General features: G+C 38.6%; 8 protein-coding genes and 2 long non-coding RNA genes across 49 annotated transcripts in view; 4 read left to right on the forward strand and 6 right to left on the reverse strand.

Moving 5' to 3' along the window:
- LOC112187355 (glycerol kinase) overlaps positions 1-1998 on the reverse strand; it is a 3377-nt gene extending 1379 nt beyond the window's left edge. The window contains exons 1-3 of the mRNA XM_024326115.2: positions 1497-1998; positions 1179-1400; positions 1-850 (exon numbers count right to left, since the gene is read on the reverse strand). The exon at positions 1-850 is cut by the window's left edge and continues 117 nt beyond it. Coding sequence (XP_024181883.1) covers positions 1-850; positions 1179-1400; positions 1497-1639 — 1215 coding nt within the window. The 5' untranslated portion in view covers positions 1640-1998. The remainder of the gene's footprint in view (positions 851-1178; positions 1401-1496) is intronic.
- Positions 1999-43175: 41177 nt separating this feature from the next.
- On the forward strand, positions 43176-50444 carry LOC112190702. Of its 18 annotated transcripts, none has more exons than XR_005807501.1 (7): positions 43178-43785; positions 44888-45083; positions 47117-47290; positions 48159-48288; positions 48674-49721; positions 49810-49913; positions 50030-50444. It is a non-coding gene; the product is annotated as an uncharacterized LOC112190702 (long non-coding RNA). The 18 variants fall into 18 exon arrangements; XR_005807507.1 differs by having other exon boundaries at positions 50049-50444; XR_005807498.1 differs by having other exon boundaries at positions 43194-43785; positions 48674-49417; positions 49628-49721; positions 49810-50444.
- A 4708-nt stretch (positions 50445-55152) lies between these two features.
- On the reverse strand, positions 55153-55958 carry LOC112184485 (inactive protein RESTRICTED TEV MOVEMENT 2-like). The gene is made up of 2 exons (XM_024322747.1): positions 55783-55958; positions 55153-55472 (listed from the first exon to the last, which is right to left on the reverse strand). Exons 1-2 carry the CDS (start codon positions 55904-55906, stop codon positions 55153-55155), a joined length of 444 nt encoding a protein of 147 aa, XP_024178515.1. The 5' UTR covers positions 55907-55958.
- A 4096-nt stretch (positions 55959-60054) lies between these two features.
- LOC112185712 (putative disease resistance protein RGA3) lies at positions 60055-66954 on the forward strand. 7 transcript variants are annotated; one of them, XR_005806371.1, is made up of 9 exons: positions 60055-61951; positions 62041-63047; positions 63824-64031; positions 64117-64317; positions 64520-64769; positions 64883-64988; positions 65137-65369; positions 65775-66102; positions 66241-66954. XR_005806371.1 is itself a non-coding variant. In XM_024322748.2 (3 exons), exons 1-2 carry the CDS (start codon positions 60123-60125, stop codon positions 63017-63019), a joined length of 2808 nt encoding a protein of 935 aa, XP_024178516.2. In that variant the 5' UTR covers positions 60055-60122; the 3' UTR covers positions 63020-63047; positions 63153-63805. The 7 variants fall into 7 exon arrangements, 1 of the variants encoding a protein (XP_024178516.2); XR_005806373.1 differs by having other exon boundaries at positions 63821-64031; positions 64117-64769; XR_005806370.1 differs by having other exon boundaries at positions 64117-64769.
- A 2783-nt stretch (positions 66955-69737) lies between these two features.
- On the forward strand, positions 69738-79356 carry LOC112185710 (putative disease resistance protein RGA3). Of its 11 annotated transcripts, XM_024323998.2 has the most exons (10): positions 69738-72922; positions 73611-73698; positions 73818-74027; positions 74128-74273; positions 74726-75152; positions 75292-75952; positions 76734-76964; positions 77055-77251; positions 77831-78076; positions 78681-79356. In XM_024323998.2, exon 1 carries the CDS (start codon positions 69868-69870, stop codon positions 72892-72894), a length of 3027 nt encoding a protein of 1008 aa, XP_024179766.1. In that variant the 5' UTR covers positions 69738-69867; the 3' UTR covers positions 72895-72922; positions 73611-73698; positions 73818-74027; positions 74128-74273; positions 74726-75152; positions 75292-75952; positions 76734-76964; positions 77055-77251; positions 77831-78076; positions 78681-79356. The 11 variants fall into 11 exon arrangements, with proteins under 11 accessions (XP_024179766.1, XP_024179765.1, XP_024179764.1 ...); XM_024323997.2 differs by having other exon boundaries at positions 73818-74273; positions 77052-77251; XM_024323996.2 differs by having other exon boundaries at positions 73818-74273.
- Positions 79357-80152: 796 nt separating this feature from the next.
- Positions 80153-81929, reverse strand: LOC112185714. The gene is made up of 2 exons (XM_024324012.2): positions 81586-81929; positions 80153-80597 (listed from the first exon to the last, which is right to left on the reverse strand). The coding sequence occupies exons 1-2, from the start codon at positions 81850-81852 to the stop codon at positions 80412-80414; spliced, it is 453 nt and encodes a 150-aa protein (XP_024179780.1). The 5' UTR covers positions 81853-81929; the 3' UTR covers positions 80153-80411.
- Positions 81930-82174: 245 nt separating this feature from the next.
- Positions 82175-84802, forward strand: LOC112185715. Of its 5 annotated transcripts, XR_002930408.2 has the most exons (5): positions 82177-82532; positions 82629-82762; positions 83248-83329; positions 83943-84069; positions 84337-84802. It is a non-coding gene; the product is annotated as an uncharacterized LOC112185715 (long non-coding RNA). The 5 variants fall into 5 exon arrangements; XR_005806903.1 differs by having other exon boundaries at positions 82175-82532; positions 83248-84069; XR_005806904.1 differs by having other exon boundaries at positions 82175-82532; positions 82629-82756; positions 83248-84069.
- Positions 84803-101317: 16515 nt separating this feature from the next.
- LOC112189387 lies at positions 101318-106802 on the reverse strand. 3 transcript variants are annotated; one of them, XM_024328714.2, is made up of 8 exons: positions 105314-106802; positions 104517-104857; positions 104209-104424; positions 104003-104095; positions 103817-103927; positions 102827-103102; positions 102232-102737; positions 101318-101606 (listed from the first exon to the last, which is right to left on the reverse strand). In XM_024328714.2, the coding sequence occupies exons 1-7, from the start codon at positions 105318-105320 to the stop codon at positions 102249-102251; spliced, it is 1533 nt and encodes a 510-aa protein (XP_024184482.1). In that variant the 5' UTR covers positions 105321-106802; the 3' UTR covers positions 101318-101606; positions 102232-102248. The 3 variants fall into 3 exon arrangements, with proteins under 3 accessions (XP_024184482.1, XP_040371231.1, XP_024184479.1); XM_040515297.1 differs by having other exon boundaries at positions 103817-103924; positions 104517-104862; XM_024328711.2 differs by having other exon boundaries at positions 104517-104862; positions 105314-106800.
- Positions 106803-107613: 811 nt separating this feature from the next.
- Positions 107614-108219, reverse strand: LOC112184487 (putative F-box protein At1g65770). Its single transcript, XM_024322749.1, has one exon. It carries the CDS (start codon positions 108217-108219, stop codon positions 107614-107616), a length of 606 nt encoding a protein of 201 aa, XP_024178517.1.
- A 30962-nt stretch (positions 108220-139181) lies between these two features.
- LOC112188894 lies at positions 139182-141320 on the reverse strand. Its single transcript, XM_024328122.2, has 2 exons — positions 140961-141320; positions 139182-139552 (listed from the first exon to the last, which is right to left on the reverse strand). Exons 1-2 carry the CDS (start codon positions 141201-141203, stop codon positions 139367-139369), a joined length of 429 nt encoding a protein of 142 aa, XP_024183890.1. The 5' UTR covers positions 141204-141320; the 3' UTR covers positions 139182-139366.
- Positions 141321-144179: the final 2859 nt, after the last annotated feature.

The raw sequence follows: 144179 nt of genomic DNA on the forward strand, positions 1-144179 counted from the left end.
CACATCTTTCACCTGGAAACACATACTCTCGAGCACCGCTCGAGCAAGGTGAGCCTTGTTTGTAAACCTTGTCATACCAATACAAACTCCACGAGCATCATCACGCCACCAGGGAGCAAATAATCCGTTAAAGGCAGGCACAAAATAAATTCCACCAGTAGATTCAACCTGTGATGCCAATGCCTCAATCTCACTTGCACTCTTAATAATCCCAAGACCGTCCCTAAGCCACTGAACTGCAGCTCCAGCAATAGCAATGGATCCTTCTAGAGCATAATTTACAGGAGCTTTAGGTCCAAGTTTGAATGACAAAGTGCTTAGAAGCCCGTGCTTCGACAGAGTTATCTCTTCACCAGTGTTCAGAAGAATAAAAGCACCAGTTCCATAAGTGCTCTTGGCCTCACCTTTCCTGCAAGCCTGACCTAACATGGCTGCATGTTGATCACCTAAACATCCAGAAATTGGGATCCCAGTAATTGGCCATCCAATGGCAATATTTCCAATGACCTCAGAGTTGCTGACAATTTTGGGGAGAATTGTAGCGGAAATTCCCAAGGTATCCAAGGTGGGTTGATCCCACTCAAGAGTCTTAAGATTCATGAGCATAGTGCGTGACGCGTTGGAGACATCCGTGACATGTACCCCTCCCTTGAGACCACCGGTTAAGTTCCAGATTAACCAAGTGTCTATAGTTCCAAACAGAGCATCCCCTGATTTAATAGCCTCCTTAACAGTATCGACATTCTCCATCAACCATAGCAGCTTCATAGCACTGAAATAGGTGCTTATGGGCAAACCACATATCTCTGAAAAATGAGTTCTGCCCCCAGATAATTCTTTCTCCAATTTTCTGGCAGCAAAACAACCACAAACACACAATCACAATTCTCCATTGGAAATCGCACACATCACAAATAACAACAGGAAAATTGTATTTACTTGATCCAAACATGGTCACAACTGTGCACTAAGAAAATTAAACCCAACTTGCCATAAACAAATCCATCCAATGGTAATGGTTCAAAACTGAAACCAATAGAAAACCCAACTAACATTCAACTAATTAAACTAAGAAAAGGGTATTGAATTCTATCACTATCCATTAAAATCCACGATTCAATTCACAATCAATAAAATAAATGGTTTCAGATCTTAATATTAAACATGAAAAGGAGTACCTGCAAACAGAACTGGTACGGGCATCCATCCAAACAATAGCATTGTAAAGAGGGCAGCCAGTGGATTTACTCCAAACGAGAGTGGTCTCTCTCTGATTGGTCAACCCAATCGCCTTCAATCCACTGTCGACGTTGTGCCCATCGGCGGTGGCCTTGTCCAGAGCCTTAGCCATGCAAACTCTCACGCTCTCCAATATCTCCATTGGATCATGCTCCACCCATCTACCTCATCATTACACACAAACAAACAAAAATCCATGAATCACAGAGAGACAGAATTCCAACAAAAAAGGAGAAAAGAGAAGAAAAGTGGTTTACCCTGCTTCTGGGTAGACCTGAGTGAACTCGACCTGGTGAGACCCAACTGGGCGGGCCAAATGATCATAGATAATGAATCTGGTGCTGGTGGTTCCTTGGTCAATTGACCCAATATACACTTCCTCCTCTGCTTGCTTAGACATCTTCTCTTCTTCTCCCTGAGATCAAAGCTCAAAACTTTGTTTGGGTTTCTAAAGCTCAGAACTTTGTTTGGGTTTCTAAAGCTCAAAACTTTGGTATTTAAAGAAAAGACACAAGAGACTATGATGTAGTTTTCTTGGGACTATCCAAAATGTCAGCAAATTCCAAAATAATTGGATAAGAGGGACAACGAAGAAAATTATCCTATTCCAAGATTATTTACCATAAAAAGACGCATATATATATGTTAAAGAACCAAACAAATCCCCTATTAAAGAAACAGATCCCAAATTTATTGGATTGATTTGTTTCGTTTTGGGGTTTTAATGGAGAGGAGAGTAGTTTTTGGGCGGAGGATACAACAAGCAATTGGTTCGATCGTTCGAGGTTAGCTGAACAGCCTGAACTACCTTCAACCCTCATGTACTGCCACGTGGCATCTGTTACGTTGTTTACAAATCGCTTTGTGAGTTGACTTGATGCTCCTCGTGCTTTCACGGAGGCCGGAGATGTGACGTTCCCAATCACCCCAAAATCCAAGCTGATCTCTTTTTTATGTTATGATAAAGGTAATCCTCCTCCGTTATTGGATATAAAGTCATAATCTTTTTACTCATGACAATGATAATTTTTTGTTTGTGATAGAAAAACGACTTTTTGGTTTTTGTTTTTTATTACAACAACTTTTTGTTTGTTATCAATAAAAGTAAAAGGGATATATGATAAAAAAATAATAATAATAAAAAAAAGACTCCATATTAGGTTATCTCTAGTAAGAGACTTAAATTGAGATCTCTAGTCATTTTTGCTAAATTATGGGCTACAACAACAACAAAAGATCCGAAGAGCTATAGGTCTAAAGGAGGGTGGTTTGGGTTTCTTTGGCAAGGTGAGCTCGAAAGGTTTTCATTATGGTGGGCGTCTGCCGGCGAGCCTCCTGGGGAGAAGGAAGAGGAGTATGGCGGTTGTTTTTTCATTTTGTTTAAAGTTGTGTTTTTAGTTAGTGCTTTGGTTAGGTTTTCTTGGTCATTAGCATGTCTCTACTCTTTTGAGCTAGGGTTGGGTCAAATGGAGGTGCCATGGATGTGGTGTCATTTCTGGGGACGAAGTGGTTTATTGTTGGTGTTATCTTATGGTCGATGTGCTGACGAGCGATCCTTGCACGTGGTCTGGTATCTTTGCGACACGGTGTGGAAGAGGACGTTGGTTGTTTTAGCGGTTGTCTATGAGGTGGTATCGATATTCTCGGAATTCTCGGTAGCCCGAGTTGTTGGGCGGTATAGGTGGTTAGGGGTTGGGCCATTTCGGCTCATGGAAGTCATTTATGGTGACGGACCCGTAACTGGTTTAGGTTTTAGGGAGGAGAGTGGAGAATTCTTGTCCACCACCGGTCATTCCCGTGTTATGTAATTTTGTTTCATTCAATAAAGGATCATTTTCACACAAAAAAAAGGAGGGTGGGAGGGGGCTGAAAATAACTCTATTAGTGGCCCTTTGGCATTTGTGGGACCCACAAAAAACTAACATCAATTAAACATAATTGACACTGATGGACTGCATGCATTTGAAAACAAATCTAAGGTCCCATAATAAATAATCGCTGTAATCCAACAATATACAATCAAGGAGCTTAATTAAACATGCATAACTGTTGTTCAATTTTTTTTATATGTATTACTAACGTTAAGATTTGTATTACCAAGAAAAAAAATGATCATTTTTTTCCCACTTTACCTATATATACATACATTCTATCTTCCTAATTTCTCACACTTTCTTTCTTCTCTTTTACCAGTTCGATTTATTTGAAGCATGTCCACTCATTCTCTCAAATGTGTGAATTGGACAAGAAAAGAAGATGAAGCTCTTTGTGTTGCATATATAAAAGTCTCTGAAAATTCTACGAAGGGTAATGGCTAAAAAGACGGCATTTGGAAACGAGTGGAACAAAAATTAGTCTAAATTAAAATATTATTAAAATAAAATAATATCATAAAAATTGAAAAACATAATATAAAATCATAAAATACTTGAAATGACTAAAATTTAGCCCTGCCTTACTGGAGATGGTTCACTTGGTTATGAAGAAAGAATAATATTTGGGTGCGGCTATTGCCACCCTACTATTTTCTTTGTTCACCCTACTTGCTCATTACACCCTACATTTTAATTTCAATTATTAAATTTACTTATATAACTCATTTCTATTTCCAAAAATATCCTTATATAACATATCCAATTAAAAGAAATTTTTTTTTAATGAAAATCTCGCATTTAATTTATACCAATAAAAATTATAATATATTAAAGTGTCCTAACAAAATCATAATCTAATTTACTTCATTTTTTAAAATTTTTTCTTTCTGCTTTAATGTTCATCTATTTCAATATATGTCAAAAGATTAGTTAGTTAACAACTATGATCAATGAAGAAGATATTGAGATTTTTATTTCATGTTTTAAATTTTTACTTTCGGTGTTCACACAAGGTATTGCAAAGATTTTGATATACTTAACACTAATGATTTTGTGAATTAAATAACGAATTCATGATGAAGAGGTAACAAAAAGACAAAAAAATAGTAATAAATGTAAATTTGGGTGGAGAAGATGAAGATTAATGTTATCCAATGAGAAATTAAGTAATCTTTCTATTTAATTCATTGGTTATTTATTTATTTTTCCTTACAAATTTTGATTTTAGAAAATTAATGTACTCAGTAGTAGTAGTCATTTTACACTTGAGTAAGGTAGTCTTTCAATAATTCAAATGTTTGTACGATGAACTAAGAAAATGGTAAGGTGGTAATGGACGCACCGATAATATTTTTGGGGGCTAAATTATAGCACTGGCCCCAATATAGCTCCCTCTTACTGGACTTGGCCTTAGATAACCAAAAGATAAAGTTAGGTGTAAATTATCTAGTATCCTGATTTAATTCATAAATGTTTGAGTTTATGTTTAAATTAGTCAACCTAATATCAAAGTTGATTCCAATGTTGCCCTTAAAGCCTAATACACGGTTGCATTCACCAAAACCCACATTCCCTTTTCTCTGCAATTTGATCATGGTTGATTCAACCAAACCCACCATCGCCGTCGATGATCAGATCAACGTCGCTGCCACAAAGCTCAACAACCCCTACCAAGACCTCGATGCTCCGACTAAGTAGCTTACTACCTCCCAACTTCACCTGATAGAGGCCGACAACGACCCGTGCTCAAGAGTTGGTGTGACCTTGACGCTGTTGAGAGAGATTCCGGAGTCGGATGACTGCGAGGTAACTACAAGGGAATTGCTGAACTGGATCTTAGGGATCTTGATGCCGGCAGGGATCATTTTAGGGTTTGGATGGGGAGAGCTACAGGGGCGAACATAAATGGTGAGTGACGCTGGCTTGGGGACGAGGGGACTGAGAGACAACCTGAGTCGGTGACTTGGTTAGCAGAGACCTGGGGTTTTGAAAAGTGATTTGGTCAGCGACTTTATACTATGACATGAATTGTGACATGATCAATGACTTGTACTGTGACATTACATGAATTGTGTCATGTACTGTGACATTCCTAGTTAGTGACTTGCTCAACACTCAATCAGTGACTTGGTTAGTAGACACATAGAGCTTCGAAAAGTGATATGGTCAGTGACTTGTACAATGACATGAACTGTGACATGACATGTGACTAACAGCATGTGAACAATACCTTTAAAACACCCTCATTTAGAGCAAGTCCACCCATTGGGGGTAAATGTCAAGGGGTCGACCAGTCAAGAAACTGTTCACTGCCACTGGACATGGGTTTCCACCCGTTCTGTTTCTTGACCAGTCAGTTATTGTTCATTGATTTTTTTTTAATTGTAAAATTGAAATATATTTGATGTAAATAGATGGTAAAATTGAAATATATTTGATGGACTGGGTTTTGTTCTAGTTCTTAGTTTCTTTTGTTGTTTTGTTTGGGTCTTTTAGGCCCTGCTTGTAACAAAAAAAAAAAAGATGGTAATAATGGAGATTTATAGATAATTAATGTCATAATTGTGATTTCTATAACTTTTTGGAAAGAGAACAACGCTAGGCAAAGAACTCGTCGCTTTGCCAAGACGTGAGAGGTTTTTCGGGCTTTCGGGATAGTTTTGGGCCTTAAAACTGCAATTTACTATTTTTCTAATATTTTCGGTGGACAAATTATGAGCCACCTACAGTTACCAATAATTTTTCTTAAATTGTGCAAAGCCCTCCACAACAGCGTAACAATCAAAACTCTGAAAATTGTATCTTTTGGTCTTCCCTTTTCTCTTCATCCCGACATGCCACAATTAATGTGCTTCATCAAGCTATTTTATTTATAAAAAAAGAATAAAAAATGCAATTAGTACAAATATAAATGCCATTATGAAGGGTCATCTATTATAAAGGTCATCATTTTAATAACAAAGTTTCTCACTGTTTTACAATAAAAATCAATTAGTACAAATATAAACACCGTTATAATTACATCATGTTTTAGGGAAACAGAATTGAGAGTAAATCGCTGTGTATTCTCATTGATAATAGGGGCCTCTTTATATAGAGGATTACAATGCATAGAATCTCAAACATACAAGGAAAGTAATCGTACATTGAATAGGAATCTAGATCCTTCTAATTTAACCCTATTACCACTAGGTCAAGTAACCTAGAGTTTGGGCCAAATACAAATTAGGGTTGTACTTGAACACTCCCCCTTATGTTGCCCAAATGTGGTGCTTTTCTCGTTGCCTCGTTAAAAACCTTGCCGAGTAACAAAAACCCAGTGGGACAAAAATAACCTCGATCGAAGGGGAAAAAAAGCACAACACACCATTCACGTTTCGAGGTGAACATGTAGACATCTCCCCATGATGTCTGCATCTCCCCCTGATGACTACGATAATGGGAGTTCATATAATTTCCTCAAGCCAATTCTTGCCACATGTTTCTCGAACGTGGATTTGGGCAATGACTTAGTCAACAAGTCTGCCACATTATCCTCAGAACGAACCTAGTTCACTTTGGTATTTGAGGAGTGTCTGTTGTTGCTGATTATGCTTGGTGTTGTCGCTTTTGATGTGGCCTAGCTTCATTTGTTCAAAAAATAACAACATTATCCTAAATGCTCGTAGACTCATCTTGTGGTAGACTTCAAACCACAATTTGTTCGAACATGCGTAATTATGGATCCAATCCATAAACATTCACGAACACTTCATGAAGAGCAATAATCTCTGCATGGTTGGAAGATATAGCGACTACGGTCTGTTCTGTAGACCTCCAAGATATCACAGTCTTTTCCCATGGTGAACACTTAACCAGTTTGGGAGCGATCTTTATGTGGGTCAGAGAGGTACCCAGCATCAGCAAAACCTTCCAAAACACTTATATCATTTTGGGATCGGGATAGAGAACACATGCCAGCATTGGCGGCGTTTCTGGTGTGTGATGGGTCCGAATCCATAATCTCTCTGTAGGGATAGAACAAGCCTATATCAATCGTATATCTCAAGTACTAAAAGGTATCTTTTACACCAATCCAATGACATCGTGTTGGCGGAAAACTATATCTAGCTAACAAGTTCATGCAAATGAGATGTATGGTATTGTACATTGAGCTAAGTACAATAATGCGCCTATTGTACTTAAGTAAGACACATCTGCCTCTAGCACATCTTCGTCATCATCCTTTGGACGAAGAGGATCCTTTTCAGGATCAAGACTATGGATGATCATGGGGGTGCTTGAAGGTTTGACCTTGTCAAAATGCCTAAGCATCTAGCAACACTATGCTCAAGTTCCAAACCGAGACATAATTGTGTTCTCCCAAAATCCTTCATCTCAAACTCGGATTTCAAGTGTTCAGCAGTTTCCCTGAATTTTTTAAGGGCTTCTAATAAAGATCATGTCCAACATGAACAACGATAGAATCCGAAACTTGTTATGGAAATGAGCGGGCATATCCCTTCCCAATCAAGTAGTCACTTTAGTGAGCGTTTCAACCTCTTTGTAAACGCGCTCCGTGGTCTAGAGCCACTTGACTTGGGTAAATGAAGATCACCATGAACCTTTATGTACATTCCGTATCTAGATCCCCATAGAGATACGTAGAGACCATATTTGTAAGCTGCATAATCAGTTATTCAGAAACTACCAAACTGACAGGGTAGTGGAGTGCAATGACATCCATTATGAGACAATATGTCTCATCGTAGTCGATTCCAGGGCTTTTTGTGAGTAGCCTTGCGCCATAAGGCGAGATTGCCATCTCTTTTTCTCATCACGCTTTCTAACGAAGACCCATTAGACAATAGGTTTTATGTTAGGAGGTGTTGGCATCACTAGATCAAAAAACCTTCCTCTTCGTTAGAGAATCCATCTTAACCTGGATCGCATCTTTCCATTTAGGCCAAATTTCTCTACGTTGGCATTCATTTATCAACAGAGTGTGGTTCGATATCATTGGACTCAAAAAACTCATGCGCAACGAAATGCGTGATTACATCATCAATTATGATGGAGTTTCTATCCCATGTCTCATGTACACTAGTGTAATTTTCATAGAGCTCTATATTCTCAGGAATAGGTTCTGACGTTGAGGCGTCCCCCAATGATAACCATAACCCGGAAGATTCTTATGAGATGGATTTTGAGTGTCGATGATAAAAGGATTGGAGTGTGTCAAAGCATCTTTCGAACCTACGGGCCTCCCACACATCCTAGCTGGGGCCATGACTTGTAACGCTAGAGTGCCACTCTCTTTGGCGTTGGCACCATGCCTACCTCCGTGTAGGTGGCGCTACATCCTCTCATAGGGACGTCTTTCCTTGTAGGCTTGTTTGTAGCATATTTGTGTGATCTCGTCACTTTAACAGGGATCAAGATGAGACATAGTGGGGACAGGCCACGACAATTCCTGTCTTTCCTGCTGAACATCCATGTTCTTATCTCCCCCTAATGATGGGAAGACTGTCTCATCAAAGTGACAACCCGCAAATCTAGCGGTAAAGAGATCGCCTTGCAAGGGCATTAAGTAGCGGATGATTGTTGGAGTCTCAAATCCAACGTAGTTGCCCATTCGTCTGTAAGGACCCATTATAGAGCGTTGTGGCGGGGCAATTGGCACATAAATGACTCACTCAAATATGCGTAAGTACGATACTTGTACCCAGTCACTAGCTGTAACGCAGAGGTACATTGAGTGGCGGTAGGTCGTAGATGAATTAGCATAGCTGCATGCGATATTGCATCACCCCAAGCGGATATAAAGAGATTGGTGCGCATTACCAATGTCCGGACTACCATCGTAGTCGTTACCGCAAGACCATTTGAGTGTGTGCATGGGAATGTGATGTCCAACATCAGTCCCATTGCCATATCCATCGAAAGTCTTTTGATGTAAACTCTCTAGCATTGTCAAATCCAATTGACTGAATAAGATGATCCGGGGAGAGAGCCCATTGTCATATGATATTTGCTAGGAGTGTAGCATAAGCAGCATTTATAGGTGGACAAAGGCACAACAAGTGACCAACGTGTTTGCGTGTCAACCAACATTATGAAATATTTAAGCGTCCGGAAGTTGGTTGAATCAATCCACAAAATCCCCATGGATTCTATGTAAGAACATAATGAGTATGTTCATTTCCTTTGCATAGGACTGTCTTAGTCCTAATTTCCCTAAGGAAAGGGCTTTGTAAAACGAGCGAGAGGCTTTAGAAGCAACCAATGAGTATTTTGGTTAGGCCTGAGCATCTGAAACTCTATTTGAAGCAAGTTGGTGATTGCAGCATCATCTGCGATGCCATCACCATGATGGACGCTATCCATGGTGTCATGGATAGGGATTGTGCCAGCCCCAAGCTGGTGGTGGACGGAGGCGGTGCCCTAGGCAGCAACGTCGGTCACACTAAGTCCAGAAATCAACATTTGATTCATGCTTCGTTTCGCTCGAAAGGAATGATGTCCATGTGAAGTCTTTAGTAGACTGATCATCATATCATGACTATGATGATCTATCCTGTCGTGACAAAGCCAATATGTGTCTAAATCCAAGAGATCTTCTCTCATAACTTTATTGGATTAATAGCTTGAATAGTGACATAGAATCCACTAGAGAGACACATAAATTTCTCTAAGATGCGCCTTTGTTCGCAATCATTAGAGGTATTGTAAAGGAACTTATTTTCGTTCTCTACATGCGTTTTCGCATGAAATCCATTGGCTATTCATAGGTGCGATTGGCCTTAGGAGCGTAGAGAGTTTCTGTGACAGTAATTAAGGTGCCATTTGGCAAGTGGAATATGGGCTATTCCATGTCCTTGAATTAATACTGATGGCCCAGCCATCGTAGTCACAAAAGTCATATGTTCAGAATCAAAATGGAGTCATAAAGAACTCGAAATTTTATTCATAAGCCAACGGAGTTACATCATTGTCTCTTTGACTAAACAAAATCTAATCCAAAATGATAGCTAATGCAAAACAATGGTAGTCGTCTAACTTCTTTCAGTAATTCCAAAATAAATGTGACCAGGTGAGTACAGAGATGTCGGTGGAGCAAGGCTGGCTTAAGTACCACTAATCTCATAACCTTCCTAGATATCACACTTACTTTGAGTGAGCCTAATTTGAAGAAAATTAAACCATTGGCATTCACTACAAAAATATATGGCAATTGCCTATTACATCTCTTGGAAAAATAAAGACTTAAACAAAATTGGCGATCTATTGATCCCAACCAGATTTATAGTCTTCAACCTTCACTCTAGATCATCTTCTTGATTTTCTTGTTCCATATAGTGAGCTTCTCTTGCTTCACAATATGCTTTGTAGGCGGTGACGATTTTTTCACGAGCTCTACAAATGTGTGCCAAATGATCAGACACTCCACATCAAAAACATACATCTCTTTGCTCAAACTCCATTGATTGAGCTTTAAAAGCGTTATTTAGATGGCTCTTAGTGTTGGTGGCGCCACCAACATGGCCAGAGGAGTTGCCTCCCTCTCTCTTTCCACGTTTACCTGTTCGGTTCCCTGTTCGCCTATTTTGGCGATTACCTTCCCAAGTAGAGCGATTATATGGACCAGAACGTCCAAATGTATTCCTAAGATTAGGGTTTCACTCTTGGCGCCCTCTCTTTGGGGCGCGACTATAATTGGATTCCAGAATATGCTCTGTTTCCACGGATCTCGAATTATAGTTCTTCACAAGGATGTTGTCATTCTTTTCAGCGACATGCATAGCTCCAATGAGCTCATGAAACCTTGTGATTCGTCTTGCAGTAACATCGATTTGATAGTTCTTAGCAACCATCAATGCAGAGACAGGGAAAGTAGAGAGAGTCTTCTCAATCAACATCACATTTATGATCTCTTTACCACAGAATTCCATTAAGGATTTAATGCGAAGTGCTTCCGAGTTGTAGTCCAGAACTGACTTGAAATCACAGAAGCGGAGGCTATGCCATCTCACCTCTAGATCAGGAAGCAGGGAGTCACGGACTTTGCCAAATCTATCTTCGAGTGAGACCCACAGCCTTCTGGGGTCTTCTTCATTCATACACTCGTACTTGAGTGAATCATCCATATGACGAGTCATTAGGATGATGGCTTTTGCCTTATTTGCCTCTAAGGCTGCTCTATTTGCTTCCAAAGCTTGAGCTTGCTCAACAGTTAGCACGTCCTGGCTAGACTTAAGAATCGTATCTAGGATTCCATCGGCCTTGAGATGCTGGCGGACATCACGAACCCACCTATGATATCCAGAGGCCGTTGTTCCCAATGGAGCAAAATCCAATTTGTTCAGGTTACTCATCCTGAAAGAGAACAAGAAATTAGGGTTAGTTTTGGAGCGTAAAGGGCTACCACGAAAACATATAAAATTTCTAAGCGTAGTCGCTTCCAAGAAATTAGGAATTTCCAAGCTTAGTCGCTTCCAAGAAATTCGATTCCAAGAGGGGTTGGATTAGATCAAAACAATGATGTAAGTTGTCGATCATAAATTCTCCAGAAACTCTAAGTTTGGAGATCTCAACAAGCTCTAAGCTTGGAGAGAGCACGAACCCCCATAGTTCGGCTCAATTTGGTCTCCCCTATGATGAAGAAAGGGGGGTAGAAGAAGGGAGGTTGCAAGTCCCAGAGAAAAAGAAAAGAATTTAAAAGTATAGAAAGCAGAAACATTTAGTAAAAATTACCTTTTTGTCTTTGACTTTGACATTTTTTTTTTCTTCCACGTGGGCCAGGGCCCCCTTTTTTTTTACTTTTTCTTTTCTTTTCTTCTTCTTCTGCTGCACGTGGGGATGGCTCCATTTTTTTTTCTTTCTTTCCTTCTTCTGGGCCCTGTCCCCTTTTTCTTCTTCTTTCTTCTCTTTCTTTTCTTCTCTTCTGGGCCCGCATCCCACTCCTTTTTTTTTCTTTTGCTGGGCTGCGTCCCTTTTCTTTTCTTTCTGGGCCGCATGCCATTCTTTTTCTTTATGGGCTGCCTCTTGCTCTGGGCTCGGTTGCTTCTTGTTGGGCTGCTCTCTTCTTCTTCTTTTCTTTTTCCTTTCTTTTTGCCTGTTTTTCTGCCGGACGATCAGGCAGCCGGTTCAGCCATTTTTATGCTGGTTTTTGGACTTTTTATTCCGGTTCCTAAAACTTCGGATCAAGAGGCTTATCCAAAATTTGGTGGAAATTGGAGGTCCAGAAGATGGTGAACCGGTGGAATATTTGCTGCGAGTTGTGTAGAGCTTTCGGTGGTCGGTTCGGTAGGTTTTTGGCCGGTTCTTGGGGTGGGGCCGCCCGTTCTGGACTCCTGGGATCGAGTTCTTCATGGTGTGAGGTGGAGGCAGAAAAGGCTTCAAGGTTTTGTATTCGTATTCAAGGTTTTTAGCTTCTTGAATCAGGGTTTGGCTATTTGTTTCAGGGTTAGAGCTTCGTGCTGATAACATGTTTTAGGGAAACGAAATTGAGAGTAAATTGCTGTGTATTCTCATTGATAATGGGGGCCTCTTTATATAGAGGATTACAATGCATAGAATCTCAATCATACAAGGAAAGTAATCGTACATTGAATAGGAATCTTGATCCTTCTAATTTAACCCTATTACCACTAGGTTAAGTAACCTAGAGTTTGGGCTAAACACAAATTAGGGTTTTACTTGAACACATCATTATTTATCAAGTAATTATTTTAATTATAATGTATGTCTTATTACAATGAAAAGCAATTACTACAATTATAACCATTTTATAATTACTACATTATTTATCAAGTAATATTTAACTATAAGGACTAAATTCTGCTTACTGCCCTGTACTTTCAAGGGTTCATCAGTTCAGTCCTTGCACTTCTAATTTAATCAGAAAAGTACTTGTACTCTCTAATTTCATCAAATCGATCCAATCCGTCACCACTCCGTCAATTTTCGGGGAAAATTTCCATACTACCCATCTGCATTCACAACACTAACGCATCGGCGGGTTGCCTAGCGATGGGTGGTTTGGGAATTTTCCATGTGAGAGGGTTCCACGTTAGCATTTTAACAGTGAAAATTGACAGAATAGTGACGGATTGGATCGATTTGATGAAATTGGAGAGTGCAAGGACTTTCCTGATTAAATTAGAAGTGCAGAGACTAAACAGATGAACCCTTGAAAGTACAAGGTAATAAGCAGAATTTAACTATAGCTATAATGTATCAACAAATTAAATGATTTATCAACAAATGCATACCTCATCAACTGCATTCGAACCGCTCTGGTACCAATTACGAGTTTGCCTTAATGAACAGTGCCACTCAAATAGTTCAACCTTAAAAATTTTCCACCTTCTCTGCAAAGAGGAAGATGATCGGCCATTTCCACTCAAATTTGCGGTAAAGTGTCGCTTCACGCCCCTTCATAGGTCGATTTTTTTTCTGATTTGTGCCCACAGCCTGATTTTGGCTTACAGCTTTCCAAGACTTGCACAATTGAACATCTTCCTTATTCTCCATCTCCTCCTGGATTCGGCAGTTTCATCTTCACTTTGATCTCCCCCTTGTCCTGCCACTAGACATGTAATGTCCCGAACCTGAATTCATCGGTTTATTAGTCATTTGGACCGTAAACGATCTTTACTTTCACTTTTACTGTCGTTTCAGTACTTTTAGTGGCCTTAAAAGTTGACTTTTTTGTTCGGGTCAAAATTTGAAAAAATTTCCTTCATGAAAGTTGTAGATGACGTTAAACCGAGCACGTGCATATGTGGTACGTAAAAATCAGAGTTCGTATACGTAAGTTATGGCCGAAAATATAAAAGTTATTGTTTACGGTAACTTTCTATAAATATATAAAGTTACTGTGGTGAGTTGCCATTTTTGGAAACCTACCCTGTTTTCTCTCTCTTCTTCCCTGATCCTTTTCTCCTCATCGGTCAAATTCTGCCTCCTCCGGCTGACCCACGACGGAATCCGAGCACCGGCAAGCTCGCCTCTTCCTCCTTGTCACATCTGTGGTGGTGTTTTGCAGTGATTCGGCCGGAGGAGCTCGATTTTGAGCCGTGACGGTCACTGTAGCTGATCGGAACTTTCGGCTATTTCGGCCGTCTCCAGCCACCAAACCGGCGTCGAAGGTTCGGTTTTTTCCAAGGATCATTTTGCCCCTAGCCTTGAGCCACGATTTGAAGTGTGGAGGTCGAATCGATGATTTCAAATCCTAGGGTTCTTGGGTTTTTTCTGGAAAAACTTCACCGGCCAATTTCGATCACTTACAGGTAAAATTGGAACTTGTTGTAGTTATGAAAAATGTTTGGACTGTTGAGTAGGTGTTGCTACCAAAGTTTGGTGGCCCAGCAACGCGTAGGGCAACCTTTTAATTCCAATTTTTCAGCCAATTAAATCCTATATTTGTTGTAGAAGTTGAATATATGATTTTGGAGAATTTTGGAGGAGTTTGACATTGATTGTGAATTTTCGAAGTTTAGAGTTTCAGATGTCGATTTGGGGGAATCTGACCTTCGGATTTCCCTTATTCCGCTATGGAATGTTTTAATCGACGGATTCATATTAGTAGTGAAGTTTGGTTTGAATCTGGAAAGAATTGGAGATGTTGATTTACATGGGGTTTTCGGGTTTCGGTTTAAAATCGTATTAAGTGTCGTATGGTTGTTTACGGAATATAATTTTGTACTGGACGAAGTACCGACCCATCGCTCGACGAGGATCCTTACGCTTGGGTGCCACGTTAGCCGTATATGGTGAGTGGACTTTTGATTTTAAGTGATGCATGCAATATTGTTTCGTAATTAATTATTACGTTGTTATAAACTAGAGAAAAATATAGAGATAGAAGAGAAAAACAGAGTATGGAGGAGGTAGAAGTGTCTATTTCATTCTCATTAGACCCCTTTATATAGGAGCAAAGTTTACATCATAAGGACATAACTAATGAGTATTTACAGTGGACAGCCACATATATATAATATTTATAACACTCCCCCTTGAATGTTCACCACTAAATGATATGGTGTTGGACGCGCTTAATGTTGTCTCGTCAAAAACCTTGCCAGGTAACAAAAAACCCAGTGGGACAAAAACAACCTTGGTCGAAGGAGAAAAAGAGTACAACACGCATATGTCCTAGGTAGCATAATTTTGAATGCTCCCCCTGATGAGAATCTCCCCCTAATTTTTGCAAGCTTCAATCATGTATGCAATAAAATTCATGCACCATGTATATTGGATATAGTGTGTCGATCACATAGGTGAGACCATGTATGCTTTGCATAATGGGGACTCATCATGAATTGCAATTCCTGCAAAAGGTTAGGGTAATACCAATAAAACTATGATAATAAATCTTACCTCAAGTAGAACCAATTTCATATGTTCAAATTATAAATAAAGATATTAGCAAAGAATAACAATATAAAGGAACAACAATTGACACATTTACCTTTATACAATATTCCGAGCATTGAAATTTATGTATGGGATACTTAGCCATAAATATCAATTAGTGTAATTGATAATTTCATATAGGCTCAATATGAGCTTTAGACAAATTCATAACTTCGCGAAAGTTAGAATATGTTGCAACATTGTGAGCATGATTCGAATTCGATTTCTTAGTCTTGTCATAGTACTCATTAAGGCAATAAGTCACTTTGACCGTAATTGAATGAGTATGTATCAGCTTTAGAATTTTGATTCCATGAGTGAGCTTTAAGCTCATTCATTCATGGACTTGCCTTTGACAATATAAATCTGTCAAGGATTTGATTAAGCAATATGCATGCTTATAATGACACATTTGGGGATTTGCTTTTAGTAATTTGCCTTTAAGATTTTCATAATAATCATGACAACCTGCTATAAGCCTCTCGTCAATATAATAGTTATATGTAACACTGTACTTATAGAAAAGTTGTCGCTTGGAGAAGAATGCCCATGTCTCTATAAAGAGAATTGTGTCATAGTGATTTCAATTCACTTTAGTACACCCTTTGTAATTTTTTAGGGTAGATAAAGTCCAAGTATATCATCACGTTTACAATATTTAAATTCATTGGAATTGCCTCTTTCCAATTTGGTCAATAGTATGATTTGTCGACACAATGAAACGTGGTAGTATATAGCCCTTGATGATATTTAGTTGCAACTACAAATGAGATATCATCAATGATCATCAATTAGAGATCTATCACACATTCAAAATATATGCATGCATTAGCTATAATAAGCTTATTCATATCCAGTACCCATGCCTCTTTTAGGCATTTGTTGTCTCTCAAGGACAAATTAATTCAAGAATGTGGATCTTTGTATAACCTCATAACGAGTGTTATAGGGCTTGTATAATCTTCCCTTATAGGGAGATTAAAACATTGGACTTGGTGGATATATCCCACACAATGCACGTCGTTACAATAGTGTTTCCTCCCCCTAACGGCGGGAAGACCATCTAGTTTGACCATTCGCAAAATATGCGTGCAAAAAATTTGGATTGGAAATCCATTGGTGGGTGGTGAGCCCAAACCAATTTTTAGGTAAAAAACTTGTCTTTAATAAGTGTCACTTTCTCAATTTCTCATAATTGATTGAGACTTTTTCTTAAGATAATAATAAGACATGGTGGATAAATATCACACACCAATTCATAACATTTTTCATAATATTTCTCCCCCTAATGACCGGAGAATTGTCTTATTATAGTGACAACTCGCAACTATGCGATAAATTATAATTTCCTTGTTAGGAAGATTTACATATATGTAACATAATATGAGCTCAGTTGGAGTTGGCCATCAATCAAGATTTGCAGCTCTTGAGATGATTGTTACCTTAGCTTTTGGAAGCATCATTTGTGAAAAATTATCAACAATTGCAATGGATCATGTCTATAGTTGCATTATATGCATGCAAGACAACTATGTTTGTCATTATTTATAGTTATCATGAATATTCATGGTTCAAATTGAATTTATTAATAAACAAGTGGTTCATATTATTGTTTGACACTGAAAAATGTCAAAATGATATACTCAAATTTCGAGTTTGGGACAGTAGTCCATATGGGTATAAGCATATACTCCAATAATAATAGATTTAGGGACCATAGCCCTCATACTCAAAACATTTGGTTTGAGTCTTCACAATTAAAAGCATGTTCTAAAAGTGGAGTGAACAGAGGTTCACATGTACTCATAAAGAGAAGGGACAAAGGTTCTGACATAATTGGAGATCAAGAAACAAGAGGTTTCAATCCATTTGATTGTATAACAATCAGTGGAGGAACTTTAAGTCCTCATGTAATTGGATCAAGAAACATGTAGTTTCGATCTCATTATAAAGTGACAATTTTATATTAAATTATTAGATAAGATAATAAGAGGAAATTAAATTGAAGTTGTCAAACTCATGAAAATACATACCTCGATTCTGTTGAAAATATAATTGTTATTTTTTATACCAATATGTGAGTACCATATGCCAAAAATAGAGGGGTACTCATTTAGAGTCTATAATTGATACATGCATTAATATAACATTATAACAAAATAATCAATAAAATTGTTGTAGTCTAATTGGTTAGGATATTTGGTTCGCATCCAAAAAGACCTGGGTTCAAGTCCCAGCAATGCAAAATAAATTTTGTTATTTTTTCACACACGACATAATCATATGAGGTATATATGACAAAAAATAATCATAAATAATAAATGTTCATTATGATCACATAAAATAAATAACTATGGTAAGTATCAAATAATGGTAATAGGATGAGTTACTTAACAATAATTACCAGAGAATGGTAATAAAATTGATAATAAAATGAGTTATTAATAACAATAACTACAAGATAATGACAATTAAAAATATTATCATGATAATTGTAGCTCTTGCAACAAATACTCATGACAAATTCAGTTATGAAAGAATTGTAATAAAGGTAATTTAAACATAATAAATATGATTAAACATATAAAGATAAGAAAATGTAATTGCGTGTAATCGGTCCCAGAACATAGGCCTAAAATGACTAAACTGTTGTAGAGAAACTGAATTTGGGAGAAAATTTCTGTGTATTCTCATTGATAATAGGGGCCTCTTTATATAGAGGATTACAATGCATAGAATCTCAATCATACAAGGAAAGGAATTCTACATTGATTAGGATTCTAGATCCTTCTAATTAAATCCTATTACCACTAGGTCAAGTAACCGAGAGTTTGGGCTAAACACAAATTAGGTTTTCCTTCAACACTCCCCCTTGTGTTGCCCAAACGTGGTGCTTCTCTCGTTGCCTCATTAAAAGCCTTGCCGAGTAACAAAAACCCAGTGGGACAAAAATAACCTCTGTCGAAGGGGAAAAAGAGCACAACACACCCTTCATGATTCGAGACGAACATGTAGACATCTCCCCCTGATGTCTGCACCTCCCCCTGATGACTACGATCATGGGAGTTCAGATAATTTTGGCAAGTCAATTCTTGCCACATGTTTCTCGAACGTGGATTTGGGCAATGACTTAGTAAACAAGTCTGCCACATTGTCCTCAGATCGAACCTAGTTCACTTTGATCTCGAGGAGTGTCTGTTGTTGCTGATTATGCTTGGTGTTGTCGCTTTTGATGTAGCCTTGCCTCATTTGTTCAAAACAAGTAGCATTATCCTAAATGCTCGTAGGCTCATCTGTGGTAGACTTCAAACCACAATTGTTCGAACATGCGTAATTATGGATCCAATCCATATACATTCACGAACCACTTCGTGAAGAGCAATGATCTCTGCATTGTTCGAAGATATAGCAACTACGGTCTGTTCTGTAGACCTCCAAGATATCACGATCTTTTCCCATGGTGAACACTTAACCAGTTTGGGAGCGACCTTTGTGTGGGTCAGAGAGATACCCAACATCAGCAAAACCTTCCAAAACACATGTCGTTTTGGGATGGGGATAGAGAACGCAGGCCAGCGTTGGCGGCGTACCTGGTGTGTGATGGGTCCGAATCCATCATCTCTTTGTAGGGATAGAACAAGCCCATATCATTCATATATCTCAAGTATCGAAAGATATCTTTTACACCAATCCAATGGCGTCGCGTTGGCGCAGAGCTATATCTAGCTAACAAGTTCATGGTAAATGAGATGTCTGGTCTTGTGCATTGAGCTAAGTACAATAATGCGCCTATTGTACTTAACTAGGGCATTTCTGCCCCTAGCGCATCTTCGTCATCATCCTTCGAACGAAGAGGATCCTTTTCAGGATCAAGACTACAGACGATCATGGGGGTGCTTGGAGGCTTGACCTTATCAAAATGCCTAAGCATCTATCGACACGATGCTCAAGTTCCAAACCGAGACATAATCGTGTTCTCCCAAACTCCTTCATCTCAAACTACAGATTTCAAGTGTTCAGCGGTTTCCCTTAACTCTTTAAAGGCTTCTAATGAAGATCATATCCAACATGAACCGCGATAGAATCTGAAACTTGTCATAGAAACGCGTGGGCATATCCCTTCCCAATCAAGTAGTCACTTTAGTGAGCGTTTCAACCTTATTGTAAACGCGCTCCATGGTCTAGAGCCACTTGATTTGGGTAAATGAAGTACACCATGAACCTTCATGTATATTCCGTATCTAGATCCATATAGAGATACGTAGTGACCATATTTGTAAGCTGCATGTTCAGTTATTCGGAAACTACCAAACTGACAGGGTAGTGGAGTGCAATGACATCCATTACGAGAGAATATGTCTCATCGTAGTCGATTCCAGGGCGTTTTGTGAGAAGCCTTGCGCCATAAGGCAAGATTACCATCTCTTTTTCTCACTACGCTTTCTAACGAAGACCCATTAGTCAACAGGTTTTATGTTAGGAGGTGTTGGCATCTCTAGCTCGAAAACCTTCCTCTTCGTTAGAGAATCCATCTTAACCTGGATCGCATCTTTCCATTTAGGCCAAAAACTCTCTACGTTGGCATTCATTCATCAACGGAGCGTGGTTCGATATCATCTAACTCAAAAACTCATGCGCAACAAAATACGCAACTACATCATCAATTCTGATGGAGTTTCTATCCCACGTCTCATGTACACTAGTGTAAGTTTCATAGAGCTCTATATTCTCAGGAATAGGGTTTGACGTTGAGGCGTCCCCCAACGATAACCATAACCCGGAAGATACTCATGAGACGGATTTTGAGTCTTGATGATTAAAGGATTGGAATGTGCCAAAGTATCCTTCGAACCCACGGGCCTCCCACGCATCCTAGCTGGGGCCAGGGCCTGTAACGCCAGAGTGCCACTCTCTTTGGCATTGGCGCCATGCCTACCTCCGTGTAGGATGGCGCTTACGTCCTCTCGTAGGGACGTCCTTCCTTGCAGGCATGTTTGCAGCATAATTGTGTGATCTCGTCACTTTAACAGGGATCAAGATGAGACATAGTGGGGACAGACTACGACAATTCCTGTCGTTCCTGTTGAGCATTCGTGTTCTTATCTCCCCCTAACGACGGGAAGACTGTATCATCAAAGTGACATCCGCAAATCTAGCAGTAAGAAGATCGCCTAGCAAGGGTATTTAAGTGGCGGACGATTGTTGGAAGCTCAAATCCAACGTAGTTGCTCATTCGTCTATAAGGACCCATCATAGAGCGTTGTGGCTGCGCAATTGGCACAGAAATGGCTCACTCAAATGTGCGTAAGTACAAAAGACGTGTACCCAGTCACTAGCTATAACGCAGAGGTACATTGAGTGGCGGTAGGTCGTAGACGAATTAGCATAGCTGCATGCGATATTGCATCACCCCAAGCGGATGTAAGAAGATTGGTGCGCATTACCAATGTTCGGACTACCATCGTAGTCATTTCCGCGAGACCAATTGGGTGTGTACATGGGAATGTGATGTCTAACATCAAACCCATTGCAATATCCATCGAAAGTCTTTCGATGTAAACTCTCTAGCATAGTCAAATCCAATTGACTGAATAGGATGATTCGGGGAGTGAGCCCGTTGTCACATGATATGTGCTAGGAGTGTAGCATAAGTAGCATTTATAGGTGGACAATGGCACAACACGTGACCGGCGTGTTTGCGTGTCAACCAACATCATGAAATATTTAAGCGTCCGTAAGTTGGTTGAATTAATCCACAAAATCCCTATGGATTCTTTGTAAGAACAGAATGAGTATTGTCATATCCTTTGCATAGGACGGTCTCAGTCCTAATTTCCCTAAGGAACAGGCTTAGTAAAACGAGCGAGAGGCCTTCGAAGCAACCAATGAGGATTTTGGTTAGGCCTAAGCGTCTGTAGCGCTATTAGAAGCAAAATGTGTGACTACATCTCGCATCATGGCGTGGGAGCCATGGAAATTAGCATGTATGGCGTCATGGCCACTAGGAGGAACAACCATGGCGTTATGCCCATGGTTGGTGCCATTTATGGCGGCATCTTGCTTCATGTTGCTCAAAAGGAATGATGTCCATGTGAAGTCTTTTGTAGACGGATCATCATATCATGACTAGGATGATCTGTCCTGTCCTGACAAAGCCAATATGTGTCTAAATCCAAGAGATCTTCTCTCATAACTTTATTGGATTTAATAGCTCGAATAGTGACATAAAGTCCACTAGAGAGACACATAAACTTCTCTAAGATGCGTCTTTGTTCGCAATCATTAGAGGTAATGCAAAGGAACTCATTTCCGTTCTCTACATGCATTTTCGCATGGAATTCGTTAGCTATTCATAGAGTACTATTTTCCCTAAGAGCGTAGAGAGTTTCTGTGACAACTGTAATCAAGGTGCCATTTGGCAAATGGAACTTGGGCTATTCCATGTCCTTGAATTAATACTGATGGTCTAGCCATCGTAGTCACAAGGTCATATGCTCAGAATCAAAATTGAGTCATAATGAAAAGAACTCGAAATTGTATTCATAAGCCAACGGAATACATCATTGTTTCTATGATTAAAGAAAAGCTAATCCAATAAAAAGGAATATGGCAATCGCCTACATCTCTTGAAAATAAAGACTTAAACAGAATTGGCGATCTATTGATCCCAGCCAGATTTGTAGTCTTCAACCCTTCACTCTAGATCATCTTCTTGATCTTCTTGTTCCACATAGTGAGCTTCTCTTGCTTCACAATATGCTTTGTAGGCTGTGACCAGTTCTTCACGAGCTCTACAAATGTGTGCCCAATGCTCAGACACTCCACATCGAGAACATACATCTCTTTGCTAGAACTCCATTGATTGAGGCGCTTTGAAAGCGTCATTTAGATGGCTCTTAGTGTTGGTGGCGCCACCAACATGGCCAGAGGCATTGCCTCCCTCTCTCTTTCCACGTTTACCTCTTCGGTTCCGTGTTCGCCTATTTTGGCGGTTACCTTCCCAAGTAGAGCAATTATATGGATCAGAATGTCCAGAAGTATACCTAAGATTAGGGTTTTGCCCTTGGCGCCCTCTCTTAGAGGTGCGACTATAATTGGATTCCGGAATATGCTCTGTTTCCACGGATCTCGAATTATAGTTCTTCACAAGGATATTGTCATGCTTTTCAGCGACATTTATAGCTCCAATGAGCTCATGAAACCTTGTGATCCGTCTTGCATTCACATCGATTCGATAGTTCTTAGCAACCATCAATGCAGAGACGGGGAAGGTAGAGAGAGTCTTCTCAATCAACATCGCATCTGTGATCTCTTTACCACAGAATTCCATTAAGGATTTAATGCGAAGTGCTTCCGAGTTATAGTCAAGAACTGACTTGAAATCACAGAAGCGGAGGCTATGCCATCTCACTTCTAGGTCAGGAAGCAAGGAGTCACGGACGTTGCCAAATCTTTCTTCAAGTGAGACCCACAGCCTTCTGGGGTCTTCTTCATTCATATACTCGTACTGGAGCGAATCATCCATATGACGAGTCATTAGGATGATGGCTTTCGCCTTATTTGCCTCTAAGGCTGCTCTATTTGCTTCCAAAGCTTGAGCTTGCTCAACAGTTAGCACGTCCTGGCTAGGCTCGAGAATCATATCCAGGATTCTATCAGCCTTGAGATGCTGGCGGATATCACGAACCCACCTGTGATATCCAGAGGCCGTTGTTCCCAATGGAGCAAAGTCCAATTTGTTCAGGTTACTCATCCTGAATGAGAACAAGAAATTAGGGTTAGTTTCGGAGCGAAATAGGCTACCATGAAAACATATGAAATTTCTGAGCGTAATCGCTTCCAAGAAATTAGGAATTTCCGAGCGTAATCGCTTCTAAGAAATTAGGAATTTTCGAGCGTAGTCGCTTCCAAGAAATTAGATTCCAAGAGATATTGGATTAGATTGAAACAATGATGTGTTTGTGGTCGATCATAACTTCTCAACAAACTCTAAGTTTGGAGGACACTACAAGCTCCAAGCTTGGAGTGAGCACGAACCCCCACAGTTCGGCTTTTGGTCTCCCCTATGTAGAGAAAAGGGGGGTAGAAGAAGGGATTTTGGAAGTCCCCGAGAAAAGAAGAAGAAATTAAAGGAAAAACTTCAAAAACGGGAACTTTTAGAAAAGTTTACCTTAAAAGATGGCCGGGGAAAAACGTCACCGAAAAATACTGTAGTAAGCACTGTAGCAGCCGAAGTACTGTAGCTGCCGGAGTTATTGTAGCTGACCGAAAAGTTATCCAGAAAAGTTGCCGGAAGTCGGCCGGAAAGTTGTCGGAAAAGTCGCCTTAGTACTGTAGCAGAGGGGGGGGGGGGGGGGGGGGGTACTGTAGCACGTTACTTTAGCTGCAAAGGTTTCTGGGATTAGGCTGCGATTATAGGGTTTCAGGGTTAGGGCTCGTGCTGATAACGTGTTGTAGAGAAACTGAATTTGGAAGAAAATTTCTGTGTATTCTCATTGATAATAGGGGCCTCTTTATATAGAGGATTACAATGCATAGAATCTCAATCATACAAGGAAAGGAATTCTACATTGATTAGGATTCTAGATCCTTCTAATTAAATCCTATTACCACTAGGTCAAGTAACCTAGAGTTTGGGCTAAACACAAATTAGGTTTTCCTTCAACATAAACAAAATAAATAGAGACAAAAAAAACGCCTAAACATAGGCTTAAAATTTATCGGTGTCAAGAAAACCGCCGCTGATCATGTAATCAATATGTTTTCCATTGTCCACAAAAAAATCAGAGACTTTGAACTTGTTATCTTCACTGACAGATTCTCCACATAATTTTAGTTGGGAGATAATCATATGTTTAGCGGAACTGAAAATCAGTGACAAATTTAAAGTTCTGAAGGCGCAAAATGCGTCCATTCATATCGTGCTCTAGATAGAACAATGGTTTTCTGGTGAGCAAATCGATCAGCCAATGCTTCCCAAATCTCAAGTGGATCTTTCACCGTAAGGTAATCATCTTTTAGGATCTTATCAAGATGATAACGCAAGAAAATCATAGGTTTGGCCAGATCTTGCACAGATGACTTACTGTCAACTTTGATGACATTTCCAAGGTTGTTAGCCATAAGGCGAATTTCAGCATCAAATAGTTCTTGCCAGAAATTTTAAGAGGATTATAGTCCAATTTTGTTAGATGCGTTATCTTTCTACAAAGAGAAAAGATGAGATATATCAGGATCCATAATTATTAGAACAGTATGTTCTATGAAAAATTCATATACGAAACAAAGGTTTCGAAAAGTTCATAAATATGAACAATTGATCCCATAGGGAACACACGAGAAAAACATTTGTGTGATGTCTATAGAGCCATAGGTTCTAAGACTACTCGGTCAGAGGACTCGAGTTTTGAGCAATGAAACATGTAGTTCTCATTGTCGTATATGAAATATAAATTTTCAAAAATTTTATTATATAAAAGATACATACAAATATATGTAAATGATCGCATAAAGAAAATTGATATTCATCTAGGAGAGAAAGAAGAAAAACTCATAGATCATTAGCCTTGGTCATAAGCAACTATGTTGCACCATAAGGCTTGCGGATCATCATGGAGTTCAAAGAAGAAGAAGAAAAAAAAAATAAGAGCAAATTCGTGCTGATAACGTGTTATAAACTAGAGAAAAATATAGAGATAGAAGAGAGAAACAGAGTATGGAGGAGGTAGAAGTGTCTATTTCATTCTCATTAGACCCCTTTATATAGGAGTAAAGTTTACATCATAAGGACATAACTAATGAGTATTTACAGTGGACAGCCACATATATATAATATTTATAACATACGTTTATTTATTTGAGAATATAAATTGATTTATCTCGGTTATAATTTCAGAATGATTTTTGGCTCTAAGTTTTTAAAGGATATTGTGAATTTAGAAATAAAGTATGATTTGCGATTTATGAATGATTTTCGACGAATTATTTTCCGAAGCTGTTTCCGGAATTAAATATTGTTGTCATTCGTCGATTCTGTGATTTCTGAAAGGTGTTCGAAAATGGGATTTTCGAGAGAATTTTATTCAACTATTATTCCTCGCCTATTGGTTTATGAATTCGAAAATATTTTGGCGTGCGGGGCCACGTCGTTGGAATATGTATTTTCTCATGAGATATTGGGGAAGCCTTATTGATTTTCGATTTTCGTATTATTTTAACTCACCATACCTGGGTCGTCATATTTATTGCTAGCTAGCCTATTAGTACTCCTCCCTGCTTACTATGTGTTCATGGGTAATGCTCCAGAGTGTGGGACACTCCGACCCGAGCCTGGGAGGCTCCCTTATTTGTATGGTGAAAACTTCTTCCCCATATTTGATTGATACCTTCAGCTAGCGGGGCTAGCTCGATTTCTTTTGACCAGCGGGGCTGGAATGTTTTCACGAATTTTCGTGTTGCGAGAAATATGTTTTATCCACGTTGCATGCATCAAGGTTTTTAAAAGATGAACATGTGGGAAAGTATTAAAGCTTTACTTTCATTCGAATTATCTTATTTATTTATTTTTTGTCCACTCACTCTAACGTGTTTTAAATTACTTTCCCCTGGGCCCTTCGGTTTCAAATGCTTAGTTTGCAGGTGGGCATTTGAGGGATGATTGTCACTACTTCCGCATTGTAGGATCCCTTGATCCTTTACTCTTCTTTTTATATATTTGTATATTAGTATTGCTCTGATAACCTTTGGGATTAGTATTGTAAAGTTGAGTTTCATGTTTTGTGAAAGTGGAGTTAATAGTAATTGGGAGCAGGGCGGCTCCAGGAGTACAAGGTTGGTTTGCTTGAAGTGTTTTGTGTGTTTTATAGGTTTTTGGGTAGTCCATTTTAGGGGTGATTCTGCTTAATTTTTGGTAGAACTATTCCTAAGGTGGGCCCACAGGGCCACCTCATATTTCAAGGTGAAATTCGGGGCGGGTCCTGTCAAGACATGTGTTTCTCCCTTGTTCAACCATATTGGAAATAACAAAATTTGGAATATGAGAGCTATAGGAAGAGGAGGAAGAACAAAATTGGGTTATTATGAAAGATAATTTTTTGGGTGTGAGATGTGAAATAAATGGTAGGTATTTATAGAGAAATTTTTAGAATTTTTTTTTGTTACCGTTTGTTAACGTTACAAATATACATACATATTAATTCCCTAGCCGTCAGATCTGCTCAAAGTATTCAATCCAACGGTCCATATCATTTGACTGTTGGGTTCAAAATCCCAAACCAGCCAATGGTACAATTACACGTGTAGCCCCTACTGCCTTTTAATTGCCACTATGCCACAAAAGTTAGTTGCAGCATGCGCCAACCCTTTTTTCGAAGCTAAACGACACGCAACTCGCCAACACGAGGTCCCTGCAAAGTGTCCTTCTCTCCACCGAAGCCTATGACGTCAGCCACGATGGTTTTGGGCTGAGCTGGCAGCTGGCCAAGCTTGGGTCAAGAAGAAAGTCATGGGCTTGGCTTTTTTTTTGGACTTGGTCAGGAAAAGCCAAACTTTGGCTAGTCAATCTTGGGCCGGTGGATGGAAGTTTTTGCTTCTTGCCGGTCACCACATCCTTAATCTTAGCTGGAGGCCGGTCAATAGCAGACCGGTGGACATGCTCTTATGTCTCACTCTTCTACTTCTGCTCTCTTTATAATACAGCCTTTTACTTTGTAATCTGGCCCACAAGCTGTCACCAATGACATGTCGGATCCCAACCGATTCCCCTATATCAAACCACCATCAAACCTCACACTTCCTCACCATCTCCACCATCCAATCAACCCCTCCCTCAATCCAACGTCCACGAGTACGCCCCTTGACTGACGACCACCATATTCCCAGTGCATCTCCTTACACTCTCCTCCTTCAACTCTAATGGCACATGTGGATCGAACTCAATGATGAATTCATTTCTCTACCTTTGCGGGGATCAACCTTACAGTTTTACATATCCAATATCTCATGATATGTTTGTGGCGGCATCACCGGAGATTGATCAGAGAATTGAATCGTAAATGTCACAATAAATGTCATAATGCATGCAGGAGACAATGCATGTCACAATCGTAATAGGTCAAGTCAGAGATTTAAACTTTAAGATTGTGACCTTGTCTTTGACCTTGAAGCTTGATGGGAACTATTATAGGTCGACAGCGAGAGAGCTTTTCCGTGAAAACTTGTCTTTGCAGCTGATTTTTCTTTTTGGATAGAGACGGTTTTCGGCGACGGTTTTGGTGAGAACTGTCAGTGGCATAGTTTTGTAGTTTTTGTTATTTTTAATGTCAGGTTATTAATAGATGGATTGTTTTAACATGAATTAAATTGTGTAACCTAATATAACATAAGACATGTACAAATAACATTTTTTTATCATTTGTCGGTGAGCTGTGACTTGTTGATAAGTTATAATTCTAACATTGTAAAGGTCATAGGTTCGACTCACTAACAAATGTAAGGGTGGGGTGGGCTAAGAGTTTTTATTTTTTATTTTTATAATTTCTTTTAAATTTTTAAAAAAAAATTTAATCATTTTGCCTAAAAAAAATGGAGGCAATCATTTAGGGCAAAAAAAAAAAAAAAACTTTTTAGCCAGCATGACTATTGTAGATTGTCATACCTTGAGAAATTGGTAGAATATTATTAAGCAAAGCCTTCAATCACCAAATTGGGAGAATCAGTAAGGGTGAATACACCCACAATATGATCCACACACTCTTTAGCTACAAAATCAACCATCATATTAACTTCTCTGTGAATATGCTTTATGTGCAAGAACTGAAAATGATTCATCAAAAAAGTTCTTAGGGGGCATAGTTCAGCTTTGTCACTGTGCAAGGGACTTACCAAATTAGCAAAGTCTAATTCAATCTTCAATTGAGCAAGATGCAGGGAGGCAGCAAGCTGTAAATTAACCATGAAAGAATCTGTATGCTTCAGCTTGGATTACTTATCTCCCAAAATTAACCATAAATCCACTAATTCATTCACTAAATTCATATATATTAACAACCCACCTCCAATCACTAGAAGAGTGAGATCCATCTACATTTTTTTTTTTGTGTTCCATACCAAACTTATTCTAGAATATCATATTTCTCTGCATAGTCTTCTGAATTTTAGCCTTACAATTAAGGGTTAATTCCTGTTTGCCCAGAAATCACATATATTGTGCCCACTTGCACCAACAAGTTTGTATTGTGCCCATTTACACAAATCGTTGGGGAAAAGACCTATGAGGGTAGTCTTTTCTAAACTAGTGCCTAATATGTCCTATGCTGACTTTTGGGTGTTTACCTTTACCTTTTCTTAGAAAATCATGTTCACACTTTTGAGACAAACAAAACTAGCCTTCAACATGCCCAAGTTTTTCACCTAATGCCTCCTTGCCTAACAGTTACTTTAACAGGCGGAATCACTGCTGCTTGTTTCTATCTTAAGCTGAGTCAATTTTTTCTAAGAACAAGAAAGGCTGAGCCTAAAAATAGTACAGGAATAAGGCAGAGACAGATATAAACATTTGAAACATTAAACTAAATTTTAAAACATAATTGATAAGGTGGATGAGAAATCTGAAATTATTTATTCAAACATTATTTACAGAGTAAAGTTCAGAGCCTCATTCTCAGGTAAACAGCTAAGAAGTTGTTTAGCTATCCATGAGAATGATTACAGATACTTACTTGTAATGAAAGCACATTTCACACTTAGACAGGAAGAAAAGAGCACACTGCTACTATGGCTTTCTTACTTCTTGAGAGAATTTGATTCTGCTCAATTTTCTGATCTAGAAGTTTTCGAATGCCTTACAACTGAACCTAAAGCTCCTTATATAGGGAGCATAACTCAAACTAAATTTCAAAACATAAAAATGTACAGAACAACTCCGTAATTATCTACTTTCGTGAGTGCTCCTGATGATGGAGGTCGGATGGTAAAAGCAGATTTCGTTTAGGTGAAATGTTTTTCACCTGCTTTCTTTTTGAAAAGCAAAAGCAACTTTTGAGAAAAGTCCAAAGTTGCTTTCAGTGCTTTCTACACTTGCCGCTTCACATGTTCTCGTCTGTTTCTGAGTTGTGGCCGAGGATAAAGGAGTTGTCATCCATCCAGGCCATTCTGGCAGTAGTTGCGTTTTGTTTGACATCTGTATCTAAATACATCTTGTAGTGATTGTCATTTTCAAGTTTTTCCACCCACTATAAGCATGCCAGTGTCGAGTCTATCTCTTTTCTCGTGAAAGATATGTAGAGGTCACTGCTGATTGCTTCAGGATGATCATAGGTAGTGATAATTGTTTTTTCTCTTGCTGCCAGGAAAGTATTTCTGGTATCTTCTTGGATGATCTTCTTGATGTATTCGGGAGACATGGCCTTCATTCATGGAATACTTGAATTTGGCAGGCCATTGTATCCAACACAGGCGGGCTGAAGATATCATTTTTGAATAATTCTCACATAATGATAAGGAGAAATATATTCAACTTCACCGTTTGTTTTATGAATCCATTCTGGTGGAGTAGATCTGAACTTCAGTCTGAGTGTACAGTCATTTTTTCTGATATTTTTGACTGTGTTGACGATGATAGGGGCATGCCTTTGAGATCATCATTTGTTTTGGTCCAAAGATTATGGACAAAACCATTTTCAACAAGCCAGAGCTTGTGTTCTTGAGGATGTTCACTCTGAACATTAACACCATATCTTCCAACATATGGTCCTGCGATAATGAAGAGGGTTAGAGGAATACAGCTTTCGTAATTATGGCTTCCAATCAGATTATGGAATTCAAACCAATCTGATTCTTTGAGTGCTATGATAGGAATTCTAGCACTTTCTGGATCTTTGAGATAGTGAATTTTTTCACTTCTAACAGCACTCTGCTGTATTTGAATTTCTTCATGCTGTGGTCTAGCATTTTCATGGAGTTCTTCAGCTAAGGCGAACAAAGCTGGGAACATAATACCACTATTTCTTTCTTGAAAGGCAAATAAGAGATTATCCAGGATTGCCTTCTGGTGGTAAGCTAGCCTCCTGCCAGTTCTGAACACAGGATCAGCAAAAGTTCTTAATTCATAATTAAAAAAATTTATAACTCCAGTTGGAGTCGGTTTACTTTTTGGCAAAGCAACAGCCGTCAACGGTCTTGATGAGCCTTTACCGTCTGTCGTTTGAGACGGGCTAGCCAATCATTTACCATGGAATTGATCAGTTGTGGCTAGTCCTTTAGGACTAAGTAGAAATCTTTTGAGGATTTGTTCTTTGGGATCCTCAGTATTTTCATGTTGTTTCCCAGTTCTTCTGCTTCTGGGGTTGCGACCTTCGTCGTTATCTTTTCGACTGAACATTGCTAGTTCTCTAGTTAAGGCGTCTGGAAGATAGTTGTTGTTTCCTGTAATTAATTCATCATTATAATCATATTGGTTAAGAAATAATTGCCAGTTTGCTAATCTTCCTCTATCAGCAGCTTTATCAAGTTTAAAATTTTTGAAGTTCTTTACTTTAGCACAATTGGTGCGGATAGTAAAGGGGTTTCCAAGAAAAGCTAGAGAATTTAAAATCATCTTTTTGACAGCCAAAATTTCCTTTTCCTCTATGAGATAATTCAGTTCTGCAGGGCTGAACTTGCCACTACAAAATTTACAGATATTTTCAATGTTGGTTCCAAGCGTTTTTTCCAGAACAACACCGGACCAGTAATTATCGCTCACATCTGTTTGGAGGATAATTTCATCATCTTCCTCTGCTTGTTGTAGAGGAGGGAGGTTTTTGCAGAGATTTTTTATCTGTTTCACAATTTTTTCATCATCTGTGGTGAAGTTCCATTTTCTCTTGGAACTGGTTTTTGGAGATAACATTGTTGTTAGTCCTGAGATTTTGGGAATGAAATCTCTCCCATAGTTTATGACTCCTAAGAATCTCTCTAGACTCTTAGCATCAGGAATTCTATCTGGGAACTTCCAGATCTTTTCAAGAATGTGAGGTTGGAGTTTTATTACTCCATTTTTGATATTTATTCCTAGGAAATCAACTTCATCGAGGATAAAGAAGATTTTCTTTTCTTCTAGGATAATTCCATGCTGAACTATCAGCTTTATAACCTCGTGGAGGTGTTTCATGTGTTCTTCTATGTTTTTGGAGAAGACAAGGATGCCATCAATATAGACGACGCAGAATTCAGCCACATGTTTGAAGATGTTGTCCATCTTTCTTTGGAAGATTGAGGGGGTTTGTTTTAGACCAAAAGACATTACTAACCATTCGTAATAGCCTTGTGGTGTTCCGAATGCAGTGAGAGGAACACTCTCAGGATTCATTTTGACTTGCCAAAAACCCGACTTTGCATCTAATTTTGAAAAGACTTTAGCTCCTCTGACCTGGTTGATCAGTACTCTTACTTAAGCAATTTGATAACCGTCTTTGACAGTCTTCTTGTTGACATCTCTGTAGTCAATCACCATTCTAGCTTTTCCTCTTAGGTTTTCTGCATGATTTCTCACGTAGAATGCTGGAGCATGATGTGGGCTAGTGGAAGGTTGAATTAATCTCTTGTTCAGGAGATCTTCAATATCTTTTCTGAATTCTTTCTGATCTTCCTCTTTGTACTGAGGAATAGCTTTGACATGACAGATGACATTCATATCATGTAATCTTAATTCACAGACCACTGAGTCTTTTTCCCAAAACTTCTGAGGGTCTACATCGATGTTCTGCTTGAGTAGTTTCTTGATTTTTTCAAGAGTGGGAAGTTTCTGAGACTCAAGCTTATTCTAAAAGTGCTTGAGGTTATGCTCATGAATGAAACTAGCTTCTTCATCTGCGCTAGTTGTTTCTTCTTCTTCTTTAGAAGATTCTTCAATAAGTAGTTCTTCTTGTTGTTTGATTTGGAGGATGGTTTCAAATTTGGGTTTGTAGGGGGTAAGATCACCACTATTCTGTTGCGATCTCTGATATTGTGTAGTAAAGTTTGGACCTACCACACTTTTGGCTTGAGTAAGCCTATCTGCCCAGTATACCCGTTCTCCTTTTCTGAAGCCTATCGCTTCTTCATCCTGGATGAATCTTTGTTGGAGAATAAAATCATTTCCCAACAAGAAATCAGATCCTTGGCCTTCTGATTGCCAAAGGGTGTTGAGAATAAATGTTCCTCCACCAATGGTGATGTGAACATTTCTTGCTACCTTGTTCATGGTTAGGTGGCTTTCATCAAACTGGACACCAGTAGCTATTCTTTTCTTATCTTGTTTCCAGAGTTCTTCTGGAATTGCAAATCTCTTTGCAACTGTAAATCCTGATCCATTATCCACAAAGGGGTGTAGATGATATTTTTTATGATCAGGGAATTTGAGTCCAATCTCTATGTAGTTGCTGTATCTATTAGTAGAGACGACTTTCGATTGCTGAAGTTCATTTTCTTGAACTTGTTCTTGTTCCTGAGGTATGAATGGTTTACATTCTTCTGGTATTTCAACCAGTTCTATAGTTGTATCGAGTTTTTCTTCCTTTAATTTTGAGGAAGAGGGTTCCATAGCTTCTTGGAACATCTTTTCTATTTCTTTTTTTTTTTTCTCAGAGAAGTATTCTTCATATTCTTGTTCTACCAATTGGCTGACCAGACCATTTTTGGTCTTTCTTCTTGCTTCAGCTATGAAGCATTCTTTGTGATAAGTCTTTTTTGACCTTTTACAGAACATAGGAAGTCCATTCTTTTCATGACATAAGCAGTAGTCACAAACGAATGTACTAGGGTTTACCTGGCAAGAAGACGTTATTGCTTCCGTCTTACTTTTTTCCCAGTTTTTGACTTGTAGAACGTTCATCTGTCTATATTCCAAGTACTCTACTTCAGAATCTATTTCAGAATCAGATGATTCTTCTATTTCAGACCAGGCAGAGTATACTGACCTGTCATCATCTTCATCATCAGAATAGGCTATTTCGTACCCCTTCATGTTTGTTGTTTCTACTATAGGCTCATATGCTTCAAATAGAGGTTTAGTAGATCTTTTACCCTTTTCCGGGCATTTATTGGCATAGTGCCCTTCAGCTTTACATAACCAGCATCTGCAAGATTTCTTGCCTGGTTGAGTATTTTGAGGATTGACTCAGTGATTCTTCTTTTTCTTGAAAATTTCTTTTTAGGATCTTCATCCCATTGTTTCTTGTAATTGGAGCTTTTCTTGAATTTCCAATCCTTTTTCTTATTACTCGTTTTGAATTTTTTTGAGTAATATTTTTCTTTTATTTTTCTGTGGAATTTGGATTCATGACATCCCCAATTGGTTGGCATATCCAGTATTCCATAACAGAAATTTTCAACTCTTTTGAGTTGTTTCTTGGCCATCTTAGCTCTAAGATTGGCTTTGCATTGCTTTTTTAGTAATTGTCTAATTCTGTCGGCAATTCCTCCAACTGAAAATTTTTCAATTGGTTTTTCAGCTATGCTTTCTCTCACAGCTGTTCTCCTTGGTTCAGAGAGTTTCCTATGCAACAGGTTGACTAGATCAGTATTTTCTAGTTCACCGATTGTACAGTAGTATTCTTGAAATTCATTCAAGTATTCTTCAAAATATCTCATGTTACAGATTTTGAGAGCATAGATATTTGATTTGACCGTTTCTTTAGCATTCTCACTCAGATTTGAGAGATCTCTACAGAACTGATCATACAGGGGTACTGCAAAATCATACGGAGATTTTGAATTTTTGATTTCTTCAAGCCAGTCTTTCCTTCTGGCAATCTCTTTAAAAGAGAAGTAATATTTTTTTGCTACTCCAGTGAAAGTAGTTTCATAGTACACCTGAAGATCTTGTGCTTCAAATTTTCCAAGGGTTAGAGCAGACACCATCATCAGGCTATTAACCCATTGGTCTAGAGTTTTTCTCTTGTCTAGAGATTTGTCTAGATTTAACCAGACACCATGAGTGGAAATTGGTATTCTGGGTATATTGTCCTCTTGGGACAAATCTTTGAGAATTTCTTACTCTATTTTTGCCCATAGGGGCTTTCTGTAAAGGGAGTTTTACTTTTCCCTTTTCTCTTATGATGACTGTTTTGGAGCTTTCTCCTTCTTTCATTTCAATATCTTGATAGGGAAGGAGTTTTCTTTCTTTTCCTGGTTTGAAAATTTTCATTTCTTCGATTAGCTTTTCTAATCGATCAGGATTTTCGCAGGATTCTGCTTCATCATAGAGATCATAGAGCTTTTGTGCTCTATGCATATTTACTGGTCTGTTCAGATCAGCTTCTAATTCTTCTTCAGTGATAGGTTATGTTGGTTCTTTAACAGAGAATTTGGTACCACTAACACTAGCTTCTCTAGTGCTGTAGCTTCTTCTAAGAAGATTGTTGTTTATCTTGACATTTTCAGGACAGACGTCACTTTTTCTGTGATCGTCGAATTTTAGACTGATACCTCCAGTCTTTCTGCTTTCATATATTGCCGCTTTGGCATTTTCTGCTGATTTTTTTGGACCAGACAGTTTCCATTCAATAGGAAAAGTTACTTCATTCCAAGTAACCTTGTGAATCTGTTGTGAATGGTTCTTCTGGCTGGTGAGGAAACCAGTAGTAAGACCTGGGATATTTGATATCCTAATTTTAGGTTCTACCGTGGTACTCATCAATTTATAGTATATTTTGTATACTATAGCCAGTTCTTGCATATCTTTTTTCATTGATATGCCATCTATCTTGACTCTCAGTCTTAGACAGTGAGCTGCATCTTTCAAGTTGGTTGAGAAATTTGGGAAGCAGTTGAAATAGCCACTTGATTGCATAAAGATGCTTCAAGGGTTCCCAACAGACTAGCTTAAAAATATGTCAGTCTATTGTCTTGGAGGACACATAGAACTGAACAGTTTATGCCTTCTCAAGCAAGAAGTTTTATACCTACTTGGACTGCTCCAATATGCATAAATTGATAATTTTTTGTTTTTGCTCGGTCGACTTCTACAAGAGTGATCATCAGTAGATCAATTTCTCCTGTTGTGGAGGGGATTGTAAATTCCAATAACTTGAAGTGGTGGCTATCCAACACATCAAATTTTCCCCTTTTATAGATTTATTTAAAATCTAATTTTGGAATTGCGGAGTTTTTTACCTCCTGTTCAATTTCGTTGAATTCGAATTCTTCATCATTGAGGAGTTGTGCTCCTTTCTTTTTCCGGAAGATGCTCATCATTTTGACATCTCTTGTATTTTTCGGGTTTTCGTACCGGATACTAGTTTGACTAGTAGATGGTTCCAGAAAAATCATGTTTGGAACAAAATTCTTATCTGGTTTTTCTAATGGTTTAAATCCATTAGCTTTCTTTGTTTTTACTGTAGGCACTTTCTTGTTCTTCAGTATATACTTCATAGAATCCAGCATTTTTTGCTGTTCATTGATTTTTATACTAACACTTGTTAGCTTTTCTTCTTCCGTTTTTGGAAGTTCTTTGATATAATCTATTTTGTTTTTCAATTTTTCTAATTGGTAGATTATAGCAGGCAGTTTTTCTAGATGATCTTGACATCTAGATAATTCTTTCAGCAAGATCTGATGTTTCTCATCAGAGGATTTTAGTAGAGAATTCAACTTCTCTAATATTAAATCAGACATTGTCCCCATTGGGGATTCCCCTTTTGAGCTATTTTACAAGCTCTGATACCAGTGAGGTGCGGATCTAACCAATGCTCAAATAATCAAGAGGTTTTTGTTCCTCTTTAAGTATATATATGCTATTTTCAATATCTTGCTCAACTTTATAGATTCTTGTTTGAAGCCTGAAGATGATATCTAGTAGTCGGGAGTTCTTCTGTTAAGACTTTCTCTAAGGTTTTTCAACTTTCTCAACTTTTCTCTTTCTTCTCTCAACTCTTCGCTTGTATTTTTACAGATAATATTTAATTCAAGTCTGTCAACGATCGAAATTATGAATAGTAGTTTTAACTGTTTACCTTTTGAGTACAGGATGAAAATTTATCTGCAAACGTAGTCTAAACAAATAATTCAATATGGGCCCGCCACGCTTTATCAAAAAAATAATTATGTAAGAAAAAGAAAAGATGATGGAGAGAGGTAATAATGGGATGAATAGTGAGTGCTTTTGAAAAGTAGGGAGAAAAAGTAGAAAGTTTTGTGTGAGTGGAGGTAAAAATAAGTTGTTGGGGTGTATGGGGAGTATATTGGTGGATTTGGGGTGTATGAGAATTACCCCTACAATTAAAGAATGTACAATATTCCATTTGTTGGCATAGTTTAGAATAGTCTCATAGATGCTATAATAAACATTAAAGCAGGGATTGAAGATCATTTTACTTCTTCTTCTTCTTCTTCTTCTTCTTATTGGGTACAATGGAGGCAATAGCCCAGGAAAAATAATATAGCCAGCATGAGACTATTCCATATTGTCCCAGCTCTAGAAACCCAGATTATCAAAAACGACATCTTTTTAAGACACAAAAAATAGCAGTAGTATTCTGGAAACCCGTAGTATTCATAATAATAGATTATTCACGGAGCTTTTGTCCTTCCTAGGACTTTTTTTGGTTTGCAATCCATTAACTTTTTTTAGTACCAAGGCCAACTTCCGCTATTATTTCTTAGTGAGGACTTCATTTCCTACATTGATTTCTTTTTTGGTCAAACGTACATATCCTCTTTAATTGCCGCTTCGTTCGAAGACATTGATGAGCCGTATAGGGAACGTGTGGTCTTTAAGGAGGATTGATTCCGCTAACACTTCATTTCCTACATTGATTTCTTTTTTGGTTAAACGTACATACTGGGAAGGTGTGGTCTAGGAGGATTAATTCTGACACCGCCTAAACTTTTTGTTGGCAGACTCAGTGTCTGCAGAATTTAAGCACTTATTCCAAATTAAGGTGGGAGCGATAAAAAATAAAATTAAAATAAAACAAAAGTAGATACCACTATTAGCGAAAAGAGCAACACACGTAGATTTCAAAAATATTGATTTTCACACTGAAAAAAATCAGTGGATTTTCACTGATTTTAATTTGTTAATATAGACATTCGTGTGTGAACTAAATGTCTGAGTTCTACATAAGAAGATGTTTACACAATTACTCACTGAACTCAGTGTGCCTAGATTTTCTCACAGATGTCCGTATGTACCAAGTATTTAGTCTATACTGACATTTGTATAAATTATAATTTTTTTTTTGAAAAAAATATTTGTATAAATTCGTTATACATAGATATCCGTCAGTGATAAAAAAAATTTAATTTGCAAAATAATTTTCATTCACCCAACATTTTAAATAGTAACTTTTCACACTGCCATTCATGTGAATGTGAAAATGGGACTAATATTTATATGTAGTTTTGCATAATTATCTGTAGCAATTGATGATTTCCCCATAGAGATACGTGTCAATATTTGATTGACAAATAGATGTGATATGTTTGCGTTTCAAGAAATTATATATATATACACACATATATACATATATATATATATATATATATATGGGTCATTGTCCAAAAGCACCAAAATGAGCCAATTTTTCCCACTTACCCCACCAACATATTTTTGTTCCCACATACACAATTTCACACTAAATGACGATTTTGCCCTCAATCCAATTAAACAATTACTTCAACTGCCTCTCTCTCTCTCTCTCTCACTCTCTCTCTCTCTCCAGAAGCCGACGACAACTCAAAACCGACACCTCCGAGCCCGGGTTGCTCCACGACGGAGTCTCCAATGCTGGAAGGTACCAGAATAGCGGGAAAATTACTACATAACCTAGAGGCGATTGTTGAGTTGCTCCCGGCCTCGTCAACGACGCTCTCGGCCTCTGCTCCGATCGTTTTGCAGAATCACTAGTTGCTCCGATCGTTCTGCAGAACCACCAGTCGTCTTTGCTGCTCCGATAGGGCTTGTCGATGACGCAGAACCACCAGCAGCCATCGTTTTGCAGAACCCGATCCGGCGGAGTATCAACACCTCGATCTCTCCTCTCTCTCACCGTCGTGGTCACCGGCATTCAAGGTTGGTTTTCCAACGGCATAGACATCATCTACGACCCCAGCCTCGCCAGAAGTAGTCGGGTCTGCAACCGGAAAGAAGGGAGAAGAGGATTTGGGTGCCCAAATCATTTTCTGGGTGCCCAAATAACGATTTTTTTTTTAAGTAATGGGGCAGAATGGAAGAGAAAAAAAAATTTGAATGTCTATTGCTATTGGAGGGCAATAGACGTTTTGAATTGATATAATCTCTTCAATTTTTTTCTTTAATCAAAGTTTTATTTGTCTAATTTTAGAAATATTAGTTCTAATTCCGGCGACTGAAAGTCCTACGGGGAGGCAATAGACGTCTATTGGGAGGCAATACAGGGCTGATAGTTGTCTATTGGGGGCAATAGACGTCTATTGGGGTAATAAACATTTTCGGTGAGGTTTTCTGAAAGGTCCGATGGGCGGCGACCGGTGATCGGAATCCTGCGAAAGTTGGCCGGAATCCGGCGACCGGTGATAGGATTCCGGCCAAAGTTGGCCGGATTCATGCAACCTGTGACCGGATTCCGGCGGCCGGTGACGAGCTCCAGCGAAGTCTCCTATGGTTTTTCTCTCTCTCTCTCTCTCTCTCTCTCTCTCTCTCTCTCTCTCTCTCTCTCTCTCTCTCTCTCTCTCTCTCTCTCTCTCTCTCTCTCTCTAAGTAACAAAGGGGTGAGGGGTAAAATGGTGTTAAAAAAAAAATTAAAAAAAAAAAAATCTTAATGGGGTATTAGGAAAGACTCCCTTAGAGTGTATTGGCTAAGAGGGAATTAAAAAAATAAGTGAGAAAAAAATCCCTAGAAATGGGGTAAATGGACAGAAACCCTATATATATATATACACACACACATATATATACACACACACCACCCCAAATCCTTTAAATAATTTAGAAAAATTTTGGCGTAAACTTCCTCTTCTGCCTCTTTCTATCATTTTGCTTCCCTAAAGAGTCTGGTGGAGTTGCTAAATTTGATAAAAAAAATTAAAGATGCTCTCTAAAATAACTAAGGAGCCAAGGTAGAGAGTCTGTTAAAGATGCTTTAACATATATGCATGGCCAATTCCGATTTTTTTTCTTTTTCTTTTCCTGCTCTATCTCTGGTTTCTACTTTCTACATCCTTCAAGATCTAGCAAAATTTGAATTATGAAAAGGAATACATATGTCAAAGATGCTTTGGGGGTGGTCAACAAATTAGGACCCACAATCATGACAATTAACCCTACCATGAATACGAGAATGATTTCAACCATGAATACTGTGATAATTATGATTGTAAATGCAGCAACAATGATGACCATAAAGCACAGTATTGATTACAGCAATAAGTGTGATAATCATTACGGCCATAAAACACGGCAATGATTACGATCATAAAGCTCGATAATAATTATAGGTATGAAGACGATAGTAATCACGACTTATGACCCAAGTCCTCCCACACCTATAAATAATGGGCATGTTGATGGTCAAACTCAGTCAACTCTCGAATGAAGCTTTTTGCAGCTGGTTTTTCTTTTTGGATAGAGACAGTTTTTGGCAACGGGTTTGGTGAGAAGTGTCAGTGGCATGATTTGTAATTTTTATTATTTTTAATTTCAGGTTATTAATAGATGGATTGTTTTAACATGAATTAAATTGTACCCTAATCTAAGATAAGACATGAATGTTATACTTTTATCATTTTTCCTAAATAAAATGGAGGTAATCGAATCATTAGGGGAAAAAAAAAACTAGAGCGTCTATAGTAGCCACTCCCAAAAACCAAAACCCTAGCCTCCTCTTCACAACATCGTACCCTCCTCCATCGAAAGCATGGTGTCCATTGACGACATAAAGAACAAAAAAAAGGGGAGATCTTCAAATGAAACTTGACTGTTAAAAGGGGACCAACAATTCATATCCATAATATACACAACCATCATGCATTTTAACAGAGTATAGAGTTGTAGTAGACACAGCCCTCAAATACAGAAACTGAAGCTACATTTTTTTTTTCTTGATTGAGCGAACTACCAAAGAAAACTTGAACCAAATTTAAATCTTTGCAAAACCCTATGACTGAACATGGACAGTACATATTTGATACTGAAGCCATGATTTTGCAAATCTAAACCCACATGAGATACAGGGGCGTAGGTTATTCTTTTATTGAATGACGCCGAAGAAACTTCATATTTACCATTGTGACTGACTCATACACATTCTCAGCTAGGATTGGGGTGTTCCTGTTTGAGCTGTATAAGAAGAAGATTTTATATACGGATTCGAATCCCTCCTCACCCACAACAGGCCAGAAAGGGAAGGATGGTCCTGAATAGTTGCATTCGAAAGGTTTTCCATCTCTCGGTTAATATTATTCAGAAAGGACTGGCTTGCATAGCTACCATAAGTGACTAAGCAAACAACAACATCTCCCATTCTCCCTGTGTTTCTAGTGATTTGGTGCATCTTATCTACAGTCAGGGGCGGCCCTGAGGGTGTTCAAATGGAGCAGCCGCACAAGGCCTTCGGTTTTCGAAGGTCTCTGAATTCAATTTTGTAATGGCGTTAGATAAATATATAGGTCAAGAATGTTGAGAGTTATTGAATTATTGTTCAGTTCAGTTGGCTACTTTACCTTAAGTTGTTAGGCTTGATTGGTCTTGGGTTCAAAACCCATGGGTGCTTAGCTCTGTTTAATTTTTCTTTGCCTACTTTGTGATCTTCTCTCTTCTTTTAATACATATTTTTTTTCTTTTCATTCCTAAGGCCTCTCAACTTTCTTCTTCGATCTTCTGTTATGTTTCTTGACTCTCTTTTTTTCTCTATTTTTCCTTGTTGATGTTTTTAGGTGTCCACTATTTTCTTCTTCTATTTATACCGATCATTTTTTCTTAGTTCTTCTAATTGAGATCGTGATTAATAAGGCATCATTTAAATTTTCGCACTAGACCTCTTAATTTTCAGGACCGGCCCTGTCTACAGTAATCACTAATCAGCTTCATACAGATAAGGAAACTATTAATTGACAACATAGCTGCCCAGCTAAGCTACTTGATTAACCTTAAAGATAAAATAAAAAATAAAAATAAAAAAAGCCGCTCTTTGACCAAAATTCCCCTGCAGATCGTAGATTCTAGAATCACTGCAATTTCTTCCATACTTCCTGTGACTCTCAAAATCATGTATTCTATATGACTCTGGTGCATAACTCTGATATGGATAGTCAAAATTATCTTATGCATTGCTTACTGTGTTGCCACTAATCCATGCATACCATATTGAATTCCTTATCCAAATTATTCTGACTAACATATAATCTAATCCAATCAAAGCCAAGCATAGCAATGCGAGACGGGGAAAAACAAAAAGCCCAGAAAGAGAAAGTAACCTGAGAGTTGAAATCGGTGCTGTTGTTAATGATGCTTGAATTCTGTTCTGCTTATTCTTGTTGTTGTCTGCGAAGGTCAAGAGCTCGGATGGGGAAAGACCCTTTGGCCTTCGTGGAAGAGAAGCAATGTGGAATGTGGATGGCAACTATTCTGGAGCCCATGAAGTTGTTTACAGACCCGGAAGAGGAGGAGTGGCTGTACTGGAGGAGGAGCTTGGGCGCTACAGAAGCTGCTGTTGCAGTTGCCGCCGCCATATTCTATCCTGTTTGACTGTTAACTGCTGACGCCAACTGCCTTCATCTTTTAAATGCCAAGTCACGCTTTTGATTGGCTTAATTTGCTTCGAGCTCACCTTCTTTTTATTTTTTTGATTTTTCTAAACTAGTATTCAAACCTTCTTCTTTTTTTTCTTTTTTGAGAATGTAGCATTCAAACTTTATAATGAACTAATTTTCTTATTAAGTTACTGAATTTCAATATGAATATGGGTGAGACATTTTGGTCCACCTATCAAATGTCTCATGGGAATGAATTTATTAGCCTTTCGGCTTAGAGTTATTGGCATTAACTTTTTTTTGTCTAACAAAGTTTATAGACATTTTTGATAAATTGAGTTTTTTGATTTATCATAAGGGAAAATTCTGCGAACAGTACATGAAAATAGTGCCACTATGAATTTCTATGCATAAAGTTACAAATCCTAAACTGTAGTACACGAACTTATAACCCCGACCACTTATTTGTGCATGCCGTTAGTCAATGTGCCACGTGACATAATTTGAGGGTGTAATTTGGTCTCTTCAGATTTTTATCTGAGCACTTAGCTCTCTCTCTTATTCTGGGCACCCATCTCTCTCTCTCTCTCTCTCTCTCTCTCTCTCTCTCTCTCTCTACATTGAAGTACGAGTTTTGTCAAATCCAGGCCCAATCTCTTCCTTTTACCGCTACTCGGGGATGTGGCAAAGTGGGTAAATCCAAATTCGACGTCATTACTTCCCTCATAATTGAATCAAACTCAGCTTGGAAGCAATGGGAGGCGAAATCTCCACCATCTAAGACTGGCCCAGTTCCACCAACCCTCTCGAAATCCCATCTCAACCTATTCAAGAACACAAGCGCCTCAAATTGATTGAGATCTTGATCGAAAATGCTGAAGAACACGAAATGGTCAGCGATTGAGAAGACGTAGGTTCACTTTTTGACGGTGCATGTGGGTGTACAAGCAAATACGAGTCAATAATGTCAGAAATCTAATTCTTGTGAATATGATGAAATCTTGTCTAAACTTTTTATGTCATGACTAAATCATTTTCGTATAATCGAGTTTCATTTTGCAAGCTTGTGAATGAATCGATGAATATGGAACGTGAATAAATGAGAACCAAAAATGAGTATATCATTTCACACTCATGTTAAATGAATTGTACATATAGCTGCATCTTGGGGTATGGTGATGAAGTTTGTAAATCATTAAAATTTCAGCCTAATGTTACAAAAAATGCATAATAAAACATAAAGATGTACTTAATATTCAAACTACTTACCATAAAATTCCAGGCAATAGAATAGACACTTCAATTTAACCACAATCAAATCTTCCAACTGCTTTCCCCACACTCCGATGGCCGCCGCGGCCCTCCCTCCCTCATCTCCTCACCTTGTCTTCCCGCCGTCGCCGTCGCCGTCGCCGTCTTCTTTCTCTGCTCTCGGCGGGTCCCACGAGAGCTTCGCGTCACTCAATTTGACTACTCGTCCGTGGAACAAGTTGAGCAGGAAACGCCGCGTTGGGGACGGTGTTCGCCGCTTCCGGTGATTACTAGCAAGGAAATCAAAACCGCTTATCTGAGATTAGCTCGCCAGGTACCTAATCCTTCTATTCCACCATGATTGGTTTTCACAGTACTAAGAATCTTTTTAGTGTTTTGGTGAATTAACTCTTGGCGTCGAATTTTATAGAATGGAACTGTTAGTTTGAGGCATTTTTCAGCAACCAAACTTAGTGCAAACTCCTTCAGGACTCTAATTCTTTGGTGCATAAAGATTACTTTTCGGTCTGAATCAACCTGTAAATCTGTAATTGACTTATTGGGATGCTATAGACTATATGCCAGTGTCTGTGCAACATTCTCTATAGAGCAGAATTATTTCAAAAAGTAAGCATTCTCCGTAGAAAAATTGTTTAGAGTATGTATGCTATTTTTGGACGGTTGCTTTGTTTCTGAAATGTGTGCCCAAGTTTACATTTGGGTTGATTTATTGGTTATTATTCTTGTTATTTTCAGTACTTATTCTCTTGAAGGGCTTGTAGATTGTGTGTGTATATATATTTTTTTGTTTTTTGTTTTTAAGAAAATGTTGCTCACCTGTAATCCATGGAAGAGAATGCTCTCCCAGTTTCTTTATTGATATCCTAGTTTCTCATGAATATGTTAATTTGAGTTTAGGTTATGGTGATTCTGATTTTGGTTCAAATACAATTGCTTCTATTAAACATTTTTTTCCTCATTTTTCTAAAATGTCAAACCCTTTGTTAAAAATGAGTCTAAATTGGAAGGGCTCTTTGTGGATACCTGATTAGTGATTTGTTCTCCAGTAAGACATAGGCTGAGTAAAAAAATTTATACAAAGCAGTTTCAAATTGATTGATTGCTAGAAAAGATTAATTTGAATATCTATCAAGTTCTTTATCTTGGGTTTCTTAAGCAGGGTTTGAGTTGTTTGCAATAGTCATAGCACATGATTTTTGAAGTCCTTCATTTAACCTGTTTGATAACCTCCAGGATGCCTCAATATGACAACATATTGATAAAGAATATTAGCGCCTCACTGCTACTTGTTCTTTTCACTACCTTTCTGTGTCTTAGAAATGCATTTCTTCTCCTGTTGTTCAGTAATTGTTGTGATACAAAATGAATATACCATGGACGACTTCTTAGTTGACTCCTGATCCACATATGTTCAGTTATGACATCACTTTAGAATTTTCTGAGGCTATATTTGGAGTGGAAAAAGAATTTGAACTTTCCCATCTGGAAACATGTGAAGTTTGCGCTGGGAGTGGAGCAAAAGTAGGCTCCAAAAGGAGGATATGTTCTACTTGTGGTGGGAGGGGTCAAGTTATGAGAACAGAGCAGACACCTATTGGCTTGTTTTCTCAGGTAACTTTGGGTTTCTGGTTTCTCTGTCTCTGTTGCTTTTTATTTTTATTGCTTCTTTCATTTTAGAAGTACATTTACATATCTTCCGGGGGAAAAAAAAAAAGTTGATGCAGGACAAGTAGCAAAAGAACTGTAGAACTAGGGTTTATTTGCAGCAGTCTCGATTGTTAGAAAGAAAAGGGATTTAGAATAAGAAACTTAAGAAGAAATGGGATAGAACTGCTAGCATCACACCAGTAAGATTCTAGGATAAAGCTACTAGCATCACACCAGTAGGGTTTCTAGGCATTACACCCAGAGGACTTAGGCATCACACCTATGGTTAGGTTGCATCACACAAACCTAGAGAGAAGCAGAAAGCTTTCAATTTTATTAATCTCAATCTGAAAATAAAAGACTACAAAGGCCTCTATATATAGGGAGGCTAAGATAATTCTAGATATCCTTAAAGAATCCTAAAGAAATAATCCTAATAATTATAAGAATCCTAATAATAAAGCCTAGATTTATTTGAACTACTTTCCAAATCCTGACTTTGAATATTTTGCTCGTATCTTTCATCAAAAGTACTGTTGGCTAACGATCAAATTCTAAAGAAAACTTTGGTTCTGTTTGGGATTGATTTTTGGAGACCCAAAAGTTCTTTTAAATTAATAAAAATAAATATTTATAAATAAAATAATTGCAGGAAAAAAAAATTCTTACTTGGGTGAGTTTTAGAACCACTTAATAGTATTTTGAGCTTCCTGGTACAAAAACGTTTTTGCAAAATTGGACAAGCGCTTTTAGGCCTTTCAAAAGCAAGCCCAAACAGACCCGAACATGTAATGAGACAAGTGCATATGATAAAGTTTTCACATTCTATTTCCCGGTTTTTTGGCTGGTTTATTGCCTGTGGTTTAGAAATTTGTCCAGTCTCATACTGAATGCACCTTAACAGTATATCAATTGTTGATACTCTTGAAGTGCATTCAATATGTTTTGGTTATTCAATCATAAATTTGACATATAATCTTCACATATTCTTTGGTGTGGAAGTCGATATTATTTTGGTTGATTTATACTATTATTTTCTTCAATCAGCACTAGGATATCAATCCTTGAAATGTAAAGTGCAAATTTCTGAGGAGGATATGAAAGTACAATACCAGCTGTTAGTGTGTGTACGAGGCTTTTGACCTTTTGTGTTCTTTTTTTGTCTGTATCTTGTTGGGATCAAGTTATATATATGTCCAATGAATCAGTAGGAGAAACAGTAGAAGTGGTTTGAAGTATTTGCCGTACGTCAAATTCTTCCTGATGTATAATGGCATAGGTTATGGTTGCCATGTACTGCCAGTCTGCCACCAAGTCAACCATGGAATTGTATTTTATGCTAGAGCTTTGTTTTCCTAAGATCGTTGTAGTCTTTTGTTGGGTGGTTGGCATGGTCAGTCTGTAAAATGCTGACGCTAAATCAATGAACGTTATGTAAGACAATCTTAATTTTGACCCAAAATAAAATGTAATGGTTGTGCAACAAAGTGATAAACTATACTTTGTTCTTATATTTCTGAGGCATGCAACTCAATTAAAATTGGATAAGGGTTTTACAACCTGACATGACATGAGAAGGCACAAATGGTTGCCTTAGATGGCGCCAATTGGGATAAGAAGAATTTACATATAAATGCATAAATGTGGAATAATCACTTAGGGTGCTGTCTGGGAAGGCCAAACATAAAATGATTTAAGTAGTGAGTAATGATATAATGGCCAATAATTGCTCTAGGTGGAGCTGATTTTGCTAATTGAGTCCTATATGTTCATGAATGCTTTCCTGCTTTTCTACATTTTCCAAGTATTTATGGCTAAGGGCTACTTTGAAGTTTATAATGCAACCATAGAGATGAGGCCGGTATCCTTTTCTTTTGCCTTAGGGACTGATTCACTCTGTGTAGATTAAAAAACAGAATACCTAAATTACTGGTACATCATCTTCTGGGCAAAAGTAATTGGATGGTGGTTTTAAGTTATCTTCCTGTTCATGTTAGGTTTCTGCATGTCTGGATTGTGGTGGAGATGGTGAAGGTATTTCTGAATACTGTCGGAAGTGCTGGAGAAGGACGTGTTCATGTTAAGATAAGTATCAAAGTGCAAATTCCTCCTCGTGTTAGCAGGGGAAGTATTCTTAGAGTTGCTGGAGAGGGAGGTGCTGGACCGAGAGGGTAGGTGTTCGAATTTCCCTTATGTATGGATAGATCATTGAACAAAATTCCATGTTACTGGCTTCTTTTTGTCTAAGCTATGATATTTCGATTATAGACTACATGTTCTTGTGATTTCTAACTATGTAAGGCTCGGTAGTAATTACCAAGCTTTGAAACAAATGCTGGTCTATTTTTCTTTCCCCCCAAGGGAAGATGTTTCTTCTCTCCCCGACAGATGCTCTTCAGTACTGATATATCTTAGATGTATCTGTTGCTATATCCTTAAGTTTGAGTCTGATATGTCTAATCATATTCAATATTTTAAACTTTGGTATTTACAATTGGACATCCCTTTACATAGAATTCTTTGGTTCCGTAAATATGGATTAACTTCTTATTGTTTTATTGAGTGAATGTTACAGCAAGTTCTTATTCTATGGCTGTGCGAATATTAGAGGAACTTCAATCAAATACAAAGTTTATAAACTCATCATTCATCCAAAACACGAACTGCATTGGAGCAGAAAAATTTGACGATTGCATCTAGGTGTCAAATTTGTTATGTTATTAAAGTTGCCTTACTCAAACTTGTTATGATATTAAGTTGCCTTATTCACGTATTGTTATGTTGACTACGTACAGTCAAGACAACTGAAGTCTTGTGTGACCCAATTCATAGTGTAGCGGATTTCATACCCTTATGAATTACAGCCTCCAGGATTTCATGATTGCTCGTAATTTTGCTTTCAATCCTCAGATGGAATAGTTAGTAGTTTTTTCTGATAGAATAAATATGTCCGTAATTCTGTACGTATAATTTCAGTATTTATGTCACACATTGTGGTACATGGTTTTGAATCATTTGTATATTTTGTTACTCCATCAGGGGTCCTCCTGGGGATCTTTATGTATATCTTGATGTTGAAGAAGTAGAAGGAATTTGAAGAGATGGCATAAATCTCTCTTCAACAGTATCTCTAAGCTATCTGGATTGCATATTGGGAACTGTTATTCAGGTAAAGTTTTCATTGGATTATTTTGTGCTCCCATTTTATTGTTCAGATTTTTATCCATCATTAAAATTGTTATTATTATTTTGAATAGTTTAAAATTATCTTCAACAATTTTTTGGTAACCATGTTCGTGATGCTTACTGCTCACATAAAGTGATTACTCCTTTCACTATTTTTGCATGTGTCGATTGTTCTTCTACACTTTTAAGATCAAATAGTTCATTATATCTGTCTGAGCTTACAGAAGCTCAAATTCTTTTTCTGGACCAACTTGACTATGGATCTGTTGTAGTACTTACCATGTTTGTTTTGGTCCCTTTTTTTAACCCCTCTTCCTCGCTCGTATATTTAGCATGACCAATTGATGGAGGTTCTGGCATGTAAACAGGTTAAAACAGTTGAAGGATTAACAACACTACAAATTCCATGGTGACATTCTAGTCCTGACCAAAAAAGGAGTACCAAAGCGGAACAAGCCATCAATTCATGGTGACCATGTGTTTACAATTAAAGTAGCCATAGCGAATCGTACCAGGTAACAGTTGTCTCTATTTTGTATAGGGTAGCTGACAGTGTCACGTCTTCATTTACCTTCCCCTGTTTGTTTCTCAGTTCAGTTCACTGTTAGTCTATTACGTAGGTCAAGTATATTTGGCGTATGCTCTGTAGAACCGTGTGAGCTCTGCAAGCGTTAGAACATCCTTATGAAAGTAAAAGACACTAAAATGCTAGAAAAATAAATTTCAATTAAACAGAATTACTTTGTTGGGACTTGGAAACTTACAGAATATATGGCAGTAGCTTCCAAAAACACTGATACTAACACCTTGAAAAAAAAAAAAAAAAGGACAATCAAAGACAGAATAAAACTATTGAAAGGCAGGGGTGTCTGCTCACCTGCATACTTGGTCGTGCTGTTACTCAGAGGGGGAGAGGAGGGGGAGTAGAGGGAGGAGAGATATGTAAGTTTGTAATGCTGTCGCTGTAAACAATGGGCATTATTGTTGGAATTTAACCCCTCAGATTTTCTTTTCATTTAGCGTCAAGGAACGTGAATTGCTTGAAGAACTTGCTTTACTCAGTAATACTGCCGCCAGCTGTTTACGTACTCGACCCAAGTCCCAGCCAGTTGGTACGTGCTCGCTTTTATCATTTGAGGATGTGCTCTCTACTTGTGTATATCTGTGCACACTCATCTTGAGAGATCTTCAAGTCCCTTGGTGAACGTATTTGAATTTTGAAACTGAGGGTGAATGGATATTGATGATATGCATGACAGAACATTTCTTTCAGATTAGGTGTATAGCTTTATCTGACTTGAATTTGTCCTTTCATTCTACAGTAAATACTCAAACTGAGATGGGAACAGTTGCAGACGAAACAGTGGAAGAAGACGATCAAAGTGACCCATGGAAGAAGTTAAAAGACTTTGCGAGGTAAGGCTCACTCACCCACTCATCTGTCATATACTCCTACTTACTTTAGTCATCAATTACCGAGTGTAAGTTGTAAATCTATTGCAAGGGAGAAAACCGTTGGTGACCAATTTCCTGGAGCTGTTATGTTCAAAATCGAGGATATACATACACATGCATAGGCTATAGCCTTTGATTGAATCACAAGCTCTTGTGAGTTGTGATGCTAGTTTGTTTTCATATACAGTATTATGTTCATTGGATGCCTATTTTTGTACCATTTTTGCTTTTATCTTCACTATTCAATGTATTTACTATGTGCACTGCAGTTGACCCATGAAGTTTTAGGAATTTCCAGGTCTGCTGCAAATGGTGCCTTAAAATGGCTGAGAGACAACCTCTAGTCCGGTATCAGTCAACTAAAATATTGGCACTAATTTTTCTTCCTCGCAGGCTCCCTTCAGGAATGGTCTTGAATGAGCCTTACAGTCATTTACTCTGATGTCTTACCAAACTGGAGAACAATTAGTTGGGTATAATTTTATTTCTTGATAACATTTTACCAAATTAATGATGAACAATCACATGCCTCATGCATTTAGCGATTTGTATCACCTACAAAACTAGTGGAGTTCAAGGGTAAACTTGTTAATGTAAATTTCATTTTCTCACACATTTACAGAAATCCTTGTGAAACGATTGGGTTTTATTCGGAAACATGTACTATCTTTGAATTTTTAGGAAGTTCTTATGGTAGTCATTATACCATTGAGTTTGGGGGGATTGGTTTGATACCAAACAGAAATGTAACATAGAGGGAGAAATGAAATGTAAGGCATAAAATGACAAGGGAACAAGTAAAGAATAATCTCATCCTTCAGAAATGAAACTGGAACAATAGAACAAGAAGTGAAATGAAAGGCAAAGGAGAAAGTACCAAAACTAGTAGAAATGATAAAGAGGAGCAAGGAATCATGTTCCAAAAGGAGAGGAGCAAAGAATAACTTCAACACTCCATTGCCGTGAGTAAGTGGTGGTGCTAGCATTGCCTTGGAAGCATTCTTCAGCCTCATCACTATAAAAATGTTTGGGGAAGAATAACTATAGCACCACAAGCCCAACCCCTAGTTTGTTTCCCTTGCAGATTGTACCGTTTTCGTTTCATATTTCTCCCCTTCTTTCATCTACAAGTCCATCAATTCTTTTTCATCCCTATTGTAGGGATGGGTGGGATCGGTAAAACAACTCTTTCCCATCTAGCATATAATGATGAAAAAGGGAAAGTGTAGGCTAATTTCACAAAAAGAATATGGGTTTGTGTCTCAGACCCATTTGATGAGCTCAACATAGCCAAAGCCATCATTGGAGCCCTTGGTGGAGATGTCAATTCCATTTTGGATAATCTAGTAGCTTTTGTCCAATGTGTGCACAAATCTATGAAGGGAGAAAAGTTTCTCCTCGTCTTAGATGATGTGTGGAACGAAGACTATACGAAGTGGGAAACATTGAAGCTACTTTTACATAATGGTGCTCTAGGTAGTAAAATAATAGTCACATCACGAAAAGAAGAGGTAGCTAGGATGATTGGAGCACCCAATAACACGATCAATTTAAAGGTGTTGAGTGATGAAGATTGTTGGTCATTTTTCGCTAGAATTGCCTTTGCCAATAGTAACCAAGAAAGGGTGTCGAAATTTAGAACCTATTGGTAAGAAAATTGTAAAGAAATGCAAAGGGTTGCCTCTTGTTGCTAAGACTTTAGGCGGTCTCATGTTTTGGAAGAAAACAAAGAAAGAATGGCAAGATATTTTAAGCAGCGAGATATGGGAGTGTGAATTTGTGACAACAATGAAGCAATATTCAAGAAAGGGTGTGTGAATTTGTGCTCCAAAATGGATGACCAATAATGCATTTTTGTCATTGATCGAATCTGACCAATAATGCATTCTATCCAACATGACTCTGTCTAAGTCTCATCATATGGCCCTTGGGCCCTAAGCCCGCCCGGCCCGTAGGGCCGAAGCCCGGCCCGGCCCTTCCATTAGGGCGGGCCGGCCCGACCCTTTTTTATTTAGGGTAGGGTATGGGTCACACAAATAAAGCCCGGCCCTACCCTACGGCCCGGCCCGATTGAGCCCGTAAGGGCTAGGCCCGACCCAGCCCTAAAAGCCCGGCCCTAACCCCGCCCTAAAATTTATATTTTATTTTTGTTATTTTCTATTACATGTGTTATATGTATAAAACTATGGAAGTGTAGAAAATTATTTCAATTTGCCATAAGGAAATGAGTCTTTTAAATTGAGCCATATTTTGAGAAGAAAAAAATAATTTTTTTTTAAGAATTAACTGTTAATTCGGCAAAAATGCCACCGTTTTAATATAATCTTATGGGTATTTTAATATTTACCAATAATTACTGTTAACTAATTAACTGTAATAATTACAAAGCTATTATTTCAAATTGGACAATATATTCATGTAATACCAATTTTGAAATAAATCAAGTAATCAACATAACTAAAAATAATCAATTGGTCGAGTTGAAACCATTTTACCAATGTAATGTTAACTTCTTAATGAGCAAAATGGGGGACAAAATGGAATTTTTTAAAATGCACCGCTGGATGTTATTTGCATATGAATATATGTTAGTGGTAGAAATTTCAACAATTTCCGCCTTCGTTTGGACCTTGATCTACCCGGTCAACTCAATACCCTAAATAGAACATAAAACAAATATGCTCTTAACCGGTCCTTGGCAATTCACTTTTTTCGATCTTTCAGCTCCCACACTCTAATGGGTAGGGGGTCTACTTATGGATGTCAAAATTCCGCAACGTTTGTCCGCGCATGGTGCCGCTCCCCTTAGGGAAGTTTACTTGTGCAAAGCGTTGACCGCTCCGTTAGGTGCCTTATTCACGGCGGATCAGCCTAATTTCTTTACACAATACCTATCACTATTGTATAAACATATAAGAATTTTCCGATTGATCGATTTTCATTTCAAAATTTTTGGATCGCACATAATCCTTATATGTCTTGTAATGTAGTATAACTAGTTTATTAGGCTTGTTACCCTCCATGAGCAAAATAGGGGACGAAATGGAATTTTTTAAAATGAACCGCTGGATGTTGTTTGCATATGAATATATGTTAGTGGTAGAAATTTCAACAATTTCCGCATTCGGTTGGACCTCGATCTATCCGGTCAACTCAATACCCTAAATAGAAAATAAAACAAATATGCTCTTAACCGGTCCTTGGCAATTCATTTTTTTCGATCTTTTAGCTCCCACACTCTTATGGGTAGGGGGTCTACTTATGCATGTCAAAATTCCGCAACGTTTGTCCGCGCATGGTGCCGCTCCCCTTAGGGAATTTTGCTTGTGCAAAGCGTTGACCGCTCTGTTAGGTGCCTTATTCACGGCGGATCAACCTAATTTCTTTACACAATACCTATCACTATTGTATAAACATATAAGAATTTTCTGATTGATCGATTTTCATTTCAAAATTTTTGGATCGCACATAATTCTTATATGTCTTGTAATGTAGTATAACTAGTTTATTAGGCTTGTTACCCTCCATGAGCAAAATAGGGGACGAAATGGAATTTTTTAAAATGAACCGCTGGATGTTGTTTGCATATGAATATATGTTAGTGGTAGAAATTTCAACAATTTCCGCATTCGGTTGGACCTCGACACTACTACAAAAAGTTAATCACACAACACCAATCACACAACGGAACAGAAATCATCTGTTGTGTGTTTAAGTAAACTCTATTGTACAACGGTATTAGTGATGTTCTGTTGTGTGAATGTCAACAAAATGATAACTTTTTTATCAGAACTCATTGCACAACGGAATTAAGTATTTTCCGTTGTCTGAGTCTTAGAAAATTTAGCGGCAGATTTCCCTCTACTTTGGAGTCTTGGTTGCCTCTTGAAACACTGAAATTTGGGCTACTAGGTGCAACGGTACAACTATTTCCGTTGTGTGATTGAAAACTGGGCGCAAAATTTTGAGAAAGCTTGCTTGAATGTCTTCCACTTGGTACACCTAGTGCAAGCTGTAGAAATTGCACAACAGATTTAAGCTATTCTGTTGTGTGAACTAAAAACATAGGCGGCAAGATTTTGAGCCCAAAGCAGTAGGCGGCATTGTTTCCCTCCATGTTTTAGCATTTTGTTTTTATGTAATACACTCCTACAACAGTTTGTTATAGAAACGTTGTGGGAGTGACTTGGAAAATTTATTGAGGGTTAATATAGACCGAGCCACATCTCGACCTAATTGCAAAGTACAAAACAAAACCTCTCGACCTTCTTGTCATCTTCTTCGCCACTTCTCTTCCCCTTCTTATCCAAAATGAAATTCTTGTGCCCTCCTCACTTCTAATCCAAACCACTAGTTCAATCCCTCAATTTACCATTTTCCTCTCAATTTTTCGAAATCCATACCAAATTTTTCCACAATTGAAAAAATGGGATTCGAATTGAACGCTCAATCGAGCATCAGTGAGATGAGAAACAACACGGAGAGTTCAAATCCGAGCGTCCTGACCTTGAGAAGCAGCAGCAGCGTGACTTCGGTTACCTCAATTCCAAATTCTTTTGGCGTTGAGACAGGGGTTGAGTCTAGCCATCTGCGACTCGACTTGTTCTGGGAAATCTCGAGCCTCTCGTTGTCGCTGTCGAAGATCTCGATGTACAGCAACATATTCATTTTTTGCCAATCGTCGTCTAGGCTCCACCAGTTTCGCCCATGCCAATCGTCATCTTGTAACCTTTCATTTTTAATACAATTAATTTCTTTCTATTGAATAAGAAAGTTTCTGATCCTTTTATAGTGTCATGCATTTTAGAGCAATATTGTTGCCTCTGGTGGACTTGGAGGGGAGGTATTCATTTGGGATCTCGAAGCAGCCCTTGCTCCGGTCTCAAAGTCAGGTGATTCTGTGGAAGATGATTGTTCAAATGCCACCAATGGTTCTGGAAATGCACAACCGATTACAAGTTTACTTACTATCAGCTCTAGCAACAGCATTTCTATGCACACAACTCAGGCACATGGTTATGTTCCAATCTCTGCCAAAGTCCATAAAGAATCAGTTTATGCACTGGCAGTGCATGATAGTGGATCACTTCTTGTCTCTGGTGGAACATATGCATGATAATGGATATGTTCCAATCTCTGCTTCTTGATTCTACTGGCAGGTTGGTTGGATTAGTTCTTCATAGGCTATGTTGATTGAATGCTTTATATGATTTTTTATATTTGTACATGAATTATGTTTTAACTCTACATAATCAAGCTTTGTTCTTAGATTGAATCCATTTAACTTGCGTATGACTCTGTAATCTGTCTAATATTTTTCTAAATGTCTTTCATTGATACAGAAAAATACATTTTGCATATGAGTTAGACCATGATATGAGATTAGAATGATTTATTCTTCCCATCTAGGCTTTTGAGGCTTTGGAATTTTTGCTTCTGCGGGTGGTGGTGGTTTTTCAGTTGCTGGCTTTAGTGGTTTCTGATCCTTTTGTGCTGCTGTCTCGACCGGAGCTATGGTTTTCGAAATCTTGACGTAAAGGAATCCGTTGTCAAACCTGGCAGAGGTTTCATTAACATCACAGTTTGATGGAACTTGAATTTCTTTGCGGAAGCGCTGCCATACATTGTTTTCCGGACGAACTGGGCGTTCACCGAGCACCCTTATGTTTCGAGTTGAGGTTACTTGGATCCTCAGATTCTCCTTCTTATATCCTGCATCAATGCATTACTTCTAGCTTTTATACACATGAATTGTATGTACGTATATTCGAAAATTATGACAAGTACTATGCATATATCTCTATGAAATTAATCGACTAATTATTTTGTATATCGAAACTGACTAAAATCGATGCAACTGGTGAAGTTCCTGATTAAATATGGTTTTAGCAAAATATTATCCCGATGCAGTCTGCATATATATAAGGTTTTTCTAGCTCATTCGTCACCATTAACCCTCAGCCTAATTATTGTAGATGATAATTTAATAGTATGTACAATAGGCTAGGGAACTATGACAAACCCTGTAGATTGACAATGAGAGTTTCATATCCTTCGTCTTGAACCCACTCTGCTGATGACGGTAGTTCAATATCCTCATAAACCCGATTAGCTGTTGCTGCAAATGGCCTTCCCTCCGTTGCCATACCTTAAGTAATTAGTATATATTTGACTTCTCTCTCTTATAATATTGATCGATGTATTTCTGAAATCTGAGGGAAAATGGGAGCTGTGGGTGGATGGTTCTATGCAATTTTGTTATGTTGTCAGTCCATTGACCAATTTCTCTTTGAACTTTCACTTTTGCAGGTTTTGCTTATCAAGATCTTCTGATTCAATGATTAGGTTGATAACTCACCTATCTCTTCTTTACCATGCAAACAATTAGCATTTAGATGCAAGATGAATTACTTATGTCATAAGTAGTTGGTAATTTGGTACTTTGTCCTTTATCCACCTAATTCTCTGTCTATTTTGTAGACTATGGGATCTTGGTCAGCAAAGATGCGTGCATTCTTATGCGGTGCACACAGATTCTATTTGGGCACTTGCCAGTACGCCAACGTTTAGTCATGTATATAGTGGTGGGAGAGACCTTTCTGTGAGTACAGTTCCTCCTTACAAATTGACTTCCCCCAGACATCTTTCGTCTTTGGCTGTTTGGCTTTGTTGCTCATTGTTTAATGCTCAATTCTGTTTATATTTTTAGTTGTTCTTGACAGACTTGACCACAAGAGAGAGTCTTTTGCTTTGCCAAGGAGAACACCCCATTCTGCAGTTGGCTCTAGATGATGATAGCATATGGGTTGCAACAACAGATTCTTCAATTAATAGATGGCCTGCTGAGGGGCGCAATCCTCAGAAAATTATCCAAAGAGGTGGCGCTTTCTTGGCCGGAAATTTGTCATTCTCAAGAGCAAGGGTGTCCTTGAAATGAACTTTAAACTTTTTCCTGTTTACTTGCAGGAGCGGTATGGGGATTACTGAAGCATTGCGATTACAGGTAGAACTCCAGAAGCAGCTTCATGAACAACTTGAGGTATGCAATTGGAAGCCATGCACTGTCTTTATGTCTCTATACAAATGTGCTACTGTTTACATGTTGGGAGCTGGGTAGAGTGCTCAAGGAAATATAGTAATGTGAGGGTGAAATAAACTTCGGTCATACTTCCATTTAATTTCTTGTTTAAGGAGAGAAATTACAAATTTGTGCTCAATGTAAATGTTGTAAATGTAAATTTATGCTTCTCCTTTGGGAACTAGCTAAAGAAAAAGAAAACAAATTCATACAAGATTGTAGGTTCAGGTAATTTTAGTCATTGTTTTGTCTGGAGGAGGCACTTTCATGATACTGCAAGTATGTAATTGTTCGTTAGAATGCAGTAGCCATCAAAGCTAGCTAGAATGCTTTCTATTTTTGCTACATGGTATAGATGAATGTATGGATGATTGATAAATATGTATAGATCTATAGCAATATTTGGAGCAGAAATATGTTGAGCTAATTAATAGTATTAACTTTCTTTCTGTAGGTTGAGGCTGAAGTGTAAAAGTTGGAGCAGCTCAAGTCAAGTAAGCTCAAATAGATCATTTTGAAAAAGAATTTGGAACTGGAGCATCCACCCGACACACTAGGTGCAGCTCCCTTAGCACTACACTATGCAAGTATGAGAGAACTTTAGTCGCAAATATTTCTCTCGCAAAGATTTGTTTGTATCAGCTTTTGCTATTTTTCAATGTTAGCTAGGATGTAGCAGCTATCAAGCTAGCTAGAATGCCTTCTTTTTGGTTTTATGGTGTGGATACATGAATGTATAGATGATTAACAAAGGCTGCTAGCTCTTTTGGTACATTAGACGCTTGAATTAGAGTACTTCATTACGTAATATATATTAAGCATTATATTTGTGCAAATATTCCAGGTACAATATCCATAATGCATGAACAATAGTGAATTAAATTATGGGGTATGAATACGCATATGTCGTTAATCACACAACAAATAACTTGTAATCACACAACGGTCCCTATAAAATTTTGTTGTCTCATTAGTACTCACACAACCATACAAATATGTATCAGTTGTCCAATGTTAAATCACCCAACGGTATAAAAACAATGTGTTGTATGACTTGTGAAGAATTCAACACTGAGCCTCACACATACAACAGTTACTTATGATACCTGTTGTGTGAAGGAACAACCAACAACAGTCACCATATTTTTCTGTTGTGTGACAAGTTAACCAACAACAGCGTGTACTTACTACTGTTGTCTGAGTGTTATGTTTCTGTTGTGTGAGAAGTTAACCAACAACGGCGTGTACTTACTTTTGTTGTCTGATCACCATCGAAAATGCGCCGCATCCAATTTCTGGCATTGGCATGCGCAGAACTGGTGCAACGGTTATAAGCAATGCGTTGTGTCTATGATATTCAGATAACGGTGTTTCACCGTTGTGTGAGTGTGCTCATCACACAACATCGAGATAGACGACAGACATGGTGCACATCACACAACAGATTTCCACCGTTGTGTGATGCAGTTTTTGTAGTAGTGCGATCTACCCGGTCAACTCAATACCCTAAATAGAACATAAAACAAATATGCTCTTAACCGGTTCTTGGCAATTCACTTTTTTCGATCTTTCAGCTCCCACACTCTCATGGGTAGGGGGTCTACTTACGGATGTCAAAATTCCGCAACGTTTGTCCGCGCATGGTGCCGCTCCCCTTAGGGAAGTTTGCTTGTGTAAAGCGTTGACCGCTACATTGGTCGCCTTATTCATGGCAGATCGGCCTAATTTTTTTACACAATACCTATCAATGTTGTATAAACATATGAGAATTTTCAGATTGGTCGATTTCCATTTCAGAATTTTTGGATCACATATAATCCTTATATGCCTATTAATGTAGTATAACTCGTTTATTAGGCTTGTTATCCTCCATGAGCAAAATGGGGGACGAAATGGAATTTTTTAAAATGCACCGTTGGATGTCGTCCGTATATGAATATATGGTAGTGGTAAAAATTTCAGTGACTTCCACCTTCGGTTGGGTCTCTATCGACGCGGTCAATTCCATACCCTAAATAAAACCTAACACAAATATGCTCATAACCAAGAATTTGCAATTTTTTTTTTTTGATCTATCAGCTCCCACACTCTCATGGAGAGGGGGTCTATCACCTGCTGTCAAATTACGGGGATGTTTGTCCGCAAAAGGTGCCGCTCCCCTTACGGAAGTTTGCTTATACAAAGTGTTGACCGCTCCGTTTGGTGCCTTATTTAATGAAGATCGGCATAATTTTTTTACAAAATACCTACTACTGTTGTATATGCATATGACCATTGTCAGATTGATTAATTTCAATTTCGAAATTTTTGGCCCGCCCGAATAAGCCCTAATTTTTTTTTTTTTTTCTATTTTTTAATTATGTTTCTCTTTTTTCTATAGTATGCAATTTATCTATTTCTTTGTAATTGATTTCATGAGTTTTGTTTTCTTTAATTTCTATTTTCTTTGTTACACAACAATTAATATTGAGAGATTTATATAGATAGTTAATTGAATATAACCACCTTAACTAATATTAATAAATGTTATAAGTTACAAGTGTGTGTGTGTGTATTAAATATGTTCAATAAAAAACAATGAGTCTTTTATTACCAATATATACCATTAAGCCATATTTTGAGAAGAAAAAAATAATGTTTTTTTTCTGTTAAACAAAATAAGGCACTTTTTTGGCCCATTTCGGCCCTATTTGAGGGCCGGCCCTTTCTGCCTTAACGGATCGGGCTTTTCGGGCGGGTAAGGGTTAGCATATTTAAGCCCTGGCCCGACCCTACCCGGCCCTAAATTTTGTTGACTTTGACTAGGCCAGGCCCGACCCGACCCTAAGCCATAAAATTTAGGGTAGGGCCGGCCCTAGCCCGGCCCATGATGACCCCTAACTCTGTCGTTTCCTTTCCAACTGTTTTTGCTCTGTCAGATTTTATTTCAAATATTTAGCAAGATGATGATTACGAAAGCAAGAGAAATGAACGATTTCATTTTACTGGAATTAAATTTGATAAAGAAAACAAAAAAGTTGAAAAGAAAAGTTCATGATATAAAGTAAAGTCTTGCCCCTTAGGCCCCCTCATCACGTGGATGTCGGTGGACTTAATAATGGTATGTGCAAAGTAAAGTCTGGCCCTATAGGGCCATCATCACATGTGGATGTCGGTCGGCCTAATCAACATATAATGGTGTCATGGTATGTACATATATGCATTGACACACTAAGGCACACTTCTTATTCTTTGCTACTTTGATCGGCCTCCCCTTCTTTCCACTACAAGGTGATCAATTTCTGATGGCTGAAGCACTCATTTCCGTTCTCCTAGAACAATTGGCTTCAATCACCCGTCAACAGGTACAACAACAAGTGAAATTGGTAGTTGATGTTAAGAAAGAAGTTGCAAAGCTCACCCACAATTTCCAAGCTATAGAAGCCGGGCTCAAAGATGCAGAGGAGAGGCAAGTGAAGGAGGCTTCCGTTAAGCTATGGCTGGATGATTTAAAGGACGCGTCCAACGAGATGGAGGACGTGTTGGATGATTGGAACACTGAAATTCTGAGGGTACAAATTGAGAAACAAGAGAAAGAAGCTGGAAATGCTCTTGATACGACTAAGAAGAAGGTATGTCTATGCATTCCTACTGCTTCCTTTTGTTCTGGCCAAGTTAGTCGAGTTATTTTTCGTCACGACATTGCTAAAAAGATTAAAGATCTCAATGAAAGGTTAGCAACAATTGCTAAGAGGAGGCAAGATTTTAACTTTCAGTACACAAAAAGTGGTACTGAACATATTGAGCGACAAAAGACTATTTCTTTTGTTGATCAAACATTTGGTCGGGTAGATGAAAAAGAATTATTGGTGGGTAAGTTGTTGAGCGAGCCTGAAGGGCAGAGCCCCATTGTCATCCCTATTGTAGGGATGGGTGGGATCGGTAAAACAACCCTTTCCCAACTAGCATATAATGATGAAAAAGTGAAGGCTAATTTCACAAAAAGAATATGGGTGTGTGTCTCAGAACCATTTGATGAGCTCAACATAGCCAAAGCCATCGTTGGAGCTCTTGGTGGAGATGTCAATTCCATTTTGAATAACCTAGAAGCTTTTGTCCAATGTGTGCACAAATCTATGAAGGGAGAAAAGTTTCTCCTCGTCTTAGATGATGTGTGGAATGAAGACTATACGAAGTGGGAAAAATTGAAGCTACCTTTACAGAATGGTGCTCTAGGTAGTAAAATAATAGTCACAACACGAAAAGAAGAGGTAGCTAGGATGATGGGAGCACCCAATAACACGATCAATTTAAAGGTGTTGAGTGATGAAGATTGTTGGTCATTGTTCGCTAGAATTGCCTTTGCCAATAGTAACCAAGATGAGTGTCGAAATTTAGAACCTATTGGTAAGAAAATTGTAAAGAAATGCAAAGGGTTGCCTCTTGTTGCTAAGACTTTAGGTGGTCTCATGCTTTGGAAGAAAACAAAGAAAGAATGGCAAGATGTTTTAAGCAGCGAGATATGGGAGTTAAACACAGTGGAGCAACAAGTTTTCAAACCACTATTACTAAGTTATTATGATTTAACTCCAATGATCAAGCGCTGTCTCTTATATTGTGTTACTTTCCCAAAAGATCTTGTTATTAGGAAAAATGTTTTGATTGAGTTGTGGATGTCGCAAGGTTTTCTTGATTCAGTTGGGAACAAAGAAAAGACAATACTAGACATTGGAGAATCATATTTTAATAACTTAGTAATGCGATCTTTTTTCCAGAATTTCAAAGAAAATAAATTTGGAAATATTAAAAAGTGCCAAATACATGATATTGTTCACGACTTTCTTCAATACTTAACCAAGAATGAATGCTTAATTGTTGAGTTCAAAGGTGGGGAGGAGAGAATAAAATTGCCCGATAAGCTTGGTCATTTGACCATAATGTTTTCACCCGAAGGACCTTTTCCCCTTTCTTTTGACCACTGCCAACGTCTGCGGACCATTACAACATTTAATTGTAAAATTACAAGTCTCAGCCGAGAGTTGATTTTACAATTAAAATGCGTGAGGACGTTGACTTTGAGTTGGAACGATATCAAAGAAGTTCCGGACGAAGTTGGCGTGTTGGTGCACTTGAGGTATTTGGATTTATCTTGGAATAAGAGGCTGAAGAAATTACCTGATAGTTTGTGTAATTTAGTCAATTTGCAAACCTGCGACTTGATAGGTGCCGTAGCCTTGAAAAGTTACCCGAGGCCATGGGAAAGTTGACCAGCTTGCAGCATCTTCATGCTAAGCGTACGTTGCTGACGTTGCCCAGATCAATTGCGAGGTTGAAAAGTCTACGGACGCTAGATCTGGATGTTGTAATTGAAGATGAAGAAGGATTGAGGTTAAGTGATTTGAGAGACATGGACGAGCTTCAGGGGAAGCTTAGGATTGAATTGGTAGGCGAATTGAAAGATAGTGCTGCGAGTGATGCGGAGAAAGCCAAATTGGTGAACAAGAAACACCTTCTTCATTTGAAACTACGCTTCGAGAGGATGCCATGGTTCGAGTGGATGGAGAGCGAGAGCGAGGTCAACCAGAGTACCATCCAGGAAGCAGTATTGAATGCCTTACAGCCAAATTCAAATCTTGAATCCTTGGAGATTCGATATTACCGTGGCAGCACCCTGTGCCCCAATTGGACCTCCTCTTTAATTAACGTGAAAAGCCTGACCTTCACTGAGTGCAGTATTTGTAAGTATGTGCCTCTTTCGGTTTTGGGCTACTTGGGGTCCCTTGAGACACTCAGATTTGATTGGATGGAAGGAGTGAAAAAGGTTGGATTTGAGTACTCAGTTGATCATCAAGTTATATTGTTCCCCAATCTGAAACAACTCGAGTTTAAGCGTATGTGGGAGTGGGAAGAATGGGATCATCATGATGAGAATGATGCTACTTCATCGTCACCAACTTGTTTCATGCCACGCCTTTCTACTTTATCCTTCGAGTTCTGCAGAAAGCTGAAGACACTGCCAGACTTCCTTCCAAGGAAGACGCCGCTGCTTCAGAATCTGATCATCAGCTGGTGTGCCATTCTCTCCCAAAGTTGCAAAGACAGGCAAGGCCCGGAGTGGTCCAAGATTTCTCACATCCCAAACATCCAAATTGGTGGCCAAACTGTACAAAAAGATGGAGTTTGGATCGAACAACAGGATTGATCAACAACGCCATCCATCCAATTCCTTGGTAAGTAATTAGTCCACCAATCATTTTTTTTTTCCTGTTAATTTCCAGAACTTGATATCCTCTGCATTTTGATTATTAAGTCTCTCTTTTGACTGTCCAAAGCAGAGATGATGATGATGATTTATCTCTTTTGGCTTGAGACCAAACTAGAGCAGTCCCTTGGTCTCCAGCTTTAGGAAGGCCTAAATGAAAATCAAAATGACAATAGGAGATAAAGTTTACAGCTCAACATATATGTGGATCTGAAGAAGCTTACTGCTTTAGTTTTACAAAACCTGACAATTAATTTCCTGTTTCTTCATCAACCAAGCAATAGAAAAAATGGATTCACCAATTTAATCCACGTACAATGTAAATTATACTATGCTCTCATGTGAATTTAGTCAGCAATGTATTTTAGTTTAACATGTCTCATCTTTGCTGCTCCTAACTCGTAGTCTCAGGCTCTCAGCCTCTCTACTTTCAAATGCAAATATTTATTTATTTCTTTTCCATCTTCGCATTACAACTCTATAGATTGATAGGATCTTAAATTGATGCTCTCACTTAATCTATATCTCCTAGTTTTAGTTTCTACTCTTTACAAGTAATCTATTAAACTGTATATCAAGGCTAGGACTCACTTGATAGCTGAGTAAGTTATCATCACTTTAGTGTATCAAGTCACCATTTGAAATTTAGTAACGTGGATTGAATTTGCAAAAAGGCTGATCTTCTGATTGGAGTCTATTATGAATGACTAATACATTTGCCTGCTAATCTTCTTACGTCAGCAGCTGAAGATTTTTGCTTCATTGAACCAATGGAATGGCAGAAATAATCCAACAGTCTCATTTGATGTCATGTTCAAGATTTTAATGACATGCTGACCTCTGCACATTGAAGACTTTGTGTAACCCTGTTTAATGTCTGGGGGAATTTCATATTATCACCCCTCAAGATATCATCATTCCTCTTCTTTCTTAAGCCCCAGCTCCTCAAAAGGTAAATTCCTTTATTTGAACATTTCAATTTGTAGTGGAACTGAATCTTTTTATGTTGGATTTGACATCTGGTTTTCTTATCTCAGCAGCTCAAGATCTCCATGGAATAGTGGAAAGCTGGAAGCCTGGAATCGTATCGGATGTGACCTCTTTGCAGTAGGCCAAATTGAAGTCTCTTTCTTGTAACTGAGTTGATAATGTTGAGGATTTGACATCCTTAATTAAGAAACTTTTGACTCATTTCATTGATCACTTCTGTTGTTCATAATACTCCAGCTTCCGAAGAGGTATATTTGGCATTTATTCTGTCCTTCTCTTGGGGTATTCTGTTTTCAGTGAGTGGTCTGAGCAGTTGCTATGTGCTTGAATGAGTTTGCTTCAGTTAATTTTATATAACGGCAAGGTCCACTAAGCTATAGTTCCTACTCACTATTACATTTAGGGGAATTCTGAAATTATACTGAATTTCTGTTTCGGCATACATATTAGACTCAACTCAGAAGACTAGATGATCCTCGAAGAAATACTGAATGCCTACTATCATATCCAAACCTGGAATCCTTATATATTGGAAACTACAATGCCTCCAAATTAATGCCCCATTGTCTCTGAATAATTTGAAAAGGCTTGAGTTCTCATGTTGGGGGTATATATGAAGTCGTGCCTCTTTTGGCTTTGGGGAACATGGCGGTGTCCATTGACTCTGGTGCAATATTTGAAGATGTCTGTTGTGAAACAGGTGGGATTTGAGTTATTGATAATTGAAGAATCATCATCATCATTTTCATCCGGTCTTCATCTTTTTTTTTTTTAAATTCAAATTTGAAACAATTTAGCTTTGTCATCTCGCAGGAGTGGGAAAGAATTGCAGCTGGGTCTCGGTGGAGTGGAGAGGTTGATTCTCAAATTAAAACACCTCTGCAAATTTGAGGATTATAGCTTTGCCTAATTCTTCCTGGTAATTAATCAAGTTATATATATTATCTTCAAAATTTATCGATTTATTTCAATTTCTTTATTTTCATTTTTATTCAGTAGTTGCTACATACATGTCTGAATACTCTCACCTTGTATTTTATCCATCTTTATATTTTATCCATCTTTAGATTCTGCCCATGTTTGGTTTTTTTATGTCCAAAAAATCTTGGAGGAAATGGACGGCAGTCATTATAACTACTTTTGGAACAGCTACAATTCTTATGGAAGACACTGGTGAAGAAATTGTTCATCTTGGGAGGACCAGATCTCCAAAAGTTGCAAGAACAGCGGCATGAAATCACAAAATGGCCCAAGGTTTCTCACATTCTGAACATCCTGTGTTCTCTAACTAGCTGAGCAGGTATGTGCTTATATGAGCTTAATTCACTTGGTTCTATAGAACGGCCAAGTCTGATAATATAACTGTACGTTACATATGTGGGAACATTTGAAAACATATTGACCTTTTCTGTTTCTTTGTTAGTATGATGCAACTTATATGTTCAAATCATTTTCCGAAAATATGTGTACATTATACAAACTAAGGTCAACTCTAATTAAGAAAACATTTGTACCACCAATTTCCTGGAGCTATTCAGAGTCTGTCTGATACAGGTCTCAAAGCTTACAATTCAAACCAGCTCTTAGATGCATTGTTTTGTTTTCATTTATAGAATATTCTGTTCTTCAAATTAAATCTATAATCTTTTATATAACTTATTTTCACTGATGTAGCTGACCTAAAAAGTTTATGGAATATATCCAGGTATGTTGCAAATGGTTGACAAATTACCCAGGGCATGGGAATATGGACAATGCTGAGAAAGCAAGATTGGTAAATGAGAAGAAACTTGATTTGGGACCAAGTTTGTGGTACTCAACAAGAGAAGATCAACAAATACTGACCCCTTGCACTCAAATCCAAACATCAGTAACTACAGTGGCACCACACTGCTCCAAATGACTAAGGTCTTCAAATAATTTCAGAAGGCTTAGGATCGACGAATGCAGTTTATGTGAATTTGTGCCTCTTTTGGGGAACTTGGTGTCCCTTGAATAGCTACAGTTCTGTTTTGACATGACAACTGAAAAAGGTACGTAGCATTTGAGTTTCAAGATACAATTATCCTGAATATTAATCTTTTATTAGGTAGTCCAGGATTGATTGGCTTACTTAATTCAGGGCAACTATCTTATCGTATATATTTGGTATGTGTTCATATTAAATGCAGTACTCCAGAAGGATTAATGATTAATGGTGAAGAGCAAGCAAGGTTTTTCAAGGGGTGTGCATTCGGAAATGTGAATAGACAGACCCAAATCATCAACTATTAGCTGCCTTGTTGAAGAGGAAGGTCAGGGAGCCCAACGAGGAGGAAAATTTTACTCTTGGACCTCCTGTAAGGGATGGAGAGAACTTTTGGTGTCAATGCTCATATTTATGCACTGCATGCTTGCAGCACAGGATGTATCTACGCGGTGCTTGGTTCTTCAAATTAGTCCTTTGCATATAAAGCTCAAGGCTGCTGGTCCATTTGCTCAGTCAGCAATGAGAGCACTTTCTTGTGCTGACATGACAAATTTCCACCAACTATACCCACAGAAAGCTTGTCTGGAAGAAGGTGACTTAATAAAAGGTTGAGATTTCTCAAGTGTGAGGTTTGAGATGATGCTGTCATTTCTCATACATTTGGGTTTGGTTGGAATTGAAACTAATATTCTAGTATTAGCTTGCCTCGTATCTGGCATGAATGTAGTTCTGAAATCTTAAGAAACATAAATTGCTTTACTTCATCACTTGTTAGCTCATTGTGGTGAGATACGTATGGTTTGACATATTGAAGTTCGTCCAAGTCATAGATAGTCTGAGGATGTTCTTATTGTCTGATTTGACGTATATATATGGTCCAATCATTTGCAGAAAGTATTTGCACATTATACAAAAATCTTTATTACATGTTTCGTCTTTTATTGTTGTCTGTATTACTCCAGGTATATGAATTCCTACTGGGGTGAACTGTGAGAAAACTATAGTGCCACCAATTTCATATATGTATATGTATATGTACACAAGTCAGGAAAGCTTACCATATAACCACAAGCTCTTAAACGGAACTGATCTGTTTTCTTCTGCAGAGAATTCTGCAAATGTAAATTTCGATCCTGTATTCGCTTTATCGTCTCTTCAACCTTCTTTGATGTACTTGTACTTCAATTCACTGCAATTGACGGAGAAAGTTTTTGAATATTTCCAAAAGCAACCACGCCAGAATAATAGGTCTACAAATGTTAGCAGTTGGTGCCTATGGTGATGAAATCAACAGCGATGAAGCACCTTCAAGTAGCCTAAGAGAGCAAAATTAATAAACTGTTGATTGAGAAACAGTTTGATTTGGGACCAAGTTTGCAGTACTAGAGAAGAGGGATCAACCAATAATTACAGTGGCAGTGTGGCACCACCCAGTACCACAAATGGAAGATACCTTTAAATAATTTGTGATGAATGGCACGGTGGTTTATGTGGATCTGTACCTCTATTGGCCAAATTGGTGTCCCTTGAATATATCACCACACTTCTGTTTTACGAGGAATCTGAAAAGGTAAGAGTTGAATCTAGGATTGATAGAATTATCCCTAGGTGGTAGTATGAAGGTGAAGGCTGATAGGGACTAATCATCACCACATGCTGCCACGCATTCGTGCAGTAGCACAGGCTGTTTCTACTTCTACACAGTGCAACTATTGCTGGGAACAAGACCAAGATCTCCTGTTCCAGGTGCTTAATTAGCTCTAAGAGCTAGGACTTGCTCGTTCTGGCATGAGAGCGGTTCATATTGAGGATGTCGCTCCAATTCCTTCGACAGTACCCGCAGAAAGTGTACACAAAAGGGTAAAAGGTTGCAGTTTCTGATTGTCAAATCCAAATGTAACTGACGGACTTCGATTAATAAGAATTTTTGAGACAAAAACGAATTCTTGCAGGAGTGGGAAAACTGAATTAAGAAACAGCTTAGTCAGAGGAAGTTCTGCCTGTCTGATTTGATGTAGATGTTCCAATCAGTTTTATAATCTTAGTTACATGGATACCTCCTTGGGTGAACACTAGGAAACTCTAGCACAACCAATTTCGTCGAGCTATTTAGATTCTGTTTTATAAAAGTTTGGAAGCTTACAATGCTCTTAGATGGAAATCTGTTTTGATGTCCAGGGTATACATTTCTTCAAATACAAAATTGGTGGATAAGAATCTCCTAGTTCATTTGGGAATAGGTTGTCTACTCGTTTTGCCATATATAGTAGAGAACAATGAGAAGAGCAGATGATCCTGGAAGCAATACTGAGTGCATACTACCAGATCCAAATCTGGAATCCTGAAACATCGGTAACTACAGTGCCACCAAAATAATGCCCAATTGGATTTTGTCTTTAAATAATTCGAGAATGCTTGAGTTGTCCTGTTGGGGATATATGCAAAGTTGTGCCTCTTTTGGTTTCAGAGAACATGGTGTGCTTTGAATTGCTGAATTTTTAAAGATGTTTATTGTGAAATAGGTGATATTGAGTTACAATTAAAGTATGGAATAATCATCATCTTCATCCTCATTTTTCCCCCCAAATTTGAAACAATTTAGCTTCATAATCTTGCAGAAGTGGGAAAGGAATGGCAGCTGGGTTTGGGTGGAGTGAAGGGGATTATTTTCAAATTTAAGACTCTTGTGCAGAATTTGAGGATCACATCTTGCCCAATCCACAAAAAGAGGAAAAGAGTGGCCCAACATTTCTCAGATCCTAAACATTCAATGGAGCTATGATCCTACAAGAAGATGGTGAAACCCTGCAGGATGATGGCCCTTATTACTTCATCATCAAGTCACCCAACTCATCCATATCAATCTTTCTTTCTGGTAATTAGTATGGGGAAACGTGAAAACATATAAGAATTAGTTCTGTTTTCTTTGTGCGCCAGAGGAAGAGTGGAAGACCACCTTTTCTTATGCAACTTGTATGAGTAAATCATCAATTCATCATTACATATTTTACTCGTGCCTTCTTCTTCTTCTTCTTTTTTTCACAAGAAAATATTTGTACTGCTAATTTTCTGGATATATTCGCTTTCTGTCTTATACATGTCCGGAAGCTTAGAATTCAATTATTAGCATCTAGATGTACGAATAATGCATGTTCTGTTTATTGTGCAGATTGCAGAGTATTTTGTTCTTCAATTTAAATGTACAGTTTCGTGTATGAGAATTTTCCCTTCTATTTATGTAAGAAAAAGAAAAAAAAGGAACAAAAACAGGGAGAAGAATTGTGAAGAAATTATAAACTTCAACCGGATTCTCGATCTGAAAGACTGAAACTTTTAGAAACCGTGGTTGAATTTAAACACACGACTACCTAATGTTTCTGATCGAATTTGACCAATAATGCATACTTTATAGTAAAGCTGCCGCCAGTTTTAGTGCATGACTCAGCATGAGCCTTATTTTGTCCTTTCCAGCTTTTTTTTTGTTGTCTTTATCAGATTTGATTTCAAATATTTAGTAAGATGACAATTACGAAAGCAAGATAAATGAACAATTTCATCTGGTTGGAATTAATTTTGATAAAGAAAACAAGAAAGCTAAATAGAAAAGTCGATGATGTCTGGCCCCCTCAGCACGTGGATGTCGGTGGACCTTATCACCAAATAATGGAATGTACAAAGTCAAGTCTGGCAGCCCCTTAGAACCGTCATCAACCAAGTAATGGAAAGTGCATCATATATGTATGGTCACAGCTTGTTACTCTTAGCTACTTTGATCGACCTCTCTTTTCTTTTCCGAGCTTCCATCAATTAACTCCAACAGCCGCCAACAATGGCTGAAGCTTTTGTTTCCGTGCTACTGGAACAACTGGCTTCAATAACCTATCAACAAATAGAGAAAGAGGTGAGACTGGTTGCGGAGGTCGAGAAAGAAGTTGCTGATATCACCAGCAATCTGAAAGCTATTCAGGCCGTGCTCGAGGATGCAGAGAAGAGGCAAGTCAAGGAGGCCATCGTCAGAGACTGGCTGGAGAAGCTCAAAGATGTGTCCTACGAGATGGACGACGTGCTTGATGAGTGGACTACTGAGATTCTCATACAGCAAGTTGATCATTTGAAGAAGGTATGTTTCTTCGTACCCTCCAACTGTTTTTGTTTTGGCCAAGTTAATCGAGTGATCCGCCGCCGTGACATTGCTCGTAGAATACAAGATCTGAGTCATAGGTTGAATGAGATTGCTAGAGAAAGACAGAGCTATAACTTTCTAAACACTGAAAGGGTCTTTGAACAACTTGAGAGGATTGAGACTTCATCTTTGATCGATCTCTCCAAGACATTTGGGAGGGAAGATGAAACTGAACTAGTTGTGGGCAAGTTGGTCGGCGAGAGTAGTCAAGAAGAGAGGAACCCTCTAGTTATCCCTATAGTAGGGATGGGGGGTATGGGAAAAACCACCCTTGCCCAGATAGTCTACAATAATGAAAAGGTCAAGTTAAATTTCACAAAAAGGGTATGGGTTTGTGTTTCAGACCCCTTTAGTGAGGTCAAAATTGCCAAAGCCATTATTGCAGATCTCAATAAAGATGATGCTCCAAATTCAAATGATCTGCAACCTTTATTGAAATGTATACAAAGAAACATTAAAGGCCAGAAGTTTCTCCTTGTGCTAGATGATGTGTGGACTGATGATGACAGAAAGTGGGAACAATTAAAGCTATCTTTACAAAGTGGTCTTGTAGGTAGTAGAATATTGGTGACCACACGGAAAGAGGAAGTTGCTATGATGATGGGAGTAACCTCTGCGAATATGATCCATTTGGAGAAGTTGAGTGAACAATGTTGTTGGTCAATATTCTATCACATTGCTTTGGCCGAGAGGGAAAGAGATGAGTCTAAAGTGTTGGAATCTTTGGGTAAAGACATTGTAAAACGGTGTAAAGGTTTGCCTCTTCTTGCAAAGGTTTTAGGCGGTCTAATGCGCTCTAAGAAAACCAAGAAAGAATGGCAAGATGTTTTGAGTAGTAAGATATGGGGGTTAGACAAAGTGGAGCAACAAGTTTTCCAACCGCTATTACTAAGTTATTATGATTTAACTCCAATGATCAAGCGTTGTCTTTTATATTGTGTTACTTTCCCAAAAGACCATATAATTGACAAAAAAATTTTGATTGAGTTGTGGATGTCGCAAGGTCTTCTTGGTTCAGTTGGGAACAAAGAAAACAAAATGATTGACATTGGAGAATTATATTTCAGTAACTTAGTAATGCGATCTTTCTTCCAAAATTATGAGGAAGATGAAGTTGGAAATTTGGCACTCTTTAAAATGCATGATATTGTGCACGACTTTCTCCAATATTTAACCAAGAATGAATGTTTAATTGTTGAGTTCAAAGATGAGGAGGAGAGAATAGAATTACCAGCAAACAATAAGCTTGGTCATTTGACCATAATGTTTGCAAACTCCGGACCTTTTCCCCTTTCTTTGGACCACTGCCAACGTCTTAGGACCATTACAACATTTTATTGTAGTATTACAAGTCTCAGCCGAAAGTTGATTTTACAATTAAAATGCGTGAGAACGTTGAATTTGAGTGGTAACCATATCGAAGAAGTTCCGGACGAGGTTGGCGTGTTGGTGCACTTGAGGTATTTGGATTTATCTTGGAATAAGAGGCTGCAGAAATTACCTGATAGTTTGTGTAATTTAGTCAATTTGCAAACCTTGCGAGTTGCTTTTACTTTTGTTAAAAAGTTACCCGAGGCCATAGGAAAGTTGACCAGCTTGCAGCATCTTGATGCTCAGGGTTGTGAGTGTCTGAAGAAATTACCTGATAGTTTGTGTAATTTAGTCAATTTGCAAACCTTGCGAGTTGATTGGTGCGATAGGTTCGAAAAGTTACCCGAGGCCATGGGAAAGTTGACCAGCTTGCAGCATCTTCATGCTCAGTATATTGAAGATCTGAAGTTGCCCAAATCAATTGCGAGGTTGAAAAGTCTACGGACGCTAGATCTGCCTGTTGTAATTGAAGGTGAAGGTGAAGGCAGTGGAGATGAAGAAGGATTGAGGTTAAGTGATTTGAGAGACATGGACGAGCTTCAGGGGAAGCTTGAGATCAAATGGAGGGGCAAATTGAAAGATAGTGCTGCGAGTGACGCGGAGAAAGCCAAATTGGTGAACAAGAAACACCTTCTTCATTTGAAACTAGGGTTCGAGTGGATGGAGAGCGAGGGCATCCAAGAAGCAGTATTGAATGCCTTACAGCCAAATTCAAATCTTGAATCCTTAGTGATTGACGGTTACGGTGGCAGCACCCTGTGCCCCAGTTGGACCTCCTCTTTAATTAACTTGAAAAGCCTGACCTTCCAAGATTGCTGGGTTTGTAAGTATGTGCCTCTTTCGGTTTTGGGCTACTTGGGGTCCCTTGAGACATTCAGATTTGAAGGCATGTGGATGGTGAAAAAGGTTGGATTTGAGTACTCACTTGATCATCAAGTTATATTGTTCCCCAATCTGAAACAACTCGAGTTTAAGCGTATGTGGGAGTGGGAAGAATGGGATCATCATGATGAGAATGATGCTACTTCATCGTCACCAACTTGTTTCATGCCACGCCTTTCTACTTTATCCATCATGGACTGCCCTAAGCTGAAGACACTGCCAGACTTCCTTCCAAGGAAGACGCCGCTGCTTCAGAATTTGATCATCAGCCGGTGTCCCATTCTCTCCCAAAGTTGCAAAGACAGGCAAGGCCCGGAGTGGTCCAAGATTTCTCACATCCCAAACATCCAAATTAATGAAGAAACTGATGAAGAAATTGATGGAGAAACTGATGAAGAAATTGAGGAAGAAACTGAGTGATCAACAGCGTCATCCATCCAATTCCTTGGTACGTAATTTGTTCACCAATCACTTTTTTTTTTTTTTTTCTGTTAATTTCCAATTTTCAAAATGATCTACTGCACGCATAACTTGATATCCTCTGCATTTTGATTATTAAGTCTCTCTTTTGATTGTCCAAAGCAGAGATGATGATGATGATCTATCTCTTTTGGCTTGAGACCAAACTAGAGCAGTCCCTTGGTCTCCAGCTTTAGGAAGGCCTAAATGAAAATCAAAATGACAATAGGAGATAAAGTTTACAACTCAACATGTGGATCTGAAGAAGCTTAGTTTTACAAAACCTGACAATTTCCTGTTTCTTCATCAACCAAGCAATAGAAAAAATGGATTCACCAATTTAATCCACGTACAATGTAAATTTGAACTTGCTATGTCTAATATGAATTTAGTTTAACTTCTATTGTTCATAATACTCCAGCTTCTGAAGAGGTATATTTGACATTTATTCTGTCCTCCTTTCAGAGTTATATGTGTATGTTCGTGTGCATATGTGTGTGCGCGCTTAGTACTTAGTGCTATTCTATTTTCAACGAGTGGTATGAGTAGTTGCCATGTGCGTGAATGAGTTTGCTTCGCTTAATTTTATATAACGGCTAGGTCCAGCAAGTTATATTTCCTACTCACATTGAGGGTGAATATGAAAGCATATTGAATTCCTGTTTTTCCATACATAGTAGGGAGAAGACTCAAGAAGAGCAGATGATCCTCAAAGAAGTACTCAATGAACTGTATATCAAGGCCAAGAATAAACTTGATAGCTAAGTAAGTTATCATCACTTTAGTGTATCAAGTAACCCAACGAGGATTTCGTGGATTGAATTTGCAAAAGAGAAAATATTATGAATGACTAATACATTTGCTTGCTAATCTTCTTATATCAGCAGCTGAAGATTTTCGCTGCATTGAAATAGTGGAACAGCAGAAATGATCCAAAAGTATCATTTGATTTCATGTTCAAGATTTTTGTGTAATTCTGTTTAATGTGGTGGGGATATTCATATTCTCACCCAGTCATATCATTCTCCCGAATGTCATCATTCCTCTTCTTCATCATCACTTCTATTGTTCATAATACTCCAACTCCTGGGGAGGTATATTTGACATTTGTTCTATCCTCCTCTCCTTTATGTCCAAAAAATTGTGGAGGAGATGGACGACAGTCATTTCTGATTACTTTTGGAACTGCTACAGTTCTTATGGAAGAGACTGGTGAAGAATTTGTTCATCTTGGGAGGAACATACCTTCAGTGAGGTTGCACGAACAGAGGCATGGAATCACGGAATGGCCCAAGATTTCTCACATTTAAACATAGAGTGTTCTCTAACTAACTGAACAGGTATGTGCTTAAATGAGTTTGATTCACTAAGTTCTATAGAATGGCTAGGTCTATACGTTACAAATATAGGGACATTTGAAAACATATTGAATTTTTCCGTTTCTTTGTTAGCCAGACAAAACCTTGTCTGATGCAACTTATATGTTCAAATCGTTTTCAGAAAATATTTGTACATTATACAAACTACTGTACTTGTTTTTATTTTTTCTGGTACATGAATATCCCCTAGGGTCAACTCTAATCAAGGAAACATTTGTACCACCAATTTCCTGGAGCTATTCAGATTCTGTCTTATACAAGTCTGGAAGCTTATAATTCAAACCAGCTCTTAGATGGATAGTGTTCTTTTTTCATGTATAGAGTATTCTGTTCTTGAAATTAAATCTATATCCCTTTATATATCTTCCTTTGAATGATGTTGCTGACCTAAGAAGTTTATGGAATGTATCCAGGAATGTTGAAAATGGTTGATAAATCACCAAGGCCATGGTGAAGCTGTTTAACTTACATTATCATAAATAATTATAAGCTGGAAGTCCTCAAAAGCTTTGTGAGGTTAACAATATCCAAGAAAGTGTGTGAGAGATAAGGGTGATCCTGAGCAAGCAAGATTGGTAAATGTGAAGAAACTTAATTTGGGACCAAGTTTGTGGTACTCAACAAGAGAATCTCAACAAATACTGAACCCCTTGCACTCAAATCCAAACATCAGTAACTACAGTTGCACCGTGCACACTGTGCAATAGATGACAAATGTCTTCACATAATTTCAGAAGGCTGAGGGATGACGAGTGCAGTTTATGTGAAATTGTGCCTCTTTTGGGGAACTTGGTGTCCCTTGAATTGCTGCAGTTATGTTTTGACATGAAAACCAAAGAGGTATATAGGAGTTGAGTTTCAAGATACAATTATCATGAATTTTAACCTTTAATTCGGGAGTCCTGGATTGATTGTCTTATTTAATTCAGGCCATAGTTAAATATCTTATTGTATTTGGTATGTGTTCATATTATTGCAGTACTCCAGAAGGATTAATGATAAATTGTGAAGAGCAAGTAAGGTTTTTCATGGGGTGTGCATTTAGAGATGTGAGTAGACAGACCTGAATCATCATCTATTAGCTGCCTAGCTTGTCGAAGAGGAAGGTTTGGGAGCCCAATAAGGAGGAAAATGTAACTCTTGGACCTGCGGTCAGAGATGGAGAGAACTTTTTTTGGTGTCGGTGCTCATAATTATGCACTCACTCCTTGAGTAATTCCTTCATTTACGTGATGGACTTGAAAATGCTGCCAGGCATGCTTGCAGCATAGTATGTATCTACATGGTGCAAGGTGCTTGCATATAGAGCTCAGGGCTGCTAGTCCAGGTGCTGAATCAGCAATGAGAGCACTTGATCTTGTTGACATGCCCAATTTCAACCAACTGTAGCTATAGAAAGCTTGGCTGGCACTCTGGGACATATATAGAAGGTTGAGAATTCTCAAATGTGAGGTTTCAGATGTTGCTCTCATTTCTCATACATTTTGGTTTGGTTGGAGGTGAAACCTATTCTCTCTCAAAGTTGCAAAGACAGGCAAGGCCGGAGTGGTCCAAGATTTCTTACATCCCAAACATCAAAATTGATGGCAAAATTGTACAAAAAGATGGGGTTTGAATTTGATCACCCATCCGATTTCTTGGTACGTACCAATCATTTTCTTTCTTCTTTTATCTGTTAATTTCCAATTATCAAAATTGATCTACTGCATGCGAATTTGATTATTAAGTCTCTCTTTTGACTGTCCAAGGATGATGATGTTCTAACTCTAGCTTGAGATCAAACCAGAGCAGTCCTTTGGCCAAGCCAACCAAGGCAACTGCGTTGGGTCTCTAGCTTTAGGAAGGCCTAAATGAAAAGGAAAATGACAAAACCTGAAGAAGCTTACTGCTTTAGTTTTACAATAGTAAAAAGATTCACCAATTTAGTCCATAATGTAAATTTGGCATTGCTCTGCTCTAATTTTAGTAAACAATGTATTTTAGTTTAACAAAGCCTGACATTTCTCATCTTTGCTGCTCTTGTAGTCTCAACCTCTACTTTCAAATGCTGATTAATATATATTTATGTTTCTTTTTCTGTTCTGTTTTCCCTATTCAAAACTCAATAGATTGATAGATTTTAAATCAATGCTCTCACCCAATCTATATCTCCTAGTGTCAGTTTCTACTCATTACTAATTTAGGAAGGCACCTTCAAAATTTAGCCTTAGAACTCATTTTGCATTGGGTAAGGCCAATGATCAAACATACTGTATATAAAGGCCAGGACTAAACTTGATAGCTGAGTAAGTTATCATCCCTTTAGTGTATGAAATTTAGTTACATGGATTGAATTTCAAAAAGCCTAATCTTCTCACTACACTCCAATCAATTATGAATGACTAATACATTTTCTTGCTAAACTTATTATATTTGGTGCAGAAGAAATTGATTGCAATGAAATAGTGGAACTGCAGAAATGATCTGAAAGTCTCATTTGAGTTCACGTTCAAGACTTTCGTGTCATGCTGGTCTCTGTATAGTATGGCAGATTGAAGACTTTGTGCAACTCCGTTTAATGTGTTGAGGAATTTTATATTCTCACCCAGTCATATCACCCTCCAGGATATCATCACAACTTCTCTTCTTTTTTATGTCGCAGCTCCTTAAAAGGTAAATTAGTTTGTTTGAACATGTCATTTTGCAGTTGAACTGAATTTTTTTTCTATGTTAGATTGATATCTGATTTTCTTATCTCAGCAGCTCCGGATCTCCATGGAATATTGGAAAGGTGGAAGCTTGGAATCTCATTGGATGTGACATCTTTGCTGTAGGCCAAATTGAAGTCTATTTCTTGTCACTCAGTTCATTATGTTGAGGATTTGACATCCTTAATTAAGAAGCTTCGACTCAAGTCATCAATCACTTCTATTGTTCGTAATATTCCAGCTTTTGAAGAGGTATATTTGACACACAACACACACACACGCACGCTAAGTACTTGCTATGTGCTTGAATGAGTACTGAATTTCTGTTTGAGAAGACTCAGAAGAGCATATGATCCTCAAAGATATACTCAATAAACACACTTGAATGAGTACTGAATCTCTGTTTAAAAAGACTCAGAAGAGCATATGATCCTCAAAGATATACTCAATAAACTCTACACACACTAAGTACTTGCTATGTGCTTGAATGAGTACTGAATTTCTGTTTAAAAAGACTCAGAAGAGCATATGATCCTCAAAGATATACTCAATAAACTCTACACACACTAAGTACTTGCTATGTGCTTGAATGAGTACTGAATTTCTGTTTAAAAAGACTCAGAAGAGCATATGATCCTCAAAGATATACTCAATAAACTCTATGTCAAGGCCAGGAAAAAACTTGATAGCTAAGTAAGTTATCATCACATTAGTGTATCAAGACCCTAAGAAATTACATGGATTGAATTTGCAAAAAAACCTATTCTTTTCACTACACTCCAATCTATTATGAATGACTAATACATTTACTTGCTAATCTTCTTATATCAGCAGCTGAAGATTTTCGCCGCATGGAAATAGTGGAACAGCAGAAATGATCCAAAAGTCTCATTTGATTGCACGTTCAAGATTTTTGTGTTATGTATGGCATATTGAAGACTTTGTGCAACTCTGTTTAATGTAATTGGGATCGATATTCATATTACCATTCAGTCATATCTTTCTCCGTGATATCATCATTCCTCTTCTTCATTGATCACTTCTATTTTATATAGCAATGCTCCAACTCCTGAAGAGGTATATTTGACATCTGTTCTATACTCCTCTTGAAGTTATATATGCTTAATACTTCAGTAATATATATTCTGTTTTCGATGAGTGGTCTGAGTAGTTGCTACGTGCTTGAATGAGTTTGCTTCACTTAATTTTATATAAGGGCCTAGGTCTGCTAAGCTATATTTCCTACTCACTATTACAGTTACGGCAATTGTGAAAGCGTACTGTATTTCTGTTTTGGCATACATATTAAGGACAACTCAGAAGAGGAGATGATCCTCGAAGAAATATTGAATGCCTACTACCATATCCAAACCTGAAATCCTTGTATGTTGGAAACTACAATGCCACCAAATTAATGCCCCGTCGTCTCTGAATAATTCGAAAAGGCTTGAGTTCTCATGTTGGGGGTATATGTAAAGTCTTGCCTCTTTTGGTTTTAGGGAACATTGCATTTGTCCTTTTTCTCTGTGCAATATTTGAAGATGTCTGTTGTGAAACAGCTGGGATTTGAGTCACTGATAATGGAATAATCATCGTCATCATCATCTTCATCCCATCCTCATCTTTTTTTTTTCTTTTTCTTTTTTCAAATTTGAAACAATTTAGCTTTGTCATTTTGCAGGAGTGGGAAGAGTGGGAAGGAATGGCAGCTGGGTCTGGGTGGAGTGGAGAGGCTGATTCTCAAATTAAAGACACCTCTGCAAAATTTGACGATTATATCTTGTCCAATTCTTAGGCAAAGTTGTGGAAAAAGAGGAAACAAGGAGTGACTCAACATTTCTCACATCCCAGACATCCAAATTGATAACGAGTTTGTACAAAGAGACGGAGTTTGGATCCTACAATAAGCTGGTGAAACCTGCCCTTAATTACTTCATCATCAACCCATACATCTCTCTGTCTCCACCAACAGTACCCACAGAAAGCTTGTCTAGCAGAAGGTGACTTATATAGAAGGTTGAGGTTTCTCAAATGTGAGGTTAAAGATGATGCTGTCATTTCTCATACATTTGGGTTTGGTGGGAATTGAAACTAATATTGTTAGCTTGCTTCGTATCTGGCAGGAATGTAGTTCTGAAATCTTTAGAAACATAATTTGCTTTATTTCATCACTTGTTAGCTCATTGTGGTGTGGTACGGTATGGTTTGACATTTTTTCTATCCTCCTCTTAAACTATATTATTAAAAGGAGGTTATTGTCTGAGGAAGTTCTTATTGTCTGATTTGACGTATATATATGGTCTAATCATTTGCAGAAAATACTTGCATATTTTACAAAAATCTTTATTACATGTTTATTTATTGTTGTACGTATAACTCCAGGTACATGAATACCTTCTGGGGTGAACTGTGAGAAGACTCTAGTGCAACCAATTTCAAATGTAAATTTCGATCCTATATTTTGCTTTATCTTCTCCTCGACCTTCTTTGATGTACTTGTACTAAAATTCACTGCAATTGACAGAGAGATTTTGAATATTTCAATAAGCAATCACGAGAATAATAGGTCTACAAACGCTAGCAGTTGGTGCCTATGGTGATGACATTGACAACAATGAAGCACATTCAAGTAGCCTGACAAAGCAAAATTAATAGTTGATTGAGAAACAGCTTGATTTAGGACTAAGTTTGCAGTACTAGAGAAGAGCAGATCAACCAATAATTACAGTAGCAGTGTGGCACCACCCTGTACCACAAACGGAAGATACCTTTATATAATTTGAGAAGGCTTGCCTTCAATGAATGGCATGGTGGTTTATGTATGTGAATCTGTACATCTATTGGCCAAATTGGTGTCCCTTGAATATATCACCACACTTATGTTTTCAAGGAATCTGAGAAGGGTAAGAGTTGAGTCTAGGATTGATACAATTATCCCTAACTTAATCTTTAGTTAGGTAGTCCATGATTGATTGTCATTGTCTAAGAAAAATGCTAAGCAAAATGAAATGGCTCACCCTTAGACCTTTAGATTACACTTGTGATTGAGATTTTACGAACTTGACAAAACTTTACCAAAAATAACTTTAGAGAAGCTAGATCCGTTATGTAGTATGAAGTTATGAAAAACAGATTACAATGCACAAGATATCAATAAAATGTTTTGTAGCAGAAAAAATGAGGATGAAACCCAAAATAATAATGAAGGCCAGACGACTGAGAAACAATACATTCTCTAGTCACCTACTTCATCTCATAGCACATCTCAGTTATTCTACAACCATTGGCAACTCTTTCAGAGAACTCTGTTTGCTTATACATTCTCTTCAATCTTGTAAATTTTTCAAAAGGATCATTTCTTTCTTATTTACAAAGAGAAGATGAAAAAATCTTAAGGACCACGTACATAGCTTCATCCATTTGCACGACTTTGCTTGATCAGAAGTAAAGTAGCTAGAATGACAGGAGTGAATATCATAATAAGAGCCAGTATGATGTTGGGTCTGGTTATCTCAGGAAAAACTATGCTGCCATACTTTATTACAGCTCCACCAACAATGGAACCAGCTAGCACCTTCCCCAGATATTCCAAATCCTTCTGTTTACACCAAACAAATCATTTAAAATATTATCAGATCATGGGTATGTTTGAAGAACCATTGCATTATCAAATATCAAAAGATAGATTGCCTTTTTAATTAAATGGACTCATGCATCCAGCCCAGTTATTGCAGACATGACTCATCTCAGTTGATATCCTGAATGCTTAAATCAATGCATTTGAAATCATAAACCATATAAAGAAATCAATAACGTATTACTACTTTGATAAACAAGTCAAGCTGGTAATAGCACTCTAATCATTTATTGTATAGAATGAGAAATATTGACATGGATGGAGTGGAAAACTTTCAGAAGATTTGGAAGGCTACAAGCGCATAACTGCTTCTTGTTACGAGTCAAAAAAGGGGGAGATCTTCAGATGAAAACTAGACTGTTATAAGGACCAACAATTCATATTCCTAATGCTAACAAAACCATCATGCCGTTTAACTGAGTATAAATTTATAGAAGACACAGACCTGTAATGCAGAAACTGAAGCTACATTTTATTTTATATTTCATCCTTTTCTGATTGAGCGAAGTACCAAAGAAAACTTTAACAAAATTTAATTCTTTGCAAACCTTTATGACTGTACATGGACAGTACATATTTGATACTAAAACCATGATCCCGCAAAGTCTAAACCCATATGAGATACAAAGGAGTATTCTTTTATTGAATGACGCCAAAGAAACTCCATGTTTACCATTGTCACTGCAGATCCAAGATTCTAGAATCACTGCAATGTCTTCCAAACTTTTTGCGACTCTCTCAATCATGTGTTCTCACTCTTGTGCACAACTCTGATATGGATAGTCAAAATTATCTTATGCATTACTTACTGTGTTGCCACTAAACCATGCATACCATATTGAATTCCTTATCCATATTATTCCCACTAATTATATAATCTAATCCAATCAAAGACAAGCATAGCAAGGCGAGACGGAGAAAAACAAAAAGCCCAGAAAGAGAAAGTAACCTGAGAGTTGAAACCGGTGGCGTTGTTAACGATGCTTGAATTCTCTTCTGCTTCTTCTTCTTCTTGTCGTCTGCGAGGGTCAAGAGCTCGGATGGGAGAAGACACTTTGGTCCTTGTGGCAGAGAAGCAATGTGGGATGTGGATGGCAGCTTTTGAAGAGGCCATGAAGTTGTTTGCAGGCCCGGAAGAGGAGGACTGCCTGCACCGGAGGAGGAGCTTGGGGGCTCCTGAAGCTGCTGCTGCTGCTGCTGCAGTTGCCGCCGCCATATTCTATCCTGTCAACTGTTTACAACTGTTTACTGTTGACGCCAACTGCCTCCTCTCACGGCGTCCAAGCATTCTGGGAGTTTAAATACCAAGTCACGTTTTTGATTGGCTTAATTTGCTCGCGGCCTTACGGGGTTTGATGGTTCAGGGTTTTATCTTTAATTTTAAGGGAAATGATGGAAAAGGTCATATTAAAGTGTGAAATGATAAAAATGTCATCTAATTTCCTACTTGATAAAAAGATCCATAATAATTTGTTAATAATAATAATTTAGTCCTTATGAATAATGAGGAGATGTTAAAAATGTCAGTTTTTACTTTTATTGATTCCCATTATGCCCTTAAAGGCAGCTCTCTCCATCTCTTCTCCTCCACAGAGATACAGACCTCCAGAAGCGGTTCCCTACCGGAGGACCTCGCTCGCACCGGAGCTTACTCCGATCTCTTCGTTTTCATCACTGACGACGAAGCCGATATCTGCTTTTACAGTAGCGCCTCTGATTTGTTATCCACAATCAGAAGCAGGAGACCGCGAAATGAGCCAAGACACCAAGAGAAGCGTTCCCGGGACTGTGCCGAAGAAGCCGAATTTCGACGAGCAGAAACCCTCGCCGGCTGTCACCGCCTCCACCGGCAAGCGCGTTTGTTGTGTTGATCACTGGATTTTGATTCGGAAATAGGTTCAGAGACTCTTTTCTTCTTCGATTCATCTGCGATTGATTCGTTTGATTTTTAGATATCAAAATCGAATTTGCTCTTTGCTGCTGTGCTAATAGGGTTTGGCTTAATCTGGAGATGGCTGCCGATGTTATAGAGCCGCAGTTTATTGGTTTTGGCAGTTAACTCATTCCTTGGCTAATTTGTTTCTTCTCTTACGACGGCGGAGGCTCTTAATTACAATCAGGTACAGGTAATGGTTCCTTCTCTTCTTGCTTTTTAGCAAATGATACTTGTTTTTCTTGCCTTATTTTGGTCTCTAATATGGAAATCCCTGTTATAATGGTTCCTACATGTTTCTATCTGTTTTCTTAGTTTCCATGTTGATTGTTTATGTATGGTTCCATTGATGATATGCATGCTTTCTTGATAGAACTAAATTTGAGCAAGTAATCCTATTAGTTCTATGATGGCAAATGTTATTAATTCTCCAACTTGTTGTACATTGTGAAGTGCTTGTACATCAAGAACTATTTGGGGGTTAGAATCAGTTATTTAGTAGTTCTCTGTATGTGTGAAAAGATCAATGTATTAAATTTGATTCATTAATTGTATCCATGATACCTTAGTCATGATATTCCATGCCTCATTTGTTCACTCGCAGCCTTGAGTTTGAATTTCCTCATTTGTGCACTGTTTCTTGCATCCTTTATCATGTTTTATTGTTGAACTTGTTAGGCATTACTAATGGATCAGAGTAGCTACACGTGAAACGTTTACGAAGTGAGAAACCTAGCTGTTTTACTGGTTTGGCTTGCAGGTATTTCTGAGAGATTTTGTTCCTACTGCTTTGGCCTGCCTTTCAGATGGCTTTGTTCCTACTGGTTTGGCTTTTGTTTTTAGTATTCTTCAAGTAGTGTGTGTAAACAGTAAAAAATAAAGGACTACTCTCAAAATTTAGATGCATCAACTCCAGAAGTTCACGTACCCATTTGATGAGGCTAGCTAGTTTTATGATATTCCTAGAATGTTGGCAAGTTGGAATCACAAAAACACATTCATGTATGAAAGTACATGTAACATTGAGTCTGTTAGCAAAACTGCATATCATTTAATTTTTATAACAATCCAGTAGTTAAAATTACAAAGGTTTGGTTTTTTAGTTGGTGGAATGCTACAAGTTTATTGTTGTCATGCAAAGAACACTTTCTCAGAGAAAGTGTTGCTTTATACTGAAGTTAAGAATGATGAGAGAAATAAATTGCCTAGCCCACCAAATACTATGAAACAACAATGCTGCCTGCTGGCAGTGAATCATGTTGCTCAAACAAATTTGGATAAGATGTTATGGACGTGTGCTTATCATTTGGGTGCATGATGTATGGAATTTCAACTTATTATTTTCTGATTATTACTGACGAGGAATTTTACAGGGTCTTAGTTACTCTCCAGAGATGCAGCAAAAAGTAACTAAAACATTTTCTGGAGCATGGAGAATGAGAGTAGCTCTTGCCTGTGCCCCTTTCATTTCACAATATAATGGACTGGCATTCCTTTGATGTGAGTGATGATAGTATTTCATTGAGTTGTATAGTTTCACCTTTGATTTTAGTCTACATTCATGTCAGACATTGTTTCAGTAGTTAGTTATTTGAATTCTATATTTGGTGGCAATTATATGGATTGATAATATGTACCACCAAGAACTGAACTTTGAGGCAAATTCCCACCCTTTTCTTTTTGGAACATTGTAGAGTCTTAGAAGAGATAAGTACTACCGAGCTTTTGGGTAGAAGACTAAGCTATATGTGATGTTAATGTTAGCAGTCCAAAGTTGGAGATAGGCTACACACATCAATGGATGTCAGTTAGTGAATCCAGCGCTCAAGAGTTGGAGAGTTCCATGAAAGTTTTGACAAAAGTGGACTTGGACTTGGCATATTCTGCTGAGAAGTTGGCAAATCTACAGGAGCTTATGATGTGCCTATTCTCTCAAGAAAATGATCTTGAAGCAATGGCCACCGCAAATAACTATATCATGAGAAACTATTGTGATTCAGATTTTTCTAGATTTTGTTTTAAAAAGTTTGTCATTTCACTATCTATAAGCCAATGTTGTGGTATATGGTTTTGACTGAAAATCTAGCAGTCTTTTTCCTACTTGTTCTGGTTTTTGTATGTATATTTGTTAAATCAGAGGAGTATAGTTATGATTTTCGCAATCAAGCCTTCTTTGATTTGCATTAAGCCCTCTTGTAGTCTTTCCAATAATATCTATTGTTTCGTTTGTCCATTTTAATACCTCTTATAGTCGTTTTCTTCCCTCTGTTATCATGAATGTGACATGGCCAGTAACATAACCAGTGACTTGACAAGTGACATGTGATTAAAAGTGATTTGGCAAGTGACATGTGATTGATAGTGACTTAGTCAGTGACTTTGACAGTTACATGATCGGTGACATGGTCATGACTGTGACAGGGCCAGTAACATAGCCAGTGACTTGGTCAGTGACTTTGTGTATAATAGTAACGTACATGACCAGTAACATGCAATGCGACCTGGCCAGTGATATGGATCTAACAGTGACTTGGCAAGTGCCGTGATTGACAGTGACTTGGCAAGTGAGATGTGATTGGTGGTGACATGGTCAGTTACTTAGTTAGTGACATGTGATTAACAATGACTTGGCTATTAATTTGTGACTTGGCTATTGACAGTTACTTGGTCAGTGACATGGTCAGTTACTTAGTTAGTGACATGTGATTAACAGTGACTTGGCTATTAACTTGTGACTTGGCTACTGACAGTTACTTGGACAGTGACATGGTCAGTTACTTAGTTAGTGACATGTGATTAACAGTGACTTGGCTATTAACTTGTGACTTGGCTACTGACAGTTACTTGGTCAGTGACATGTTCAGTTACTTAGTTAGTGACATGGTCAGTTACTTAGTTAGTGACATGTGATTAACAGTGACTTGGCTACTGACAGTTACTTGGTCAGTGACATGGTCAGTCACATACATTGGAAGTGACATGATCAGTTACATAATCAGTTACATGGTCAGCTACATACATTATAAGTGACATGATCAGTTACATAATCAGTTACATGGTCAGTTACATACATTGTAAGTGACATGGTCAGTGACTTGTATAACAATGACATGGAAAGTGACATGCAACTTGGCTAGTGACATGGTCAATGACTTTGTCGGTGATTTGAGTCTAATAGTAACTTGACCAATGACATAGCCAGTGACATGTGGCCAGTAACTTAGCTAGGAACGTTTGCTACCAACGTTTTTGCCCTCCTTGCTCGATCCATTGCGCACACAATTAAAGTGACATGTTTATAACAGAGACATGAGATTAACAGTTACCTGGTCAGTGACTTAGTCAGTAACATGGCAAATGACATGTAATTTCCAGTGACTTGGTTAATGACTTGGCCAGTGACAACAAATTTGACACCTAGTTCTACAATTAGCACATATCCCACAAAACAAGAACATGTCACAAGTAAAATGAAAACTTTAAAACGCTAATAAAAAAATCGTAACTAAATTCATTTCCAAGCATAGCAAGACAAACTATGAGCCTATTTATTTATCTATGTATTCATATATTTATAGGCCCACACCAAAAAAAAAAGAAGATAAAAAGATAAAAAGACATGTTCTGTGCTATTGATCAGACTAACATGAATGTTCTAATTGAACACTATGGCCACAAATATTTATTATTGAAAGAGAACCAAACGAGAACATCAACAGTCCACAATTACTTTCGTGTATACAACAGCATATGTTACAAACAACAAGTCCATGAATCTTATAAGCAAATGATTCTACTCTAATCTATCTATGGGTATTACATGCACAGGCAATAATGCAAGGTGAAAAAAAAGTAGGGTTTTTGTCCATTTACACCATTTTTAGAGATTTTTTTCCCACTTACCCCACTAAGTTTTTTTAATTCTCTCTTACCCAAAACACTCTAAGGAGGTCTTCCCTAATACCCCATTAAGATTTTTTTTTTGTTTTTATTATTTTTTTAATACCATTTTACCCTCACATTTGTTACTTAGAGAGAGAGAGAGAGAGAGAAAAACCATAGGGGACTTCGCCGGAGTCCGATCACCGGCAGCCGGATTCCGGTCACCGGCCGCCGGAATCCGGCCAACTTCGCCGGAATCCGGCCATTTTTTGCCGGAATCCGGTCACCGGCCACCGGATTCCGATCACCGGCTACCACCCACCTGAAAGTTTTTTTGCCCCCAATAGACGTCTATTGCCCTCTAATAGACGTCTATTGCCCCCCAATAGACGACTATCAGTCATGTATTGCCCCCCAATAGACGACTATCAGCCATGTATTGCCCCCCAATAGACGTCTATTGCCCCCAATAAAGGGGCAATAGACGTCTATCAACCATGTATTGCCCCCCAATAGACGTCTATTGCCCCCCAATAGACGTCTATTGGAGGCCAATAGACGTTTATTGAGGTGTCTATTGCCCCCTAATAGATGTCTATTGCCCCCCAATAGATGTCTATCAGTCATGTATTGCTTAATAGATGTCTATTGCTCCCCAATAGATGTCTATTGCCCCCTAATCATATTTCTGATGCAGTGAACAAACAAGACAATAAAATAAAAATTCTTTTCGACCTCGATCCCCGGACGCCTTCATATCTACTTATCTAGTCTATTTTCCACCCTTTGATATCCAATCTTCTTCTTTCTTCCTACACGAAGACCTTTCGCACCTCTATTCGTTCTTTGTTTCTGTTCGTCCAGTGACTTCCAGGACCTTATTCGCCGACCTTTCGCACCTACAGTCAAATTTGCCTTCTTCTTGTTCTTCCTCCCGAAACTGAACTTAGACCCAAAAAAAAAAAAAAAAAAATTGATTTGGGCACCCACCGCTGCACCTTTCTTCGCCGGTTTTTCCCAGTTGCAGACTCTCAATTGAGCACGCAAATGTCTGAATATCATATCGAAACCCTAAGTTGTTATTGCGAGGAGACCAGATTGTAGGAATCTGCAAGAGAGAGAAAGAGGAGTCGTGCTGGAGATAGAGTGGAGAGAAACGACGACGTTCAAATCGAGATCCGAGTTCGCCACCGGCGAGTTAGCTCCGACCGGAGCTTCTTCGTCGTCTTCAGGCAAGCTGGCGCTTTTCGTCTGTGATTTAGGCAAGCCGGAGCTTCTTCATCGTCTTTAGGTAGCTCCGACCGGAGCTTCAAGAGTGATGCCAGAGTTCGACGCCGCATCGGGGGGGGGGGGGGGGGGAGAGAGAGAGAGAGAGAGAGAATTGTGCCGAGGAGGAGGTGGGGAAGAGAGAGAGATGAGTATGAGAAAATGTAATTTTTAATTAGGCTAAGGCTAAAATCGTCATTTTGCTTCAAATTGGGTTAGTGGGAATTAAAATTTGTTGCTGGGGTAAGTGGGACAATTTTAGTTGATTTTGGGGCTTTGGGTCAAGGACCCAAAAAAGTATCACATCATAAATTGAAAGATGAGTCAACAAACCAAAAACACATCGCATGGAGGTTCACAATGAAAAAGAGAGTTTTGTATGTATTCTGCAAGCAATAGATACCATATTGCATATTAGCTAACAATCTAAACATATCAGATTCAATTAACTATTTCTAAAGCAGACAATTTGGTGCTACGTGTAATGTAATCCAGTTTCGTATGGCATCGAGATAATTCCCCAGGTGAATAGAACCTATCGGCTGGACTCGATACACCATCCTCTTCCTACAAATGGAGAATTCAAATTCAATTCAATCAACCTGAATACAAAGGTAATCCAACTGCAATCTATATATTCAAATATGAGTGTGACCAATAAATTTAATATCAACCTTCCCAGATGAAATTGTTCAATTTAACCAATATCATCTACAATGTAACTAAATATAAGAAGGAACATGTATGAATTTGGTAGTAAGATAGTAAATAAAGGAAAGGATTACTTTATAGTGGTCGCAGAACTCTCAGAAACAGCAAGTTGAGAGAGCGAAACACTGCAACAGTGATCAGAAATCTAATCAACAAGAAACAGAAAGACACTTACAGTTTCAGTGAGGTAGTCGAGATTGACCGAAGTTAAACGAAGCAGATAATTGCAGCAAAATCTCCGAATCGTAGTCATCTTTCTTGATTTGGCCAGCAAAATGGAGCTAAATTGGGATCGGTTTGGGCGTTTGGTTCTTCTTCTTTTTCTTCCGAGTCTTCAACGTCGCCGACGAAGGAATGTTCTTCTAAGGCTTTGTCCTCTTCTTGTAGCTCTGCATCGTCGAGATCCACAAAGTGAGGGTGAAGGTCTTCCATAGCTGGGAGAGAAACGAAGGGTAGGGCTTCACAGACACAGAGAGAGAGAGAGAGGTATTCTTGCGCTTCTCGTAGAACTAGCTTGTCCGCCAGGTTTCGGAGCACCCTCTCCGGAATTAGAGTAAGACGTCGGCCATGTGGAGCAATTTACAACTCCTCCAGTTGTAATCAGAATTCGCCGATTGAGAGAGAGAAAACAGATTCGAGTATCAAATTCACTTTCAGATCTTCTCCTGCTTTAATCGGAACATGTCTCTTAGGGTTTCGTCGGAAACTTGAAGGGAATTAGATCTGCAGAGACTGGAAAATGAAAATCGAAAAATGAGAAAATGTCACACAAAATGATTGCTGCGGAGAAAAGAGCCGGCCACGTGAGAGGCAGAGAGGGAGAGAGAGACAGCGGTCGGTGGCAGCTTTCGTAATTAAGCTTAACTTTAGTGGCAAACTGTTAAGAGTTGACCTTAATTATCATGGAGACATTTGTGATATCTAAATTATAATAAGACACTTTAAAATGACCTATTTTATCATTGTCCCTTAATTTTAATAATCTTTCATATTTTTTTATTTTATTTTTAATGTTGTTAGCAGATTTATTTTATCTTGTTTTTGAATTTAGTGAAATGACTGTTTTGCCAGTATTTTTGTTAAAAATATATATATATATATATATATATATTTTATATATAAGCAAATTCAATGGCAAAGTTAATAAAAGTAATAAATTGGCTAACAAAGCAATGTTCAGGTACTACAAGTTAGAAACTTTAGGTACCAAAATTGCATTGGACCATAATTTAGGTACCATCTGAAGATTTTTCAATTTTTATTTTTTTTAAAACTAGTATTTAAACATTATAATGAATTAATTTTCTTAATAAGTTATGGAACTACAATATAATAAGGGTGAGACATTTTGGCCTAACTATCAAATGTCTCATGGCAAATACATTATTGGCCTTTCGGCTTAGAGTTTTCGGCATCAACTTTTCTTGTCTAACAAGTAGGGATGGCAATAATCCCCATAGGGTAGGGTATCCATCGGGTATTCGACCCTAATGGGGAGAAATTTGAGGGAAATCGGGTAACGAGGATGAGGATCCCCAGTATTCGAATTCTGATCCCCAACCCCATACCCACCCAATAAGAATTATCTAAAAAATATATATTTATGTAAACTTCATCTTTTTGTCAATATTTAAATTCTGTCAACATATTTTTGAAATTATTCAATTCACCTTGTTCGAGTGAATGAGTAAGTTGTTAGGTTACACTAAGCAGTTGATTGTGGAATTTTTTTGTCGAATGCAAACTTTTATTTTTTTATTTTTAAGCGAGACTTATATTTGTTTTTGTTTGATTGAAATAAAAAAAAATATTTTATGTTGACGTTTGATTTTAACTTCATAGTTTACAATCGATAATTATTTGAATGAATTTTTATATAATAAATTAGTAATATTGTTAACGGGGATTGGGGCGGGTACGGGGACTTGATCCCCAATGGGGACGGGGACGGGGAATCCCAAGTTTCTTATTACGGGGATTGGGGCGGGTAAGGGGATGGGGAATGAAGTCGGGTATGGGGATGGTAATTTAATCCCCTTACCCTACCCTACCCATTGCCATCCCTACTAACAAGGTTTACACAAGTTTTTGATAAATTAGGTTTTTTGATTTATTTTACTCGATTCAAATAAAGTAGAAGAAGTTTCCACTACTAACCATGAGTGCATATCAGTAGGTGGCATTCCTTTGATTTTTTTTTTCTTGACAGGTGAAACTTTCATTGAATCAAAAATCAGAATAGTATATGCACCAAATAAGCAAACTAGGCCTACATTGATACACAATGTACTATTTCATAAAAATTAAACGCTCTAGTGCCTAATACAATTAAAAGTACCTCTTCTTCAAAGGGAGAAATTGTGATAACCCGGTTTTTTTTTTTAAGAAAATATAATATAGTTTTTAACAAAGTCCTTGAATTTAGAATTTAGTTGGGAAAAAAAAAAGGGTCCTTGACCAAAAGCCCCAAAATAAGCCAAAGTTATCCCACTTACCCCAACAACAGATTTTTATTCCCACTAACCTCATTTAAAGTAAAATGACAACTTTACCCTCAGCTTAATTAACAAACTACAACATTGCCACTCAACTCCTCTCTCCAGCAGCACGATGCATTCTCTCTTTCCTCCCTCTCTCTCTTCACTCCAGCAGTGCTCTCTCTCTTCACTCCGGCAGTGCTCTCTCTCTTCACTCCGGCAGCGCTCTCTCTCTTCCACCACCAGAAACAACCGCCACAACGCCGTCGCATTCTTCCCCCCTATACCAAAGACGGCGGCGGCGGCGAGAGAGTGCTCTGGTGTACCGTCAAAGCCATCCAGGACGAAAACCCCAACCTTGACTGCGTCATTTTCACCGGCGACCACGACTCCTCCCCTGACTCACTCACTTCCTGAGCCGTCGATCGCTTTGGAGTCAAACTACTTCACCCATCCAAGGTACAGTGCTCTCTTTCCTACTCTATCAATATCCCTAATTCAATTTCCATTGATACCTAATCCAATTGATTAGGTAGTGTATCTGTACAAGCGGAAATGGATCGAGGAAGCAACGTACCTTAGATTGACTATGATTGGGCAGAGCCTGGGCTCTGTGTATCTATCATGGGAAGCATTGACCAAGTTCACTCCAACTTACTATTTTGACACCAGTGGATACGCCTTCACTTACCCAATTGCGAGGCTATTTGGTTGCAGAGTCAGCTGCTACACACATTACCCTACAATCAGCTTGGACATGCTCTCTCGGGTTCGCCAGCGGAGCTCCATGTACAACAATGATGACTTTATTGCTTGGAGGTCTGTTTTGCACAAATGGTACATTGATGATGATAATGCAAATTTAACCAAAATGGCTGAGTTGTTGGACTATTGCCTCCCAATAGATGTCTATTGGGGGGCAATAGACGTTTTGAATTAATGTAATCTCCTCTTTTTTTTCTTTAATTAAAGTTATATTTGTGTAATTTTAGAAAAATTAGTTCTCATTTCAGTAATCGAAATGTCTATTGGGGGGCAATAGACGTCTATTGGGAGACAATAGACGTTTTAAAATTGATATAATTTCTTCATTTTTTTCTTTAATCAAAGTTTTATCTGTCTAATTTTAGGAAGATTAGTTCTTATTCCGGCTACCGAAAGTTCTATTGGGGGCCAAAGACGTCTATTGGGGGGAGATACATAGCTGATAGTCGTCTATTGGGGGCAATAGACGTCTATTAGAGGGCAATAAATTATTGGGGCGATAGACCTCTATTGCCCCTCTATTATGGGGCAAAAAATACATGGCTGATAGTCGTCTATTGGGAGGGCAATACATGGTTAATAGACGTCTATTGGGAGGTAATACATGGTTGATAGTCGTCTATTGCCCCTATATTGGGGGGCAATAGACGTCTATTGGGGGGCAATACATGGCTGATAGTCGTCTATTGGGGGGCAATAGACGTCTATTAGGGGGCAATAGACGTCTATTGGGGGCAAAAAAACTTTCCGGTGGGTGGTAGCCAGTGATCGGAATCCGGCGGCCGGTGACCGGATTCCGGCGACAGCTCACCGGAATCCGGCGAAAATTGGCCGGAATCCGGCAGCCGGTGACCGGATTCCGGCTGCCGGTGATCGGACTCCGGCGAAGTCCCCTATGGTTTCTCTCTCTTCCATTCTCTCTCTCTCTCTCTCTCTCTCTCTCTCTAAGTAACAAAGGTGAGGGTAAAATGGTATTAAAAAAATAATAAAAACAAAAAAAAATCTTAATGGGGTATTAGGGAAGACCTCCTTAGAGTGTTGTGGGTAAGAGAGAATTAAAAAAACTTAGTGGGGTAAGTAGGAAAAAAATCTCTAAAAATGGTGTAAATGGACAAAAACCCAAAAAAAAAAGTCGAGAAGGGTTTGGAATTACGGAGAGAAACCTAGAATTTTCTCAACCTCTTTGTTTCTTTCGCAATCGACTCATTCCCCCTTTATATCTTCTATTTTGTAAAGAATTGGGGAGAACGAAGAGGAGAGAAGGGAAGGAAAAGAGAGAAAAAGTCTGGAACACTCCTCATGACTCTTGCATTTTTCTCTGTCGGTCTCTCACCTTGCTCCACCGTACATCACTTCCGAACCACCATCACCTCTACGTGAAAATACCATCAAACACCATGCATGCTTGTTCAGCCATGATCTCGAAAATTGGAGACGTATAGCTTGTTTCTTCTCAGATTGCAGAACTAGAATTGGGTAATTGTTTCTGGTTACCTAATTTCATTTTAATGGCTATTAAGGTCTGTACTCTCTCTTATGCCTACAATTTCATGTATGGGTACGGTTTTTGTGCAGATTGATTATATAAATATGTATATGATTTGGGTTGTAATTAACTGACATATTGGGTGTCAAAATGATTGTTGCTGGGCTGACAGATTCTAAGAATTGAACTGAAATTGAAAGAACTTTTGTGAATGTTAATGAATTTAAATCCAATTGGACCCGGGATATAAGTAAGGAGGGATAGAGTTCCCTTGGGTGAAAGACCCTAAACTTGATTGGGGCTCGTGGATTCGAGCGGATAATTAAGGAGGGACAGAGTTTCCCTAGGGTGAAAGACCCAAAACCCAATCGGGATTCCGCTTAGTACGGGGTGTCCTCGGTGGCCTTATTATGAGGTTGTGGGGTGTTCTCGATGGCCTGAAATCGAGAGGTATTGGGCCTAACTGGGGAAAAGTGAAAACTAAAGTTTGATAAACTGTAAAAGAACCAAATGGCTAGAAGATTGTACTATGGCCAAGTGGTGTGATTCTGGTTTGAGTCAGTGAAGATGACTGACTCCAGTGAAGTGGTTATATAATTCACTTGAATATTCATTAGTCACTTTCCTGAGGTCAAGGTGTGATACAAATATATTATGCTAGTCACCCAGGTATGTCGATCAAGCAATTGTGGCACATGAACACCTAACACTTCATAAGAAACTCATAGAAGCACCACCTGCCAGTATAGGCTAACCAACACGCACATAATCAACAACCAGACCCAAAAAAATAAATAGTAAAAAAAAGACAAAAATGACACACAAATTGCATAAACCGAGACGAAATCCACCAAGTCACTAACTCTAAAATGGTGTGAACTTATTGAAAGAAAAAACCTAAACAAAAAAACAAAAAAACCAACTAGAAAAACAAAAGGAGACCCAAACCCAAGTAGACCAAAAGACCTAGCCCAAAACCTAAAACCCAACCACTAGGAACCAAACCGACCGAAGCATGACGATAGACGAAGAACAACACCAACATCGCAGCACCAACACTATCATCGTCACAATTGACAACTTGGAAGTCGCTGTCGCCAACGACACAACTTGGTAGCCACCGTCAACGCCCACCGTCATCGGCCCAGCCACCCAATTAGCCAACCTGACCACCCCTACAACCGTCGCCAAGATCAGATCACGCACTTAGCTCCACCTACAACCATCATCCGCACCGACCACAGCCGTCCTCCTCGACCCCATAAACCCAAACGTTTCCGTAAAGGATCAACAAAGTCTGACCGCATCCACAGTGACCACATTCCTTTGATTAGTTATTGGTTAACTTCATAAGTGAGGAGATTTTAGTCACAAAGGTGTTCATATTAAGTATGAAAATGAAGCTCTTACAATTAAAATTGGTTCATGAATTTATAAAGAGAAATGATACTTGCATCAATCAAATTTATAACTATTACTATGTTGTTTGAAAAAATATATATATATATAAATATCTCACAATTTTCTTTTGTAATTCTCATGTACTGAATTTGGCTCGAAATTATTTATAAAGTGATAGAGTCAAATGTTTGTAACTTCTCTACTATATCTATTAGTCTTGTTTTTAATTTTAGTAAGTGACAGGTCTTAAATAAACTGAAAAAAAAAAAACAAATAACTTCAATGACTAATCAATACTTTACTAGAATAAAAGACTCTATACAAGGAAAAACAGAACTACATACACAATTAAATGAAAGCCCCTATCTCTTCTTATGTTAAGCTAAATTTTGATGGCTCAGTCATAACATCAAAATACGTCATCAGTTTCTGGCTTTGTCATTACAGTCTAAATCCTGATAGACTGTATCAATAGGCATTCTACTATTCCTTGGAGAATCAAAACTCTACTTTTTGATATTCAAATAATAGCTAAGCCTTTTCAGCATATAGAATTCAAACATATCTAAAGAGAGGTGAATTTCCTAGCTGATTCTATTGTTCATCTCGGTCATTCCACTCAACTGGCTACTTGGTCTAACAGACTCTCTCCTCAAGCTCAGAATACAATTTAGGGTCCTTGACCCAAAGCACCAAAATTGGTCAAAGTTATTTCACTTATCCAAGCAACAAATTTGTATTCCCACTTACCCTGTTTAAAGCAAAATGACAGTTTTTCCCTTAACTTAATTAATTAATTACACGTCTCTCTCTCTCTCTCTCTCTCTCTCTCTCTCTCTCTCTCTCTCTCTCTCTCTCTCTCTCTCTCTCTCTCTCTCTCTCTCTCTCTCTCTCTCTCTCTCGCCCCGCCCTGCAAAGCCCCGATCTGCACTCTCTTTCTATCTTTGTCTCCCTCTCCCACTTTCTCACATGCCTGATCGAAAGCAGATTGGTTCATGGGCTTGACAACCACCAAATCGTAGGTCTTCAAAACGGGGTTACCGGAATTGAGCGCCTGATCCTGGGTAGGGGTTTCGACACAGACAGTGAGGCGCATGTATTGGCTGAAAGGGGTGGCGCGTGGGACGCCGAGGAGGTTGCGGTGGAAGCTGACGGAGGAGGTGAAGTGAGGTGAGTGTTTGTGGAGAGAAGGGAAAGTGAGGAGGGGGATGGAGCAATGGTCCCAATTGGACATGACACCCTTGATTGTACGGTTGTAGGCGACGCCGGAGTAGCCGAGCTCGAGGGCCTTGGTCACTAGCTTTGCGCGGGTTGAGCGGTCCGGCGGCGGGAGGTCAGCGTAGGGTATGCTTAGGTCGAGAAGCCCATCGTTGGAGAATTGGGGAGAGTGAGAAATTTGGAGAATTTGATTTTCAGGGGGTTTATAGAGGTTTAGGGTTTAAGGGATGAAGAGGGGTTATCGACTGGTAGGGGAAGGAGTAAGAGGAGGTAGTTTGTAGTTTAGTTGTAATGATTCTCCTATATTAGGATGTCGCCGGTGAAGAAGGAAGAAGAGAAGGGAGGAGACGTGGGTGCCCAAATCAAATTTTTTTTTTGGTTAATAGGGTTCATGTTGCGCATGTTCTATCTCAACCCTTCTTTCTTAAATAGACACTTAAAATTATGCCTGGTGTAGTGAAAGGAATCACCTTTTTCTTTGAGAACTTACATGCCAAGTGCAGGGATTGCAATCTGATTTTCCATGAACAAGGGGTTTGCCCTATGAGTGGTGCACAAGGTGCGCAGGCCAATACTGATGAATAGGCTGATATTGGGACTTCTTTGGCCTCCCACTTCCCAGGTTTTTCTTATCTTCGCTTTCAAAATGATTTTTTCTGTTTTCAGGGAGTGCAGACACCTATACTGCCACCTATTGCCCGAAACTTGTTTGGCACCCCATGCATGCACAAACCTTGTCTTCCTATTGTGATCAGGAATGAAGATCTAAGGCCTGAAGCACCAAACAATGCATTAGCCTTGATTCCTGTGGAGCCTAAACAGTCTACCGTCAAGAGAGCCCATCATTACCATACACGTCCTCAAAAAAGCTAAAAACTCTCTTTGGTGAGAGTGATAGGGAGAGATGCTCCAAAAGAAGCTGAAAGTCTCAGAATTCCACACCAAGTTCTCTGCCAAATCCCTAGGGTTGATTGAGGCTTCCGGGGGAATCTTGGTTCCTAAGGAAGGTGTCCCAAAAGAGGCTATGCAACTAATCAAAGTGGACCAAAAGAAAAAGATGAGAAAACCATTGGGTTCAAAGAACAAGAACTCCCCCAAGACTAAAAAGGTTTCTGCTGAAGAAGTGCTAAGTGTGATATGCCTGGGTAAACCTCATAGCCCTAGTGTTAAGGGCAAGGAGAAAATTTAGTTTATTTTCTTTTGAACTATGCCTATTTACTTGTCTTTAGTAACATAGTTTATAGGTTTTCTTGAATAAGTGAGCATGGGTACCGTCAAATGATCGGACCTAATCTATGTATCGTTATGGTTTACCACAAACTCTTTATCTACCCATAGATGGTAGAGGGAGGATATGTAATTGTCATTTCTGGCCTAAGTATTATTATATCAACATGATATTATTTCAGAAAAAAAAAAACAAAAAAAAAAAAAACAAAACGGAGGCAATCGTTTAGAAAAAAGAAGAAGAAAAAACTAATTAGCCAGCATGACTATTTTAGATTGTCATAGCTGTAGAAATCCCTAGAATATTATCAAACAAAGCCTTCAATCACCAGATTGGGAGAATTAGTAAGGTGCATACACCCACAATATGATGCACACTCTTTAGCTACAAGATCAACTATCATATTACCTTCTTTAGCTACAAGATCAACTACCATATTACCTTCTCTGTGAATATGTTTTATGTGCAAGAACTGAAAATGATTCATCAAAAAAGTGCTAGGGGGGGGGGGGGGGGGGGGGTGTAGTTCAGCTTTGTCACTTTGCAAGGGACTTACCTAATTAGCAAGTCTAATTCAACCAACTGATTAATATGCAGGGAGGTAGCAAGCTGTAAACTGTGAAAGAGTATGTAAACTTCAGCTTGGATTACTTATCTCCCAAAATTAACCATAGATCCACTAATTCATTCACTAAATTCATATATGTTAACAATCCACCTCCAATCACTAGAAGAGCGAGATCCATCTACATTTTTTTTTTGTGTTCCATACCAGACTTATTCCAGAATATCATATTTCTCTGCATAGTCTTCTGAACTTTAGCCTTACAATTAAAGAACAATATTCCATTTGGTGGCATAGTTTAGAACAGTCTCAGAGATGCTATATAAACATTACAGCAGGGATCAATGGAGGCAATAGCCCAGAAAAAAATAATATATCCAGCATGAGACTATTCCATACTGTCCCAACTCTAGAAACCCCTAGGCCGTGTTTGTTACATGGGATTGGATGGGATTGGACATCCTTATCTAGTCTAATCCCAGTTATCTCATGTTTGGCAGCAAGGGGGACTATTTTTAATGAGACTCCACAGTCCCAACAGCAGCCCCAACCCCTTCTACCACAAACCCACCAAAAACCATGGGATTGTGCAAGACTCCTTCTACTCCACTATTCATCATTCTCACTCTCTCCCTCTCTCACGACCCTGCTCTCTCTCTCTCTCTCTCTCTCTCTCCCCCCCCCCCCCCAATTTCATTTCGGATGCATGTCGGCACTGGCGCTGGCTTCTGGCCTCGCCGACTTGCTTCGAATGAGGCTGGACGGGTGTTTAATGTGTCCGGTGATCGGAGAGGGGGCCTGAGAGGATCCCATCGTCCTTACTTTCGGTTCAAGGTGGTTTCTGCACAGGTCGAGGTTTCGCGGCTGACGATGGTGGCCGGGTTCGTGGCTGGGCTACAAACCCGATCCGGTTTCTGGGTGTGTGATTGGATCTGTCCGGATCTTGTTACAGATCCACCTGTGGTTGGTTGTGGCGTGGATTCGAACCTTGAAACATGGTGTTTGACAGCGGTGCTGACTTTGATCGTTTCCATGGAGGGCGGCGATGAGATTGGAGAGGGAGACAAAGGGAGGGAAGTTGATCTCCTTTTTGGAATTGGGCGCGCATGAGGGTGGGATTCTGATGGTGATGAATGATCTCTGCCGGTTCCTTGTGGAGTCGGAGAGGCTTTCTTCGCTTCCGGAGTGGAACTTCACCAAGATTTTGAGGAACTTCACAGGAACACTCATCTGGAGATGATTAAACTCTTGAAGAAGTTTGCAGCATTGAAGAGGAAATATCAATGATAGTCCTGTCATCACCAAACATGAGCCAAGTACTAGAATAGGATAAGCCAAGCTAGAGGAGTCCAGGACTCTTATAGAAATTAAGGTGGGCAATGGCAATCCTGTGTAACAAACACAGCCCTAGAGTATCAAAAACGACAATTTTTTTAAGACCCAAAAAATATCAATAGATTATTCTCGGTGCTCTCTAAGTTGTGTCCCAGGACTTTTTTTGGTTTGCAATCCATTAACTTTGTGCATGCATCTCTTACTTCATTGAGTTCGTTTAGTATATAGACCCACTCTGAATAGACGAGCGTGTGAGTTTAGTATCGAGGCAATAATTTCTCAAGTGAGGACTTCATTTCCAACATTGATTTCTTCCACGTGGCGATGGGGGTAGCCCAATCAAAATCCACAAAATTTTAAATTTGTTTCGAAACTGTCATTATTTATTAAAATGAAATACCCGTCTGTGTTCTGATGGTCCGTCTGGAGGCACATCTTTGGGGCGCTGTCGTCGGACGGGCAGGTATAGTATCTCAGTCCGCCAGTGAAGGTCAGGAGAGGAGTACAGGTCGAGATGAGGACATTCGTTGGGGGAGTTCTCACAATTTGAAAACGTCGAGATCGAGGGAAAGTCGGCAACCGCCGACCTGGATCATACCCAGAAAGGCTAATCACCTTTGGCCGAGGATGTGAAAGCTTGGGATGGTACAAGATTCCCAATCGATGGGGCAATTCGGATCCGGTTGCAATTCGTCCGCAATGGCAGTCAGGCTTGGATGACCCTACTTGTTGGGAGCGCTGCAATATTACTATGTTTTGACGACCCAGCTTGGACGTCTATGTGGTTCGGCGGAGGCGAGGGTCAAAGGTGGCGTGGTCCGGCCAATGGTTTCAGCTACGGTTCGATGGTATAGTGGTTCAGCAGTTGCGATGCCGCGATTCAGACGAAGAATCGTTGACAATCAAGGTTGGCAGGGGTCGTGGGCCTGTCTTCAGTCCTTGGGCCTCTGCTGGTGGGCTGATAATATATTTTATTTATTTTTAATAATTTGTATTAAGTTTAGGTGTATTCGATTACCAATAAATTCCTGCCAACTCGTGGTAAGGTCATGTGGGCTCTGTACTAGGTTGCATACTCAGTATGCCTTGTCTGCCCTAGTGAGGCAGCAAATCATTAATTGGGTGCAACCTCTTAGTGGTAGGATGAAACCTCGTGTCGGCGGATTTAGTCCTAGTCATCAGCATATTGGGAAAGCTACTTTATTGGTTTTATGATATTGCTTTAATTTTCCGATATGCCACCATTATTGTAAAGCAAATGGAGTAGTCGTTATGACACTGTTTGCTACTTGGTGCATGTTCGAATACATGCTAGTAGTGGGGACTCCTGTTATTATTCGGGAGGTCCCCTTGAGCTATATTGTAATTTGGGGTTCAAGCCTTAAGTCCCCCCCTGTATTCATCAGTTTCATCAATCAAGGCCTGAGGGCGGCCGCACCAACCCTTGTTTCAAAAAAAAAAAAATGAAATACCCAATACACCTCCTTGCATGTTCATTGATTGGGCAACCCTACTAGCCACGTGATACGTTTGCCCTACATAAGAATTTCTCAACGTACATATCCTCTTTAATTGTCGATTTGTTCAAAGACATTGATGAGCCATATAGGGAAGGTGTGGTCTTTAAGGAGATTGATTCTGACACTTCATTTCCTACATTGATTATTTTCTTGGTTAAACGTACAAATGTACGAAGACATTGATGAGCCATATAGAGAAGGTGTGGTCTAGGAGGATTGATTCCGACATCGCCTAGACTCGGTGTCAGCAAATTTTAAGCACTTATTCCAAATTTAAGGTGGGAGCGATAAAATAAAATTAAAATAAAACAAAAGTAGATACCACTATTAGTGAAAAGAGCAAAACACATAGATTTTAAAAATATTGACTTTCACACAGAAGAAAAAAATCAATGGATTTTCACTTATTTTAATTTGTAGATACAGACATTAGTGTGGGAACTGAATGTCTGGATTCTACATAAGAACATGCTTGCACTATTACTCACTAAACTCAGTGTGCCTAGATTTTCTCACAGCGTATGTACCAAGTATTTAGTTTCTACTGATATTTGAATAAATTATTTATACAGACATCTGTAACAGTGACTTTTCACATTGTCGTTTGTGTGAATGTGAAAATGGCACTGAAAATCAATGTGAATGAGCACCACAAAAAAAATTCACACTTATTTTTCTTTCAGTGGGGAGAGACCAAATGCGGCTCCCCTTAAATGCCATTGAAATTAAATCTGAGTGTAGGAAGCAATTGGGCTTCCCACAGACACTAGTGGTTTTTTTCCTGGATATTTTCTCCATTTCAATGAGCTTTTCAGCCTTTTCTAGTGCCTTTTATTTACATTTCACAATACATCAACTTAAGCAACCACAAATAAATAGACAAGAAAATGAGCATTTCATAAAATTATCCATTATATTGATCAACTTAAATTATATTCACAATTTCAAATGTAGCAATTCCATTAAATAAACTTAAGTCCACAAATGTAGCTTCTATAGTCATGAATCCACAAATTTCATAGTTATACACAAACCACCCAACCTGCACTTCAACTGAAACCGTTGTGGTAAGTTCATGATCATATACTTCAAACTTCCAGGACCATAACTGCACTTTACTTCACATTGAATCTATGAACTGCATTCCAGATCACATGTAGGAGTTTCTGGAAGAGTGAGAAGCCTGACGACAGGAAGTTGAAAGAAAAAAAAAAGTCAAAGACTCAAGACACATGTAGACCCCAATAAAGACCAAAGAAAAACACAATCCTAAATCATCTTGCGACAGTAACATGCTGAATAGAATTATAAAGTTTGTTATATCTCCACCTACAAAACCTTTTCAGTGTCAACCACAAGTCTAAGTTCAATTTAGTTAGAACTAATAATGGTTAGTTGTTGCTGCAACTTCACCCTCAGAAAATGAGTTCTTTCACCAAGTGCATCATTCCAATACAGTGAGCAAGATGAATATCTTAATCATGACTAAGAAGTATCTAAAAGCTATTCTACATTATATTACTGCATTTCAAATGCTTCCCATGTTTTCAGATGCTTCACAATTTTTTTGTAACCTTATGTACCACAAGTCTAATACTTGATAGCATTACCACAGCTTGGCAGAGATGTAAATGAGATTTACAAATGCTAACAATACAATATGCACTCAGAGTCTAAAAGTCCATAAATCAGAAATCATAAAAGCGATCATCACTGATTGCATCAAACTATTCTCAATTAATAAGAAACATTGGCACCAATTAACCACGAGCTCACAATGACTTGTGTAGCGATATAGAATAGTTTACCTCGAATAGCCACATTTTTAAAGTAACTTGATGAAGTTTATGGGCCAAGCCACTGTGCTTCCCTTAGCTGCAGCAAGCGTACAGAACTCTTGGGTTGGCCGAAACAAAGCTATGTCATGAGAGACTTCGCGCACCCAAACTTTCCAACAGCCAGGACCAAGAGGAACACTATGTACTTTCTCGTTTGGATCCTCTGAGTGAAGGTCAGCAGTTGCAACAATCTTTTCATCTTTATCCAACCAACTTAACAAGTTCAATTTTTTCATTGAAGGAACAAACATTACTTGACTTCCACCTTCCTGTTCTTTTGCTGTTGACAGAATACTTGCATGTGTCTTTTGCTTACTCTGTTTGCTTGTTTCTTGTTCAGAACCTCCAACTCTACCATCTTTAAGTTTTCTTTTCTTGCTCTCTGCTCTATCATTATTAGAACTTCTAACAGTTGCATTTATTTTTTTACTTTCTGCACTCGCAGTGGCAGAATGCTGAGCACTACTGCTGGTTTCCTTTTTATTACAATAAACAAAATATCAATAACATTACTATACGTATAAAACAGAAATAATAGATGAACTATTTTGGGCAGAATACTTACATTCTTCTTCTCTCCTTCGTCTGATCGAGCTAAAAGATATTTTACCATCATCTTCAACCCTTGCAGCTCTCGTGAAGTAGCAGATAGTGCATTCTCCAACATAGTAACTTTGTTACCCACAAATGTTTGACCATCTACCTTCGAAGGAAGTGCTCCAAATCCATATCCACGTACTCGCCCTCGTCGATCAGGTCCTAAAACTTTAGAAACAGCATCATCGTTGACAGAATGAGTTTGCGAAGTCACTTGTTCTGCCATGTTTTGTTTGACTTGTTTCTGAAAAATACAGCAACAAATGTATAAATTAATAGGTAGAAACAAAATGCCACAACCCTTTTGGATTTTCTACAAACCTACAGCCAGAATGTTGGAGAATGACCACAGAAGATTTAACTGCAAAGGTAGTTCTTGAATGGAAGTTTTCAAGTGCTGATCGTTATCTAAACAACCACAATTTAGAACCATGACAAGCACATGTAGCAAATTAAACTTAAATCTTCCCAGCTTATGTAGCCATCTGCTTGATGAAGATGGTGCTGGTGTTCGCAGAACTAGGATGCTTCATTCTAATTGTAAAAGTTAGCTTCCTTTTCGTGTTTGTCTAGGCCTTAAATCTGCATATGTACTTTAAAAAGCTTTAATTCATCTAAGGTTACTGCTCAGAGCTCCAAACGAGTGGGTATTTGGCACTGAAACAAACAAAATAGAAAGATTTGAACTTCACAATACACAAACAGAGAAACAACAGATTAAATAATAGTCAAGGGAACTCAGGACAACTCTTGGGATACAACAAAAACAACCAAATTTGAGCCCTACAGTTTAATTAATGCAGACCATACAAACTCATCATTCATTTCAAGTTTTGAACTACTCCCAATAAAGAGAACAATAAGCAAGACTCTTAAGGTTTGTAACAATGCAGATTCATCTAAACTTTGGCGAGATTTTAAACTTAATTTTGCAATTAATAATGGCATAATTACTCACCACTACTTCTGGATCTTCAACATATTCACTTGAATCCTTCTTCTTTGCTTCATAAGCATGAAGCCACACATCACACCTTGTTATTGAATCAGGTTTGTCACACTTTTGCTTCTACGAAACAAAAATTATGGAGATCACTTCGATTATTCACATTCATAGAACATATGAAATTTTGTTGAGTCTTACCAATTCATCCTCAATGCAGGCAAAGCTTTTTCTACTTGTCCTATGAAGTAAAGTTTTTCGTTCTCTCATCCTTCTAAACTTTTCACACTTTTCCTATGAACAAAACCAAGTGAAAGTAAATTTTTCATATGCATCCAAGATAAACCAGAGCAGAGTGAGTAAGAAAGCAAGTAACAGTCAAGGGAAACCTTTGTTGAAACACTTACCATAAACGCTGGAGTCATCCTGGATTTGATAAACCTTAACCACTCATCCATAGAATGTATATTATCAGGTTTGCACATGGCAGCAGCTGTTTGTAGGCCTACCAATTCAGCTTGCTTCATTACTTCTTTTAATGTCAAGCTTCTATGATCTCGCCAAAGCTTAGACATTCTTTGAAAAATTACTTTCTTGTGACACTCGTCCACAATGTAATAAGTCTACACATGAAAATTAGATCAATAAAACACTACTTTTGTACAAACAAAAATATACTAAGCCGTTACAAACTTGTAATTAAAAGGGAACTTACAGTGATGTGTTTCCAGATTTCAGTTTTGAATTCATCTGAGAGTGCTTTCCCAGTCCAGGAGGGAATTGTTAATGGCACTAGTTCTCTTGCTGTGACACCAAGGAAAGTAGCAAATCTAGCTGCATGTTTCCCGTAAGGCTGACTTCTTTCATTGAATTCGACTTCAACAGGTTCTATTACTTTTCCTTTGTCCAATGCCTTTGCCTTACCTCTAGGTTTTCTGTTTGAAATTTCCGAATTTGTTGCATCTTGAGTTCCTATACTAGCAGGTGCTTCAGGAGAATTTGAACTTCCCTCTGAGATTAAATATGCAGATCCAATGCAATCCAAACTACAAGACCCTAATCTTCAAAGGTCAAACAAAATATAGTCAAACAATCTAAGACCCCTTGATCGTTTTTTATTTGTAGAAAAAAGTTAAAATAAAGCAAAATGAATTTTTCGAACAGCGGAAAGAATCAGCTCTCTGCTGTAAGTCATTAGATCAACTGCCATCATTCTTTGATCAACTATCCTAATCATAGAAACTCATATACCTAGTCTTGGTATCTAGCTTTTGATCTAACATAGATAGCTCATATCCTAGCTTTAAATGTGATGAAAAAGTTAAATGTGAGATTTAACAAACTAGATAGGGAAACCAGAAATGAATGCAAGGAATTACTAACATGAAGAAATTTAGCACCAGTCGTCAAAAGGACACCCTAATCTAATTCCTGAACAGGACCAAATCAGCGCCAATCAGAGAGACAAAATTCGAAAAATTAAAAATCGGAAAGAGAAGGAGAGACTCGAACCTCGCATCGGGAAGCATTACGGAGATTGAGCGCGACTGAAGGAGACAATCCTGGTGAACGAATTTGATGCTTTGGGTTCCTACAGATCCCTCAAGAGAAAATTGAGGTTGATGGAGAGGCAGAGGCAGAGGCCGGAAGAGAAAGAGGCGGAGGCGTCGGGGGTTTTGCAGACGGAGGAGGGAGAGAGGCGTGGTGAGGTGTGACGAAATGAAGAGTATTTTCTCAGATTGGCTTTTCCTTTTTTACAAAGGAGGGAAGTTTTCGGCCAAGTTTTCGCGCACTGGAATAGCAGACACAGCGTGCCTTGTAAACACGCCTTAAATTTTTGTTAGAAGTATGACTTTTACGGCGTTCTTTACAAAAATTGGAAATTGATCCAAATGGTACCTCAACTATCTCACCTTATAAATTTTTTTTTTTTTTCTTTTGAGAATACTCACCTTATAAACTTCGGTACATCAAGTTGCAGAAATGTCAGAACAGTATCTGAGATTCGTATCCCGACTGAATATATGTACCTGAGGTCGTTAGCTACGTTATGGAGCTTGCCAGCTGGCAATTTTTAAAGGGCACTTTCGTCATTTCATATTTTAATTAATTTTTTTACCTAAGCATTTTTTCCTCGTCTCTCTCTCTCTCTGTTCTTTCTTATCTTCTTCTTCACTCTTCTTCTTGCTCACTTGGTTTCCCAGCCTTTGCTCTCTTCTCGTCTTCTCTCTGATTTTGGATTTTCTTGCCGGGTCAATATCTTCTTCCTTCCAAGTCCAATTCCTTCCTACCAAGACAATCCCTCATCCTCTTCTTTTCCAAGCCCATATCGTTGTTTTTATGCCAACCATTCATCAAATCTCATTCCCAATCTGCAATCTGCTATACCTTCTTCTCTTCCTCTTCTCCGGATTTCTAATAGTGCCCGTGACGCCTCCACCCTCATCCCCCAACTCGAGAAAGTGCCAACCAATTCTCAATTGGGACTCCATTGCCAAACAATCCATGGCCTCTTTCAATTACCCATTTTACGCAGTGTCTGCTCCTCCAGCTAGTCCAACTCGTCACCAACAGTAACTCCATACTCCTCCCACCATTTTTGAATGTGATGAGTCTGATCCTTCGACTGCTGAGTCTGGCCAATGGATGAACTTTCAGAGATGTTGCTGCTTCTTGAAATGGGTGGCGAAACAGAATTAGGGGTGGTGGGTGGCCTAGCGCTAGTGGTTCGGCAGCAGAGGCTTGGACTCAAAACTGGTTGGAACAAGTGGATGGGCTTGAGGAGGAAGAAGATGAGAAGATGGGTTAATCGGCGGAGTGAGGACATGGCTGGGATTAGTGAAGATTGAGACATAAAATGACAAAAATACCCTTAAAAAATTGCTAGTTGGCAAGCTCCGTAATGGAGCTAACGACCCCAAGTACATATTTTTGCTCGGGATACGAATCTCATGTACCGTTCTGACATTTCTGAAACTTGATGTACCGAAGTTTATAAGGCGAGATAATTCAAGTACCATTTGGACCAATTTCCCTACAAAATAAGCTTTTATTTTTTATTTTTTAAAATACATTGTGATTTGATGCGCATCGTAAATAAATATCATTTACGCCTGTAAATCTCGCATCGTAAATAGTTAGTTTCTTTTTTTATAGTGATTTCCTTTGCGAATAAGGTACACCTGAGTGAAATTGACTTGCCTCAGAACGACACATGAATGTAGAAAATTTTGGATGACTTAGAGCATCTCAAATGGTTTTGTCTTTTGGCTTTGGTCAAATTTGAATTTGACATATGACATGGCAAAATTGACATGTTAACATTTTGACTAATTTTAGCTCCAATGGAGATGTTAAATTTGAATATTATTTTAATATATATAATTCTATTTGTGTTGCTTAACCAATTGCAGAAACGCATCAGCACGGTTGCTTTGTTACATGTTTGGTCTGCAAGTCTGTAGGTGCTGCTGCTGCAATGGGATTGAAATTACATGAGAGTGATTCAGCTCAGAAACATCTTTATCATCTTATCAACAACAACATTCATCAAGTATACAACACAAGAGATACGTAGACCACTCTACAAATTTAACATGAAGTTAAACATGGAAAAGGAACGCAACTTAAAGAGAAACCAATTATAGAATTTTATGACAACAACAAATCATACTTGCATCAATCCAGAGAATACGAACATGTGGAGCCGAGCTCAATTGGAGGTGGCCAAAATATCTGGGAACCGCTTGGGGAAGATCCCAACTTCTGAATACTATGGTCCTCTAAGTAGAACATGAAACTCTCTGGTCTAGTTACTTCTCTAAGAGCAAGATTAACATTGTTTTCATCTGAGAAGTAAATGCAATTCCCTTTGCACCCAGCCAATTCTTGGGCCAAACAGAGAAACAACAATCCATAGCCAAGAAAAACGCTCGATCACCCAAGCACTTCACTTCAACCCATCTGCCCAACTCTCCATTCAACAGTTCCAACTTGCAAGCCTTAAAATCAACTACCTTGAGTTCACCAAACTGATATCTTTGGTGTCTTCCACGACGCCAACGGACAAATAAAGAAAAATCTAACTCAACACCATCCCCTTCTTGCTTATTTTGTTCTTGATCAAAATACATATCGACCACATAAAGCTCTCCACAAGACTCTACCAAATGCTTCCTCCCACCAAAACCAATCACTTTTGATGAAATCTTCACCATCACTTCTGAAGACACATCAATCTTAAAAACATAACTCAAGCTATCCACCACATATGGCTGACCCTTATAGACAATAACATCATCAAAAACAAAACCTCCATTACTAAACCATGTGAGTTTCTCATCTCCACTTTTAGCAAAACCCAAATTTCCCTTATCAGAGATAACCAGAATAGCACAATCAACAATCTCAGCAGGCATTAAAATTACTTTCTTTAAACCACAAACAGAACTAGAGCCAAGGATGTATCTCAGAAAATACGACTTCCCTAATTCGATTTAAACTCCAACAAATTGAAACATTCAGGAGACGACGACGAGCCGTTTGTGTACCTGATTCGCCTGGAGGTGATCTGATTCTGAAGAAGCAATTTGTCACACTCTTCAACCTTGACCAACCAACCTCTAGACGACGGTGGCGCCAGTGATGACGTGAAGGGGCTCTGTAGGAGGTAGACGGTGTTTTGGGAGAGGAAGGAGGTGGGTCCATCGGAGAATGGGAGAGGGAATTTCAGAGGAAGTGAAGGGTGGAAGCGAGGCACAAGAATGCCATGAATGACAAACGCTGCGGAATTGGAGAGACTGGATGCGCAGTTCGAGCTTTTCTCCGATCAGTGGCCAGAGCTCGACTGGAAGATCGGACCAGTCGACTGTGATATCCATTGTTGACGTGGCCTCGTGACTTGGGAGGTATCCATTTGATCCATGTTCTTGATATTCAAGAAGAGAGAAGAAATTTGAAGAGAGGAAAACTATTTCTTTCTCTGAGATTTTGAAGTTCTGGGTGAGATGAAGGAAGAAAGACGCGAGAAGGAAAGAGAGAGAGCACTGAGAAACAATAAAAAAATAAAAGACAGAAATAGAGGAAGCTGTCATTTTTGATAGAGGAGAGGTGGATGTCAAATCCACGTGTAAAAAACACATCTGTTGGAGAATGGTTTGGTCGGTCAAAAATACCCGTTGGTGTCCAGATGGCAAAAGACCCATCTGTTGGAGATGGTTACATATGGACCCATTGTCTTCTGATTAATAATATCAAAAAATTAAGGAGGCAGACTATCAAGGCCTGGAGATCTCGTTGGATAAATCTGAAATCGAAGTACTCTTCTGAATAGGCCACACATAACAATATTAGTCATCTCATGAATCACTCGTAGTTAAATAGCTTCCAAAGTCATATTCATCTGTCGAGAAATATTCATAGCTTCATATTAATAGGATTCAAAATGCAACTGGCGGTTCTTTGGTGGCTTTGCATTAGGAATGGCACGCTGGCTCTCAATAGTATAAGCACATAATCTGACTCGATCACTAGGAATAACTCTCCATCCGGTATATCCAAAAGCGTTACTCCATGAAGATGAAGGAACAATTGTATCAATCCAATACCTCATATATATGTCTTTTCAATCTGTGAGCTCCTTTCATCTTCTCGCTTATTCATAATCTCATTAAGTCTCCGATCAACACCCATGGAAGACAAACAGGATCACATATATCCCTAGTTAATTAGCTGCCAAGACCGATCATTGATCTTCGATAAGAGAATGTCCATAAAAACCAATCAACCGCCATGTCGGATCACCATGCCCTCCTTTAATCCCCATATCAATAAACGTAAAGATGAGTCATGCACTATAAGATTGAAGTCATCCCTTTAGAACAAACCCAAACCACCTGCTTGTCCTATGCTCAAAGCCTCAAACCTATTTTTCTTTTCCCAACTCTAGCGCTCGTGTTAGGGTTTCAAACTCTCTAATCTGACACAATGGAAAGACGAATTTGATCGGTAAGAGATTTAAAAGCCCTAGTAGTGGTATCATTGCAAAAGCTTAGATGTCCAGAACAATGGAGAGAATGTACTAGCCCTATCAGGACAGGGGAAACCCTAGCAGAGCAGCTCTATGTCAATTTTTTTGGGTTACAAATCAGATTATTAATTAACTCTGAATAAAGAAATAATATTACCAATTCACCAATATTGATAACAGGTACTCACCAATAGCTAGCAGAAAGCATCAGTTGCTAAATTGCTAATCACATTGCCTAAAGAAAGTCAACTGCTGGTGACATATAGAAAGATTATCAGTTGATACTCATTTGGTTTCTTTGTAGTCTGGGGACACAGAGTTGGATCCTGATGCTAACAACAGTCAAATATTTCCAATTATTTTGCTATTATTCACAAAGATCTAAGCTACAAAATTCTTTCACGGACCTAAACAAAGTGTTAGTATAGATTTTATTGTATATTGGCATTCCTAATACAAAACCTAAAGTCTTAGGTCTAAGTTAGAAGTGTTCCAATCATTGGAGTGAAGACCTAGTTGAATGAAAAGAAAAACTCAATGCTTCAGCTGACTCCTCAAGGTACTTATTCACAGGTAATTGCATATGCATCTCATACGTTTTGTATCTTTATGCATACTGGGATTGATACATGTGTTGCAATCCCGGTTAGGTCAGAATATGTGAGTTGGCCTGTGTTCGATTTCCTTAGTTCGGAGGTCTTTTGTGCATTATTGCTATCGGTCATTAAGTTGTAAAAGGATATTTATTCTACATGATTTGTTCAATTAAGTCTATCTTTTTTATTAGGGATAAAATCATGTTTATTTGTAGAATATCTTTTTAGGATTTGTCCCTTCCATATAAGGAGTGATGCAGAACAGATGGCAGCCCAATTTGAAGAACAGTTGGATCGTGCTAAAGAAGGAAAACAAAAAGTGACTAGTAGACAGGAAATAGCTCAACAGTGTCCGATTGGGACGCACCTTACCTTTCCGGAAAGGGAATCGCGCTAGAAATCAAACTCGTGGCTATGCCACGACTTGTGGCCTTTTTCGGGCTTTCGGGGTCGTTTAGGGCCTCAAAACTGCATTTTTATATTTTTCGGTATTTTGGTTTTCCTATTTATTTTCGCGTTGTTTTCGTTTTTACCCATGGGATTTAGGGTTTCATTGTTAGTCGCCCTAGGGTTTATTTTCTTTTAAGTAAGCCGCCTTAAGGCTGCAGAAGGCACCTTTTTTTATCTTTTATCAATAAAATTGAGATTATTCTCTTTTATCTCTGGTGGACTCCAAAATCTTTGCTTAGGTTTATTGCTGGTAAACCTAGTTATTAATCCGTCTGCGTCAGGTGGTATCAGAGCAGGTCTTCCCTGTCTCTCCTATTTACCTTGGTAGCAATGGGTGAAGTTACAAAATCAGATATCGAAGCTCTTACGACAGCGTTTACCGCTGCCATCAACACCATGAACAATCGGATGGACCAGCAGATTGGAGAAATTCGTGGGTTGTTGGGAGAGAGAAACAACCACAACAACAATGATCGGAATAGAGGCAGGGAAGGAGGCCAGCGAGTTAGGGCTCCACGTAGAGAGGTTGTTGTTCATACTTTAGAATCTGAGTCTGAAGAAGAGATTGTGCAATATGAACCACAAGGACAAGCTGACCAAGATTACAAAATCAAGGCCGAAATTCCTTTCTTTTCGGGCAACTTGGGTGTAGAAGATTATCTAGATTGGCAGCTTCAGGTGGACAGGTTCTTTGAGATTATGGAAGTTTCTGAACACAAGCAGGTTAAGCATGTTGCATGGAGATTGAAGAGTACTGCTGCAGTTTGGTGGGATAAATTGCAGAACACTCGAAAGAAGCAGAGGAAGCAGGGTGTTAAAACATGGCGAAGAATGAAGCAGCCGATGATGGAGAGGTTCTTGCCGGAAGATTATGAGCAGATTTTGTACAGGTTGTATATTGAATGTGTCCAGGGAACTAGGACAGTGGCTGATTACACCGCTGAGTTCTTACGCTACTCAGAGCGTAATGAACTAGGACAAACTGAAGGCCAGAAGGTGGCTCGCTATGTCAGTGGGCTGAAGCCTTCCATTCAGGAGAAAATCGGGTTGGAAACTGTTCATACCATGGCAGAAGCTTCAAACCTAACATTGAAGGCAGAGTTGTTAGAGAAACCTTCAGGAGCTTCTTCTTTCCAGAGATATAACTACCAAAGGAGCACAGATTTAGTAAACGCCTCAACTGACAAGGGTAGAACTACACTGCAGAAAACAGAAGGTGCTTTTAGGGCTTCCAATCCTCCTTTTAAAGGGGCTGGCAGTTCTAGTGGTGCTCAAAACAGGGCCCTGAACCAGAGGCTTAATAATCCTTATGCTAGGCCTACAATAGAAATTTGTTATCGATGCAACAAGCCTGGTCATAGATCTAATGTATGCCTTGAGATGAGAACTGCCCTTATAGATGATTATGATGAGGATGAAGAAGAAGTTGGAAGAGATGGCGATTATGATGGGGTTGAGTTTGCGAAGGAGGAGTCTCCTGAGAAGGTTAATATTGTGTTGCAGCGGGTTCTACTATGTCCTAAAGAAGAGGGGCAGCGGCACAATATTTTCAGGTCACTTTGTTCCATTAATAACAAAGTGTGCAATTTAATTGTTGATAATGGAAGCTGCGAAAATTTTGTAGCCAAGAAACTGGTGGAGTACTTGCAGTTACCTACACAGCCTCATGAGGCACCTTATTCCCTCGGGTGGGTCAAGAAAGGTCCACAAGTTCGAGTTGTTGAATCCTGCAAAGTACCGGTGTCCATTGGTAAGCATTATAAAGATGAAGTTATGTGCGACATTATTGATATGGATGCTTGTCATATTTTGTTTGGACGACCTTGGCAATATGATGTGGATGTGACTTATTGATAGGAGCATTTTAATGCGGTATTTTAATAGTTAATTCCTCACATTTTGCTTAGTTAATTCCTTAACGAATTGATTTTTAACTCAATTTCTATTTTTTAGGTACATTGGAGTAGATGATGATGAAATGAGCTGTTTGGCCCTAAAATGAGCATTTTGGCCTGAGAAAGCGTGTCTTGGAGAAATTGAGCCAATGAGAAAGCGAGCTAGACAAGAAATGAGGAGTGGCAGACTAACCATCCGAACTGCAAATGAGTTGAAACTTTCCAGATTCATTCTAGAAAGCCCAAGGATCATTTCTTATGAAGAGTACCAGAGCAAACTTTGAGTGGAAGGTCTTTAAACAATCAGCCCAATTTTCTACAGAAGCAAAACTGGAAAACTGGACCTGTAAGAGGTCCAGCAGCATTTCCGGCCCAACCACATGGCAATACATTCTGAAATTTTACCACAGTAATCTACATTCATGGGGGAATATTTGTTATGAAGAAGTCTTGGGCAGAATCTAAACTTTCGGTGGAGATAAAATTGAAGTAAATGAGTAGGAAATCCATCATCATCATCACCCAAAAACATTCCATGTTTTAGGGTGTAATCATCATGTTTTCTCCATCATTTCTCACACTAATCCACCACCATCATCACCCAAAAATATTCCATGTTTTAAGGTGTAATCATCATGTTTTCTCTATCATTTCTCACACTAATCCACCATCATCATCACCCAAAAAACATTCCATGTTTTAGGGTGTAATCATCATGTTTTCTCCATCATTACTCACACTAATTTACTCCATCTTTTCCAATTTCACTCTTCTTTCTCTTCCCTATATAAACACCTTCTCCTCTCACTCTAAAACACATTCCTTCATCCATTTCATCTCCTTGTCTCACCATTTCCTTTCCATTTTCCCAAACATTCCTTCATCCATTTCATCTCCTTGTCTCACCATTTCCTTTCCATTTTCGCAAACATTCCTTCATCTATTTCATCTCCTTGTCTCACCATTTCCTTTCCATTTTCCCAAAAATTCCTTCATCCATTCCATCTTTTTTGTCTCTCCATTTCCTTTCCATTTTCCTAAACCAATTCCTTCATCCATTTCATCTCCTTGTCTCACCATTTCCTTTCCATTTTCCCACACATTCCTTCATTCATCTCATCTTCTTTGTCTCTCCATTTCCTTTCCATTTTCCCAAACCAATTCCTTCATCCATCTCATCTTCTTTGTCTCTCCATTTCCTTTCCATTTTCCTTCTCCATTCTCTAGTTGCAAAGTTCTGCATTTTCAAGCAAGGAGAGGAAGAAGAAGAAGGAGCCGTGAAGATCATATCCTCCATCATCCACCTTGAAGGCTTGCTTCCAAGATTCAAGATCCAACCATCTAGCTCTCCATCTCCATCTCCACTCACGGTGTAATTCGTTCCTTTTCCTTGTAACCTTTTTGGTTTCCTTGTTTGATTTCGTATGAACTTGTTTCTAGTTAACAATAATGTTTAGGGCAAAGTTTAAGCCTAATTTCTATGTTTAAATAAAGTTTTCGAATTCTATAATTGTGATTCTAAGTTGCTTATGTGAGTTTGTTCGATTAAATTTGCTTTACAGAAAACTTTTATATGTTTATCTTATTTGGGTCGACACTTATAGGATTTGCATGTAATTGGTGCTAGGTTTAAGAACATGAAATCGACTTTTCGTTTTGTGTAACTTGAATAAAAAATAGTAAAGGTTCTGGACAAGAATCGAATTTAATTGAAGAGGATTGCAATTAGGTGGACTTTTCCATAACTAAGTTGTACACTTGAGTTGATAGCCTTTCTCTATGTCTAATGCATTGAACATGTCATGATTGACTAGCTTTCTAGGGCTTGATTTCATGTTTGATAGGATTAATCTAGGTGCTTTCACTTAGGTTAATTAGCATTGAAAAGTAAAATATGGGAAATCATTTGCTTTCGAATGTTTCACATGATCAACTCCTCTCTCATGACTTGGAAGAACAATTATAGGGTTTGAATCGAATTTGATTACATGGAATTGATTTTGATCTTTGTTCCTTGCGTTCCACCCTTGTATATATGTTTTTACGTTTTCTTTATTTTATTTATTTTAATTTTAATTTTAAGAATCCTAATCCCCCCCCCTTATTTGTGTTTACTTGTATATATTTATTCTTTATTTTATTTTTGTAAATAATACTTTTCTTTATTTGTTTCACAATTACAGGTGTACCCTCAATCCCCGAATAGAACGATCCCTATTTGCTTATACTACTAACGATATTTCAGGGTTAAATTATGCGCTTGCTTAGAGCGCATCACTTATAAAGGCAGGGACAATGTGATGTTGTTTATGTGGAATAACCATAAAATTGCTATGGCTCCTGTTTGTCAATTTGAGAAATCTGGTGGGAAGAAAGGGGAGAGTTTCCTGACCTTGTCTAGCAGTGAACTTGAGATGGAGATGGCCTTTAAAGAATCTGAGGTTTTCTGTCCAGTGGTGATAAATGGGTTGTTGTCTGCAGAAAAGGAAGAAGTGGTGATCCCCAAGGAAGTGCAGGACATGTTAGGGGAATTTGAAGAGTTGATCTCGGATGAGTTGCCCAACGAGTTACCACCTATGAGAGACATTCAACATCAGATTGATTTGGTGCCTGGAGCTAGCTTGCCCAATCTGCCACATTACCGAATGAGTCCCAAGGAGAATAAGATTCTGAGAGAGCAGATTGAAGACTTGTTAAAAAAAGGGTTCATTCGAGAGAGTATGAGTCCTTGTGCAGTTCCAGTCCTCCTTGTTCCTAAGAAGGGCAATCAATGGCGGATGTGTGTTGATAGCAGGGCCATTAATAAGATAACTGAGAAGTACAGGTTTCCTATTCCTCGTTTGGAAGACATGCTTGATGAGCTAGAAGGTTCCAAAGTGTTTACCAAGATAGACCTTCGAAGTGGATATCACCAGATTCGAATCAAGCCAGGAGATGAATGGAAGACAGCTTTTAAGAGCAAGGATGGCTTGTACGAGTGGATGGTTATGCCATTCGGGTTGTCTAATGCACCCAGCACTTTTATGAGGCTTATGAACGAGGTTCTTCGTCCTTTTATAGGTTCCTTTGTAGTAGTGTATTTTGATGATATACTGATATATAGCAGGACCAAACGGTATTATCACTTGAAGCAGGTTTTGGGAACTTTACAGGAGAATAAACTGTACATCAACCTGAAAAAGTGTACATTCTGCACCAGCAAGTTATTATTTCTGGGATTTGTGGTTGGAGAAGAAGGCATTCAGGTTGATGAAGAGAAGGTACGACCTATAAGAGAATGGCCAGCTCCAAAAAAAACTTCTGAGGTGCTGAGCTTTCATGGTTTAGCTACCTTCTATAAGAGGTTTGTGAAGAATTTCAGTACCATTACTGCCCCTATTACTGAATATTTGAAGAAAGGAAAATTCCAGTGGGGAGAGGAATAAGAGAAGAGTTTTGCCTTGATCAAGGAGAAACTTTGTACTGCTCCAGTTCTCGCTCTTCCTAATTTCGATAAGGTTTTTGAGGTTGAATGTGATGCTAGTGGCGTGGGAGTAGGTGCTGTATTGTCACAAGAGAAGAAACCAGTAGCATTCTTTAGTGAAAAGCTGAGTGAAGCTCATCAGAAGTGGAGTACTTATGATCAAGAATTTTATGCAGTATTCCGAGCATTGAGGCAATGGGAGCACTACCTGATTCAGAGAGAATTTGTACTGTTCACGGATCATCAAGCCTTGAAATACCTTAATAGTCAGAAAACTGTGAATAAGATGCATGCAAGGTGGGTGAGTTTTCTGCAGAAATTTCCTTTTATGATTCAACATAAATCTGGTACTCTTAATAGGGTGGCAGATGCTTTGAGTAGGAGGGCTTCCTTGCTGGTCACCTTAGCTCAGGAGATTGTGGGGTTTGAGCTCTTGAAGGAGTTGTATAAGGAAGATACTGATTTTAAGGAGATCTGGACCAAGTGCAGTAGCAATAATGCAGTTGTAGATTTTTATGTGAATGAAGAGTATTTATTCAAAGGCAATCGGCTATGTATCCCTAGTTCTTCATTGAGAGAGAAACTGATTAGAGATCTGCATGGAGGGGGGTTGAGTGGACACTTGGGCCGAGACAAAACTATTGCTAGCCTTGAGGAGAGGTTTTTCTTGCCACAGTTGAAAAAGGATGCAGGAACTATCGTGAGGAAGTGCTACACCTGCCAGGTTTCTAAGGGTCAGTCCCAAAACACAGGACTTTATCTTCCTTTACCTGTTCCTGATGATATTTGGCAGGATCTTGCTATGGATTTTGTGCTGGGATTACCCCGTACCCAAAGAGGTGTGGATTCTGTGTTTGTAGTAGTTGACAGGTTCTCCAAGATGGCGCACTTTATAGCTTGTAAGAAGACTGCTGATGCGTCAATATAGCCAAACTATTTTTCAGGGAGGTGGTTCGTTTGCATGGAGTGCCCAAGTCCATCACCTCTGATAGAGACACGAAATTCCTTAGTCACTTTTGGCTTACGTTGTGGAGAATGTTTGGAACAGCCTTGAACCGTAGCAACACAGCTCATCCTCAAACTGATGGACAGATAGAGGTTACTAATAGAACTTTGGGCAGCAACATGGTTCGGAGTGTTTGTGGAGATAGACCCAAACAGTGGGATTATGCTTTACCATAGGTGGAGTTTGCGTATAACAGTGTTGTGCATAGTGCAATCGGGAAGTCCCCATTCTCCTTAGTTTATACTGCTGTTCCTCGACATGTGGTGGATTTGGTAAAGCTTCCTAAAATTCTTGGTGTTAGTGTTGCTGCTGAAAGCATGGCCAAGGATGTGCAGTTTGTTAGAGAATCAGTTAAGGCCAAGTTGGAACAAACTAATGCAAAGTATAAAGTTGCAGCTGACAAGCATCGGCGAGTTAAAGTGTTTCAGGAAGGTGATGACGTGATGGTGTTCCTGAGAAAGGAGAGATTTCTTGTTGGTACCTATAACAAGCTGAAGCCCAGAAAATATGGTCCTTTTAAAGTGGTGAAGAAGATCAATGATAATGCTTATGTTGTTGCACTTCCAGATTCGATGGGCATTTCTAACACTTTCAATGTTGCTGATTTGCATGAGTTTCGTGAAGATGAGGCTCTTTATCCTGAAGAGAACTCGGGGTCGAGTTCTTCGGAGGTGGAGGAGACTGATGCAGAACAGATGGCAGCCAATTTGAAGAACAGTTGGGTCGTGCTAAAGGAGGAAAACGAAAAGTGACTAGTAGACAGGAAATAGCTCGACAATGTCCGATTGGGACGCACCTTACCTTTCCGGAAAGGGAATCGCGCCAGAAATCAAACACATGGCTATGCCACGAACTGTGGCCTTTTTCGGGCTTTCGGGGTCGTTTAGGGCCTCAAAACTGCATTTTTCTATTTTTCGGTATTTTGGTTTTCCTAGTTATTTTCGGGTTGTTTTCGTTTTTACCCATGGGCTTTAGGGTTTCATTGTTAGTCGCCCTAGGGTTTATTTTCTTATAAGTAAGCCGCCTTAAGGCTGCAGAAGGCACCTTTTTTTTATCTTTTATCAATAAAATTGAGATTATTCTCTTTTTATCTCTGGTGGACTCCAGAATCTTTGCTTAGGTTTATTGTTGGTAAACCTAGTTATTAATCTGTCTATTTCAAGGAGTCAATTAGGTTTTGGTGTCTTTATTGTCCAAGGTTTTAGGAGAGTCTGCATATTATAAACCAAAAGAAAATGCGTTCATTTGGTATGCCTTTGACGTGAAAAGATTGTGTTCATCCATCGTGATTTAGAAAAAAAAGGCTTCATTCATCTTTGAATAGTGATGTGCTTCAAATCGTATCAGTAATCTACTTGTTCCATGTTAAAGTAGATTTTTGAGTTAAACACTTTTTCATTTATCAATCATATATTGCATATCAAGTACTCTCGAGGTCAGTTGTAGTTGTTGATGTGCAAAGAAAATTGAAGGTCGAGGTTAGTATTTGTCAATCCTACTCGTGAGAGCAGTTCATCAGTGGAGAAGATTTACGAAGACGTGATCATACAGCCTTCTAGAATGAGTCTAGTAAGTATAGTCGAGGTCAGTGCTATTGGTTGTTTGTAAGAGAACTCGTATCTTTCCATTAAGTGAATCAGTTTTTACTAGGGCTTTAGAGAGTTAAGCCCCCGCAGTTGTTTTCCTCATTTTGAGGTTTTTACTGTGCAAACAATTTTTGTCTCTTGATTGCTGTGTGATTGTGTTTACCTTTCTTTTGTGCACTTTATCTACACTGCTATATTCAGGGATTCATATATATGTTTCAAACTTTCAATCCTTTAACGTTTCTTGTTGAGGTTTTTTGAATTAAAGAAAAGTTGTGGTTTCTGTAGGAAAAGCCTATTCACCCCCTCTAGGCTTTTTAGTTTCATCCCAGTATTTTCATTTGGCATCAGAGCAGGTTACTAAAGTTTCTTAATAAGATTCGTGGGAGGGATGGAACGAGATCAAGCTAGCCTTGGGTGACGCAGAGGCGCAGAGCTCTAAGATTTAGCATACAGAGCTTTGGAACTTCACCAAAGTCTGGCAGCTCATTCGCATACGGAAAGAACATATGGCCAGCTGTAAAATCACATAATTAACACCCATTTTGATACATGAGAATCACATAGCTACAAAATTCCAACATAAGTACAGATAGCTAAAATCATGAAATGGTTTCCAAATATAAACAAGGATCTTCCATCAACTAAAGAGAACACCAATAAGGCATATACTAAGAACAGGAAAGGAAAGAAAAAAAAAGATGAATATTAAGATGCAATGTTAGATTGGCAAATTTGATTAAACGAACAAAGTCCAAACCTGGATCTGCATTAGAAGGTTATTAACAGTAGCACCGCCATCCACTCTCAGCAAGAACTCTCCCATCTCATTCTTAACCTCTCCCTTCTCTCCAGCATCTTTGTGCATTGAATCTACCACATCATTCACCTGGAAACACATACTCTCAAGCACCGCCTGAGCAAGGTGAGCCTTGTTTGTAAACCTTGTCATACCTATACAAACCCCACGAGCATCGTCACACCACCAGGGAGCAAAAATAATCCGTTAAAGGCAGGCACAAAATAAACCCCACTAGTAGACTCAACCTGAGATGCCAATGCCTCAATCTCACTAGCTTGCACTCTTAACAATCCCAAGACCGTCTCTAAGCCACTGAACTGCAGCTCCAGCAATAGCAATGGATCCTTCTAGAGCATAACTTACAGGAGCTTTAGGTCCAAGTTTGAATGACAAAGTGCTTAGAAGCCCATGCTTCGACAGAGTTATCTCTTCACCAGTGTTCAGAAGAATAAAAGCACCAGTTCCGTAAGTGCTCTTGGCCTCACCTTTCGTGCAAGCCTGACCTACATTGCTGCATGTTGGTCACCCAAACATCCAGAAATTGGGATCCCAGTAATTGACAGAACATTTCTTTCATATTAGGTGTATAGCTTTATCTGACTTGAATTTGTCCTTTCATTCTGCAGCAAATACCCAAACTGAGATGGAACAGTTGCAGACGAAAGGAAGAAGACGATCAAAGTGACCCATGGAAGAAGTTAAAAGACTTTCCGGGGTAATTAAGACTCACTCACTCACCCACTCATCTGTCATATACTCCTACTTACTATAGTCATCAATTACCGAATGTAAATTGTAAATCTATTCCAAGGGAGAAAACCGTTGGTTACCAATTTCCAGTAGCTGTTATGTTAAAAATCTAGGATATATGTACACATGCATAGGCTATAGCCTTTGATTGAATCACGAGCTCTTGTGAGTTGTGATGCTAGTTTGTTTTCATGTACGGTATTATGTTCATTGGATGCCTATTTCTGTACCATTTTTGCTTTTATCTTTGCTATTCAATGTATTCACTATGTGCACTGCAGTTGACCCATGAAGTTTTTGGAATTTCCAGGTCTGTTGCAAATGTTGCTTTAAAATGGCTGAGAGACAACCTCTAGTCCGGTATCAGCTAACTAAAATATTGGCACTAATTTTTCTTCCTCCCAGGCTCCCTTCAGGAATGGTCTTGAATGAGCCTTACAGTCATTTACTCTGATATCTTACCAAACTGGATAACAAGTAGTTAGGTATTATTTTATTTCTTGATAACATTTTTACCAAATTAATGATGAACAATCACATGCCTCATGTGATTTAGCGATTTGTATCACCTACAAAACTAGTGGAGTTCAAGGGTAAACTTGTTAATGTAAATTTCATTTTCTCACAACACATTTACGGAAATTCTTGTGATGAGATTGGGTTTTATTCGTAAACATGTACTACCTTTGAGTTTTTAGAAAGTTCTTATAGTAGTAGTCATTTATACCATTGAGTTTCGGGGGATTGGTTTGATACCAAACAGAAATGAAGCATACAGGCAGAAATGAAATGTGAGGCATAAAATGAAGGGTAAATTTCACAAACAGTACACCAAGTAAAGACCACTAATAATTCTTATACACAAAGTTTCAAACCAAACATTTCGATACACAAAATCTGAAACTCGACTCACTATCAGTACACGACGTCAATTTTTGACACCAAAATGTCCATTATGCCCTCAGTTTTTTTTTTTTAATAAATTTTTTTTCTGTTATTTTTTTTTTCATTCGTTTTATCTCTTTCTTCTTCCTTCTTCCGGGCTCACTCTCTCGCTTCCAACACAGCCTTCCTCACCTCGCATAACAGAAAAAAAAATATTTAAAAAAAAAACTAAGGGCATAATGGACATTTTAGTGTCAAAAATTGACTTCGTGTACTGATAGTGGGTCGAGTTTCAGATTTCGTGTACCAAAATGTTTGGTTTGAAACTTTATGTATAAAAATTATTAGTGACATTTATTTGGTGTACTGTTTGCGAAATTTACCCTAAAATGAAAAGGGAATAAGTAAAGAATAAATCTTATCCTTCAGAAATAAAACAGGAACAATTGAACAAGAAGTGAAATGAAAGGCAAAGAAACGAAGAAAGCAACAAGTGAGGCAAACGAAAAAGTACCAAAATTAGTAGAAATGAAAAAGAAGAGCAAGGAATCATGTTCAAAAAAGAGAGGAGCAAGGAATAACTTCGACCCTCCATTGCCGTGAGTAAGTGGTGGTGCTGGCACTGCCTTAGAAGCATTCTTCAGCCTCATCACTATAAAGTTGTTTGGGGAAGAATAACTATAACACCACAAGCCCAACCCCTAGTTTGTTTCCCTTCCAGATTGTACCGTTTTCATTTCACATTTCTCCCCTTCTGATGGCTGAAGCTCTTATTTCCGTTCTCCTAAAACAATTGGCTTTAATCATCCATCAACAGGTACAACAAGAAGTAAAATTGGTATGTAGTTGATGTTAAGAAAGAAGTTGCAAAGCTCACCCGCAATTTCCGAGCTATAGAAGCCGTGCTCAAAGATGCAGAGGAGAAGCAAGTGAAGGAGGCTTTCGTTAAACTATGGCTGGATGATTTAAAGGACGTGTCCAACGAGATGGAGGACGTGTTGGATGATTGGAACACTGAAATTCTGAGGCTACAAATTGAGAAACAAGAGAAAGAAGCTGGAAATGCTCTTGATACGACTAAGAAGAAGGTATGTCTATGCATTCCTACTGCTTTCTTTTGTTTTGGCCAAGTTAGTCGAGTTATTTTTCGTCGCGACATTGCCCAATAGATTAAAGATCTCAATGAAAGGTTGGCAACAATTGCTGATATTAGGCAAAAGTTTAACTTTCAATACACAAAAAGTGGTACTGAACATATATTGAGTGAGAAAAGACTACTTCTTTTGTTGATCAAACATTTGGTCGGGTAGATGAAAAAGAATTATTGGTGGGAAAGTTGCTGAGTGAGAGTAACCCTGAAGGGCAGAACCCCCTTGTCATCTCTATTGTAGGGATGGGTGGAATCAGTAAAACAACACTTTCCCAACTAGCATATACTGACGAAGAAGTGAAGGCTAATTTCACAAACAGAATTTGGGTTTGTGTCTCAGACCCATTTGATGAGCTCAACATAGCCAAAGCCATCATTGTTGCCCTTGATGGAACTGTCAATTCCCTTTCGAATGACCTAGAATCTTTATTTCAATGTGTGCACAAGTCTATCAAGGGGAAAAAGTTTCTCCTCGTCTTAGATGATGTGTGGAACCAAGACTAAAGGAAGTGGGAAAATTTGAAGCTACCTTTACAAAATGGTGTTGTGGGAAGTAAAATAATAGTCACTACATGAAAAGAAGAAGTAGCTAGGATGATGGGATCAGCACCTGATAACACTATCAATTTGAAGGTGTTGAGTGAAGAAAATTGTTGGTCATTGTTCATTGGAATTTCCTTTACTAATAGAAACCAAGATGAGTATCAAAATTTGGAACGTATTGGTAAGGAAATTGTGAAGAAGTTGCCTCTTGTTGCCAAGACTTCAGGTGGTCTCATGTGCTGTAAGAAAACAAAGAAAGAATGGCAAGATGTTTTGAGTAGTAAGATATTGGAGTTAGACATAGTGGAGCAACAAATTTTCCAACTACTATTACTAAGTTATTATGATTTAACTCCAATGATTAAGCATTGTCTATTATATTGTGTTACTTTCCCAAAAGACCATGTAATTGAGAAAAATGTTTTGATTGAGTTGTGGATGTCACAAGGGTTTCTTGGTTCAGTTGGGAACAAAGAAAAGACAATAATAGACATTGGTGAGTCATATTTTGATAATTTGGTAATGCGATTTTTCTTCCAAAATTTCAAGGAAGATAAATTTGGAAATATTAAACAGTGCCAAATGCATGATATTGTACACGAATTTCTCCAATATTTAACCGAGAATGAATGCTTAATCGTTGAGTTCAGAGGTGGGGAGGAGAGAATAGAATTGCCCAATAAGCTTGGTCATTTGACCATAATGTTTGCACCTGAAGGACCTTTTCCCCTTTCTTTTGACCAATGTCAACGTCTGCGGACCATTACTGTTGAAGGAAAATCGACTTTGTGTGCCTAATCAAACAAGGAGTAGTTCCATGATTGTAATAGAAGATAAGGTTCTAGAATTCCTAGTCCTACTCGGATTAGTTTTCCTTGTTACATTAGAACATGTACTTTGAAATCCCTATATATAGGGCTCCTATATATTCTCAATATTGAACACACAATTCTCTACAATTCTCTCTTGAATCTTTTATTCTTAAACACATTATCAGCACGAGCCCTAACCACAAAACAAAAACCGAAAACCCGAAAACTCTTCTTACCAAAATCTGTTGCAGCCCCTAGCCCGAGCTAGCCGAGCCCTCACCACAACCTACCCCACACTACAAGCTCCTGCGCTCCCTGCTGCCAACCTGGGCGCCCGTGTGCTTGCAACCTTGATCCGCCGTGCTAGCTGTTGCCCCTGCAGCCTTGCCACAACTCAGCTAGCCCTGTTAGCCTTCGGACGACCGCCCCTGCACAATAAGCTGCTACTCTCAGCGCTTCCCCCTTCGGCAGCTACTACTCACTACTGCCTACACATTTGCCGCACACCTTCAAGCCATCCAAGGTTCTTCTCACCGAAGCTACATCAACTCCAAGATCAAGTTTTTAAGGTTTCAAGCTTCAATTAACCAAGTAAGTTTTTAAATTAAAGTTACCGCTTTGTGAAATTTAATTTCCTTCTTCTTTTTCTTCGGGGACTTGCAACCTCCCCTCTTCTACATCCCACCTTTCTTATAACGTGGGTTAGATTATTAAAAAGCAGAATCGTGGGGATTCACGTTATTAAACTAAGAGCGTTCATAAGACTTCGGACTAAGAGCGTCTACAAGCATCGATTTATGACCATATAAACATTATTGTTTCGGTCTAATCCAATCATTCTTGGAAATCGATTTCTTGGTAGTACAGCTCGGAAATCTTATTACTTTAGTTGTTGTGGAAGTTTTTAACTCCGAAACTAATATATTTCTTCTTCTTATTTTAGGATGTTGAAGTTGAAGCTTGACTTTCCTATACTTGACTCAACTGGCTCGGAATATCATAGTTGGGTCACGGATGTTGAGAACCACCTCACTTCAAAAAGGATCCTACCTGTAATTTAGGCACCAAATCTTGCACTTATTTTTTAGCATACGACTACAAATAATGTCACCGCTCTCATCTTGATGAGATGCCACATGGATAAATCACTCCGATTGGAGTACATGGCAATTAAGGATACTAGAGAATTATGGTTTGCGCTAGAAGAGCGTTTTGGTAATATCAAGGACTCCCTCCTCCCCGACTTGAAAGTTCAATGGAGCAATCTACGATTCGCCGACTTCAAGTCCGTAGTTGAATTTAATTCAGAAGCTCTATGCCTCAAAACATGTTGGGGTTCTGTGGACAACCCGTCACAAAGCAAGAGCTAATTGAGAAAACTCTCTCCACCTTCCCCGTCTCAGTAATTTTTGGTATCAAAGCAATATCAAACCGAGTACAATACTGGACGGATCACGAGGTTTCATCAGCTAATTAATGTTATGTTTGTAGCTGAAAAACATGATAATATCCTCGTGAAGAATTATAATTCAAGGCCTGTTAGAGCTAAGAGCATTCAAGAGGCAAATTATAATGATGCACCCAAAGGAGGGCGCAAGGAGGGAACCCTAAGAATAAGGGACACAACGGACGTTTTGGTCTATATAACCGCCCTACAAAGGAAGGTAATTGTCATAATGAAGGACGAACACGTGGCAAAACATGGTAACGTGGGAGAGGAGGCCATGGGGCTCCAGGACGTGGTGGAGCCGCCCAAGGCCGTGGGAATGGCGCCAACTCCTCTAGGGGACGCCATCCAAGTGCAAACAATGCACCTCAATTAAAGGGAGGCAATCACAATGACATGTGTCATCGATGTGGATCAAGTGAGCATTGGTTCAAGCAATGCAATGCAAGCAATCAATTAGCTGCGCATTACAAGGCCTATAGAGACTTTAGAGAGCATGAAGCCTATCTTGCCGAAGAAGAAGATGGTGATGATGCCAACGTCAATCTCACCATAGCGGACTTCAAATCTGACAAGGAATTGCACAAGGATGCTACAAATTTTGATTAGTATAGTCCTTTATTTTTCCAAGAATTATGTAATGGCAATTATGCCTTAAATATTGTATTAACTTTTTCCCTCCAGGCGTACCCAAGAGTAATTGTGATGTCTAGGAAAGGTTTGAACTGAGAGAACGGTTTTAAAAGTGAACAATGCTCCACCTAAATCTCGCCTTACCTTACCTGGTCACAACCAAATTGGAATTACTGAACGGATTAAGTGACTACGATTTGTCTAAAGTTTGATTTTTTTTTTTATGTTGGATTAGATTTTGGTCAAGAAACTTTGATGTAATCATTGACTATTTTATTAATAAAATCTCGATTTATTTTATTCAATGTCTTGGACATATTTTAATTTTGAACTTTATTATTTTTCAGTATGTTTCCCAGAGAGCTAGAATGCCTCGTGGATAGTGCAACTACACATACCATAAATAGGCAACTATTCCTATGGATGACGCCTTCTCGATCTTCCGTGACTACGATGGCTGGATCATCTCAATTGATTCATGGTAGAGAACCAGCCCAATTTATGTTGCCAAATGGCACAACTTTAAATGTCACTGAAGCTCTTTATGCTCCTAGGGCAGGAAGAACCCCATTGAGCTTCAAAGATATAAGAGCTAATGGTTTTCATGTGGAAACTCATTGTGAGAATGGACAAGAGTTCCTTTGCATCACCTCTAATGACTGCGGATATAAAAGAGTCTTAGAGAAACTTATGTGTCGATTTAGTGGGTTGTATGAAACCACTATTCGAATAATTGAATCCAATCACGTTATGAGATATGATTTATGGGATTCTGACACATATAGGCTTTGGCATGACCGTTTGAGACATCTAGGTCGTGATATGATGATCCGAATATTAAAAACTTCGCACGGACATCCATTTTTCAGAACGAAAAGAAGTAAAACTCTGTTTTTGGACCCCGAAATAGCCCCTGAGCCTCACAGCGCCATTCACCCACAAAACCAGCCTTCACTGGCCGGCACCGCCGTCCCTCTGCGGCCCAAGGGTGGCTTTGATGCCACCAATGCTCTTTTGTCTCCAAATTTTACTTCTAAAGCCAATTGTGACTACGTGGCTCAACCAAAATCCTCATTAGTTATTTCTAAAGCCCATCATTCTTTCTGCAAAGCCTGCTCTTTAGCAAAATTAGGATCGAGACTATCCTATGCAAAGGACACTAAAGAAAATATACCATTCTTGCAAAGAATCCAAGGTGATATTTGTGGACCTATTCAACTACCATGTGGACCATACAGATATTTTATGGTGTTGGTTGATGCATCAACACGCTGGTCACATGTCATGCTTTTGTCCACAAGGAATGATGCATTTGCTAAACTCCTTGCACAAATTATTAAATTAAGGACTCACCACCCTGATCATCCTATTAAGTCTATCAGATTAGACAATGTTGGGGAGTTTATATCAAAAATTTTGATGATTATTGCATGTCCATTGGGATTGATGTTGAAAATCCTGTTCCTCATGTTCACACCCAAAATGGTCTGGTATAAGCCGCCATTAAACGACTACAAATGGTCGCAAGGGCATTGGTAGTGCTCACTAATCTCCCTATTTCTGCTTCGGGCTATGCAATATTGCATGCAGCTGTGCTTATTCGTTTGAACCCCACTGCCATTCAACTCTTCTCTGCATCCCAGATGGTGACTGGGTATGAGCCTGATGTCTCACACTTACGCATATTTGGATGTGCAGTTTATGTGCCAATTGCGCCTCTACAGCGCACTAAAATGGGTCCTCAACAATTATTAGGAATTTATGTTGGATATGATTCTCCAACAATTGTCCGCTACTTGACAGGCGATCTCTTTACCGCTAGATTTGTGGTTTGTCACTTCGATGAGACAGTCTTCCCTTCGTTAGGGGGAGATAAGAACATAAATGTTCAACATGAACGACAGGAATTGTCGTGGTTTGTCCCCATTCTGTCTTATCTCGATCCCCAAACCACATAGTCTGAAATTGAAGTGCGGAGAATTCTTGATCTTCAGAACGTAGCAGAATCAATGCCTGATGCGTTTTTTGATACATCGCTAAAGTGACAAGATCACACATACCTGCTGCAAACGTGCCTGCAAGGATTGATGTCCCTAAAACTATAGGGCACGATGCCACCTCAAGAGTACATGAGCATGGGGCCAACGTCCCCTATATGGGAGACGCATTGGTCAGGCCCATGGCTCCTGCTAGGAAGCACGGGAGGCCCATAGGTTCGATGGATTCTCACCCAAGAAAGAAAGCGAGTTTGGCACAAAATAATTCATTAATCATCGATGTAAATAATCCATCTCATGAGAATATTCCAGATTATGGTTATGTCCAAGAGACATCATTGGGGGACGCTCCAATGTCAGAACCAATTCCAGAGAATAGAGAGATCTCCATGAATTACACTAGTGTACATGAGATGATGGATAGAAATTCTATGGTTATTGATGATGCATTTGCATATCATATTGCAAATGGAATTATAGAATATGATGATGTCGAACCTCGCTCTGTCGAAGAATGTCAACGAAGAGTGGATTGGCCTAAATGGAAAGATGTGATCCAGGCTGAATTATATTCGCTAACAAAGAGACAGGTATTTGGGCCTATAACGCAGACACCCCCAGAAGTAAAACCTGTTGGCCATAAATGGGTCTTTGTTAGAAAGCTTAATGAGAAAAATGAGGTGGTTAGATATAAAGCCCGCCTCGTGGTGCAAGGTTTCTCACAACGCCCTGGAATCAACTACGAGGAGACATATTCTCCAGTAATGGACGTTATAACGTTTCGCTACCTTGTCAGTTTGGTAGTTTCTGAAAAACTTGACATGCAGCTTATGGATGTGGTTACAGCATATCTCTGTGGGGATCTAGATTAAAAGATATATATGAAGGTTCCAGATAGACTTCAATTACCCAAATCAAGTGGCTCTAAACCATGAAGCGTGTTTTCAATAAGATTAAAACATTCGCTATATGGATTAAAACAATCTGGACGGATGTTTTATAACCTTCTAAGTGACTACTTGATTGGGAAGGGATATATTAATAATGAAATATGCCCATACGTGTTCATTAAAAGAACATGTTCCGGATTTGCAATCGTAGCAGTTTATGTTGATGACATGAACCTAATTGGAACTCTAGATGAGTTGAAGGAAACTGCTACATATTTGAAATCCTAATTTGAGATGCAAGATCTTGGGAAAACACAGTTTTGTCTCTGTTTAGAACTCGAGCACCGTAGTGATGGGATTTTGATTCACCAGTCTGCATATACTTAAAAAATTCTAAGGTGCTTTAATGAAGATAAAGCAAAGCCTGTGAGTAGTCCATGATTGGTCGTAGTCTTGAGCCCGAAAAAGATCCGTTTCGTCCAAATGATGAGGACGAAGAATCATTAGAGGCCGAAGTGCCCTATTTAAGTGCAATAGGCGCATTATTGTACTTAGCTCAATGCACAAGACCAGACATCTCATTCGCATTGAATTTGTTAGCTTGACTTAGCTCTGCGTCAACACACCGCCATTGGATTGGTGTAAAGACAATCTTTCGATACCTAAGAGGTACAATTGATATGGTCCTATTTTATCCCTACAAAGAGAAGAGGAATGATAGAAGAATGGGATTGGACCCCATTAGGCATATCGCCACCATCCATCATAACAACATAGCCAGCCATATTGCCACTAGCACCGCTGCCACCACTAAGGGTGGCCGGCCTCACCCACCTCTCTTACATCAAAACGACAATGATATTTTAATGGGTTTTGCTGATGTAGGCCACATCTCTGACCCTCACAAAGGTCGTTCCCAAACAAGTTATGTCTTTACCATGGGAAGCACTGCGATATCGTGGAGATCTACAAAACAGACCTTTGTTGCTACTTCCTCAAATCATGCAGAGATTATTGCTCTACATGAAACTGTACGTGAATGCATATGGCTAAGGTCTGTAATTAGACATATTCAAGGAAGTTGTGGTTTGAAGTCTACCACGGATGAACCTACATGCATTTATGAGGATGATGCAGCTTGTATTGAACAAATGAAGTTAGGTTTCATCAAGGGCGACAACACCAAGCATATATCACCTAAGTTCTTTTATAATCAACAACAACAATCACTTCTAAAGATTGAAGTAAATCAAATCCGATCAGAGGATATTGTAGAGGACTTATTCACTAAGTCGTTACCTAAATCCACCTTCGAGAAACATGTGAAGAGCATCTGATTGAGAAAGTTATCTGAACTCCCACGATTGTAGCAACCAGGGGGAGATATCGACATCAGGGGGAGTTATGATGTCTATATGTTCAATCTCAAAGAGTAAAGGACGTGTTGTACTCTTTTTCTCCTCCTCGAGGTAGTTTTTCGTCCCACATGGTTTTTCACTCAAGCAAGGTTTTTAACGAGGCAACAGATGAAGCGTCACCACCAAGTTTGAGCGGCACAAGGGGGAGTGTTGAAGGAAAATCAACTTTGTGTGCCTAATCAAACTAGGAGTAGTTCCATGATTGTAATAGGAGAGAATGTTCTAGAATTCCTAGTCCTACTCGGATTAGTTTTCCTTGTTACATTAGAACATGTACTTTGTAATTCCTATATATAGAGCTCCTATTCTCAATATTGAACACACAATTCTCTACAATTCTCTCTCGAATCCTTTATTCTTAAACAATTACAACATTTAATTGTAAAATTAAAAGTCTCAAACGAGAGTTGATTTTCCAATTAAAATGCGTGAGGACGTTGAATTTGAGTTGCAACCTTTTCGGAGAAGTTCCGGACGAAATTGGCGTGTTGGTGCACATGAGGTATTTGGACGAGAAGTTCCTATAATGGGATGCTGGAGAAATTACCTGATAGTTTGTGTAATTTAGTCAATTTGCAAACCTTGGGAGTTGCTTTAAATGGAGTTGAAAAGTTACCTGAGGCCATGGGAAAGTTGACCAGCTTGCAGCATCTTCATGCTAAGGGTATTTGGCTGAAGTTGCCCAAATCAATTGCAAGGTTGAAAAGTCTACGGATGCTATATCTGTGGGTTGTAATTAAAGGTGAAGGTGAAGAAGGATTGAGGTTAAGTGATTTGAGAGACATGGACGAGCTTCAGGGGAAGCTTAGGATCGGATGGGTGGGCAAATTGAAAGAAAGCGTTGCGAGTGATATGGAGAAAGCCAAATTGGTGAACAAGAAACACCTTCTTCATTTGAGACTAGCGTTCTACAAGGGGGAAAGGGACCAGAGTACTATCGACGAAGCAATATTGAATGCCTTATAGCCAAATTCAAATCTTGAATCCGTAGAGATTGAAGGTTACGGTGGCAGCAACCTGTACCCCAATTGGACCTCCTCTTTAATTAACTTGAAAAGCCTGGCCTTCTCTTGGTGCTTTGTTTGTAACTATGTGCCTCTTTCGGTTTTGGGCTACTTGGGGTCCCTTGAGACACTCATATTTAAATTCATGTATGGAGTCAAAAAGGTTGGATTTGAGTACTCACTTGATCATCAAGTTATATTGTTCCCCAATCTGAAACAACTCGAGTTCTATGATTTGCCGAGGTGGAAAGAATGGGATCATAATGAGAATGATGCTACTTCATCGTCACCAACTTGTTTCATGCCACGCCTTTCTACTTTATCCATCGAGTACTGCCATAAGCTGAAGACACTGCTAGACTTCGTTCCAAGGAAGACGTCGTTGCTTCAGAATTTGATCATCAGCCGGTGTGACATTCTCTCCCAAAGTTGCAAAGACAGGCAAGGCCCGGAGTGGTCCAAGATTTCTCACATCCAAACATCAAAATTAATCGCGAAATTGTACAAAAAGATGGAGCTTGGATCAAACAGTAGGATTGATCAACAACGTCATCCATCTAATTCCTTGGTACGTAATTTGTTCACCAATCATTTTTTTCTTTCTGTTAATTTCCAATTTTCAAAATGATCTATTGCACGCATAACTTGAGATCCTCTGGATTTTGATTATTAAATCTCTCTTTTGACTGTCCAAAGCAGAGATGATGATGATCTATCTCTTTTGGCTTGAGACCAAACTAGAGCAGTCCCTTGGTCTCCAGCTTTAGGAAGGCCTAAATGAAAATCAAAATGACAATAGGAGATAAAGTTTACAACTCAACATGTGGATCTGAAGAAGCTTACTGCTTTAGTTTTACAAAACCTAACAATTTTCTGTTTCTTCATCAACCAAGCAATAGAAAAAATGGATTTACCAATTTAATCCACATACAATGTAAATTATATTGTGCTCTAATGTGAATTTAGTCAGCAATGTATCTTAGTTTAAGGGCTAAATACTAGTTACTACCCTATGGTTTAGGTCCAAAATCAATTGAGTCCCTGGACTTCTAATTTTATCAAAAACACCCATGCAGTTTCAATTTTGATCTAATAGGTCCAATCTATTAGTCTTCCAATAATTAAGTCATTTAAGTTGTTGACGTGGCTCATATATGACCTATATATGTTTTATGATGTGGTGTTGAGGTGGCATGCATAGTCAATTTAGGAGTGGGTCTCACTATTAGAAATCTATCAAATAAAAAAAATTTCATCAAATAATCAAACTATAAGTTGAACCTATAGTAGAATATTAACGAATTGGACCTATTAGATCAAAATTGAAAGTACATGGGTGTTTTTTATGAAATTAGAAGTGCAGGGACTGAATTGATTTTGGACCTAAATCACAGGGTAGTAACCAGTATTTAGCCCTTAGTTTAACATGTCTCATCTTTGCTTCTCCTAACTCGTAGTCTCAGCCTCTCTACTTTCAAATGCAAGTATGTATTTATTTCTTTTCCAACTTCTCATTACAACTCAATAGATTGATAGGATCTTAAATTGATGCTCTCACTTAATCTATAGCTCCTAGTTTTAGTTTCTACTCTTTACAAGTAATCTATTAAACTGTATATCAAGGCCAGGACTAACTCAATAGCTGAGTAAGTTAGTGTCGCTTTAGTTTATCAAGTCTCCATATGAAATCTAGTTACATGGATTGAATTTGCAAAAAGGCTAATCTTCTTATAGGAGTCTGTTATGAATGACTAATACATTTGCTTGCTAACCTTCTTCTATCAGCGCCTGAAGATTTTCATGTCATGATCACCTCTGCACATTGAAGACTGTGTAATTTTTTGCCTCAAAATCGTCTCGGCCGAAATGAGGGCGGAGGGACTTACGTTGAATCGTCCTTCTGAAATTACGTGGGCGTGCCAACTAGCGGCCGAATGGCTGAGCGAGGTTCAGATATGATTTGCGCTTGGTATCTAACTTCTTATCAAATGATTATTGGCTGAGGAAGGAACCCTCTCAGCTGTTAGGTTCTAAAGCCTTTGTTGCAAGGACTACGGTTAGGCGTCAATTCTGACCAGGATATTCTATCACGTTCACTTATTGGGTAAACTCAAACGTTCGGGTGACAAGCAAGAGATTTATCAAGTGAAGGTACTCGCTAATCACGGTGAAGACGAACGTGAAGTGGACTCGGTTGTCAAAGCGTTGTGAGATGATATGTGTGTGAACAGCGAATCGCATCGATCCAATCCGGATTGGCCGAAAGAGATCAATGAATGAGAATTCTACATTATGAACTACTCCTAAGTGCGATAAGTGAAGTGCATATAAAATAAATGAACAAGAAAGTAAAGTTCTTGGAATGTAAAGTACTGAATTGAAGCTAATAACTAAAAATGAAAACAAGTTGTACAAGTTGAATCGAAGGCAAAGTACCTATGAGATAGCAAGAGAAAAGTTTGTGAGTAAAAGTTGTATATTGATTTGTTTGTATGGTGTAGGACCTTTTACAATGAGTTTAAAGCTCCTATATATACATATCCAAACCTAGGCTAACTTGCTCTCTAAGACGTGGAATTCAAGTAGGATTCATCTTCCTTTTTTGGGTTGATTCATCCATAAATGTTATGATTCGGCTGATATCTAGAATCTTCACAATTGAAATCCTTAATTGATTTGAACTCTTTCCTTGTGAGGATTCCTTCCTTGAACGGACTCCTCGACCAATGTTTGTCAGTTAGGCTTGGCCGAGCATATCTGAGCTCCTTCTCGGCCCATCTGCGTAGTTACTCATTTGAACTTGAATTTTCTAACCATGTAACCGTGTGATCCACTTTCATCATCTTTTGTGTTGTTCGACATAAAATCTCAAACCTCGGCCGAGTGATTGAACGATGTCTTTATTTCAGACCCAAAACTCTAATCTCGATCAAGTGACCAAACAATGCCCAGTCATACGACTCAAAACTATAATATCGATTGAGTGACCAAGAAACTCTGATTTCGGTCAACACCTTCATTTCGGCCATATGACGTAAATTCTATATTCTCGGTCGACCTAATGCTTATTTGACTAATTTCCTCATCTTAGCTGAATGGCCAATTAATTTCATTCTCAGCCGAATGATCGAGTGACTTCATTCTTGACCCTTACATAATCTCAGCCAAAATTCTCTCTAATCCAACAGTGAGAGCTTAGTAGGTCGATGTGTAAAAAACAGGTGCAAACAGTAATGTCTGGGGGAATTTCATATTATCACCCCCCAGGATATAATCATTCCTCTTCTTTCTTAAGCCGCAACTCCTCAAAAGGTAAATTCGTTTGTTTGAACATGTCAATTTCAATTTGTAGTGGAACATAGTCTTTTTTATGTTGGATTTGATATCTGGTTTGCTAATCTCAGCAGCTCAAGATCTCCATGGAATATTGGAAAGGTGGAAGCCTGGAATCTCATCGGATGTGACCTATTTCAGTCGGCCAAATTGAAGTGTCTTTCTTGTTACTAAGTTCATAATGCTGAGGATTTGACATCCTTAATTAAGAAACTTCAACTCATTTCATTGATCACTTCTATTGTTCATATCCAGCTTCTGAAGAGGTATATTTGGCATTTATTCTATCCTCCTCTTCGAGTTATATATATAAATATATATATATATAAATATATATATATATATATATATATATATATATAGGGGAAGGTTCTGAAGAGGACGTCCGCAACCCAGAAAAAATGCGGACGTCCCTCCTCCGGTGACAAGAAGGCGGCGATGGCTATGCTGCAGTTGCCGGACGACCCCCTGGACATCCCAGACTGCGTCACCATCCAGGCGGAGGCTCAGCTGATTGGATTCTCAGCGATGCGCGGCGAGCTCTCTGGAAACCATGGAAGCTCATCGAGCTCCACTTCGAACCCTTTGTCAACGAGTCCAGCAGCTTCTGAACTGCTCCACATCGTGGCTTTGTTCCGTCCGGCAGCAGAAACGCCGCCGTTGAAACTTGATTGAGCCCGGAGGAGGGACGTTCGCACTTTTTCTGGGTTGCTGACGTCCTCTTCAGAACCTTCCCCTATATATATGATAGGAGCATTTTAATGCGACGTTTTAACTGCATTTCCCTACATTTTCTGCGCCATTTCCTTGGAAAAATCTCTATTTGGGAAAGTTTCCGTTCTTTGATTGGGAAAGTTCCTTATTGTAGAAAGTTTCCATTTTTGTAGTTTCCATTTCTCATTTTAGGAAAGTTTCTATTTTTCATTTTTAGTAAGTTTCTATTTTTCATTTTTAGTAAGTTTCTATTTTTCATTTTTAGAAAGTTTCTAATTTCAGGACCTCTGAGCTAAAAAGTGGAAATGAACGCACGAATGGAAAGAGGAGCTTGCGAACATCAAGACGAACGAATATGAGAGAAAAAGGGCCACACAATTGAGCAGAAATGAAGAAATAAGCTTTCCTAATCTAACCAGGAAATCCTGTGAAATGGAGGAAGGCTTCCCTAGCAAGTTTCCAACACAACCATGAAAAAGAAATGGAAAAATAATGTGTTTTGCGTTGGAAGATGAGAAGGCTTGAAGATGAAGCAACGAAGCCCAAGAACTCTATGGATTTTCGGCAAAATGGATCAAGGCCCATCAAAGCCCATGATATTAGGGTTTGTGACGCGAAACCCTAACCCTAGGGATGTGTTGCCGTGAAAACCAAAAGGAGGAGAGACAAAGTGGCGTGAAAATCCAAGAGAGAATAAAAGATTACGCAAGAGATTTTCTAGGGTGAAGTTTATGGAAAGAAAAAGTGTGGACATCAAGAAAAGCACCAAATGGCGTCTAGATTCATTCCTAGAAACCCTAAGCATGTTTTGGCCGAAATATCAAGAAGAAAATCAGAAAATATTCAAGGAATTTCGGCAAGAATATATTAGGGAATCTTCTTGGAGTTTTGTGATTGGTTGGATGACACACTAGGGCTTATTTGGCAAATTCTCATTGGTGGAAGGCATGTGGAATTATTAATTTAATTCCTTGAAAAATAAAACAGAAATTCACGGCTTGGAGGCCAAGACTTGCCGTTCCCTATATATATACTACACCCTAGACGTTTCAAATATACCACCTTACAATTCAGAAAATTCTCTCTACGCGCGAAAGCTCTCTCCATTCTCTAGTTCAACCTTTGGCATTTTCAAGCAAGGAAGGAAGAAGCAAGGACTAGGCCGTGAGCATCTCCACCATTCCACCTTGAAGCCGTGTACTTTGAAGCTTGCTTTCAAGTTTCATTTGTTCATCATTCAAGTTATTCATCCATCTCTCCATTCACGGTGTAATTCAACCTTCTTTCTTGTAATCACTTTTGATTCTCCTTATTTGATTTCGTTGGAAGTTGTTCTAGTTAACATTGATGTTTGAACAAGGTTTATATTCTGAAATTTTATGATTGAATAAAGGATTTCGAATTCTATGTTGTGATTCCAAAGTTGCTTATGTGTGATTGTTCGATTGAATTTGCTTTATAGATAACTTTTGTATTTTAATCTTATGTGGTTCGAAACACTTAGGGTTTTGATATGAATGGTGCTAGATTTAAGAACATGATTCAACTTTTTGTGTTATGAACTTAAATTAAAAGTAGTAAAGGTTTTGGACAAAAATCAAATTCAATTGAAGAGGATTGCAATTAGGTGAACTTATTCATACTAAGTTGTACACTTGAGTTGATAGCCTTTCTATGTGTTTCATGCGTTAAACATGTCATGATTGACTAGCTTTCTAGGGCTTGATTACATGTTTGATAGGATTAGTCTATGTGCTTTCACTTAGATTAATTAGCATTGAAAAGTAAAATATGGGAAATCGTTTGCTTTCGAATGTTTCACATGATCAACTCCTTTCACATGACTTGGAAGAACAATGTAGGGTTCATTCGAATTCAATGATAAACTTAGTTTTGATCTTTGTTTCTCACATTTCATTCTTGCATTTGTGTTTTTGTTTATACTTAGTTTTAATTCTTGTTTTTAATTTTCGAAAAACCAAAATCCTAAAACCCCCTAAATCATAAATTATGTTAATATTGTGTAAATATTATACTTTGTTTTATTTTAATTGTTTAAATTGTCCTACAATGACAGGTGTACCCACAATCCCCGAAATAGAACGATCCCTACTTGCTTATACTACTAATGATAATTGAAGGGTTAAATTATATGCTTGCTTTGAGCGTATCAATATATATATATATATATATATATATATATATATATAGAGGGCTTCCACTAAGGGATCCCTCTTTTTGGTCTTTTCTAGGGATAGGCATTAGACCAACTTTTAGATCATATTTTCATATCTTAACCGTTCAGTTTTTAGGTCCTAATGTATAGATCACTTCTGCAAATTTTCAGCCAAATTGGTGATTGTTAAGGCATCAAAAACTGCAATTTACACGAATAGACCGAATCTGTCGAACAGGAACCGTTCGTGTTTATAATGGTAAATTGCAGTTTTGGATGCCTTAACGATCATCAAATTTGCTAAAAATTTGCAGAAGTGATCTATACATTAGGACCTAAAAACTGAACGATTAAGATGTGAAAATATGATCGAAAAGTTAGTATAATGTCTATCCCTATAAAAGACCAAAAAAAATGATCTCTCACTAGAAGGGCCCTATATATATATATATATATATATATATATATATATATGCGCACCCACTTAGCACTTGTGGTATTCTGTTTTCAGGGAGTGTTCTGAGTAGTTGCTATGTGCTTGAATGAGTTTGCTTCAGTTAAGTTATATAACGGCTAGGTCAACTAAGCTATAGTTCCTACTCACTATTACTTTAGTGGAATTGTGAAAGCATACTGAATTTCTGTTTTGGCATACATATTAGAGACAACGCAGAAAACGAGATGATCCTCGAAGAAATACTGAATGCCTACTACCATATCCAAACCTGGAATACTTACATATTGGAAACTACAACGCCACCAAATTAATGCCCCATTGTCTCTGAATAATTTGAAAAGGCTTGAATTCTCATGTTGGGGGTATATATGAAGTCATGCCTCTTTCGGCTTGGAGAATGGCGGTGTCCTTTGACTCTGGTGCAATATTTGAAGATTTCTGTTGTGAAACAGGTGGGAGTTGAGTTACTGATTGAAGAATCATCATAATCATCTTCATCTTCTTTTTTGGTTCAAATTTGAAACAGTTTAGCTTCGTCATCTTGCAGGAGTGGGAAGGAATTGCAGGTGGGTCTTGGTGGAGTGGAGAGGTTGATTCTCAAATTAAAACACCTTTGCAAATTTGAGGATTATAGCTTGCCTAATTCTTAGGCAAAGTTGCCGAAAAAGAGGAAACGAGGAGGGGCTCAACATTTCTCACATCCTAAACATCCAAATTGATAATGAGTTTGTACAAACAGACGGAGTTTGGATCCTTCAAGAAGCTGGTGAAACCGTGCCCTTGATTAATTACTTCATCATCAACTCATACATCTCAATCTTCTTCCTGGTAATAGAGGAGCAGATCAACCAATAATTACAGTAGCAGTGTGGCACCACCCTACAAACGGAAGATGTCTTTATATAATTTGAGAAGGCTTGCCTTCAATGAATGGCATGGTGGTTTATGTATGTGAATCTGTACCTCTATTGGCCAAATTGGTGTCCTCTGAATATATCACTACACTTCTGTTTACAAGGAATCTGAGAAGGGTAAGAGTTGAGTCTAGGATTGATACAATTATCCCTAACTTAATCTGTAGTTAGGTAGTCCATGATTGATTGTCATTGTCTAAGAAAAATGCTAAGCAAAATGAAATGGCTCACCCTTAAACCATTAGATTACACTTGTGATTGAGATTTTACGAACTTCACAAAACTTTACCAAAAACAACTTTAGAGAAGCCAGATCCGTTATGTAGTATGAAGTTATGAAAAACAGATTACATTGCACAAGATATCAATAAAATGTTTTGTAGCAGAAAAAATGAGGATGAAACCCAAAATAATAATGAAGGCCAGACGAATGAGAAACAATACATTCTCTAGTCACCTACTTCATCTCATAGCACATCTCAGTTATTCTACAACCATTGGCAACTCTTTCAGAGAACTATGATTTCTCTTCAATCTTGTAAATTTTTCAAAGGGATCATTTCTTTCTTATTTACAAAGAGAAGATGAAGAAATCTAAAGGACCACGTACATAGCTTCATCCATGTGCACTACTTTGCTTGATCAGAAGTAAAGTAGCTAGAATGACAGGAGTGAATATCATAATAAGAGCCAGTATGACGTTGGGTCTGGCTATCTCAGGAAAAACTATGCTGCCATACTTTATTACAGCTCCACCCACAATGGAACCAGCTAGCACCTTCCCCAGATATTCCAAATCCTTCTGTTCACACGAAACAAATCATTTAAAATATTATCAGATCATGGGTATGTTTGAAGAGCCATTGCATTATCAAATATCAAAAGATAGATTGCCTTTTTAACTAAATGGACTCATACATCCAGCCCAGTTATTGCAGACATGAATCATCTCAGTTGATATCCTGAATGCTTAAATCAATGCAATTTGAAATCATAAACCATATAAAGAAATCAATAACGTATTACTACTTTGATAAACAAGTCAAGCTGGTAATAGCACTCTAATCATTTATTGTATAGAATGAGAAATATTGACATGGATGGAGTGGAAAACTTTCAGAAGATTTGGAAGGCTACAAGCGCATAACTGCTTCTTGTTACGAGTCAAAAAAGGGGGAGATCTTCAGATGAAAACTAGACTGTTATAAGGACCAACAATTCATATTCATAATGCTAACAAAACCATCATGCCGTTTAACTGAGTATAAATTTATAGAAGACACAGACCTGTAATGCAGAAACTGAAGCTACATTTTATTTTATATTTCATCCTTTTCTGATAGAGCGAAGTACCAAAGAAAACTTTAACAAAATTTAATTATTTGCAAACCCTTATGACTGTACATGGACAGTACATATTTCATACTAAAACCATGATCCCGCAAAGTCTAAACCCATATGAGATACAAACGATTGAAAGGAGTATTCTTTTATTGAATGACGCCAAAGAAACTCCATGTTTTACTATTGTCACTGACTCATACACATTCTCAGCCTGGATTGGGGTGTTTCTGTTTGAGCCGTATAAGAAGAAATGTTTATAATCACTTTATATAGGGGTTTGAATCCCTCCTCACCCACAACCGGCCAGAAAGGGAAGGACGGTCCTGAATAGCTGCTTTTAAAAGGGTTTACCCATCACAACGACTATCATAAGTTACTAGGAAAGGGTTTCCACTTCCTGTGTAAATGTTATTCAGAAAGGACTATGCAAACAACAGCATCTCCCTGTGTTTCTAGTGATTTGGTGCATCCTATCTACAGTGATCACTAATCAGCTTCATATAGATGAAGAAACTATTAATCGACAACATAGCTGCCCAGCCAAGCTACTTGATTAACCTTAAAAAAAACTCTCTTTGACCAAAATTCCCCTGCAGATCCAAGATTCTAGAATCACTGCAATGTCTTCCAAACTTTTTGTGACTCTCTCAATCATGTATTCTATACGACTCTCGTGCACAACTCTTATATCGATGGTCAAAATTATCTTATGCATGACTTTCTCTGTTGCCACTAATCCACGCATACCATATTGAATTCCTTATCCAAACTATTCCGACTGACATATATAATCTAAGGATCCAATCAAAGCCAAGCATAGCAATGCGAGACGGAGAAAAACAAAAAACCTAAAAAGAGAAAGTTACCCGAGAGTTGAAACCGGTGGCGTTGTTAACGATGCCTGAATTCTCTTCTGCTTCTTCTTCTTGTCGTCTGCGAGGGTCAAGAGCTCGGATGGGAAAAGACCCTTTGGCCGCCATGGAAGAGAAGCAATGTGGGATGTGGATGGCAGCTTTTGAAGAGGCCATGAAGTTGTTTGCAGGCCCAGAAGAGGGAGAGTACCGGAGGAGGAGGGCTCCTGAAGCTGCTGCTGCAGTTGCCGCCGCCATATTCTATCCTGTTAACTGTTTACTGTTGACGCCAACCGCCTCCTCTCACAGCGTCCAAGCATTCTGGGAGTTTAAATGCCAAGTCTCGTTTTTGATTGGCTTAATTTGCTCAGTCATGGCCTTACGGGGTTTGAGGGATCAAGGTTTTTATCTTTAATTTTAATAATCTTTCATATTTTTGATTTTTTTTAATTTAACAGATTTATTTTATCTTGTTTTCGAATTGGGAAAATTTCATAAACAGTACACTAAATAAAGGTCACTAATAATTCATATACCTAAAGTTCTAAACCAAGCATTTCGGTACACGAAATCTGAAACTCGACCCACTATCAGTACATGACGTCAATGACGTCGTTAATTTGAGGGATAATATGGTCTTTTCAGTTTTTTACTCTGACCACCCGACTTTCTTTCTCTGGGCACCCAACTCTCTCTCTCTCTCTCTCTCTCTCTCTCTCTCTCTCTCTCTCTCTCTCTCTCTCTCTCTCTCTCTCATTATGGGCACCCATCTCTCTTCCTCCCTCGGTCCCTCCCAATCCCGATCACCTCTGCAATTCCAACCTAATCAATCCACAACTTTTGACCTCTACTGAATCAACAACTACAACGTAACAGCAACAACAACTCAATTTGGAACAATGCAAATCAATTTTGGGACTCACTTTCCTTCCCGTCCTTCACCTTCAGCCTCCAACAGCCTATTATTCGCCTCCTCATCCGCTGGAAGCACCTTCTTCTGCGGCTCCTTGCTTTTGGGTTTTCTGTATGAAACTTCGAGTCTTCAAATCTGGAATTCTCGCTCTCTCTCCTCTACCGCACTTCTCTAAGCACCATCTCTACTCACCTCCACCACCATCATGCTTCTTGGTCTCTAATGAGTCAAACCCAGAGTTGATTTGGACACCTACACCTGACTTCTCTCAAATCTTCTCAACCAATTAGTTTTTGTGTTCTAATCCCTTGTGATCTTCTTTTTATTTTTGAGATGGGTACCAGAAAGAACAAAATTGACATAGAGCCAATCTCAGACCACCAATCTCGCATAGTGGCCTTCACCAGCAGAAGAACAAGTTCTCCATTGCTGTGATCTCCGAGATTGGTCAGCCTTACCTCGAAGTAGCGGTCTCACCAGCGATGTTCTAGTACTTAACGACTATGTGGAGACCAAATGGGGCTTATCAGCGATTGCGAACAAGGCCATTGTGGGATTCGAGTCTCTGGAGCGGGGTTTGGGTTCTAACATCTAAGACTTGGACGAGACCGGAGATATTGGCGGCGGCGATGAGGAGGTCATCGCAGCGGAAAGAGGTAGAGGTGATGACGTCGTTTAAGGAGATGGTGGAAGTGGGGGAGAATTGCTGCCACATTCATCATCAAAGCCGAGGTCTTCCCCACAAGCGCAAGAACACAGCAAGATTCAAAGCAAATGCACAGAAGGAATTGGTCCTGAAAATCACGTAATCGAAATGGAAACTCGGGGTGTCCGTCGGGTATGGATTTGGAAGGTGGAGGGGATGCGGTGGTCGCTGAGGTCGAGGTTTCTGGGTTTGGGTGTGTGTGTGTGTGTGGGTGGGGGGACAAAGAGGGAGAGAAGGAGAGAGTCAGAGGAGATCAGGAGAATTTTTTTTTTTTTTAAACCCAAAAAATGAGCCTGAGTATGAGAGTACTAAATTACCCTTTGACAAATGCATAATGACATTAGAGTTAACGGCGTCATTGACATCGTGTCTACATAGTGGGTCGGGCTCGAGAGTCCGTGTACCAAAATGATCGGTTTGGAACATTATGTATAAGAATTATTAGTGGCCTTTACTTGGTGTACTGTTTGCGAAATTTTTTCTTTCGAATTTAGTGAAATGACTGTTTTGCCAGCATTTTTGTTAAAAAAAAAAAATTATATTTGTGTCACGTAAGCAAATTCAACGGCAAAGTTAATAGAAGTAATAAATTAGCTAACGAAGCAATAGTTCAGGTACTACAAGTTGAAAGTTTAGATATCAAAATGTGCATTGGACCATAATTTAGATACCATCTGAAGATTTTTCCTTTTTAATTTTTATTTTTTAAAAACTAGTATTTAAATATTGTAATGAACTAATTTTCTTAATAAGTTACGGAACTACAATGTAATAAGGGTGAGACATTTTAGCCTAACTATCAAATGTCTCATGGGAATGTATTTATTGGCCTTTCGGCTTAGAGTTTTCGGCATCAACTTTTCTTGTCTAACAAGGTTTACACAAGTTTTTGATAAATTAGGTTTTTCGATTTATTTTACTTGATTCAAAAAAGGGTTAAATATTGTTTACTCCTTGAACTTTCAGGGAAAAAATAGTTCAGTCCCTCCCTTTTCAATTTCACACGTTTACTCCCTCATCTCTCAATTTTGGACTAATAAGTCTATTCCGTTGCTCTCCGTCCAAAAACTCCTTTATATTGCTAACATGGCAATTATTTTGCGGGAAAAAATCTATCATCCGCTCGGTTCATCTTTTTTCTTTTTCTTAATTAATATATATATATATATATTTATATATATTTTCCCTATCTTTTACCTCTTCTTCCAGCTCTCTCTCACTCACTCACTCACTCTTTCTCTCTCTCTCTCTCTCTCTCTCTCTCTCTCTCTCTCTCTCTCTCTCTCTCTCTCTCTCTCTCTCTCTCTCTCTCTCACACACACACACACACACAAGCTATCCCTCATCACTCTCCTTCACTTGCTCAATCTTCATCACTTCCTCTTCCCACAAACCCATCTCCACCACCCTCAGACCCAATTCCTCAATTCCCCCAAACCCATAACCATAAATGTCGAGCTTGCCACCCTCCCCATCTTCTCTCCTTCACCGGCAACAAGCTCAGCAAATCGGCGATGGTTTTGGCGGCCATGAACAACTGGTACACCATGGGGCACAGGTGACCAGGCCCAGGAGCTTGGCGGAGTCGAGGTCGCAGCTGGCGGTGTAGATCGAG

The sequence above is a fragment of the Rosa chinensis genome, chromosome 2 (assembly GCF_002994745.2).
Source record: "Rosa chinensis cultivar Old Blush chromosome 2, RchiOBHm-V2, whole genome shotgun sequence".
Lineage (NCBI taxonomy): Eukaryota > Viridiplantae > Streptophyta > Magnoliopsida > Rosales > Rosaceae > Rosa > Rosa chinensis.

Coding starts and splice junctions, on each gene's coding strand:
- LOC112184487 (XM_024322749.1), bottom strand. CDS start 108,219: ATGCCTGCTGAGATTGTTGATTGTGCTATTCTGGTTATCTCTGATAAG.
- LOC112185714 (XM_024324012.2), bottom strand. CDS start 81,852: ATGGCGGCGGCAACTGCAGCAGCAGCAGCAGCAGCTTCAGGAGCCCCC. Junction 80,598..81,585: donor CCACCGGTTTCAACTCTCAG/GTTACTTTCTCT, acceptor TGGTGTAAACAG/AAGGATTTGGAATATCTGGG.
- LOC112188894 (XM_024328122.2), bottom strand. CDS start 141,203: ATGGCGGCGGCAACTGCAGCAGCAGCTTCAGGAGCCCTCCTCCTCCGG. Junction 139,553..140,960: donor CCACCGGTTTCAACTCTCGG/GTAACTTTCTCT, acceptor TCGTGTGAACAG/AAGGATTTGGAATATCTGGG.
- LOC112185712 (XM_024322748.2), top strand. CDS start 60,123: ATGGCTGAAGCACTCATTTCCGTTCTCCTAGAACAATTGGCTTCAATC. Junction 61,952..62,040: donor GGCGTGTTGGTGCACTTGAG/GTATTTGGATTT, acceptor GCGACTTGATAG/GTGCCGTAGCCTTGAAAAGT.
- LOC112189387 (XM_024328711.2), bottom strand. Junction 104,096..104,208: donor GGATGACTCCAGCGTTTATG/GTAAGTGTTTCA, acceptor TTTTGTTCATAG/GAAAAGTGTGAAAAGTTTAG. Junction 103,928..104,002: donor CCTGCATTGAGGATGAATTG/GTAAGACTCAAC, acceptor TTTGTTTCGTAG/AAGCAAAAGTGTGACAAACC.
- LOC112185710 (XM_024323997.2), top strand. CDS start 69,868: ATGGCTGAAGCTTTTGTTTCCGTGCTACTGGAACAACTGGCTTCAATA.
- LOC112184485 (XM_024322747.1), bottom strand. CDS start 55,906: ATGGCAACGGAGGGAAGGCCATTTGCAGCAACAGCTAATCGGGTTTAT. Junction 55,473..55,782: donor TCTCATTGTCAATCTACAGG/GTTTGTCATAGT, acceptor GCATTGATGCAG/GATATAAGAAGGAGAATCTG.